This window comes from Anopheles moucheti, chromosome 3 (genome assembly GCF_943734755.1).
Source record: "Anopheles moucheti chromosome 3, idAnoMoucSN_F20_07, whole genome shotgun sequence".
Classification (NCBI taxonomy): Eukaryota; Metazoa; Arthropoda; class Insecta; order Diptera; family Culicidae; genus Anopheles; species Anopheles moucheti.
In genome coordinates, this window is record NC_069141.1 from 46,079,755 (window position 1) to 46,223,933 (window position 144,179).

The following is a 144,179-nucleotide window of genomic DNA, read 5'->3' on the forward strand; positions in this document are numbered from 1 at the left end:
GGGAAAAAATACCATCGCACTATTCCTCGACATTTTTCTGTCGTTGATCCTATAATAAATCCAATCAAATCAAACTTCATGGCAGCAGGAACAGCAGCCACTGCCACTACTCCTCCCGATTCTTCGGCATCATTCGCTGTATTGCAGCAGGATCGTATGTCGGGAGACGTAAGAGATAAGCAAAGCTCGCAGCGGACTTCTACGCAAGGAGCGGGAGGCGTAACAACATCGCCAAACATAATGTTGACCTCAACAAATGGAAATACAACAGTAGCAAACCGGAAGGTTTGTCAATGTCCCATACAGCATAAAACCTTGTCGGGTTATCAGTCAACAACTGCTGGAAGATCTTCGGTTCCATCATCGATACCAGGCGATGATAGCTATCGAAGCCTGCGTACCACATCAGCCGATATCAGTCTGCATAATCGAGGCGATACTAGCAACAAACAAACAACAGGATATAGTGATTTAGTCATAGTTGCGAACAAAAGAAACAATGGATTAGGAACGATGCGAGAAAGTTATGGCACGGAAAGAACTCCACTAAAGAGAGGTAGCGATATGGGGCTAATGAATCAGCGGTATCATGAAAAAGAACAACGTAAAACAGCATTATCTTTTACTGACGCTGCCATAAGTACTGGGGTCAACAGGGTGAAGACTAAGCAACAAATTAATTATCAACATCGTCCACACTCAAACCACAGTTCACATATCGTTGCATCCGAACGCAAGGTGACTACGCATTTGCCAATGGATGAGCTAACGTCTACTCGCTTGATAACCAGACCGGGAGTAGAAGGTGAAGATCGGTGCCATGCTATTGTAAAAAAACCGTCGTTAAATATGAACGTGGAAAATGAAGCCAACAGTAGTTTGCACAATCCCATTTTACCCCCGAAGGTTAAAAAACAACAGCAGCCACAGTCACATCAAAATCAAGCATATAAAAAAAATATAGCTGCTGGAAATCAACATCAACTGCGCGAAGGAATTTTAGTGCATCAGAAAATAATGTCCCTTCCTGAAAAGTCTAATGACGGTAACAATGGAGGTGGAAACAAATTGCGGGAGCTTCGAAAGTCTCCCATCCACATAAACTACGATACAGGTGTGCTAAAGGTGTGCAATAGCAACGGTTTGACGAGTGGGTTTTCAAATTCTCTACCCAGACACTCCTTTGCAGCACCACGAAATTATGAAAAGCAGCAGCGCAATGATGTTTTGGTATCGTATAATTTCGGTAAGGGTTCGAAACATACCAGGTCCGACGGGGCTGATAGTGGATACGATAGTAACACGCTGCCGAAAAATATTCCCAACCATAATGGACGTAAAACAAGCCTAGTAACGGAAGCAGTAAACCACATTCCCCCTATAATTAATATTCCAGTTACTTCACACAGTGCGATGGCTTTTGGAAGAAATTCAAATTCAAACAGTCAAAGCCTAAATACCATGAACTGCTCCAATAGTGCAACCACTACAGCAGTAGAAAGCAGCAACCATTCGTCAGTATTACACGGTTCGACGCAAGGTGCGCTAGAACTCACAGTAATGGGCACCAGCACGAATGGTGGTATCGGTGGTGGTAATGATGGAGGGACCAACGGCAATTCCACCAAACAACCGATTCTTCTGCCATTGCCCGTGTTGATGACGACTATCACAAACTGTGCCAATCCGCGGGAACACATCCTACCGAACGACAACAGTCTTGATGAGGACTATTTAAGCGAGTGCGAAAATTGCAAATCTTCCGCTAACAATATGCGCTACTATCTCGATTTAGAAGATGGTAGTAAAACTTGTGCTCCTATACAGGAAACAATGACATTGCAAAGGAAAATGCCAGATGCTGCAGAGGAGGAACAACAAAATTATTATCGTGTATCTTCGACATTACCGACAAATACCAGTAAACGAAATGTACCGTAAGTGTATTTTACTGATTCTTGTTTCATAATTTTGCCACTGTAGTGTTGTTTTGTTTATATCAGGGGCCTGCAAACTATTGATGTGCATGATGATTCAGAATGAATGAATGATTGAAATATTTCTATTTGTTAAAGTTAAGTTAAATCTCCAAGAAACTCTTAATAATTTAACTCAATCACTTAACTCAGTCAACTAAAAGTTAATTCGATATTCAATTTGAACTACTATTATCCCGTTCACTATCTTCAAATTAGTGCAATCTTGAAGAGTTAAATAGTTCAATCTTTATTCTAACAGTTTAACTCGGATTTGAATCCATCAAAGGAACTAAATTTCCCATCTCTATTCCAAACGTCTCAATCCACGGGCCACAACGATTGAAACTACCGTAGCTAAAAGACATTTGTTCAATATCTGGTGGAATATTGTTATTGTTAACCCCAGGCAGGTTACAACATGTTTATAGTACTGACTATTCTCGAGTTACGCGAGTTTTATGTATGTAAAATTTCACATATTATCAAATCAACGTTACATTTAATCATTACAAAAATTACTTTTGGTAAAATTTGACTCGAACTTAGATGTAGGTATATACATTTTAAAAATGCTTTTTTTGAAAATAAGATCTATAAGTATCAAAAATATAATGCAGTTTTGGAAATCGATAATGAAAGATTGAACTTTCTAGCAATGTTAAAAAGATCAATTTTGGATTTGATCGATGTCAGGTGTCTCGGACCATTCATGTGGTCGAACCGATGCGAACTGATGTGATCAATACAACCATAAGAGCACAGATTGTAAAAATAAGAAAGCGTGGTGAGCGTATCGGATTGCAAATCGTCTACCCTAAAATGTGTATTAAGGGTAAATGTGTAAATTGCGTGTTGGCCAATGCTACCATACACTAATAACTAGAAGTAGATTACGACAATATGCAATACTGAAATGCTTAATGGATTAAGTAAATATGAAACAAGAGGTCAATGAAGTCATACGTAGAGCAAAAACATAGATGAGCAGAACATTGACTGATCACGTTTATAGTAGCGCGGATTTAATTAAAGTTGCTACTGATCCGTTATTGAAAATAATTGATCATGAAACACTTGGTTTGAATATAAACGATGAACGTTGTGAAACAGTTCAACGAAAAGTAAGGTTCTGGAAGGACAGGTAGTCGAAACATACACTTTGCATCAATGTGTCACAAAGTCTGCAGCATGAAATTTCCAGCATGGATGAAGCTGCTGATTTATTATAAAACACATTGGAAAACTGCATTGAACATTTTGGCTGAAGAAAAAACATTCGTAATGAGAGAAACTAGTAAATGGCATACCCTGCATCTCACACGAGCCAAACGGAAGAGCGACAAAGTACACAAAACATTTATTAGAACAAAATCGACATACGATTGGTATGAATATACCGGACATAATAACATGTAGTAACTTATATAGAAGGAGTCTCAAAAGAACACGTAGAAATAACTATTCTAATGAGATGTATAAGCAGAAAGGTAACAGTAAAGACTATTGGAAAATACTGAAAATCATGTGACAACCGTGGTGACGTGGTTGAATCTGATGATTCTGTCATTTCTAACAAATTTAGCCCGATTTTTTGTAAATAGTGTTTATAAAAAATCATCTTTCTGTCGTGAGCCTGACTTTTCGTTTAGAAATGAAATACTGTAGCACCGCTTCAGTTTTAAAAAGATCACACCAGATCAACTTAAAAACGATTTGTTTCAACCTGACTAAAACGGCATTTCTAGATAGATTACAGACTAGTGGTAGTTTTCTAAAAACGTAGAAGGAGTCATTGGTAATATCCATTCCCAAATGAACGAAGCTGCCAATGAGGAAGATTTTCGTCTCATTAACATGCTTCAAGGAGTAGTCAAGGAGCAATTGGTGTAATTTATGAATGGACACGAGCTATTGATTCGCTAGCAGAATCGTATTATGAGGTTGATTTTCGGTTGAGCTACGGTCAATGTACATCGCCTGCTGTTATGCTGAATATCCTGCAATGAAAGTCAGTAGAGCAGAGTATTGAGTACCAGATCATGACTTTTATATATCGACTTCTAACTGGCTTATTGTCCGGGTGTCTGAGAGCTAGAATAGTGAGCGAATCTGACGTTCTTGGATACTGCACACACAGGGTTAGTGACGCCATGGTTTTGAACCTTCTTTCTTATAGTGCTAGAATTTTTTTGTTTTTCAAAGGGATGTAAAACAAATTGGGTAATGTCATATATGTGTAGATGTCCCATGTCGCTCTGTAATATGTTACTGCAGTTGTCATCACGGTGTAGATAATGATGATAAAATTGTAAATAGTTTGCAAAAAATGTATGAGACAACACAGTTTGACACACGCGAGCGAAGAAATAGATATTCGAGGATACTCAAGGGTTCTATCGTGTTTTTAAGCAGCCTGGTAAAGTCAATTCTCATTACGTTCTTCATTCTTGTTTCTCCCGGAAGCTTACACGATTTTGGTGTCTTTGGACCTGGCCATATGCATGGAACAGTCCCGGAAACTAGTAGACCTTTACCCAATCAATAGTATTCGGAAAATCTCTTTAACTGGGGAAGAACTGGGGATTTTGGATAGGAGAAGTTAATTCTTGGAAGTGTATGGAATTCGACGCGTGCTTTAGAAAGTTTTTTGATGCCACCACTTATCGATTGGTTTTTATATACATCGTTATAAGAGTTTAGGTATCGTAAAGATAATTTCGTATCTCTCAAACTTGTGTAGAAGAAGTACATTTATTGTGACATAACAATGACCATCTGAATGGCACCAGGGACAGAACACATTGCGCATAGGCGTTGCGACTAACTTAATGACGAAGTAAAAAAGTTTAGAAAAATGTTACTTACAAATCAGACACTATAGCTACTTCGCGTTTTTGGGCTGTTGTAGAAGTCTTCTTACTCCGTCTTGGGTAATTCGGGTCTACCCTGTTACATTTTCCAGGGAGTGCATATTAATATTGTCTTTATAGAAAACCACCCAAACCCTTTTGAACCAACCAGTTAAACGGTTAAACAAGTCAAAACTATTCCACTAGCTGTAAATATTTAGAACACGAATAATCCACTCGCCGGTTAATCTTGTCCAGAATAATCAATGTTTTGCTGTGTCTTACAAATTCCGATTTTACGAGAAGAGTAGCTTCTGATAGTTACAGAATCAGCATTATAATTTTTATTTCCTTTAACAATGTTAACAATCCTTTGATGTTTAAATTTTCGTAAAATATTCTACTCACTTCTTGAACCCTTCTTTACGTAAACAGTTTGGCCAATTTGGCATTTAATAAATTATGCATGCGATACCATATTTAGTTTCGGCGATTCAGTAAACTGTTTTGTGTTCACTAAAATCTCCCCGTTTATTTTATTGGTTGCATTGTAGTTTTTATTAGTCAAAACATAGGTAGCACATAAGGCACAAATGTAACGTTTTTAAAATGAAAGAAAAAAATACAAAAAGCGATGAAATCTAACCATAAATCTAACCATACATTTTAATTCATGATACTTCCAGGGTTGTCAACAAGGATCGAGTAGCATGGTTTTCTACTATACCGGCTAGTTCGTCGTCGGACGATGAAGAAGCTTGTGAATGAATTCACTAAAATGGCATATTTGTTCTAAGAAAACATTCAGCCATGTCTAAAAATGGATAGTAGTAGTAACCAACAACACAAGATGCAACGGGATTGCTTCTTTACTGATAAAAATAAAATCTTCAATACGTGGAAATATTTAGAATATAAATAGTATTTAAAGTCGGTAAAAATATGTTGAAAAATCAGCACATTAATTCAAATCCATTACAAAGCAGATATAGTATTAATTTTCAGCATTGTAAGTGACTACCGAAAAATCCAAACAATGTTCGTACGGATTGACTGTAATCTGACAAGTTGGTGTATATCTATTTTTGTCAAAATTCTAACTCGTGGAACCGGGAAAATAAATGATAATGTAAAAAATCAGCAAACTGGCTTCAAATTCCTTTTATTGGTTGTTGTTGCGATAAAGATAGCAAGTGTCCAACCTGGAACGTTTACCCGTCCCCTCACAGAAGAGTGTCTGCATCTCTGCAGCAAACACACAACAAACTGTACATAACATTAATAAGCTTTTGTAGATTTTAGTTGAATTAAATATCTCTTTATTTACCGTTGCCACATTATTTGGGACGCTACACCAAAAGAAAGAGGCCGATACCCACCACGTGCATACTGATATATATCCTATCGTGAGTGCCCCGCTAGGGCACTCCCTAACTAAAGAGTGTATCCTAAACTTAACGAATATTTCTTACAGTGCGTACCTAATTTCTTACAGTGCACATACAATTTGCACAAGTGTCTCGATTATAGGAGATATGTTCATCGTCAAGGGCAATGCAACGCAGCGAACAAGAGCACCGTCATCCGTCACACATTGGCACCCGCAATAGTGTTTGAAGGCGAATTTAGCTGATCTGTTAGTGGTGTGGATCATACTCATAAGCCAATCTTTGATAGGTTTTGACGCTTTCCGCTTTCGACTCATTTGACACTTTTTGCTAGTTGGTCTCAACCTGGTTAGGCCATATTTCCCGTATGTAAAAAAACATTTTTTTTAAATGGATTATTTTATAAACCAGATTTCTATATTATCTTAAATGAATTGAATGTAAAGAATAATTTCTAAACTTCACAAACGAAGTGTAGAGAAGGGAATTAGCATTTCGGATCATTTAAAAAGGAGGGGGGGTCAACGAAATGTTTCGCAATTAATGGAGGGAGGTGGCGTTCAGTGTTACGTTTTGTTACAATAGGGGAGGAGGGGGTCGAAAATTGGCAATTTTTGCGTTACGTTATAATTGAACGAGCCCTTAACTCCTGACGACTGCGCGATGAACCAATCCTGGCGCCCTCGGGTACTCACACACTCATCGCACACGTGACAACCATAGCCGAGTGGCTATGGCGCCAGCAATCAGGTTAGGCTATAACACAAAATACATTATCGCAACATTAGTCTTCATTGATTAAATTGTACTTACCCCACAGGTGGTCACGTGTTGCTTAAAAAAGGAATAAAATTGTTGTAAAGAAGAAATACTACAGTGTTTGTGATACTATGATATATATATGTGTGAAATTTATACAACCATAGTTTGCACAATAGTTGCCCATCAGTATACAGTTTTAAAGGATAGTCAAACACAGGATTTGTACTGTCAACAAATTTTTAATTTAATATCGTTACAAAAATGTTCAGTTACATTTGGTAAAATGATGATGTGCATTATTACGGGGTTTAAATAATTTATGAAATATGATTTCTATAATATAATATATAAATATGCATGAATATAACATTAAGCTTTTGTTACAAAATTTCAGGTTGCGTTCTTCACTCCTTTCGTTAGCTTAAATAAAACTTTGCGAAGCTTTTTTGAGCTTGTCTTTAATATTATATACGATAAATATGGCCGGATTATTTATTACAAAACAAAAACTAATCGTAAAAGCTAGCATTTGCCTTCAAAGTTCTTGTCCATTCGCTTACACCCTCCTGCTACGTGACATCATGGCTTATTGCAGCATATTTCCTACGGATTACTACTATTTGAGTACAGTTTGTCGAATATTGGTTTGTAGTAATTTCGTTATTTCAATCACACGTTGGCAACTGATTCTTATGTCCAGTGTCAATAATAAGCATACCGAGAAGTAGAAAGTACATAAGTGTAATTTAATTTAACCCCATCTTGCAGCCAACGAGTAAAGCGATTTTAGTAGTTCGAGTGCACGAGTATCGGAATTATGACCGGAATGATATTTGTTTTTACTCGATGAAGGATCGCCTAGCGAACTCGAGAGGTCTTTTGGCAAGCGCTGCGATACGATGTACGGTGGTTTAAGCTCGGAAGATGAATCCGATTCTAAAGACTCAACTGATCTATATTCCGTATCGATGATGTCAACCGGAAAGGTCGTCAATCTTGCGCTATCCAATGTTTCCGAAGTTGGGATTGTGGTTAATGTAGGGGTTGCGGTGGGTTCATTGATTGTAGTAAATGTCGTTGTAATACTACTATCAGTCGTTGTTTGCACCACCGTAGACGGATATGGTGTCGTAGATGACTGTGTCTGTTGTGTATCGTCATAGCCATAAGCCCACCTGCCTTGGGTAGTGATAAAGTTCGGTAAGTAGCTTGTTTGACCTTCATTGGAAGTGTAATACATTTTCGTTGTAGCTTCAGTGGTTTGAAAATCGTTACCTTTCGACCATTCCTCACTGTTAACGCGTTCTTGACTTTCACGCTCTTCACTGTTGCTGCCATCGTTTGAGCCCGTAAACGCTTTGGCATAATTCTCTGTCGTTGCTGCCATGTTTGGAGTGGTTGATTTATCAGCTGAAACATCGTGCAGGAGATTTGTATCCCTGTTGTACCCAATTTCTTTACCCCGACGATGTTCTGCATCTCGAATCTGGCTATCGGATAAGCCACGCAGCTCGTCAGCATGTTGAGGATTCATTACACCACCAATGTTGATTAATGCCTCTAGCAAGGCTTTGCGCGATTCTTCATTCGTATTTGTTGGACTATCGTCACAGGTACGTATTAGAAGCAGAATCAATCTTCGCATCGACTTATCCTTATCGGCCATTTTAATTGCTGTCATAAGTTTATCCGCTTGTGCATCGTTCAGATCGCCAAACATTTCGTTTGCCTTTTTTTGCATAAACGTAGCATTTTCGCGCAAACTTTCGCTCATCAATGGCGTGGAATAATCTCCCGTTGCTACGCTTGATGCAGTATCACTCGGAATAAGCCGAGTTCCGTTCCATCCATAATGACGTGGCACATGTATCGCTGGTGTGTGTGCTGCAGTTGGTTTGGGGTTTTCAAGTTCCATAAGCTCATCGTTAATGGTTAATGGATCAAAAAATACGGTGTAAGACATCGTGGTACGCGATGATGGCACTATAACGTTAGCATCATGAGGTGAACTGATGGACGGCTGAACAGTAACGGCAGGCGTTTTGTTTACTGATGTGCCAAATGTTTCCATCGTTGTTGGATTGTCCCTAAAGTTATGCAAGCTAATGACGCTGTACTTGTTTCTCTCATATATTGGTCGATTGTTTTGACTGGACAGGATCGATTCACTTTGAGCACGTTGCAATTGTTCGTCATCTTCTAGCACCACTGTAGTTTTCGGTCTGATTTCCATGGAAAAGCGACTGTTTGATAATACCGGGGGTTTTAGTATAGATTGCGGGGCCGGTATCGCTTCGGTTACGCTATTAGCTGTAGATGCTATTGGCAGCGCGGTCGAAATTGTCTGCGTGTTCGTTTCTAATAGATTGTTGTACGGTAATGAGCTCGATGTTCTGACACCTCCGAATTTGTTTTCTTTGTTCTCTATACTAGCAAGATCCGCAAATTGGTTTGAATAGATCGAGGACGCCGGTGTGCCTAGTTCACTGTTAACTTCATCGGCAAGTTCATTACGACTGTTTGTTATGAATTTGATTGACAAACTTTTACCTTGTTTTCTTGAGACATCATCCGCCTTATCCGTCACCTTATTATATTCGGTAGAGTAGTCAATCGTTGTTGTCGGTATGGTTGATGTATCGGGAATTGTTGTTTCATTTTCCGCAGGATTAGAAGTGGTAGAAGTTGTTGTCAAGTCGGAGAAGTCTAGGACTTCATAATTTTCTACGTCGTGCACCCCCCGGGCATTTTGGATGGCCTTACCAACTGGTGAATATGTGGTACTTTCCAGCAACGAAGAAACGCTTGCACCAAATTCGTTGACAGTCGATCGCTCGGCTGTAAACGATTTGTTGCCTGTTTGCGTTCCTGGCGCTTTCGGGCGAATTTCAGTCAATATGCGTCGAAATGTCACTGGATCTTGCAGGTAGGCAGACAATGCGTGAGTAAAAATTTGTGCCAGCTCACGTATTTGTGTTGAATTTGACATTCCAAACACAGGGTACCTTGAAGATTGACCTTCCAGATCGTGTTCCATTTGCGAATCCATGTAGAACTCCGTCTTCAAGTGTTCGTGACCGTGCATATCGTCAATATGGTTTCCACCATTTTCGTTATTTCTCGCCTGAAATAGCCGATCGTATTCATTCAACGTCGTGCGCGTTAGAAGCGATCGATGGCCAACATCAACGTTGGGTTTACGCTCGGACACAATGCGCATCCTTCTATAGCGATCTACGTTTGGACCAACTCCCGATGGATGCTGAAAGAACTCGAAAGAAGCCTTTGCTGGCGACGCAATCGTGGAGAACGTAATGGACTGGCCATCGAATGTATTGGTGGATGCACTAGCCATCACGTCTTCCATGGTTCGTTTCACTGCATTACCATTACTTGCAGATTCATCAATTTTTAGATTTTTGATAGTTTGCATAATTTCCATGGCATGATCCATTATCGACTCTTCGTCCGTGGTACCCTCACGCCGTATAGGATGATTGAATTGGTTGCTGAAGTTGTGCGGCTTGTCGGTTCCACCGTTGCTGAAACCGCTGATTGTTGTGGCCTTTGTCGTGACCATGACTTCCCCCGTTATTGCTCCCCTCGCGGTTGTTCTCGAGCTGGTAGTGAACGTGGGTACTGTTGGAGTGTAAAATTGCGTAACTTTGCTGTTTAAGTTCAGTTTCCGTGCAGTTGTATAAGGCATGTAGTTCATAGCGTGACTATTGCTGCTCTTCTCTTCTCGACCATCTTTGGACAACACCGAAAGATAATCACGATGTGTATCTTCAACATTGGACTCAACTCTCCTTGGTTTGTTAGCGTTTGTTTGATCTTTAAATAGTTGGTCATGTGCGTAATACGTGTTGAACATTTTCTTTGCTATCGAGGCAAACGATGCACTTTGTGCAGTGTCTTGTATTTCATCCGCTGCATTTAATTTGTCGTTATTGTCTTTTATAATTTTGCCACTTTTATTGGGCTTATCGGGAGCGAATCCGATCGTTTCTGCAGAGTTGATTCTATCGATACGTCTGTTCAATTCCAGCGTATGACGTGCCGGTATTTTAGCAGGCTGAAGATTATTCGTGTTTCCTAACAGCAAACGCTTATCTTGAATGTTGAGCGTAAGTCTTTCATCACTTTGATTGATAGGTTGGAGTACAGGATGCTTGCTTTGTAATCGTGCTCTTTTGGCTTGGGTCAGCATTTCAGTGCTTTCAGCGAAATGGTTTGGTGTCGCAGCACAATCCACTTTAAACCACCAGTCACAAATTAAATCAAGCTGCCTAAAGATCGTACCGTTTGGACAAAGAAACGAGATCTTCTTTCTATCATCGCATATATGGAACACCTTTAAATAGAAAAGAAAAGAAACAGACAAAGAAACACAGGATTTCTTATTCATTCCAAATCTTTCACAATAACGTAACACATGACCTTTAGATTATTTTATTGCGTTAGTTCAAAATAGGTGACGCATTGAAAATATATATTCTTTGCACTCTATACTGACCTGGCAACGGGTTTCCAAATCGGCAAAGTAACCATTTCCATGACTTTTACAGTCAAAAATGGTCTTCGGGATATGGGTAAGGACCGGAAAATCAATGCCTGGCCGGCCAACCAAACCTTGGTAGCTGTTCATATCAGCACCAGGAAAGGAATTTGTCGCAGTGGCACCGTCGTTCTGCTGCACCAATACGCTTCGAGGAACTCGTCGCGATGGCACATGGAAGAGGTTACGCTGTATGCTTTTAGAGTTGCCTTCCACTGATGTAAGTTCGGATACAATTACAAAACTCAAACATACTTGATCAATGTAAGAAATGAGAAAAAAAGAATTTTTATCAAAATCAGATTAATTATCACGATAGAATAGTTTGTAAACACAGCAAATGTGCTTCGACAAAAAACAAAAGCTTTACACAAAAGTCCAAATAATTAAATAAAATCGCATCGATGAGAGATAAAATCAATGCATAAGCGCAATTATCATGAACATAGTTTTGATAGATTTTTTATTATAGTCGGTTAATAGAATATTTAAGAGTTTTGAATGGAACAGATCAAACAGAAACAGAAATCGATAACAGAGTAATAACAAATAAATTAACGAAATTACTTACCCAAGCGAATGAACAAAGTACAAGGACCCATTTTAGAGTAAGCTTTAAAGCAATAAAATAAAAATAGTGCATACATAGTACATTAAAGCGTGTGGGTAACTTCAAATAATTGATTGATGAATGTAACTATGATTTCCATATTTACCTTTCGCTCGTAACGAACCAAAGAATTGTGAACTGTACAAAAAATGTTACGGATGTACGATGATCCAACTTAGTTGTATGTAAAGATGGCTGTGACGTTTATAGCATTTCATGTACAATACTATTTTTTGCAAGAATCCATAAATTTCAAACGGAAAGGACGCCTGAATTAAGTAAAAGAAAGCAATTATTAGTTTTATCGATTAATTTACACATTTTAGTGATGAGCGAATAGCACTGTAGATAGAACACAACTCAACAACACGACCGATCGTAGTTCAAAGCATGGCTATAATATGTAAGCACACCTAATTTATCTTTGTTACATAGCAGAAAAGGAAGCCCTTGGTACGTATTAGTCGGTCTAGATTTGATTCGTTACTAGGGTTGTACATATGGTACGAATGCCCGTTAATGAAAAAAGTGAAAGTAATTCATAGGATGGATCTCTAACACGCATGGCCTTAAAGCTAGATTTTAACACTTCACTTTCGTCATTTCAAATGTGCAACTTAAAGCGATCTTATGATCATGTAGATCAGGGGTCTCCAAACTACGGCCCGCGGGCCGCATACGGCAATCGAGAATCTCCAATGTGGCCCATGACACTTTTGCTAATGTTACCAGCTTAATGGATTGCCTTATTTTAAAAAATATATAATATTTTTTTACCATTCAAACATTATTACTTGTTAGTGTTAGTAGCATTAAACACTAGAAATTGCGGTAAAAAATCACCTTGAGCGAAATATCATTGGAAACGACCCGCAAGTTAATGTGTAAGCGGCCCCCACGTTACAGTAGTTTTATTCAATATGGCTCTCGGCGTGAAAAGTTTGGAGACCTCTGATGAATCGGCACGTTTGATAATAAAGATTTTTAAAATATCCTGAAGTTGCGGACTAGATACCTCAAACGAGTATTTGGCTATATGAATGATGTTCTGTGTCTGTTCTGCGTGTGCACGTGTTGGTAAATCTTAAGAAAAATAAGAGTGTCACTGCTTTTCTTGTACTACATTTTACCCCTCGTTATAACCCCTCCTTTAAACCCATTAGAAAATACGCAAAAAAAAACACGAGTTTTCATTGAGATTTTGGCTTCAATTTGTATGTTGAATAAACGTTATACACAAATGACTTTATAACTCCATGCTTACTGTAAATCGCATCCAAAGTTAGATTTTAGACAATCCAAGAACGACTAATCTCGATGCCTTCTAGATTATGATTTATGACATCGAAAAAAACAACTAATTCGACGGACTTTACCGATATCTGATGTCATAGACCACAAACAATTTTAACCCAAAATAAGTAGACCAAATTTGAAAATTTTAATTCCCCGGGAATATTCATTATGTAGGATTTTGAGGATCAAGTTCAAGTACTTTTTTAATTTGAAATGCATTATAATTTAAGATAAATACGAATTGAACTGCACTATACTTTTATGATAAATTGAATTTTTGTTCTATAACATTTGAGTAAATATTGTCCTATTTGCTTTAGCTGTATAGCTTTTCACTAAAACAATCAATTTGGTTTAACATTTTTGTCACAGTTAGTATTCTTTAATTAAATTAAATATTATCATCACAACAACACAATTGAATGTGTTTTTAATTTGTACGTGAGTTCATATTACTTGGAATTATGAAGCTATTTGAATTGTAATGGTATTTTCACTTAATGCAAAAAGTGTTCTTGGTTTTTAATGGTTTTTAATGGTTGCTGGTTTTTAAGAGTAGCTATAAAATGGTAAAGAAAATGTGAAGCAATTTCGGTATAACATTTCGTAGACAATTTTTGCTACGTAATTTACCATCGAAATGTATGTAACAGTAATTTTGTGATTATAATCCACCATGTACCTCGATGTTCACAGTCATCTTCAAATCGAGCACGAGTAATCTTCATCACTCTCATCCCAACATAGCCAATTTCTGCCTAGAGCTGACCTCTCCCACAGCCTTCCAAGCAAACCAGACCAATTATTACGTTAGATTCAGAAATCGAGTGCACTGTATTCAACCCTACCCCAACGTCCTCTCCCTAGTAGTAGACGCAACTCTGGGAACTTGTTGTTTTTTTTTTATTATTTGTTATGTAAGCTCTACCATTGTTACCGTACATAATTAGCACTTGGTTTTGTTAGTTCGTGCCAGTTAAATTTTATTAACTGAACAAAATGAATAACGTAATCAAGACAGTACCAACCATTTGTATATCCGTTTGTTGTTTTAATGTAAAGATATCATTTCATTACATTGTTAATAGAACACAGGGGCGGTCGGTTGTGTATTGGTAGCGGTGTCGTCTTAACACGACAGGACTGATCCAAAATCCCATCCAGACCAAACTCCCTGTAACAAGAGCTGGCTATCCAGCTACGTGGTAAAATTAAATCTTGCCAGAAATGGCAGGAATGACCTAGAAGGTCGTTACGCCAAGAAAAGAGAGAATAGAACACAATCCACATCACGGGTATATTACATATTATTTTCCTTTGTGACTTTCCTTTCCTACGGATGCAATGTTACAAGTGAAATTGTCTGAATAAAAACCATGTCGTTCAAAAAAGCAACACTTTTAATCAACGACGAGAGGTTTATTTATGGTATGCATTGGGTGAGAGAAGAAAAACCGAAATGGAGACAAAACCATCTCATTCGCGAAAATATGTTATTTTGATCAATATTGAAAATCAATATTTTAACAACAACAACAAGTATTGATGATGAAATTTAAAATTTTAACATTGAATTCTTTGTATTACAACAAAAATTTATTAAACAACATATTGCTGCTGCACAAATGGATAACTGCCATTATCTACTGATTGTAAAACTGCTTAATTCTGTACGCCAACTAATGGAACGCACAGTCGAGTTGGTGAGATTGTGGTTACATGCTGTGGATACACAATAAATTGAGCATTGTTTTCAAATTTTCATAAGCTAAGCGATCCGCGAGCCCAACCAGTTGGAATACAGCATCGAATGAAGCTGTGATCAAATGAAGGGTACAAAAGAAGAAGCATACTTACGGCAGACTGCCATTGCAAAGAGTCAGTGAGACCAAATGTAGCATGCAGCGGGATTGAATCTTAATGCAAAGTATTATCGAAGCACGAGGCCCCCTAAAAAAAGTTGCATCAAAACTCCATGAGCCACACAGTGATGCCATGTTTCATGGGAATTTCTGTCTTTCTTTTGTTGATTGCACTGTACTTGCTGGTGTTGTAAGAAGCATTGGAAAGGCAGATGGTGTGAACGGGGTTGCAACCAAGCATAGTTTTCTGTTTGTATGGTAATACGTTACCAAACCATCTTCATTCTTTAGGTTTCTTTTCTCTTTGTTGAATCCATGCAATAGGAAAAGTAGTAGTGAATTAAACAACAGATGCAATCATTGAGCAACTGAATAGCGACCATTGCTGAAAAATAGTAACCATGAGGAAAACATGTGCGATTGTACAGCTTAAATTGTAATACTGCTATAAAAACAGTACTGCATGAATTTTTCTCGAAAGTAAAATATTAATTTTGCTACTACCTTAAAAATGTTAGAAGAAAGACACAGTGTTGAAAGAAAAGCTAACAACGGCAAATGTCATATGAACCGAAATATGTTTTTATTTCCAATGCAAATTTTTTGCTACATGTTCTATCTAGGGATTTTAGCATTTTTGAATTTTCAACGATTACGATTGAAAATTTACTTGTTTAAATTAACTTTGCTTGCTTACTTTAATCTTTTTAAGTACAAAATTTTAAATAGCATATAGTGAGCAAAACGTAATGGAACAGAAATGCATATGATATGTAGAGAGACGAATAAAATCGCAAAATGAATGAATGTATGAAGGCAATAATACCGATACGTGTAAACATGAATAATACCAATACTATACACAACGTCATTTTAAACTGTAGATTAGAAAATGTTTGGTTATAACGAACATTAAAGCAAATCGCTTAAGATTTTCCTAACACATATACTGAAACGCAAGAAACTGCCATGGACGTGTACGAATCTAGTGAACCGTTGGAAACCTCTAATACAGGCCCGCGACATTTAACTGACATTTTACCCTTTTTTGATCTCATGACCAGGTCTGGTTTTTGCTATGCTAATGTGGAAATGGAATGTGCTTGAATGGAGCGCAATGGTCTTACCTCGGCATAAAGATGCTCCCGTGATACAAAAGCCTTTCCAATCGAGAAAGTCAGATGAAAACTGGTTATTTTAGAGAGACTTATTTGATAGGAAGAACGCTACATTTACAAATACCCTGGAGCTTCATGTAGCAAAGAATGAATGAGTTGCTATTTGTTAATCACAACTTTTGAAAAAACTTAAATTTTAACCATTAGCAGATTGCATTGCATGGATGGTAAAAACAAAAAGCTCTCATTTTTTCATTTTGTCGCTCACAGACTTAACGACCGTAGAACGCACGAATCTTGGCGAAAATTTAAATATTGCCTTTGGCAATGGACACATGTGATTGGATTATTTTAAAAAAAAACCCCTTCAATCACCATGCCATATGTCATGTGTATTATACAAAAAATACGAGTCTTGTCATGGACTATTTTGCGAAAGAAAATAAAAAAGAATATTTTTTGCAAGTTAATATAATTTGTGTATGTAGTTTATGGGTCGACAGAATCGGTCAAAAATCACTAAACAATCAATCCCCCATAGGACTGACTATTCGGTTACGTGTAAATTAAGTGAAGGAATGCCAGATTTGGTAGGCCTATATCTCTTGAGGCTGTTGTACCTCTAAAGAATAGGAATTTAGTGTAAGGTAATAGATTATTTTCACTACTGCGCACCATATAATATTAATGATTTTCTCTTCTTATTTGATATAAAGACCAATTTAATTTGTGTTTCGCTGCATTATATTAGATTTTTTTTCTTTTACTGGCTTTGCTAGACTGTTCTATGTATACCACGTGGCTCGAAAGTTTCGATTAGATTATTTGTCGTAAGTTAGGTAGAGCACGTAGGATCCTAGAATCGTCAGTAACATACCTTTATGCATTCAGTTATAGTTGATTCTCGATTGCTGTATAGTTTTCACAATAAAATCGTCTGCAATAAATTTGCAAATAGCTTTGAACTACTGGTTTTGATCGGTTTTAACGATACTGCGATCTTAATTTTTGTTTTTTTTCTTTCACAAAAAAAATCTCTGTAAAACACATGTTCACTTCAACATAACACTTAAGAGAAAAACACACACTATTTTCTACGACAAAAAATGTTTAAAACAACAGCTTCTATTTCACATCTGGCATAGCTATAACTTACTGCAACACCAAATGTTGCTAAAAACACTAGACGTTTACTGCTAAGAGCACCGTCCGCTACCGTACGGAGCAGATCAAGAAGTGGCACTGAATAACGTCTTTACACTATAACAATTAACAGAAGAATGTTCGTGACTGATGAAAACTTTTATTCCATATCTTTTCGCGCAACAAGCTAACGATAGTCTTTTTCCCTTCTCCGTTCACGATCAGCTAGCGCATCTTTTCGTACATCCATTACGTTGCGATTTTTGATGTAACTGCACGTACAGCTCAGCAGCGAGAGCAATTCTCCCACCTTGGGTTTTGGAGATGCTTCCCACCACTATCCATGAAATTGAAATCTGGTCAGAGAGCAGACTGTGTGAACTGGTAACCGTTTCATCATTGTGGACCAGGTACAGTACGCCACAGTTTGCTATGAATTCATTTTCCGATGTAATGTACATCAAACCATTTTGATTTCTATTATAATTGTATATCAATTTATGGTTTTTTTTTTAATTTTTCCAACACACCATACGAAAAGTGTCGATAAACGGCAGGAACTAGTACGCTAATTTTAATCTTTTGAAAGTGTGAAATATAGTTTTTTTCTGTTGAAATAACCACAGTTTTTTTTAATAATAGGCTCTTTTTATCTTACACAATAGGGTTTCTCATTTTTTCCTTCAACGATGTTGCAGGGATTTCAAACTTCCTTTGGGACTGTCATTTCCGAGCTGCACGAATAATCAGACCCTCTGTTAAATTGTACCCGTATAATAGGCATTGTAAGAGCAAAAAACGCACGACAATAGTTTTCGTTCACTAGCAATTTTATTCGCTCACACTTAGTGAAGGTTTTAATCGACGAGAAGCTTCCTTTTCGTTTTCTACATTGCTTAACTCTACTCTCGGTTCGAAAGACAGATCCGTTGTATTTACTTCTTCAGGTGGGTACCAGTGGTTCTTCAACGAATGAATAAGCTAACTAAATATTAGCCGGAATCGTTATTGGCACTCCGACATAATCTGTCATTCAATCAGCTCGATAATCTTCAGTAACTAACATAATGTTGATCGAAAATAAAACGAGGTGATGATTTTCAAGATTTTCAATCAAGATCAAGATATTGCTTATAACTATTGGTAACGAATTCTAGTAATTGGTAAAATGAAAGCATGAAAGTAATATACAAAGGTTAACCATGTTCTCTAATTCGATGAAATAAGCATTTCTTAAATTTTTATTTATGATTTCTTTCAAAAAGTCCACAGTCGACAAGCTGAATGCATTTCGAACCGATATAGCCAGTACTTTAAGTTTAAGGAATGTATACGCACAATTCGATTCGATTTAAAATTTATGGTACAAATTGGATTAAGAACATGAATCATATTAGACCACGGCAAGTCTTGACTTTTTATATCCAAGTCGGGGAGCATCGCTCTTATTGTGGGTGGCTTGTTTACACTTCGTACTTCAATTTAGTTCTTTCGATTGATATTTATTCAAAATCATTTCAGAATTACGGTCGGAAAATTAAAATAAAAAATTAGGAATCATCAGACAAGTCACTTTCGAAGTCAAGCGTATCCTGAAAAATAAACAATAAAAATAAATTCATATAGAAGTTTGAAAATTTACAATATTTTATCTTCACCTTATTGCCGGTAAGTATGTTAGACATCATTTTGTTCAGACCCGCCACTGTTTCGAGAGATTCGGTCCCATTTATTACATTAATTATGAATTCATCATTGCTGCGAGCATAGCGTTCGAGAACTGCAGCAGAACATGCCACACAGTTTGTGTATCGCTCTGTAGCAGTGACCATCGATTGAAGCGTAGCGATGTTACCACGTATGGAATGGGGTATAATTCCAAGTAATCCATCTGGTTCTTGTTCTTGACAAAAAGGATCCGATTTAGGAATCCGATAATATGCAGGAGCATTTCTGTAAATGGATGTACAATATTCAAAATGTAAAAAATAACGATGATTTTAGAAAGGTAATTATTAACCTGCTGGTTTAAACTTAATTATTATTATGATGATGTGTCCTGCCTTACACCAAGAAACTGGAACTGATAAGATTTATCTGTGGGATATTGTAACATACACGCATATCACCTCCCCAAAAGATTGAATTTGAATGCATTTCATTAAACAATTGATGTAAAGGATTTACATAAACTTGTAATTATCTCTAAAATAAATTATACACAAAAACACACACCCGACCGCAACTTCACCAAGTACACCCGGGATAAGGTGTACTTGCATTATTTGGTATGCAAACTAATGTAAATCGAAACATATTAAATTACCAATAGTTATAAGCATTGGTAATGACTGTTTTTCTTGAATACATAAAAACACATTCACACAGAAAGAAATCTTCACATGCGTTGGCTTGATGCCCACGTTCAGTAGAAATGCCAGAACGTCGATTATTGACGTAACGTTTTGTCAGCCATCCTCGTGTGTTCCGGTACTCTATCAACATAAGGTGTGGACCAACACAAACATCCTCTACGGATATGTGAGGTTGTAAAACCGGATAGTATAACAGAGAACTGTTTGTGGAAACGTTAAATTCCGGCGATTTTGGGGAAAACTCCCGATGCGCAGAACCTAGTAGCATGCTAGACCAGGGCGTGCGATGCCACGATGCCCAAGAGGAAGTCACCAAACCACAAAAGTCCCCCTGCTTTCTGGTGGAATACATCCATTCAGAGCCACCGGGCTAAATAAATACATTGCTGCACGAAGCGAGCAAGTTGTCCAGCGACAAAATAACATTTGCTCTGCGCCGTTGTCACTCGGGATCCTTTGGGGTTATGGTTTCAAGGTGCTGATGAAGAAAGGAAGAAAACATGAACCCGTAGAACAATGCCCCGTGAAACTAAAAGATCCGTTAGTCTTAAGAGCCTTGGGACTGATCGATAACTTAGGTGAACTGATCGCAAAGGTATTGGAGATGCCAATCCATGACCACCTCACTTCATACACGGAAGGTTAAAATGATTTTTTCGGAGCGACAGTTTAATTGCGATTCAAGCTGTGCTGGAAAATGGCTATGCGGCGTTTCGGCATCGACCTCAAGAACGTCTGCAAAAGCGATAGCTGGGAGGCGATTGTGGGGGTGCTAGAAAGCATGAAGGTTCCTCCGTATTTGTGGAGGGTATTAAGAAGTTACCTAAGCGGGAGCGAGTTGCAGTACGAAGGTGTGAGGACAGCAAGCATCACAACAGGCGTTAAACAAAGATCAATTCTTGAACCCATCCTGTACAGCATGTATGAGCCATGTATGACGTCGTGCTAACCGTTGCACAACTCACGGGTTTTGCAGATGACATTGCACTGACGGTTATCGGCGAGTCCATCGACGTGGTGGATGCTTGCCACGGACGCCGTCTGAAGGATCGACGAGTGGTTGAAAGCTGCGGAAAGCAAGTATACCAATTCAACGTAATGCAGTTGATGCCGCAGAGTGGTGATTTCTGGAAAGCCATATCAACATCAATGCGGCTGATTCAGTTGAAGCTACAGCGCCAGTGGAGAGACAACCAGCTGAATGGTCGTACCTGAATGTTCAATGTTCTGTGTTATGTTTGTGCAGTGATAGTCAAAAAATGTTCGTCAGTGTCAGTGATTATTGCTAACGCGGTACCAGAGACAGACTGAGGGCCACAGCACTGCCCCTCCCACGAAGTTATACTGCCAGGTGATTCCGTGGGTGGGTGCATCAGGTTCCAAGGAGATTTTTTTACTGGGTAAAAAACCTTGTAAACATTGCATTCCTTGTAACACTTTGTATGCATAACCAATAGAAATGCGTAAACATGCATAAAAATACTTTATATGCACAAAAAATCTAAATGCGTAGATTTATTCGGCTCAGTGTATTAATCGAATTAAATATCGTTACTGCATTGCTCCAAGCCGAAGAAGTAGACGAATGTTTCCAGAGATCGTGCAAATGCTACGCCCAACTCCAGATTTGAATGGAATTCCGCAAATCTAAATACAACTTAACACAAACGGTTATGTTTGTTTAACCGTGTATTTCCGAATATGCTATTTGACTGTTATCACGACACGTAGCAGTGTTTGAGGGAGGAAAGTTAATGCTTTTTACAGGTTACCAATGATTATATATTAAAATGTCTTGTCAGGTAGTGTTTCTCACTCCAACTCAAAACTGTCGCCATGAATATTAGCAAAGCTGATTTCAATGTTTACATATAGTTGCCATGTTAATATGTTCCCGTTGAAATCGACTGTGTTGGGATTGATGGTGACAGTTTCGAACTGACTTTAGAAACACTGTAAGATGTTAAATAAATTACTGAATTAATGCTATTTTTCCAGTAATTTATTTTATATCTTACAGTGTTACTAAAATCAGTTCTAAATAAATAAATAAATAAATAAATAAATTGCAAGAAATAAAGTTATGAATAAATCCTATTTTTGGGGCGGCCCGGTGGAATGATGGTGGAACGTGGTAAAACAAGTAGATACGGCCAGGCTAGGCCGTTCTAACGAAAAAAATGCCATTTTATACATACCCATGTTGTATAAGAGAAACCATCAACTCAACTGCTAATGCTGACGCTATATTAGATACAGCTGGCCTCGTTACAGTACATTGTTGGTCTAAAGTACGATCCTTCATTGACTGGTAACGAAGAAGTAGCAATAGTTAATATTTTGTATAAAATTAACTCGCTTTTTTGCCATATATGTATAAATAATAGATAGAAATACACTTACATTTCCTGGAGCAACAATATCATTGCAAAAGTAGCATCCCAAATCACAGCTATCGATTTTACGGAATCCAGCAGGACAAGATAAATTTACATCACTATCCGTATTAATATTACTGTCTCCAGTTTTTCCATGACGCATAACAAGATACGAATCGAATCCTAATGCAGCGTTTATAATGTGCTACAATAACGAAAGGTAGTAATAGATAAGAAACAATTATAGAATAATATGACAGAGTTATGACATCATATTATACATACCTTATTATAGAAAGCGCCAAGCATTGTTGGAAGCCAACGACTTTCACGTGAGTCTGTCAGTAAGTAAATAACATCATGATCTTTAATGAGAGTCACAAGTTTGTTTAATATGTCTCTCGTTTCTGTAACTGCGTCACCATGACCAATTGGATGTCCGGGCATTGGAATTTTTAGATTCACTCCAACAATTTTCTACAAGTACACGTCCTATGTCATTATCCGCAGCGAATATAATATTTATGATTTACCGCGGCTGGGTTAATTTCAAGCAGTCGTTCCGATGCCGTTGTAGCTTTCGATTTTCCTCCATTTAATGCATCTTCAAATCGGTATAAAGTTTGTCGAATTGGATTCGACATTGACACTTTTCCGCAATCCACTATTGTTATGTTGGTGATACCCCAAGCCTAAAAGGAATGATATAATACAAAATAAAACACCGTACTGTATACTATTTTAACCCGTACTGTATACTATTTTGACGTATAATAGTTCATCATTCATTTAGATTAATAAATTTAGATCGCACATAATGATTAGTTAATTATCAATATAAAAGGGCAACTCGATTATCAACTGTAACAACAAACTGAGCTGAAATAAAAATTACCGTTGAAATGATAATTTTTTAGGATACTTAAATGCTAGTTCGATTTCCATGACTTAGATTTTTTTATGCAAATTATGTTGATATTTTTAATTGATTTGAGTAAATTTTGAGATGCTAGCTTCATGAAAGCTAACAAAATTATTTTTTCATGGTTTTAGTACTCGTCACTGATAAATTATGTTACATATATATACATAATGTAAAAATAAAATTTTATACTAAATAATCCATTGCCGTCTCTTGTAGTACTCAAAATAAAACTTAAATTATGATTAATATCTCACCATCAGTGATCTAGCAACATTACATCCTAGTGTTCCAGCACCTAGCAGAAGACATTTTGTTTGTTTGATTGCTCCAAGATTTAGTGTTGGGATGAGGCGCCACGTCATAAGTTTCAGGTTTAAATCGATTGCATTTTCGGCGAGACTAATAACAAAAAAAATTAAATTGAAAATATTGCGGCATTGCTGATTTTTCTAAATCCATAATAATCACCTTCCAGGAGACATACTATCGTTTAACAAGGTAACTCGTGGCAAGTATTTACCATTTCCATCAGATTCCCAACCGGCCCAAAGTTTAAGATCATTTACATCTGCTACGTGTTTTGGAAGGTATATAGTCATCAAAGACAATTGGAGTTCAGCTGGTGCTGAACCCGTCACTCGTATACAGTTTATTCCTTGTTCGGCAAGAACTGGGCTTTTAGATAAAAAGAAAACCAAATGTATATAATATAGGTAACAACTTAAATTATGATAGCATACCTTGTAACAACCAGATACGTAAGCATCTGTCGTAAGTGCCAACCAAGTGCGAATGAATTCATGTCACCCATTGTATCGTAATAACAGAAATAAAAATGTTCCATATTCTCTTCACGGAAGTTAGCATCAATACTGCGGTGTTGAATGTAATCGGGTAGCAGCTGAATGCCTTTCATAGTATGGTAAATGAAAAACGGTTCATTCGGCATTGACTTTTGATACAAAAACTCGCCTATGCTTGTCCTTAGATTTTCATTCAAATCTGACGGAATAGGTTGCTCATTTTCGAGTCTGTATGTTAATTCTGTAGGCACTGGGAAAGCGAACCAATGGAAGAATTTATATGTTTTTAAATCCTGAAATGAGGAAAATAAATTAATAATCATAATGATTGACCTGCATACTAATGAAGCCGGGGGCCAGAGTCTCAATAATATAAAAAACAAACAAACAAGCATGCAATGGAAATGACACAGACTTAACAAATATTGTACAGCACTTACTGCGAACGATAGCAATGCAAAATGCACCAAATCTGCGCTGCTTTCGATCGTATCCGATTTCATTAAATCATGGTAAAATTGTACTGCTTGATTTTTAAGTACCAAATTCTTATCACACATTTTGAAGGATTCTAACGTATTATGATTTAAGAGAATGCCTTTGCATCGAAACCCTCGCAGCGAGTCATCATGGCATGTGCTGAAAATTCACGACAAAAAGTAATTAGTAACGAATTATTTCTTTTGAACACACTTTTCTAACTTTCACTTACGCATTGAAAGAACTGCAAGCAACCTCTAGCATTGCAGATTTTGCAGTGTTTAACGCTATGGTACCGTAAATTGGACGACCAGAGTCATCCAAGCGATCAATGTCTATTTTAATTTCAGCATACTTATGCCAAAAATCGTTATGAATGAAAGATCGCAGTGGAATAAACTTTAAAGTACGGTGTGCAATTGCTTTTTCAGCCATTCCAAATAATCGATGCTGATTATTTTACGCGCAGTAATTCTTGCACTCTGTATTTGTTATCGCGAAGAGAGGATTGAAAACAAAACTGGATTACGCGGATGACAATTTTGACAACAATGATGTACGCAGTGACGTCTACACGTACTCAGATGTCAAGGTGTGTACAACATTTAACGAAACCTTTCACAACGAATACACGAACAGCAAGAACCCGCAGTACGCCATACTCAATATACGAGAATTCGTAATACAGGCAGTTCCCGATATACGCGGTTCCTCTTATACGTGGATTCGGAGATACGCGGTTTGGTCGAAAATACCACACATAACCGTGCAAATAGACATGCAGCGATTTTTCTCAGTGCGAAATTTCGCAAAGCAGCTCAATCAAAGCAGCTTGCAAAAAAAAACCTACATCTCATTTCGAAACAATTTATCGCCTACTGAGGCTGTAAAATCATTACATTGTTTTACAAGACGGCTCGTTATACAGCTCCTCATGCAAAATCGAACGCATCAGTCGGCTCTATCTTGCCCAAATGCGTGTCCTCATTCTTATCATTGTTGTATAAATTCGTTTATAACCTACAACTTACAAAAAATAAAATTAAACACAACCTACACCGATTTTTTATTTGAGTTTGTAATCAATGACAGCCAAAATTGGGCTATTTCATACACGTGTTGAAATCGACAATGTCGCAATGAGAAAATGCGCTACATGTCTATTTGCGCGGTAAAACATTTCTTTCTAACTCATTTTAATGTATTCTTTCTTAAAAAATTAAGTCCAGAGAAGGAAATCGAGTCTGTGACTTTGAAGTATAAACAAAATTGCACCAGGATTCGATTAACGCGGAAATTCGAGTTACGCGGATTTTTTTTTCGGATTATAGCGGTCCGCTATAATAGCGTATCTCGGGGACTGCCTGTACAGTCTTTTTTTGATACTCGCGATACTCGAGATACGCGAATTCGAGATGCGCGAATTCCAAAATGTTGACAGTTCGTGTAATTTTGTATGTGAAATTGAATTTTTTATTTGTCAAATTCCAAATTTATCTAAAATTACGTTACATTTTTATATTAAAAACAACAATTTTGGTAAATATTGAACCTAATTGTTGAAATAAACGTAAAAGTATCAACTACTAATGCGCTTTGTATCGTGAAAAGACGAAATCGATCTCTGAATACTAAATATGAACGAAATTATAAAGGGAGTTAGTATAGTATCGTGGAAGGATATTTACACGAGGATTCGGGTGAGGCGAATTTCACTGGTACGCATTCTTCGCGTTACCGTGCTATCAGACGGTGACAATCATCTTAAAGAAAAAGCCTCCGAGAATGAAAAGTCAATATCTAAAAAACGGGGTGACGTTTGTAGCGCGTGTATGAAAACGTGACGCCGTATTCTATATATTGACTTTTCATCGCATTTCATCGAAATTTCAGGCAAAAAGTCTCGGAGACTTTTCTCAGAGACAATTCTCACCGTCTGGTTGCACGGTAACTTCGGAAAAGACCGTACCTCATTATTCAATAGACCTTGGAACGATGCGAAAATCAGTACAATTGCTGCATGGTGTGGAAATCGTGTCAAGCATGTGCCACTGAACTATAATGCAAGGCAAGCAATTTTGACGGATATGTCACATGTTTTGAACACGTAACACAGTGTCGTGGTGAAGATTGTTTTGAAAAAGTGATATTCGCGGATTGATATTCATCGTACGACGTCCGAAAGCACGAATCATCGCTTTACACGCAGTGCGCATATTAGTTTATTGACATAGATGTTACTTATTCCTTTCGTTTGCCTTGAGCCATAAACGCGGATTTGTTGCTGGGTTTTACAGTGACTAAACGAAGAAGCAGGCTAGTGTATGTATGACCTGTGTGAATGTGTGTTCTTGTGTATGTAGGGATTGCAAGACTAATGGGACGGCCGATAAATAAGATAAACCCCAATTGTATTACTTGCTATATTTTCACCAAGTGACAAGATACTATATGTGATAAGCCTAGAGCAAACTCATGTTCAATAACTGATAAAGAAACCAAAAGTTGTGTTGCATACCCAAGCCAAAACATTACAGGTTCATCGTATTAAGGAGACTCAAAACTGAGTAAGACATCATTTATGATTGATATACATAAGACCAGGAATTGTACAGTCTTTTGAAGCTTTGGTGAATAGCTCTATGGTATTAAAAGGTCCACGGTAAATGGGAGTGCATTACTGATGTAGGCAGCCGTCTGATTTTGTAAAAAAAAAGTTCCGGTGAGATCTGCCAATCGATTCGAAAAAACGGAAAAGAATTTAACCGCCGCACAGAAAATCAATAAGTTTGTGAAGCTATAGAGCTAGAGCATTTTAACGAAAACATACAAGCCCTATTGTAAGTTTACCAAAAGACCTAGATTAAATACGCTGTTTATTATTTTCGCGTCACTAAATTGTTGCTGTGGCTATTTTGCTTGCTGTCTTCGGTTTGTGTTCTTAGTACGCAAAGTCGTCGTGTCGCTCGAGTTGCTTGAGCGTTAAATATTCGCTAGTTGCATTGCATTGCAAAATCGAACCTTCATTTGATTTCAATCTCACATCACAATATAGAACTCATCAACAGTACCACGGTACTGTACCACGGTTTTTTCTCAAAGACAGTTGGGTTATTTGACAGTAAAAAATTCAGTTAAAAAATAAAAGAAGAATAGTACCTTGTAATGCAAAGCAGTAAATTAGTTTTTCTTTATTTTTATTTGATTGTTTATGTTTTTTAGTTGTTTAGTAATTTAAATTCTTTAAAGTTTTCTTCCAAAAATTCTACTGAAATGACGAACAAATAGAAGAAGGAACTGTACTGTATAACTTTCAAGAATAATCTATATTGCTCCTAGTTCCACATACGCGGAGATTCCAGATCTCCGATCTTTCTCTCTCTTTCTCTCTCTCTCTCTCCCTTCTTCTCTGGTTAGAGTATCTCGTGTACTGCCTGTTGTACAGACTAGTGATAAGAAGTTCGAAGGGGATCGGTTGATCCGATCCGATCACAGCTTAATTGATCCAATTCAATTATATGGTGTCAAATAATTCGGGATCACCGTTGTATGGATAGTAAGTTCTTCCCTTGTAAGAGAAGGGGGAGTTCCTTAGCGATCAGAGATCACCTTTGTAAGGAAACGGCTCTTATGAGTGTCGGTTAGCAGCTGTTAGTACCACATTAACGATTCTTGATTATTAGAAAAACAGATTTGATACAAATCATAGAAGTCTTTTCCACGAATCAAATTCAATTTTAATCGGGCAACACGATTGATCACATCGTCTCAGTAGGCACATTGTGCAATTCAAGACAAGTAAATAAGTTACGAAAGAGTGAACACCAAAATATGCACATCAAAGTGGAGGCTGCACGACAAATCACTTGTACTAGTCGTGTTTGCTCATGCATTATATTAGAAAATTGCTTCAAACGATTGTACGCCTCCCGTAGGTGACCTATATTAGATATTGCGGCTTGATTATATCTTTTACTATCACTATTAGGTATTATGTTGATTCGTAGTGTTGGTCGCAGAACGTTTATCCTTTCGAAGAGTGATAGTTTTTTAACGTATATATTCCAGATGTACGGCCTGTCCGTTCATACAAATTATTTAACAGTTAAACGTGAACATTAATTTTAAATTCTTTCGATTTTTATTCTTGATTTGTTCTGGTCTCTAGATTGAATAGATTGCTGAGTTAGTAAATTAGTAAAATATTAAATTATTCGTTATTATGCCAAAAAGGGTGATGGTGTCCAAAAAGAAACCGATGAAAATGAAGAACACTGCTGATAATCTCAGCATTCACCATCCTGATAACACGAATACATGCGGCGGACGTCCTAAAGCACGTGAGGATGATAGTATCGTTTATGAAAACAATCATTGCAAAACGTCTAACAGTCAACACAAGAAGACGAACAAAGAACATGATAGGGGCGAGCATTCATTCTTCGATAAAGGCAAACAGGTGAAAGTGCGTCTCATAACATGTGGCATATGCATGATGTGATGTATTAGCTATTAATTCTTTCGTTCGACCCAATCCACATGTTGACCTTTTTTGTATGTTATAAATCTTAAATTAATGGTAACCTTCATAGATCTGCGGATATAGATGTGTTCATACATTTGTGTTATAGCAAAACTATGCTAGATGGAGTCTTTGGAAATATAGTTGCTTATATTACCTTTCCTGCAGCATGGTGTCCAATGACTTCAGAAATAGTTTTATTTGTAATTTCATCGATTATACTTCTCAATTTTCTCGTAAAATACAATCATTTCTCGAGTTACGCGAATAAAGTGTGCCAGGGAAATTTGCATAACGTGATTTTTTGTGTAAGTCGAATTCGTTTTTATTTAGTATTCATGAATCGAATACTACTGTTCATGTTACGAAGCACATTCATAATTGAAATTTCTACGCTTACTTCGAGAATTAGAATAACATTTTTCCAAAAGCAATTTTTGTAATAGTAAAATGTAACGTGTTTATGAGAAAATTAATAATTTGGCATATATAAAGAAACGTGAAAAAACACGACCTGCCAAAATTTCGAGATTCGCGTAACACGGGAAATGATTGTAATATATTTCTACAGTATTGTTATTAGTATCAACTCATTTAAAACTTAATCAGTTTCTTTGTACAGACTGCTTGCCAATTCATAGATGTAGATAATATGCCCTTTTTTAAGTAGGTTTACAAAATGCAGTTGTTGTCACACGCATATACCTGTTTTGTTTTATTTTCTTACACATGCTGCACTATATGTATTTGTTATGTTAATCTCAAATCTATCAAAAATCGCGTATGTGCCATATTCATAAAAATGTTTGATCTATTTAAACGGAATGTTTTTTTCTACTTCTGTATATACAGTCTCACCTGCTGGAGCACAGGACTGGTGGTAACACGATGAGGAAAAAAAACAGCGGTAGTTCGAACACCATTGCAACCTCCAACCGCAACGGGAACAGCAATAACAGTAACAGTACGGTATCGCAGAAGAATGACAATAAAAAATTGGCCAAAGAAATCAAATCGCTAGTGCTATGGAAATCACCAATGAAAACTCTAAAATACGCAAGCCTTGAAATATTATTTCTATTCAAAACCAACGTGAATAGGTAAGATATTTTAGATATTGAGTTATTTTCCAATTCTCATTGCTCTTGATCATCACGGTCACTTTTACTATTAACACTCGTTGACGAGTTGATAATAACTACCCTCTTAATTTCAATTTAATTTTAATTTATTTTTTAAATACGGTCTGATCTTGTCCTGTGGTGTTGGTCTTGGCACCGTCGTGCCAAGTCGTGAGAAGGCCGGTTTAAACTACTATTGCAACACCGGGCGCACCTAGCCGATGGCAACTAATTTAGTACTATTATTATTATCACAACTATTATTATTATTATGATCAAAGCAAACGAAAGATAACTCAGCATTCTCTATTTCTACTACTTATTTCATTGGCAGGTTATTGCACCAACGGGCGCTACTTATGGCGATTTTAATTTTATTATGTACCACCGCTGTAGCCATTTACACACCTGGTCATCATCAGAAGCTGATAGAATCTATTAAAACCAAAGGATTCTTTATTACGTATTGGTTAGGCTTGGGTATTCTATCCTCTGTAGGGCTTGGGACTGGACTGCACACATTTCTATTGTACCTAGGGCCACATATTGCCAGCGTTACGTTGGCGGCGTATGAGTGCAGTTCTCTCAACTTTCCAGAACCACCGTATCCGAATGAGTATGTATATCGTCATTCATTTATTTTGCTAGAGTTCAATTAAAATGACATTGCTTTACATCAGAATTCTTTGTCCTGATGATAACGGTTCATCGAACCATATCATTCCATCGTTATGGTCCATCATGGCGAAGGTTCGATATGAAGCATTTCTTTGGGGAGCCGGTACCGCACTTGGAGAACTTCCACCATATTTTATGGCAAAGGCTGCCCGCATTTCTGGCAACACAACTGAGGAGTTGGAGAATCTACAAGAATTAGAAAAGCTACAAAAACGCAAGGAAAAAGGCGAAAAGTTAAGTTTATTCGATAAAGGTAAACTGATGATGGAGGACATCGTTGAACGAGTTGGATTCTTTGGCATTTTGCTTTGTGCTAGTGTGAGTAGATGGAAACTAGATCGTTTCTCCCCAAGAAAATTTTAAATTCAAAATCTTTACTCTGTTTCAGATTCCTAATCCACTGTTTGATCTGGCGGGCATCACTTGTGGTCACTTCTTGGTACCGTTTTGGAAGTTTTTCGGCGCTACGCTCATCGGTAAAGCGGTGATAAAAATGCATATACAAAAAATATTTGTTATTATATCGTTCAATGAAAACCTAGTAGATAAATTCATCGACATTCTCGCTTTCATTCCATTAATAGGTGTACGCTTACAAAAACCTTTTAAAGGTTTTTTTGAAAGTCAGAAACAACGTCTTCACCGAAATAGTAATAAGCAGTCGATAAACGCATCTCAGGGCAACATATTAGCTAGCGTATTCGAGTATTTTGTGTTTATCATGATTTGCTACTTCATAATCTCGATTATTAACACCTTTGCTCAAAATTGTTGTAAGCGTATGAGAAAGAATCAGGGCAGCAGCGCATCGCTAGATGTATCTATTAAAAAGGAATCCTAAACCATGGAATCATCATTAGAATGAATGATAGCTCATATCTCTAGCTAATTTTCTTGTCTTGGGAAAAGCTTTTCTATGTTGGTAGCTAAACGCCGTGGTTTCACCAAATCATAATTTAATTGACGAAACTTCACACCTGGACAAAACGAATAAAAAGGTTTATAAAATTAATAGAAATAGAATTACAAAATTTTAACAATAGCTTATTTAAGGCATTGTTTCAATTCTAGTCAACTATTGTCCCACATCCAAAATTTTTAAAAATGTAATAAAATAACATAAACCATACATAGCAAGCACAGAAATGAATACAACAAAAAAAACAGTAAACTGACTGATATAGTTAACAAAACCTAGTTCTTTGCTTGAAAAAATAAAATGAATTCTGATTATTGTAGATAATATGAGCTGTATTTGAATGATTCAATATCAACTTCTTTAACATGCTTCATTTTCAATAATTTAAATCATGTAGGCACCATATAGTGGTGTACCAAAAAGGCAAAATTCCATCCGAACCGCAATTCCTCCGTAGTTAAGGTCGACTATCCGGGTACGTGGTAAAAATAAGCCAGGCCGTATCGTTGTAACGAAAAAACAAACAGGTAGATCTCGTTTCTAAGGATATTTTTTCCACAAAATTATTCAAATAAGGCATTTACCAATGACTTTTTTTTGCAGTCCAAGCTGTCCTTATGTAGTTATATTGGGGATCTTTGTCATAATATCTTTATTTATTCCGTGCCGGGTGCACAGGCATTACACTTTTTTGGGTGCGTTGGTCAGTATCGCTAACATAAGTTTTACGCAGTTTCAACCGGCCAGTTATGAGATTTTCCGTTAGTTTATATAAGCAAACTCAAACATGTTGCTTGTACGATCTGTAACTCTAAACTTTTTTATGTCCACAAGTGTGGTTCTTACTATTGCTGTTGTTCAGATCTGTTGTGTTGACGCTTATTTATGAACAGCACTGTATTTAAAAAAATATGATCCTTTACATTATATCCGAAATAGAATTGCTGAATATCATTCGGTGCGATGAGGAACAGTAACTTTATATAGTGGCTTTTAAAACATATTGATCGAAAACTATTTTCTAACCTTCAACCTGTAATACCGAACAGAGAAAAGCGATAAAAAACCGAATGGAAAGTTTTGGTATATGGAATACCGTTTTGATGATTGTTTATTTCATAGTATTTATACAACGTTACCCTAATGTTCCGTACTGACAACTTTCTTCTTGGTTTCTGGCACATACGGTACGGTACCGGGTTTTGAATTTTGTCGTCTATTTTCTTCCTTCCGTTTCTCCCTTTGCTTCGAAGCACGTTGCTTTGCCTGCTCATTGTAAACCATTTTCGGCACCTGGCGATGTTGAGCAATGCGTCTAATGTAAGGATGTGCAGCATACTTTTCCTTCAGGACCGTGTTGTAGTTGAATGCATTCTTTTCGCGCATCTGTAATGATCCTAGTTTTTCGGCTGCATTTGCTTTCCATACACGTAGGTTCATTTCATCGGATCCAGAGAATATAAACTTATTATCCATGCTCCAATTTACGCACGTTACATGTTGCATACGCTTCGTGTGGTAAACTTCTTTGCTGTTAGCCTTTGCAGCATCGAATATACGTATGGTTTTATCGTAGCTTCCGGAAACGAATTCTTTGCCGGTGGGTGCATAATCGACAGATGTAGCCGACCCGACATGACCGTGATGTATTTTTAAGGGGTGCGTTAGCTGACGGGTATCGTAAGTATACAGGTTGTGATCTTCGTTGGCTACAGCGAAATGAAATGCTTGCATGGGATTCCAGGAAAGTTGATTCGAGCGCAAGGTCATTATTATTTTGTGAATAGGTTTGGTTTCACGCTGGTCGTACAGAATAATTCCACGATCAGAACCACAAGCCGCAAGGAGAGACGTTTCTGTTGGATTATATTTGATGTCCTGTAGTAAATCAACACCCCATTTCAGTTCCTTCAGAGGTTCGTTACGACTCTCGTCCCATATGTGGCAGGTTTCGCCACTTGTTGCAAACCATGGACCATCGAAACTGTGGGACAAAGAGGCTAGGACAGATTTGGTTACAATCATGTTTGATGGCTTCGGTGTTTCGTCTTCTTGCTGATCGAGATCGTAGCTCCATGTCATTATTTTCTTATCGTCTCCGATCGTGATTATCCTGCTGCCATCGCCACAAAATGCAATTCCCCGGCAGTAGCCCGTGTGGGCATTAATGCTTGTTAGACACTTTTTATTCGCCACATACCATACCTTCACCTCGCCGTCGTAGGCGCCACTTGCAATAAGCGAAATTTTTGAATAACTTTTCGCCATTACCGCAATACCATCGCGATGTCCATCCAGATTTCCTACGAACGGTTTGGCAAACACTCTTTCCAGTTTGGTGGCATTCAAGGCTCGCACGTACTCCCTCGAGCTTTGAAAAGGGTGTAATTCACGGTCGTAATTACGAAAAGATTTGTGAATGTCCTGTTTAGTTTCACGAACATATTTGTCCGGATTTCTGGAGATAACTTTAACTTTCATCTTTAACAATAAAGCGACGATTGTTTTTGTTGAAGGGGTACCAAAAACTCGTGCTTCAGATATGTCATATCGGCACAGGATAATTAAAAGCAAGATGAGTACAGAACTGACGGATGCTATCTGAAGTATGTACAGGCAGTTCCCGAGATACGCTACTCTTGCGGACCGCTATAAACCGGGGAATATCCGCGTAACTCCATTTTCCGCGTAAGTCGAATACTGGTGCAATTTCGTTTATATTTCAAAGTCACAGAGTCCGATCTCCGAATCCGCGCATAACAGGTGCCGCGAATCTTGGGTACTGCTTGTATTGTGTTCAATAAAAATGTAAAAAAATAAAAAATTAGGAACATCGACCAGTTCTATACAACAGTATTTTTTTTGACGTATTTTACCGCAGACAAAACAACCAGCAAAAAAGTTTTATTCTATTTGATATTCAACTTATCAATTTCACGTTTCGCTGCATGCTACTGTCAAACACGATGGTTCAAAATGGCTTCCCGAAATAAGGTACCAGACAGACTTTTTGGTTCGTACAGATATTACCTTTGTATGTACATTCCTAGAAAAGAGTGATTCGTTCGGATTGGGAAAACACATAATCTTGAAATAATAAATAATGTGTGTAAATTTGATGTAAATTTTGTTGCCATTCCTGCATGGACGTAGTGATTTATTAATCAAAAGTGTTAAAAAAAACGTGTGCGGTACGGAGCTACGGTAAAGTGATTGTAAACAATTCAGTGCATCGTAAATATGCTTATGAAAAGCTAGGATAAACGATACTTGGAAAAATCGATTACAAGTATTAGACAACAGTTTAAGGCTCAGTGTAAAAGTTATCGTTGTATCTTTAATCTTTGTATCGATCGCAAGCAATGAATGAAACTTAATATGCAATTTGATTCGTTGGTTTTGAAACCTTAATTGATCATTGATGGATGCGAGAGGTAAGCGTAAGGTTTTATTTTATTAGAAACTGTTTGACAAAGTTTTAATCAAAGTCGTTTAAAGCAGCTACATTACGCCCGCAAAGTATATTTCTAAACAAGCTATCAAATTACAGGAACAAAACCATCTACTAATATGAGCCAAGAGGAGATCAAATCTTTGCCAGGAGTGAAGCAATCCGAAGCTGGCGGTAACAATGAAGTGGAATTAGCAATGTTGCATCTCCGGAAACTATTTGATGAATTTATCAATCTTAAATCATCTATGACGGACTCCGAGCGCGATGAGAAGCTCTATCAGATGCTGCCATTATATTGCAATGTGGTAAACAATGCAAACCAGATGGAAGACACAACACACAGTCTGTATGGATCAGCTCATTCGTTATCATGGGAAGGTCAGGCTGCGTTTTGTCATCACACAAGTCAGTTATTGGCAAGAGAAATTAAGCGCAGGTAAGTAAGATTTAACCGTTTATTGAAATATCTATATTATCCTTTCCGGGGCCCCAAGCGGTGGCAGTTATACTCAAAAATAAATAAATAATTTCAGTTTTATTAACTATTATTTTGTTATGGATGCAAATGAGAACATTCAAAATATGCTAGAAGTTTTTAATCCTAATATTGATTAATGTCTCCAATACATTCGGTACCTTCGATACGCGGATAATACGTACCAGAGATATCCGCGTACCTCAAGTTTCCTTCAAAACATAATTTATATGTCATATTAAGGGATCGAATGCTTATAAGCACATTCAAATTTGCTATTTCTACGGTTTTTACAAGAATTACAATGAAATTCTATTAACAAAAAATTTTTGTAATATTAAAATGTTACGTATAAGGATATACGACCTGGTCGTTTTACCGATATTAAAAATGTAACGTATTCTCGTCTCTAAGGCTTCGATCTAGACGATTTAACAATTTTATTGAATAAACCAAATTTTTCACTAACTGGCGAAAAACAAAATAATTCCACAGTTGCTGTAGATATCAGTATTTAACCTAATGAACTAGATGATAGCAATAGCAATGATCTATTCATGTTGCACAGAGTTTTATAAAAATTATACGTAAAGACATGATTGTAAAATGAGTGATTGAATACCATGTTATGTCCAAAAACACCTTATTTTTCAATATTAGGATTATAAATTTTGGTAAAAATTTATTCTAATTGCTAAAATAAACATAAACATATTAATTATCAATATGCTTCTTAATGTGAAAAGAGGAAATCGATCTCTGAATAGCAAAAATATAAATGATATTATAAAGGGAATTCGACTTACGTGAAAATTCGAGTTAAACGAATTTCTCTGGCACGCATTATTAACGTAGCTCGGGAAAAGCCAGTTTTATGTTTTATACTTATTCGATTTATTTAACTGTATTGGTTCATCCGAGGATTGCTCAGACCGTGACGCGAACCCAACTCCTCTATTCTTTTCAATCCGCACCGAGATAACGATCTCGGTCCATCCCGGGATAACGGGCACACGTGCTCATCAACCGACAAGAGATCACTCTCGCGGAGAGCGGTCCTGATGTTACGTTACTGCATAACGTATCCAACATCTTTAATAAGGTTTATAAACATCGAATCTCTCGATACGGCCAGTCCGTTCTAACGAAAAAAAAAAATCGAATCGAATCTACCGGGCGGCCTTCTGTATCTAGAAGACCGGCATGGTTCCTGTCTTGAAGGTTGCACAGAGATTGCCGGATACAGAGGGCACGTACAAGGCATAGGCGCCACGGTTGGCGCGGCATCCGGATTGATGACAGATGCTGAGGTCTGCAGTTGACGGTCAGACGGTAAGCCAGGAGCGCTGTTAGGCACGTTTGAAAGGGCATCCGGATTACAGACCGATGCTGGTGTCCGCTATTGAGGGTCAGACGGTAACCCACGAGCTCTATTAGTTGATGTATCTATATCGAGAGATAAATATGTGTTAACCGATCACTCAGGATCGTGTTTATGTTGCTGATGTTCACGACGCTCGCGCAACTGGTTAACGTAACATCTTATAATCCTCATATCCAACAATCTGACGGTATACATGACAGCCCTGATACGTTTAACAATTGTGCCAGCTACCATTCATTGCCATTTGACTGTATCGGCTTTCTGTTTCGACGAGGGCTCGAGAAACGTGCTGAATCACCCGTTGAAATGGCTAATTGTCGTGTCATAGGAAATCTGTTTTGCCATGACCGACGTCTGATATCTTCAGCTGGGAACAGAGTTTATCAATGAGAGTTGATCACATTGAAAACGCGTCGATCAGGAGTAACATAAATCTGAACTCGTTTCGTTTAGTAGGCCACACAGACGGTACTCATAAAATTCCCGTCCAGTGCCAGGTTAGCAGCCGATGCTGTGTGAGCTATTTTCGATGAAGATGCTAGTTTAGGACTACCAATGCGCTGTTAGATTTTATGGTCCATCACTGTGATGCCCGATGCCGTGTGAAGCTGCAATCGAACCGGCGTGCCGTTTGCCATCACGGGCACGAATTTACGTCGTTGCTGCGCATTATGGCCATTTACTGAGAGCATTTTCATTCTTTTGTACTTGGTAAATCGCTTTTGTGGCTTGCGTCGAGCTGCTGTTTTGCAATGATCCTCTTTTTGCCCGATACGCGAACACATTTCATATCGGTGTGTGCGGTAAGCATATTCTCGTATCCAATGAAGGTATCCAACCGCCAACAGCCAACACGGATTTTAAGGATCAGCTGTGCTGGTAGAATGCTGCCGTTGTTGGTGGTCCCCTTTTTTATGGACAGCTAAAACGCATTCCGGCAAAGGACCTTCAATCATTGCGCTGTCTAGATTCACCAAACGGTGACACTCGGTGGACAGCTATGCTGTGGTGCAGCTCGGAGGACAAAGCACATAGCTAGCTATGTGGACAGAAATTTATTCATGGGAATGGTTTAACAATTTAATTGTTTAATAATATATATAAATATATATATATATATATATATATATATATATATATATATATATATATATATATATATATATATATATATATATATATATATATATGTGTGTATATTATTTTTATTTTTTTATATGTTTATTATACGCATACCGCATACGTCACCATTAAAACAAACATTTATCGTTCCAATCGTTCCAACCCTAGAGGAGATCCAACGTTCCAACCCTAGAGGAGATCATCCCTCGCCAATGTTGCCCCTTGGATTTTATACTGTCTATCATCAGTATTTTGCAACACTATTTTGTATCGGTTGCGCATGCGTATCAGTTGTAATGTGTGGTGGTCTATGTTCAGAAACTCACCTGTAACGGGTTTTGCCCTAACACAAACTTCCTCAGCATTCTCTATGGCACTTTCTAGATTGTTAATCACAAGATCAATCTCCTCAGTGGAATTAACCTCGGTTTCCTGAATTTCACCGTCCATTAATCGCCAAAACACGCTCAGTTAACACTGTGGAAGTCCTTACGCCGAAGTATTGGACCACCGCTTGCTGCGAAGGTTACTTCAGTAATCACCGGGAAATGGTCAGAATTAAGGTCGTCCAGCGCCATTGGCTTCTCGATCCCGACGTAGGTTGAGAATAAATCAAGTGTACTAGATGATCCTGTTGATGTTACCTATATCGGGGAGTCTGGAAACTCGACTGAGTAATGTCCTCGCTGAGCACGGTTGTAGAGAAGTCTACCATTACAGTTGGTGCGCATGTTATTCCACATACGATGTCGTGCATTAAGGTCACCACCTACAACAAGCTTTGGGTTTGTCCTAGTGATGATTGACATGACGCGTTTAAAGGCAACATTGTGATCAAGGTCATGTCTACCTTGGGGCGAGCAGTAAACCGCAGTGAACCGTATTACCCCGGTGTTTGAGTGTACTTCAGCACCGATGGCTTCTAACATAGTTGTTTCGTAGATGGGTAACTGAGTGAAGCGTAGTCCTCGTTTCATGCCGATTACTACCCCTCCTCCTCGGGAAGTGGAGCCCCGACGATCCAGTCTTATAAAACTGTATCCAGGAAGAACAAAATTTACATTTGGCTTAAGGTGTGTCTCAGCGATGGGAGTGATGTCGATGGCTTGTCGTCGAAGAAAGTCAGCAAGCGGAATTTTCTTCGATCTCACGGAACAAGCGTTCCAGGTTACTACGCGAAGCTTGTAAGCATAGCAAACTCCCCGATAACGGTGATTTGATCGCGGCGGGAGCGGCATGTGCTGAACCGCTCAACCATCTCTGAAAGGATCTGCATCAATGTTGCAGCATTACCTGGGAGAGAAGCTTCAGGGGGAGCAGCTTGGTAAGGGGCTGTCATCTTAGCTACCATGGAGTATTGCATGCCAGATGCGGGATTAAGACAGTCGGAGGTTTTGCTCGGGTTGATTCTTTGACAGGGTTTGCCGGGATAGTTCTGTTAGCATTTTTATTCAACGGCGGCTCGAGACACTAAATTTGCTGGATTCTGAGTACCAGGTACATGGCGCCATTTGCATTCCTCTGTAGCTCGTTGCAATTTGGAGATTCGATTTGCAACGAAAGTTTGCCAACGGTTTGGTGTTGCACTCAGCCAATGACCAACTATCATGGAATATGTCCACATAAAACATTGCATAGGACTTCTTAATGCCTTTTTAATACTCTGGTACAAACAACTTCCTAAGACAGCAGCGCATAGCTCTAATCTCGGAATTGTTGTCTTTTGAGATAGTGGTGCATCCTTGGATTTTGATATTAACAATCTCGACGTAGCATAACCTCCACTTTTCTCACAATGCATATATGCACATGCTTCGTATCCCTGCTCCGACGCGTCACAAAAGATGTGAAGTAGTGTGTTATCGCTTTCCGCAGGATAAACTAACCGTGGAAAAGTTGCATTGGTCAGGCAATCCAATTGATCAACAAATGTTCTCCATTCTCGCTGCATTTCTTCTGGAAGAACCATATCCCATTTCCAGACATCACTATCTGACGTCTTTAACGTGCATGAAAATCTTTGCTTTCATTTTTACTGTGTCCAAGAAGCCTAATGGGTCGTAGATTCTGGCAATATCCGACAATACAGAACATTTCGTATACGGGTTACGCGAGGCAACTGATCGTACCTTTGCCTTTAACTGATCCAATATAGGATCCCAATACAATCCCAATGTACTGATCGGATTTAAACTGCTTGCTAGTGCACAATCATTTGTCGTCGCTCGTGCCTCGTTCGGTAGTTCGCTTATCACCGCAAGTTTGTTTGATGCCCATTTTCTGAGGGTAAATCCTCCTCTCTTAAGCATGGATTCCAACTAACTTCTTTTTTCCCTCGCTGCTGCTTCAGTCGCTGCTCCCGAAATTAAATCATCGACGTAGAAGTCATGCTTGCATAATGCTGCCAAAGGGTATTCTTCACTGTAGTCTACAAACGTTTGATTCAGCGTTCGAATCGCCAAATATGGTGCGGAAGATGTTACCGTATTAAACTCATACGCTTGAATCGGTTCACTAGGGTTGGTTCTCCATAATATTCTTTGCCACTTGCGATCATCTTGGTGTCAACATCATCATCGATCATCAACTTGACGATACATCTTTTCTATATCTCCTACAAGTGCCACTGCATATGTACGGAATCTCATCAATATAGAAATCAAATCATCCTGAATCGTAGGGCCGATTTTAAACTCATACGCTTGAATCGGTTCACTAGAGTTGGTTCTCCATAATATTCTTTGCCACTTGCGATCATCTTGGTGTCAACATCATCATCGATCATCAACTTGACGATACATCTTTTCTATATCTCCTACAAGTGCCACTGCATATGTACGGAATCTCATCAATATAGAAATCAAATCATCCTGAATCGTAGGGCCGATTTTAAGAATATCATTCAGCGATGCATCTGACGATGTCTTACGTGATGTATCAAGTACGACGCGACTTTTCGTGGTCGTGCTTTCCAACTTCATAACAGGATGGTGAGGAAGGTAATAAGCAAATTCCTCATTCACTACATCTGCCTTGGTCATGTGACCTAAATCTTCATATTCTTTCAAGAAGCTCACGTAAGGTTCCTTCATCTGCGCATTCTGATTCATTCTCTTCTCAAGCGCCATGAATTCCCAAGCGCATCAGCAGGCAACTTCTTAAAAGGAAACCGAACAACATATTTCCCTTCCGTATCTCGAGTAGTCGTTTCACTGTAGAATTCTTCACATTTTTGTTCTTCCTTACTTAATAGTGATTCTCCAGTTATTTCTTCAATCTTGAAGAAAGATTCCATTAACGACTTGATATTCTCGCTTTCATCTACTTGCACGGTTGTACATACGGTCTTCCCAGGTTCGGAGTAGCAAGCTCCGCTAACAATCCAACCTAATTTCGTGTTTCTCAGGGTTAGACCTGTATGTGGCTGTACTGCATACGAGCCTTCTAAGAGCAAATCCAGAAACACCTCTGCTCCTATCAGCAAATCAATCCCTCCGACTTCATTGAACTTGGGATCGGCTAGTTGAACATACGATGGAAGTCTCCACTTAGATACATCCACCGTTGTCGACGGTAGATCTATTGTTACCTTCTTTAGAATCAGAAAATCTAAAGACCATGTTGCATTAGAACTTGTCGACTGTATTGTTGCCTTCATACGATGACGTACTCTTGTGGCAGCTTCTCCAATGCCATGAATCGGTACATTAGCAGCGCTACGTCGTAATCCCAAATATTGCGCTAATCTCTCTGACATAAAGTTCGCTTGAGATCCGCTATCTATTAACGCACGTGCAGGTATCAACTCTCCTCTTCGATCTACCACATTGATCATCGCTGTCGACAAAAACTCCACTTTTGCTTCTTGAATTCTGTTTTTTTAAGTATTATCATGAGAGTGAACTTTATTTCATTGTTTTAGTAATTGTAGTTTTGTTTGTTCTGATCGCGCGCGATGTTAGCTGTTCGAGTTCACCAATGAGACTGGTCCCAACTCGCTTGCGCTGCTCTCTTTAGGCAGCTTCGTGGCGATCGATCGCCAGGTCTCGCATCGATCCTACACAGCCCAATTCGCGCTAATTGTTTACCTCGTGTGTGTCGTGTACCTTTCTTTTATTTTTCGCGGAAACATACTCCCCCCGGGTGAATTCTTGCTATAGAATTCGCAACCTATTTTTTTTGTAGCAAGATGGGGTTTCTATCGGTAATACACAGATTTTTGAAATGGCTCTCTTGTATTGCCCGTCTTTAGTTTTGACTGTTACGACTCTAATATTTTGATCTGGTCCTCTAAATATTTCGATTATTCTACCATAGGACCATTTCTGAGGGGGCAAACCTTCTTCTTTAATTAATACTAGAGTACCAATGGTGATATTATTTTTCTTACTCGTCCACTTAGTTCTCGGTTGTAGACTGGATAGGTAATCGGTGGACCATCTTTTCCAGAACCTTCTAACATATTCCTGTACTTCTTGCCATTAATTGAGCTTATTCAATGGTACGTTTTCGAAAGATGGTTCAGCCAATGCAGATAAAGGACGATGTATTAGGAAATGTCCGAGGGTTATAACTTCCAAATCGGCTGGATCACTGGATTGCTGGGTTAACGGACGTGAATTCATGCAGGCCTCCACTTGCGTTGACATGGTTACCAGTTGATCTGCCGTCAAGATAGCATTTCCGATGGCTGGCTTCAAGTGAGTTTTCAGTGACTTTACAGCCACTTCCCACAAACCACCAAAATTTGGGGAGCGAGGAGAAATGAACTTGAACTCAATCCCTTCAGAGGCACTGTTTGTGATGATTTCGTTTTTTCCAGTTATGGATGTAGAATTGCTTTTCTAGAGATGCTATTTCTTTTGATGCTCCGACGAAGTTTTTCGCATTGTCGCTGTTGGTTAGAGTTTCCCTACGTTGTGAATTTTATTTTTTTATTTCTCCACAAATTGTCACCTCCTGGATTCGTCACAAAAAGAGAATGATTGATCCTTTCCCCATCCTTATATACCCTAATTACTTGCGAAGATGGCCCCCAACACTAGTGATGGCCCAACCATCCAGTGATGGTCCTAACAGTCGCACTGAATAGTTGTCGGCTTTCCTCTTCGGGCGATGAACCTTCTCAACGCTGCTATGAAGGCTTTTAAGTCTCCTACCATTTCAAGATGCACTGCTTTCACCGCCATACAGATGAAAACTGCTACATACCCTTTGATTGGTTGAGCCTTCCGTTGTGGGTGTTTGCACATGATAGGCCCACAAAAATCGACACCACTGTGTACGAACGGCAAGCAGGGTGATACTCGCTCGATAGGTAGGTCTCCCATGATTTGTTCTTGGATGGTAGGTCGACAGCGAAAACAGCGAATACCTGGAATGTACCGTTTTCCGCGCTAAATTACGAACCTTGATCGGCCAAAATCTTTCACGGATACTGGAAACAAGTAATTGTGGCCCAGCATGTAGCATTTTGGAGTGGTAGTGCCTCGCCACTAAGTCACTGAATGGATGATTCGCTGGTAGGATCATCGGATGTCTTCGGTCTGGAGGTATCTTGGCTGGTCGTAATCGTCCACCAACTCTGATAATACCGATAATCAAAATTGGGGATAAGGACTTCAGTTTGGATCCTGATGATACTTCTCCGTTTTTTATCAGCTGCTTATACTCCTGCTGAAAGCCATCTTTTTGCGCCAGCCTAACTATACAAGATAACGGCTTTTCTAATTCCTTCGAAGTTAGCGCTCCCGTTCGTCTTTGCTTTTTATTGGATGTTCTGACATTGTAGCTGAAGCGCAACATCCAGGTGACTAATCTTTGTAGCCTTATTAACGATGATTTTAGAGCAAAAATCATGTTTGTTGATACCGACGCGATAGCGTTACATGTTGGCCTTGCTTCGAGGACTTCCGTTGAAAATCCTTCTTCTAGGTTAGCAGGTTGCTGCGGCCACTGTACTGATGGTTGCTTTAACTATTCCGGTCCTCGCCACCAGATTTCACATGAGATTAGCTGGTGTTGCACACGGAGCAAACTCCGGAACAACTGGAAGGTCGAATTAAAGGAACACCTTGCTGTCGTGATTAACAGTGTCTTTATTCAAGTCTATCTTTCGCTTTTATACCTTAACTTTTGTTTTAAATTTAAACTCCTTATTGCTAATTTGCAATGTTGTCGGCATACCGATCATTCTTGGTCGCGCATGTGTGTCGTCAGCGACAGCTGGACAGCACTTAACCCTCGAGAAATTAGATCAGCTGGATTTTCACAACCAGGAACATGGTTCCAGCTGGCGGATTTCGTTACGTGCTGAATTTCGGGAACCCGATTTACGACGAAGGTTTTCCACTTCGACTTGCTAACCAATGAAGCACAATAATTGAATCCGACCAGAAGAACGTTGACTGCAGATGAATAATGCTCAATGATTCTCTAGTTTTTGATACAGATGTGTTAACAGAAGAGCTGCTGATAACTCCAACTTAGGCAAGCTTAGTTGTCTCTGGTACTTGGAGTTGCCTATAGGCGCTACTCTGGATTTTGCTACAAGTAATTGTACGCTCGCATCGTGCTCGTTAACAGCTCTCAGGTAAATACAAGCCCCGTAGGCTCGTTCGGATGCATCGCAAAATCCATGTAGTTCGATGTGTTTAGGTTGAGTTATCGGTATAACCCATCAAGGTATTGTGATCTGTTTTAGTGTTGATAGACTGTTTCGAAACTCTATACATTGTTGTGTAAGCGATTCGGTCAATACTTCGTCCCACTCAGTTTTCAATTTCCACAAATCTTGTAGAAATAGTTTCGCTATCAAGACAACCGGACCGACAAATCCTAATGGGTCGAATAGTTTGGAAGCGTCGGATACTGCAATTCTTTTTGTGATTACTGGACCTTGGTGCCATTTAGGAACATCAAAATGGAAACTGTCTGTGATTATATTCCATTTCAAACCTAAGGTTTTAATAGATTGCGATGTTGCATCAAGATTGAAGACTGTTCGATCATTTCGTAGCTGCGAGGGAATCTGTTCCAATATCTCTGAAGAATTAGATGACCACTTTCTTAAGTTGAAGCCCGCTGTTTGTAGTAAGTTGATCAGTTCTTCGCAGATTTGTTGGCCCTTTTTAATGCAGCTTGTCCCCGACAGCATGTCGTCCATATAAAAATCAGTGGCAAGAATTTTCGCTGCATCCGGATGAAATACCTTTCCTTCGTCGGCTAGTTGTTTAAAACAGCGAGTTGCTAAATACGACGCTGACGATGTTCCGTACGTCACTGTTCTCAGTTGAAAGATTCGTATCTTTTCGTCCGGTTTAACTTGCCAGAGAATTTTCTGTAGTGGTTGATCTTTCTCGTCAATCAGAATCTGGCGATACATCTTCTCGATATCTGCTGTGAAGACATATCGATGACTTCGGAACCGTAGTATTATGCTCATAAGGTCGTCTTGTATTACTGGACCTATCTATCATCAGTACGTTGTTGAATGATACTCCAGAATCTGATGGGCAGGAAGCATCGAATACAACTCTCAGTTTTGTGGTGGAGCTTTCTGGTCGCAATATTCCATGATGGGGTAGATAATAAGCTTGTTCGTGTGGCTTATCGTTGGTTGTAACTTCCTTCATGTGTTCTAAATGCAGGTATTCATTTAGAAATGCTCTGTATGCAAGATTCAATTCGTATTACTGGTAGGGTTTGCAGATTCTGTGGTCTGATGTCTGGATGGAGTGAATGAAACTGGTTCGTTGTCATTTTCACTTCCTATTGCCGCACTTGGGTTGGCCTCGTGAAGCATCGTATAGTGCTTTCTTCCACATACACGACAGTTTCCAGATGAACAGCTACGATAAGAGTGATTTGCCGTTAAACAATTGAAACAGAGTTGTTTGTTTTTCACTAACTCCTTTCGCTCGGTCACCGTTAATCTCTTTAACGTTAGGCACTTGTACGGTGAGTGCTTTGTTTCTGCGCAAAACGGACACTTTTCTTCCTGAAGCGATACAGTGGAATAGGTAGCTGGGATCTTATTTGTTTTTGCCTTGTGTTGTGAACCTGATGATGATGCTTCGCTTACTCGTGGACTCACAGTCGATAGTGATTCTAACATGTGGCAATGGCTACGCAAAAACTGGATTAAATCCTCATATTTGGGCACTTCTGTTGATCTCTTATGGTTTTCCCAGTTTCGTAGAGTAATAGATCCTAACCGCGACGTCAACCGAAAAACCATCACTGTACTCCAATTTTCCGTTTTTTCTCCAAGCTTCTGCAGCATTTTGAGATTACGCTCAAATTCGTCGATTAGATTTGCTAAGCCCTTGGGGCACTCCTTTCGTATGGGGCGAATAGCAAAGATAGCATCGATGTAGGACTTCACTATGCGATATTTATTCTCATATCGATTACATAATAGCTCCGAGGCTACTTTGTAATTAGTTGCTGTAACGTCGATTACCTCTATCACTCATCCACTCTCTATCTTTGGTTCCACTTCTGAAATACGCTGATTCAGATAGCACGTAATGTCCAAGTGCTTTCGTTCGAATTCCGCATAGTCATTGTTCGGATCGTCGATTGTGGTTGCTCTCGTGTCGGTCGCGGTGGTTAGCTCTTTTATTTTACGTGGTGTCGCTTTGGTTGTCTCCTACGTTGTGGCTGGACTTATCAATTTGATCCGTTGCCAAATCGCATGCGTAAACCGCTCAACTAACAATTCTCGATCTTAGATTCTAAACCGAACATAGCGGCCACCTAAATTTACTAAATTTACAAAAGTTCCTTGCTTCCAATATCCCTTTCAAAGGGTAACAAACACACCTTCGAAACGGGTCGTTTAAAAATACCTGAACGAGTCTTCAATGATACAACTCGCACTATCCCATCTGGTCCAGGATATACTTCTACTATGCGCCCTAGCGGCCATAACATCGAACCTGCGTCTTCTTCTTTTAACAGCACCATTTGTCCCCTTTTGATATTCGTTTCCTTCCGATAGCGCTGTCCTACATTGTGCAACTCTGACAAATACTCCTTCTTCCATCGTTTCCAATGCCGCTGGACTATTTGCTGAATTAACTGATATCTTAGTAGACGATTTTCCGCACATTCAGTTATATCCTCTTCGAGGAGTGCATTCAATGGTTTATCTATTAAGAAATGACCTGGCGTCAACACATCCAATTCTTCGGGATCTTCTGACATCGGAGTCAAAGGCCTACTATTTAACTGAGCTTCTACCTGGGTCAGAATCGTATTCATTTCTCCAAATGACAATCGTTGAGTACCGATAACTTTCAAAAGACCCTTCTTAGTAGCTTTTACACCTGCTTCCCAGAGACCACCAAAATTTGGCGCCCTTGGTGGTATAAATTCCCACTTAATACCGTTTTTAATCGCATTCAAATGTACCTCGCTACAATTTTTTCGTTTTTTAACAAATCATACAATTCCCTAAGACTATTATTAGCTCCTTGGAAATTAAGTCCGTTATCGGAATACACCTTTGTGGGCAGACCTCATCGCGCAATAAACCGCCTAAATGCAGCCAAGAACGATTGAGTTGAAAGGTCTTCGACTAACTCAATATGTATTGCTTTCATGCTGAAGCAAACAAATACCGCAATGTACGCCTTTTGAGCGGCGGCCCGCCGATGAACTGGTTTCAAATACACCGGTCCGCAGTAATCTATGACGACTACGGAAAAAGGTCGGGAAGGAGTGATCCGATCGATAGGAAGTTTTCCTGGAGGTTGAATTATTGGTACCGGATTCAACCTAAAACAAGTAACACAATTTCGATAAATATGGTTCACCAATGTGCGTCCCTTCAGTGGCCAAAACTCCCTTCTCATGAAGCTCAAGGTTGCAGTTGGACCTCCGTGCAACGACATCCGGTGGCACGATTCTGCAAGCACTCTCGAGAAATTCCCCTTTGAAGGCAGGATCCAGGGATGCTTAACGTTGACACCAACAGCTGCTAGCTCCAGGCGGCCACCAACACGCAGTAATCCATCACCATCAAGCTGTGGTCGAAGCTTGCGGATCTTTGAACTTACTGGAACCGATTTTTGTCGGGAAAGTTCCCTAACTTCGTCACTGAAGTGTTGCTTTTGCACAATTCCAATCAGCCTTTTCTTCGCCTGCTGCAGTTCACTCAGATTGATTGGCATAATACACCTCAGTGTGCTTTTTTCTCCTCGGGTCAATCTTGCGAATCTTAAACACAGAGCTGTCACCCTCAGCATTTTCCAATAATTGGAAAACTTATCCAAGATCGGATGATCTTCTGCTTCTGTTGTCACGAGTACCATTTTCTTTCTTTCTAATACATCTTCTGATGGGGTGAGTAGCTGATCTTGATGACCCCACGTAATTTCAGCATTATTCGAACGTAACCCTTTTGGACCATAGAACCATTCGGCTTCACCTAACAAGTCCGCGGGTAATGTACCCCTTGATACAACATCTGCAGGATTCTCCGAACCCTTGACATGCAGCCACTTCCGATTCGAACTTTCTTACTGCACTAATGCGACACGATTAGCCACGTATGTTGCCCATGTGTAGGAGGGAGATCTCAGCCAATGCAGCACTACCATCGAGTCCGTCCAGAAGAACGCAGGTGTTTCTGTCATCTTCAATGCGCTTCACTCCCATAACCGCACCACACAGTTCTAGTCTTGCCAAGCTCACCCGCTTTAATGGAGACGGTCTTGACTTGGCAGCCATCAACATTGTTTTAATTGCGCCATACTTGTCCCTCGATTGACCGTACAAACAAGCTCCGTATGCTGCTTCTGATGCGTCAACAAAGCAGTGAAATTCTACCGATGCGGCTTTGGCACAAATGGTATACCGTGGTTCTACCAACTTCGACAGAAGCGGCAGTTGTGTCCGAAATTCGGTCCACCTTTCAGCTATCTCGATGGGTAGCGGATCATCCCAACCTTCGGTCACAATCCATAGATGCTGCATCCTTATCTTAGCCCACGAAATAACTGGCCCTATCAAACCGAGAGGGTCGAACAGTTTAGCAACCATAGAGTAAGCTAAACGTCTAGTGAGGGGGCTGCTGTAGCATCCACATTTACAGTTATGTATAAGTTGTCTGATGCAGGAAGCCAGGAAACGCCCAACGCCTTAATATGTTCTTCAGGACCAAACGATATTTTGCAATCAGTACCTCTTGCTTCTGGTGGAACAGCCTTCATTATGATTGCCTTATTTGAACTCCACTTCTTCAGGTCATAACCACCCTTCTTTAGTAATCCGATCAGCTCCCTTTGCAGCTGCAAAGCTTCTTCTTCACTATTGGCTCCACCAATGAAGTCGTCCACATAGAAATTATCACATAGAGCCTTCTGCGCCAATGGATATGAATCGCCTTCGTCTTTAGCCAGCTGTAGCAATACACGCGTGGCTAGAAAAGATGATGGTTTCAGTCCGAAAGTAACCCTTTGCAGTTCGTAACTTTCTATGGGTTTATCTTCAGATGAGCCCCAAAGTATGCGTTGAAGGGACGTCTGGTCAGCATCCACCTTGACTTGTAGATACATCTTCTCTATGTCAGCTACCAAAGCCACGCGGTTCATCCGGAAACGGAGTAATAGATCCAATAGTTGATCTTGCACAACTGGACCTACAAGTAAAGCGTCGTTTAAAGAAAAACCTGATGAAGTTTTGGCTGAACCATCGAATACTGGCCTAATTTTTGTGCTTGAGCTGGAAGACTTCAGAACAGGATGATGGTAGGTAGCAAACAGGATAGTTGACGGATGGTTTCATCTCCATCTCGACACTCTTTAGATATCCTCGTTCCACGTACTCATCGATGTCATCTGTATAACCTTTACGCAATTTGGAATCACGTTTGAATTGTCGCTCGAGCTGCAGAAACCGTTTTAAAGCGGCATCTTTGGAATCGCCAATCATGTCGTTAAATTCAGCCTTACAAGGAAGCTTCACAATATATCTCCCTTCTTCGTCTCGTCGATGATGCCGTTGAAAATGCTCTTCACAGTCACGTTCCTCTTGCGATTGTATTGTAGGTGCTGGCAACTCGTCAACTGACCAAAAACGTTCAATCTGCTTAGCCAAATCATGCATATCATAAACCGTGCAAATGCTGCCTTCTACCGTATTTATGCTCCGTTGATTATTTGGCATCTTTCCCATAGTGATCCAACCAAACACGGTTTTAACGAATGCTGGAAGATCCTTCTCGGCCCTCCGAATAAGGGGTTGATTTCCTTCAGTACAGAGGAAATCTATGAAAAATTCAGCACCCAACAACAAATCAACGTCTTCGGCTTGGTCATAATACGGCTCAGCTAAATCAAAACCCGGAGGCAATTTGGTTCTCATGGCAGCTACATCTACATTCGGTTGATATCCCGTGATTCTTGGCATTATTACGAAATCTATCTGTTGCTCGTATGCAGTTCTTCGAGCACTAATTACCGCAGATACAGCTCCTGATGTAGAGACACTTTGCCTTCCCACGCCAAACAATCGCATACCGTTTGACGTCTGCGTTAAACCAAGCTTCCTACAAAGCGTTTCTGTCATTACATTGACCTGTGCTCCATTGTCCAATAATGCTTTCACCAAGCACCATCTTCCATCAACAGCTCTAATCTTTATGATCGCGGTAGATAACATCACGTGCGTAGTTCTTGTAACGGGAATGCTGGCAGCCGTCAAACTAGAAAACTCTTCTGGTTGTACTACGCACTGATCTTGCACCACATGCGCTTGCATGTAACCTTGTTTCGACTCCAAGTTACCATGCAGAAGAGTGTGATGCTTCCCTGAACAATGCGTACAGCGAAATCTGGATTTACACTTCTTCGACCAATGCCCAGGCGACAGACAATTATTACAAAGCTTCTTTATCCTGACAAAATCGGATCGCTCGTTCGTTGCTAGATTCTTAAATTCCTCACAACTCCATAAGTGATGTTGCTCGTTGCATTTTTCACACGACGGAAACAAACTTGAATCCACGTTTGCTACAACACGCCGTTGCACCTGCTTACCTGGAGCGTGATTATCAGCCGCTCCTGCATCCAATATTCTTGTTTAAGAATGCAAAAACTCATAAAGCGCGCTATTGGAATAATCTCCTGTTCGTTCGACCCGTACTTCCCAGTCATGCTTTGTTTCTTCATCGAGCGGCTGAAACAAGAAGTTGGGTTAAAAGCATGCCGTATCCTGACGCGTTTTCGCGTAATTGTGATAACATATCAGTATGTCTCCGAAAACCGTCCACCAAAGCATGTATTGCCACGGTGCTTTTCCCTTTTAACTTAGGCCAATTTATCAACGCATTGATGTACTGCTTCTTTAACACGTACTCGTTGTTAAACCTTTTGTTTAAAGTGTCCCACGCGATCTCGTAACTAGCCTCACACGTTTGAAAAGTGTCAATGACCTTTAATGCTTCACCCTTTAAAGAGGACCGTTAAAGAGGATGTAGCACATTTTCTGTATTCCACTCAGATTTTTATTATTATGTACTAACGAAATGAAATGATCGCGGAAAGGAAGCCACTCATCATATTTACCAGAAAATTCTGGTATCGTAACTTTGGGAAGCCTCATGTTCTCTATTCCGCTAGCTGCCATCGTTGGCAAAGCTTTTGTAGAGTTTGATTCAGTTTGTTTGTCAAAAAATTAGTTATTTATTTTCTGATTCGTTTTGTTCGCATAACGTAGCACTTATCCCGTCTTATCCCTTTGAGGTCTGGATTGGAACTGAACTCGCTGCGCACTTTCGCGCTGTCCTGAGAGAGTCGCGTCACCGATCCTTCTCCGTCTGCTCGCTCTCTCTCTCTCGCTCTCAGTCTGATCCGCTTGATCCTTAACATCCTCCCCCCTTTGAATCATCCCTCTGATTCAACAATTTGCGGTATTATTCCCGTTGATAGGTAGGATGCATACTTTGGAAATTGACCGTTTGAATTCTCCATCCTTAGTTCTGATTATTACTACTCTTATGTTGTCGTCTGCTCCCCTGATGACTTTAATGACTCTTCCGAGACACCATTTTAGTGGTGGAAGATTGTCTTCTTTGACAAGAACCATAGTACCGATGGTGATGTTGTCTCGTTGACGAGTCCATTTAGTTTTGGGATGTAATCCGGACAGATAATCAGTGGACCATCGCTTCCACAAACGACGTAAGAATTCTTGCGTTAGTTGATATCGATTTAATCGATTTGTAGCAAATGTTTCATAAGACGGTTCTGCAAGTCCCATGAGTGGTCTATAGATCAGAAAGTGTGCTGGTGTAAGTGCTTCGAAATCATTGGGGTCTGCGGATAACGGTGTAAGTGGCCTAGAATTTAAACATGATTCGATTTGAGTTAGCAGTGTGGTTATCTCTTCGTACGTTAGTATAGTGGATCCGATAGTAGGTTTAAGATGAGTCTTGAACGACTTTACAGCCGCTTCCCATAAGCCGCCAAAATTTGGAGAGCGCGGAGGTATAAACTTGAAGTCAATTCCTTCGTTGGTACAAGATTTTATAACTGTCTGCTGCCACTGCTGATTTTGGAATTGCTTGGCCAGTTGTGCGATTTCTCGAGATGCTCCAACAAAGTTTTTTGCGTTATCACATTGCATGAGCTGCGGTCGTCCACGTCGTGACACGAAGCGACGAAGTGCGGTCAGAAGGGCGTTTGTTGAGAGATCTGCAACCAACTCAATGTGCACTGCTTTTACAACCAGACATACAAAAATGGCCACGTAGCTCTTGATTGGTTGCGCCTTACGATGAGGATATTTGTAAAATATCGGTCCACATAAATCCACACCCGTGCGTAAGAATGGCATTGTTGGAGTGACGCGTTCTCGAGGTTAATCTCCCATCAGTTGTTCTAAGGAAGAAGGTCGACAGCGAAAGCAGCTTATGCAGGAATGAACTACTCGTCGAGCCAAATTCCTTGCTCGTAGCGGCCAAAATTTTTCCCTCATTGAAGAAATCAGCAACTGCGGTCCAGCGTGTAGAAGACAATGATGATAGTGTTCGGCAATCAGTTGGGTAAGAGGATGACTGGCTGGCAAAATAAGTGAATGTTTTCGTGATTCAGACACATCCGCATGACGAAGTCGTCCTCCTACAAGTAGCAAATCATCATCCAGATACGGGGTTAAAGATTTTAAACGTGATGTTGAGTCGACTTGACCGAATTTTGTCAGACTCTTAAATTCGGCAGCAAAAGCTTCCTTTTGAGCCATGCGTACAAGACACCTGGTTGCATCGTGAAGTTCTTGTTGGCTTAGATATGGGTTCAGTTTCTTCTCTTTGTTAGCGGGTTTGATGTTGTACAAGTAGCGTCGGATCCAGGCAACACGTTGCTGTAGTTTGGTGTAAGAGGAGCAAAGCTGGAAAATCGCGTTTGGCTGGATGGGTTGACTGACTAAGACGGCACGTTCTTCTAACACTTCGCTATTAGGCGGTGGATCAGGTGTATGCGGTTGAGAAGGCCAGAAGTCTGATGATTTTGTTAACCATTCCGGTCCTTTCCACCAAGAATGACATGTTTTTAGGGTATCAGGGTTTACTCCACGTGATATGTAGTCTGCAGGATTTTGAATGCCAGGAATATGACGCCAATTTTCTGATGTTAAATGTTGAATGTCTGACACTCTATTAGCGATGAAGTTTTTCCAACGTGATGATGGAGATGACAACCAACAAAGAACAATGGTCAAGTCAGACCAAAAGTAGGATGTAATGTCAGCATGTAGCGCAGTCCGTACTTTATGATAAAGCTGAGCCAGTAAATGCGCAGAACACAACTCCAGGCTTGGTAGACTAAGCTTCCTCTCCTTCTTTGAGTTGCCTATCGGAGCCACCCGTGATTTTGATATCAGTAAATTTGCTGAGCAGTTGTCTGCATCCGTTATAGTCCGTTCGTATATGCATGCTCCATAAGCTCGCATTAGGGTGTCGTTTAGTGATACGCCAGTATCAGACGGACATGACGCGTCAAAAACTACGCGTAATTTTGTTGTGAGGCTATCGGGCGTAACACACTGTGATGAGGTAAGAAGTAGGATGTTTCGTTGTCAGATTGCAAATCTATTTCTTCCATATGTCCAAGTTTTAGGTATTCCGTAATGAATTCGGTGTAAGCCTTTTTTAGATTTGGATTTTTGTGGAATCTGTTTAGAAGCTGGATTAATCTTTTCTCTGCAGGAGGCAATGAATTACCCAATTTAAGAAGTGCTTCACCTTTAGTGGGTAGTCTAACTACAAATCTTCCCGTAGAATCTCGTGTGTATGTTTTTATAAAATGATCTTCGCAATCTGTTTCTTTGACTGACAATCCCCTTTTGCTCTGGCACGCTTCTAACTCCCAAAATTTCGCCATTTGTTCTTCAATTTTGCATACATCCAAAGCGTGATATGTTTCTGTGTTTGAAGGATTTTCATTTGGAGGTTGTCCGGCGACTAACCAACCAAGGCTGGTCTTTTGTAACATAGTTTTTTGGCCTGGGAGTTTAATGAGCCCTTCCTCAATAACCTTGTAAAACAAATCGATCCCCATTAGGACATCTATTTGGCCTGGTTGGAAGAAGGTAGGGTCAGCTAACTTTATATGTGATGGTAAGTTCCATGATGTGATGTCTATTTTGCTGGAAGGTAAATCATTTGTTATCTCTGGCAACACGTGACATTGGAGATTAGCGGTGAAATCGGAATGGTTAGACTTGATTGTTATAGTTACGTGATGATGCGATAGGATATTAGTTTTTCCAATCCCGCCAATCCGAAACACTCCGTTTTGTTGCTTTAGGCGAAGACGGTTAACTAGCCGCTGCGATATGATGTTAAGCTGCGCACCGGAATCTAACAGGATGCGTACAGGATGTGTTTGTCCCACCGAATCCGATACCTGAACTATAGCTGTTTGTAGTAAGATGCTGGTACGTATTGCAAAAGCTCGGTCTGTAGGTTTGCTCAGGTAGACATGCGAAACAGCAGACGATGGTTCAGAAACCCCTTGGACAGTTTCAGGTAAACGCTGCGATTCCTTCTCTTCATGTAACATTGTGTGATGTTTCATTCCACACACACGGCATGAGCTGGAACTGCATTGGTTTAGCCGATGGTTTGGAGAAAAACAATTGAAACATAACGATTTGTTTTTTACTGTTTCCTTCCGCTTGCCGACAGGTAACCTTTTGAACAACTGGCAGGTAAAGGGTGAGTGCTTGGGTTCAGTACAAAAGACACATTTCGTTTAATCCGCTATTGTTGTATGAATGGTGTGTGTCCTTTTTCCTGCTCCTTTATCGTTCTGCGTTGTTCGCTTCTCTTCCGTCGCGTTGACAGGCACTCTTTTCACCGATTGCAACGTCCTGCAATGGTTTCGTAGAAACTCGATCAATTCCGCGTAGGTAGGTATATGCGTGCTATTTCGCGTTAACTCCCACTGGCGCAGCGTGGATGAATCTAGTAAAGAGGTGAGACGGAAAACAAGAAGCGTGCTCCAATTCTCAGTATTCTCTCCCTCGTTTTGAAGCATACGAAGATTTCGCTCGAATTCGTTGATCATATTGTTTAGCATTTCCGGACACTCTTTTTTGATAGGGGCTATTTCAAATAGCGCATCACAATAAGCCTTTCTCAGCATATATTTATTCTCATATTTATCTGTTAGAAGCTTCCAGGCTATTGCGTAGTTGGCAGAAGTTATGCTTATGTTTTCAATCGAACGTTTAGCTTCTTTTGTAACAGCAGATTGTAGATAGGTTAGCTTGTCACGATTGGTTAAACGATCTGACGAATCTATAATAGAACAAAATGCATCACGAAATGATGACCAATCTCGAATCGATCCATCAAAACTGGGTAATTTGAGTTCGGGAAGTTTAATTCGGCGTGGTTGTACACTAGAAGATTCAACGCGGTTTGGTTTGTCAGTTGTGGAAAGTGTTAGCAGTTTTGTTCGACTTTTAGTTTCAAATCAAATATTTGATCATCGATATCCGCGAAACGTTCTTCTGCTATTTGAACCTCTAGACTATCACCAGTTTCCATTATAGATGAAAATATTAACGAGGAATCACACGAAAGCTCCTTTAGCTTTTCCGCAATCAATTTCAACGCAGATACATCTGAGCATCTTTTGTCGTAGTTAGTTTCCACGCGTTTTAATTGTCGCAAAAGATGATTAATTTGACGTTCACTTTTTGACCAATCGTCAACACTTGGGAATCCCTTAAAGGCCTCATCGTCCGAGTCGCTACCCTCATCAGGGTTCCGTTTGTCCTTGTCCGAGCTTGCCGAAACAGATACATTTGTTGGCGTATGCATTAGCGACATTTTTGCAGTTTAAATTAACAGCGTATACACTCCAAATAGTCAATAGGTTCGATTGTCTGTATATGCACTTGATAAGAACGGGTACGGGTAAGTGGTAAGATGATGTACTTGGCTAGAACTGAATAAGAGTAAGCGATAAGATGATGCAACACTTTGTAAGAGGTAGTAAGCACTGGTAAGAGTTCGAAGTGTCACATCCGGCTCGAAGGACCAAATTTTTATGTAGAGTTTGATTCAGTTTGTTTGTCAAAAAATTAGTTATTTATTTTCTGATTCGTTTTGTTCGCATAACGTAGCACTTATCCCGTCTTATCCCTTTGAGGTCTGGATTGGAACTGAACTCGCTGCGCACTTTCGCGCTGTCCTGAGAGAGTCGCGTCACCGATCCTTCTCCGTCTGCTCGCTCTCTCTCTCTCGCTCTCAGTCTGATCCGCTTGATCCTTAACAGCTTTCTTCTCATCGCTGCCGGACGATGCTTCTTCCAAGGCTGTCATAAGGCCTGCCTTCGTAACGTAAAAAAGCTCGAGAAACGCATTTGCTTTTTCCTGGTATATTGGCTGCTCAGCTATGTCCGCCTCATCATCGATCGCTTGACGATTTACCTCAAACCGCTTGTAAATATCATTAACGTTCTCTAGGCGACACTTAATTACGCACTTATTCGCGTCGATTTTGTTCTTCAGGAAAACCACATGGATTTCTAACGCTAGCATACACGCATCCATACGCTTCACTTTGACCGCTAATTCAGTCATTTTCTGTTCTTTGTATGCCAGCTGCTTTCTGGATGGCTTACGCGCACTTGGCTTTCTTACCGGTACTAATTTCGTCACTGGTGCTGTCTTTTCGGTAACCTTTGGTCTCGTTTCCATCTAACACTCACTATCCTTTTTCATAATGCGTACGCGTTACTCTAACACTACTGCCCACTACGCAATAAAGGAATAATGTTTTGCAAATTCTGCTTTGTACGGGATCACTTCTTTCAGGGCACACTACTGTCCGTTGAACCCACTCCACGCACTTTTCAACACGCACTTTGCTATCTCCGACTGCACACTACGCTGCACAGTATCCGCACTAACACATGAATACAATCCTGATCACAGGCACCAATGTTCGGATCGTCGATTGTGGTTGCTCTCGTGTCGGTCGCGGTGGTTAGCTCTTTTATTTTTACGTGGTGTCGCTTTGGTTGTCTCCTACGTTGTGGCTGGACTTATCAATTTGATCCGTTGCCAAATCGCATGCGTAAACCGCCCAACTAACAATTCTCGATCTTAGATTCTAAACCGAACAGTCATTGTCTATTGTCTCGATATCAATCGGATCTACTTCATCTAACATTTTTAGATGGATCTTTTCATAATCCGCTCTGATTTCACTAAGACGAGTACCGTATTCCTTTAGATCCGTAAGGTGTACTGTGTCATTTTCTTTTAACACTTTTTCCAAACGCGTTAGTTTACGCACTACATGGCTTCGCACACGTTCCGATTTGGCCAGTTCTACACTTTCTGCACCAAACCCTCTGAACGCCTCAGAGGTCTCAAATTTTTCCACTGCTACTTGGACGTCTGCTTCCTCACCACTCTTCCTCGTTGGTGACGCCATGATAGGCATTGTTTTAGTTTATTCGTAACAAAATTACAGCGACGTCCGCACTAGTCCCGAATTTTGTACGACAATGATGCACCGTCCGCAATAAGCACTGCGATTAGTGTTCGAACTAAAATCTATCACAAACCGTTAGCAATAGATATTGTGATACGCACTCAAACTTCACTCTCTCCCCATATCGTTAGCTATAGATATTGGGATCAGCCCCACTACCACAGTATCGTCAGCACTAGATCCTGTGATCCGGTTCGAAGGATCAAATGTTTTTTAAGTATTATCATGAGAGTGAACTTTATTTCATTGTTTTAGTAATTGTAGTTTTGTTTGTTCTGATCGCGCGCGATGTTAGCTGTTCGAGTTCACCAATGAGACTGGTCCCAACTCGCTTGCGCTGCTCTCTTCGATGCTCGATCGATCGCCAGGTCTCGCATCGATCCTACACAGCCCAATTCGCGCTAATTGTTTACCTCGTGTGTGTCGTGTACCTTTCTTTTATTTTTCGCGGAAACAAATTCCAACTATGTCATTGAAACTACCTTCCTTAGCTGGATACGAGGCTGTTGTTGTAACCTCTGCTTGGCTATCAGCTCCTTTGCGCGATGAGTCACCCTCGTTGCACAACAATGAATGATGCCGTCTCTTACATACTCTACATGACACTTTCGAGTGACATGTAAATGCTCCGTGCCCAGGAGTTAAATAGTTGAAGCACAATCTAAGCTTCATTGCCTGGTCTCTACGTTCTTGCATCGACATATTCTCTAGCACTGGACATGTGCGACACGTGTGATGGGCTCCGCAAATCAAACAAGAAATGGCTGACGTACCTGCGTTGCAAGTGGGCTTGCTCACGACTGTTGCTTGAGTTTTTGTCACCGGATTGATTCCTCGGCGACGTCCTGTTCCGGCCACCTTGGCTTTATCACCGGTCACCTTGACTGGAAACAGGCTGGACGATTTTAGGATCTGTATCCGCTCCTCTGCAAACAACATCAGCCGTTCGTACGTGTATTTCTCATCTTGCGACGCGTACTTCTCCCATGCAAGACGTGTAGCTTCGTCAACCTTCAATAAAAAGAGATTTATCAACGGCGTATCCCACTTCTCTGTGGGCTCACCCAATCTTCCAAGACCCTTGACAAGCCGAACAAACTCATCGACTAAACGGGATAGCTCCTCTACTCGTCCTGACTGCATCGATGCCAGATGGTGCAACGCCATGTAGTAATCACGAACCAATTGCTTGGTATTGTCGTACCGCTTCAGTAGGGTGCTCCAGGTGATGGCATAATTATCAGCGGTTACCCCCGTGTGTTCAAATACAGCGGCAGCTTCTCCTATCAACGAGGACAGCAGATATTGCAATTTCATCACGGCAGGAATTTCCGTAGATCCATGTATCATCGAATTGAATCGATCACGGAAAGCCAACCAACGCGTCACGTCACCGTCGAAAGATGGTAGCTCCACCTTAGGTAAATGCAGATGCACACTTCCACCACCAGTGCACCACCACTGCATATGGTCATAGCCAACGCTGAACTGTTCATCATAGGCAGCGCGCTGCAAGTTCTCGAACAAGACAAAACAGACCACACGACAAGAACAAACCCGTGTAATCATATGGAGGTGCACTGTTAACATGTATCGAACATCCCACACAAACAAGAAACAAAACAAACCAGTTTGGTTTTGTCTGGGATGTTTTGTCATACACAGTGGGCGAAGCCTTTACAAATATTAATAAAATAGATAACAATTAAATGTTCTGAAATTTGAATTGAATCGTTCACAAAATGGTTTTATATCATAGAAAAATTAATATAAAACGTAATTGAGGACGCTTTTAATTATTTAACAATGTTTTGGTTCATTATTTTAGAATGAATACGGATAACCAATCGTGTATGCCAATCCATTTGTGCAGTAATTGATTCATATACATAATTATACATTAAAAATATTACGTTTTACTGCAATATCATGTTTTCTTACGGACCAAACTTGTTCTTTTCATTTGTAGAACGTCACGGGCTTGGATACAATTTGCACTTTGGTAATATAATTCTTCGGAAGTACGGGGTTGCAAGATCTCATTTGTTGGCTTTCTGGATGTACAAGCATCCTCTTTGATACAAACGTTCTGAGAGTATCGATATCTAAAATGATAAAATGAAAATTTAACCCGGTTTTCGTCCACTGTGGTCTGTTTGATAGAGTTCAGATAGAGACAGTTCGGCACGACTGTTGAGAGTGCATCTCTTGAACAGTGTCGTGTTTGTTTGGCTCTTTGCAGCGCGCTGCCATAGGTGAATCATTGGACATCTGATGAAGCAAGAATCCTTTCAGCTTACAAAAACTCGCATAAAACTTAGTTTGCGCTTGCATGTGCTCCTCATTGTTCGTTTTCGTCTCATCTAATTCCTCCATTTTTGCCATTATCTCATCAAAATCACTCTTGCATTGATCGAGCAACTGAATTCGCACCGGAATTTCTAATGTGTCATCGGACGCATTGAAAGAATCGCGAAAAGTTTCAACGTTAGACAACATATTCAATATAGATTGCCTTTTTCGCACGCATGCGGCGATTTTCTTGTCCGTGGTTGCCATTTCGGAACAAATTACTCAATACAATGGCGATGCCTCGTGGTTTCACTTAACTTTGCAATGGCGGTACTACGTGGCGTCACTTAACTTCACGATGGAGGTCCTTGTGGCGTCACTGAAGAGTTAGCAATGGTGATACCGCGTGGTGTCTTTCACTTTTTAGCGATGGCGGTACCTCGTGGCCACTAAAGTTCGCAATTCTTCACTAGCGTTATTTCACAATTCACGCTTTACTTTTTGTGATGCCTTTACGCGTCACGCACTGTACACACGATCCTTTACCTAGCGGTAATCGTTATCACTCGCTGGCGATCAATGTTCTAACACCCGTGATACTCTCAACAACGATACGGATAATCTCAACAACGATACGGCTAGTTATTGAACTTTCAATAATTGGCTCTACAAACGAATCCGCGATCCGGTTCGAAGGACCAAATGTACGCTTTCGCACTGAGGGCCGGTTCGGATCCGTTTTAATCACAATTCATGACTCGACTTAGGTTCCTTTTGGCGACCTCTTCAACTTCGAGCTTTATTAACACACTAATTGTAATTCGCTATTATTTTTTATTACTACCTCTCTTTGACCCTCGCTCACCAATACTCGTGTCGTACCGCTTCTTCCGACACTGTAGCGGGGATTGCCTATCGCAAGGCGCAACACGCACTATCGCAGTTGACAGGATCACTTGCCCGGGCGCAGTCGATTTACACACTGGTAAAGCCGTTAGCATACTGGTGGCTTCGGCCTTTTCTTCTTGAATTTCCAGCTTGGCTGTTTCATCTCGATGCAGCAATGAGTGATGACGTTTTTGACACTTTACACATCGATCCTTGGAAAAACATTTCACAGCCCAATGCCCGGATCCTAAGCAGTTTAGACACAACCGTTTTTCATTAGCCACTTTCAGCCTATCGCTAACTTTCAGATCGATAAACGCTTTACAGTCCTTGATGGCATGTTGTTTGGCGCAATGTACACATTTATCGTCCTGTGTTAATGCCAAGTTTGAAACGCGGCGATCAGGCTTTCTAACATTGCACAAACTGCGCAGATCGGCTGCTCTTGCATCCAACACACGTGTTTCCGCACGAAAAAAAATCTAGAAAACCACTCACTGTACATTTTCCATCTCTTTCTACAAAACGTTCCCATTTGACCTGTGTATCATCGTCCAGCTTCGACAGCAACAACTGTGACAAAAGCATGCCCCTAAACGCGGTAGCTTAACACTTTTGTCATCCTTCACAATGCCCGTTACTGACCGAGGTTCATTAGAAACGCGCTTAAGAATTTCTTCGAACTCCGCTATTAACACCGTACACCGCTCGTCGAACTCGTCCAAAAGATCTTCGCTTTCACTCACTCCGTCTTCGATCGAACGTATCACTCGGCTCAGTTCTTGGAAATCATTCCAACACGTTTTTACACGCTGCATCCTTACATGCACGAATTTGACGTCACTTTCCGAGTAATTTTCCAAAAAATCCTCTTGACGCTTCAAGCACCGCATAATCACATCACGCTCTACTTTGTTCGTGTCTAACACTTTCTTAACATTTTGAAATACTCCCGATTTACAATCGTCCTCCGAGTCATTTCTAATCTTTTCCTTCAGTAACCCCTCCGGGCTATGCTGAGATTTTTTTAAAGCAGGCGACGTATTGATAACCGTCGTTGTTAGGCTCTCCTCCGAGAAACCCGCGAACAATCCTTCCTCCATCTCCTCCGAGTCTAGAGGGGTTGCCATGGCGCTTCGCATTCACCAAAAACAAAGAGGCCAGAAACAAAATAACTTCCTAAATCCTGGTCACGGCACCAAATGTTTGTCTTCAGGATTTCTTTATTTTACCCCACGTTGTGTTTTACAGGAAAGTTACTTAATTCAAACACGTCCTTCTAGCCTGAGCTCCAAACTGAAACTGATTTCTCCTTGCTCGGATCAACCGTTTTTAACGAAGATTTAATCCTGTTTATCATTTTAACGAAAACTACCGTAAGATCCGTTCCGAGCGATCTGTCAAAACTTAACTATTCATAAAATCCATTAACGTAATTCAAATTTGATGAAATCAAACAATCACTTTCGGGAAGAGCGTACGTGAGTGCCCCGCTGCGTAACGTATCCAACAGGCAGTATTAACTGGGTAGAGTATTTCTTTCTACAAAAAACCATTTGTTAACAGGGACAACACAACGAATAACAAATTATACCCGAACGAACAGATACACGAAGGAATAAGGACGATTCAATGGAGAAGGTCATGATCCCTGGCGAAGCGAAGATCAGTCTCATGAGTTTCAGGTCCCTGCTAGCCAAAACATCTCGTATTGGTGTATCCGGGATTCTGCCGATGCCCACGACTGCGCTCATCTGGGAGGGTCTAGCGGTTTCAAATTCCACGTAGAACCGTAGAAGACGATCCACATTATGGAATCCAACCCCTTAGCCACACACTTTTGTTTCTGTCATTTTGATACGCTTCAGATGTGCATTCGAGTCGGGACAACATCCGAATGAACGCACGATCTACAGGGAAGCCCCTGTAAGCTAGGAAGGAAGGAATCGCCTAAGTTCAATCGCCGTTCAAATACCTTGCCATTGAGACGGGGTAAATTAATGTGGAGTGCGAAGGAATTTTTGGTAAATGATGGGTCGTTCTTAAAAGACGTTTTGGCCTGTGAATCTGCCTTCTCATCATGCGGAATTCTACAATGCGAAGGGACCAATATAAGCGATTTACTGACCATTGAACCGAGCAACAAAATTATTTTTAGCACAAAATAGTTTTGGCTCTTAACAGCTCTCAAAGTTTTCAGTGCGTCAATAGCACTAAGGCTGTCTAAAAAAGGCCAAAATGTCAAAAAAAAATCACAAAAATGAGTGAGTGAATGAATGATTCTGAATCCCTATTCCGAAGATTCACGAAATCTCAAAGATTCATTATAGAAAGCATCCATTTAACATTATCGTTCAGCTACATTTCACTATAATCCCACACGGCCTTTCCTGACTCTATAATTTTCCTGAACTGGTCCATGGTTTTAATTGATCGAAAACCGTAGTAGTTATAATTGGCCCTTCATCTTCAACATCTAACTTTTTTACCTCTCGTCGTTTATTTGGAAGGATCTTCACGATTTTGTAGGGTCCACAGTATTTTCTTCTAATTTTTCTGCCTACTCCAAACTGTGTTTTCGGTATCGCTACAATATCTGCTACACTTTACTCCTTGTTTGGTTTGCGCCGTAAATTATATGTTTTACGATTCTCATCTTGCATTCTTGCTATCCTCACATGCAATCACTCTCAACTCTTGTCTTTCATCCGTATGTTCCTTTTGAATTTCTTCTCTTAATACATCGTAAATATGGAAATTTTCCTTAGTTTTCATTGAAAAATTTGAAAATACGAGTTCTTCATATCTAACACAGTATATACGCGCGCATTAGCCAACTGGTCGATCTGATCTTCGATGTTAGCATTGGATAAGAATCAAGTATGATTCTCTTGTTCATCTCACGGTAATCAACACACACGGTAATCAACACAAGGATGGTAGCCATCCTTTTTTGGAACGACGACCACTGCAATAGATAGGGACTTCGCGATGGCTGGATTATACCGTCATTTAACCATTCTGGAACTTGATTTCTTACCACCTCTTTCTCCAATGGAGCCAATCTTCTCGGCAACGTACGCACCACAGCTTGTTTACTAACACATATTTTTAATTCACTTTCATCTTTAGAATTTTTAGATGGTTTAGATGGTGGTACATCTAACGCCCGTTGATCTGCGCACACTATTCGATACACCCAACGTTTATCCTCTACCGTCGATTGCTCTTCTTCGCTTTTGTTTCGTTCTCTTCACATGACAATTCGTGATGGAATAATGTACTTCCTTAAGAACGTTTATTCCAATAAGAATTTGGGTGTCAATAGAATCTAATGAGACTACCACGAAACGAATATCTTCTTGTACTTTATCGATCACCGCTTGGATTGTCAACTCGCCACACACACTATGATGTTTTTCACCGTATCCTTTTATTACCCGGGCGGATGGTATTAACCCTGAGATCGAGGTTCAGTTCTCGGAACAAGTCCAATCGCATAAGCGTCACGTCGCTACACGTATCGACTATTGCCTTATGGCTCAGACTAGTGTTGGGCGGATCGGATCGGATCGGATTCTGGGATTGGATCCTTCATTGGATCAATCTGGATTCGATCCCAAATCCAGGATCCTCTGGATTGGAATCCCAAACAATCCTTTTAGATCCGGATCTGTTATGACGGGAAACTGGGATCGAAATCCAAAACAAGAGTCCGGATTCGGATCCTTCAGGATCCGGATTCGTCAATACGAGAATCCGGGATCGAAATCCAAAACAATAGTCCAGATCCCGGATCCGGATCTGTCATGATTGGAATCTGGGATTGTGATAGGGATTGTTTTCGAATGCGGATATTTTGTGATTTATTGCTTTTTTATTCTATTCCATGTGAACGTATTTTCTCTAAGGTAGAGCAAATTTATACGGACAGAAGAAATAGGCTGCTCCCCGAAAAACTGAATGAAATATTATTTCTAAAGCATAATTTAAGCGAGGAAGACATAGCAATAATTGGATATTTTTATTTGGAGTTGGAATTTCATAGCTTTGGTTTGTATATTTTTAAATTATTGCATTTGGTTTAAAACATATCAATAAAAAAATCACATAATTTTTTTGGTGTGTGACAATTTGGTGATCTTGATTTCTTGGTGGGTGTGATTTAAATCGTCCTAGGTTACGCTCTTCTTCAGCTACATGTATTGTCGACTGATTATCCTCATAATATATAACAGGATTACACAAGTTACATCCTAAATCGATCAGTATTCTTTTCAACCAAGTTCCTTGGCATACTGCCTTCGTTAGATAAATCATTTCTGCTTCTGTGGATGATAAGGCAGTTGTTGACTGTTTCCTAGTCAGCCAGCTAACAGCTAACAGTATAATTAAACACTATCAATCTTATTATTCACCCAATCTGTATCTGCATATGCTTTCAAAATTTCATTTTCCTTATTTCCGTTATATACCAATTTATAATTCAAAGTTCCTCGAATGTAACTCAAAACCCTTTTTAGATGCACCCAATACTCTTCATTAGGACAGCTTTGAAATTGGTTGAAATAAATCGATGAAGCACATAAATCAGGACGGAATGTTAATGCAACATACATTAAACATTCAATTAACTTACGGTACGGTTTATCAATTCGTGTAGCTTCTGTTCCGTTTTCTAGGTTTAGATTACATTTCATAGGTGTCGCAACTTGTTTGGTACTGCAAACATCGCTCTTATAGTATCTAATTTTGCGACCGGGAAGTACGTCTCCGAATAATCGAAACCTTGTTTTTGCGAAAAACCGCGAGCTACTAAACGTGCCTTGTATCTTTCTTCTTGTTCATCATCCTTTTTGATTGACATGAAATTGTTTTCCTTCCTGTTGGTAGCTGAACTGACGACCACGTTTTATTTTTCTCGAGAGAACTCATCTTCTCACTTATTGCTCGTTGCCATTTCTCCCAATCGGGTATCTTTTTCGCTTCTACTAAAGTATTCGGCTAATTGTTTACGAAATTAGTTGCACTAAATGCAAAACCCGTGTAATCAATTTCGAAACTTTCGTGCCATTCGGGAGGTTTCCATTCTCGGCCAGATCGACGCTGTGGTGTTTCTACTATCGTATGTTCTTCAGGATAACCGAGCTCTGCTTTTTCCATGCACGAACCGAAACTGTCGTCTAAAGTAGCCGCAAGGTGCATAACCGACAAAAAGTCCTTTCCGCGACTTTGTATATAGTTTCCTTCTACGTTCTTTGGGTTTAACATTTTCTCAAATCTCACAGGGTGTCTTTCCTTTTAATGCACTCAAAGGGCTTCGATTTGTCAAATACGCCGTGGTGTCAACTGCAGTACCCCAAAAATCTTTTCCAATACCATGCCTGTCACTAAGCATGGAGCGAACCTTTTCTACCAACGTACGGTTCTTACGCTCGTTTACACCATTTTGTTCCGGGGAATTTGGTATTGTCCACTCTATTTGAATTCCTTGTTCCACTCTATTTGTATTCCTTCGAATAAAAATTGACAAAATTATCGTGTTCTTTATTTCTTCTTCTTCTTTATTTTTCTTCTTCTTTAGGTTTCTTTATTTATCCAAATTGTTCTCTTACAACTCCGGCAGGGTGAGTTGAAGCTCCACGCTATTCGAAGGACCAATCTATTCTCTACTTTACTCGAAGGACCAATGTATTCTTAAACTGTCACTTATATACTCTGAACGTCATCGGGACGCGGTAGTGATGGGCGCGCATTAGGGATGGGCACACTATAGGGATGGGAGTGCGAGAACGAACTTACTCCGTTTCAATTGGAACGGAACATACTCCCCCCTTGAGGTTACTCAAAACTGAAAAAACTTATTCTAGCATGGGTTGGGTATCATTATCCTCAATGGGTAGCACGGAGATTTTTGTTATGCTGCGACGATAGGTAGACCCTCCAATCGATACGTCAACAGCTCGCACTAAGCCATCTTTTCCGGGATAGACAGCTGTAACACGTCCCAGGGGCCAGTTGATTGGTGGTTCGCATCGATTCTGAAGAAGGAAGATCATTCCCTCTCGAATATTCGTCGTAGTGCGGAGACTCTTCTTTCTCGGCTGCAACGTATTCAAATAATCGCGACTCCATGCGCACCAGAAATGTTCGCGCATAAGTTGCAGATGCTGCCATCTAGTTAAACGCGTTGCCCTTACATTTTCCAGGGATGGTTCTGCTAGAGCAGTCAATTGACGACCAATCAGGTAATGGGCTGGTGTTATCACAAGCGGATCTGCATGATCGTTGGAGATGGTGAAGAGCGGTCGGGAATTCAAAACAGCTTCGATTTCCACTAGTACAGTGGACAATTCCTCAAAGGTTAACCTTCCATTACCGACGATGCGCTTCAGATGTGTTTTTGTTGACCGACGCAGCTCTCTGACGGTCAAATATGGGCAGGATTCATGCAAGCTGGATGCGTTTTGACAGTTTCCAATAAACCGCAGCAAGTAGCCCATTATACGCCATTTATATTTAAGTAGCCCATTTATATAGGAAGGAAAGGTCGTCGCTACTTACGGCTGAGGTTGCTACGGCGGGCATAAGCTCATGTAAATCATCGTCGAGAACGAATTCAGCGGGTTCTATTTCGAACACAGATTTGTGGAGGAAGGCGGGACCATACCACCAGAGATTGTTGTTCTTCAACGATGCAACCAGCTGGCCTCGAGAGACAATATCCGCGGGGTTGTCTTGAGACCGGATGTATTCCCATCGGTGTTCACTCGTGCTTTCCTTGGGTGTCTTCTTCTCGCGATCTTATTCGGGAATGTGCTCAAGAAATTGGGTAGAATTCGAGCACCACTTGTGGATTGGAAAACCTCCTTGTTTGAGCAGCATGCTCAATTGACGTTGAGCTTCGATGGCATCTTCCACCGAATCAGCACCGGAAAGTACATCATCCATGTACGTTTCTTCCTTAACTATCCGAGAGGCGATAGGAAAGGCGGCGCCGTCTTCTTCGACGAGTTGCAACAAACACCTTGTTGCAAGGAAAGGTGCCGATGCGGTACCGTAGGTTACGGTATTCAACTGGAGTATTCGCATCGGTTGGGATGGATGAGGTCTCCAGAAGAGGCGCAAGAATCGGCGGTCTTCTTCGGCATGCAGTACCTGGCGGTACATTTTGGATACGTCTCCGTAAAAAGCCACCTTATATTTCCGAAAACGCAGAACGATGAAGTGTAAGTCGTTTTGGACTACGGGTCCAACTTGTAGCACATCATTCAACGACATTTCGGATGGTGAAGCCTTGGCGCTGGTCCGAACACGACTCTGCATTTTGTGCTTGTACTCGATGGTCGTAAAACCGCATGGTGCGGTAGGTAGTACGCAGCTTGGTTTGGATGATCATTGGATTCGTTGATTTCACGGCAGTGGTCCAGGAGTTCATATTCTCGAAGAAAGTCGGTATACTGTGCACGTAAATCTGGATTACGGACAAGACGTTCTCCAACATCAAAAAACGCTTGAGTGCCACGCTACGACAGTTGTTCAATTGAAGAACATTTTCTTTGAACGGCAGTCTGACGATGAACCTGCCGTCTTCGGATCGTTTGTAGGTAGACAAGAAATGAGCCTCACATGCTATCTCTTCTTTTGATAACATAGGAACGTTGGGCACTTCCTCAATTTGCCAAAATTGTTGCATCATATCTTAGACGTCTTCCACGAATGCTTTATAGGAATGCTGCAACGACATGTTGGTGACAAATGGCTCGGCGATGGCTCCGGCTACTACCCATCCAAAATGAGTATCTCGCAAAACCGGCATATTGGGAGCAAGTTGTAATTGAGTTTCCTTGATGATTTCAAAAAAGAGCTCTGCACCTATCAACTCATCCACTCTTTGCGGTTGGTATAATAAGGGATCAGCTAAAATAATTCCGTTGGGAAGGCTCGAAAGGTCGATGTTCCATGGGAAGACGGAATTATACTAGTCACCTTCGGTGCCACCAAACACTCCAGGTTCACTGCAAACTCAGAGATTCGAGACTTAAGTTTCAGTTCAATCTTGTCGCGTGCCATGGTGCGGATGGCATTGAGACCAGTAATACAAACGTTCGCAGGCTTCATTGGCAGCTGAAGCCGATTGACAAACTCTTCGGAGACGAAATTCACTTATGATCCATTATCTAATAAGACACGGCAAGGATGTGGTACATGCCATTTATCGTACACTTGCACCATAGCAGTAAGCAGCAACACGGTGCTTGAGACGAGTTTGCAAAACTCGATGAACAATTGAAGGGTTTAGGTTGTTCTGCAGGGATCGTCGTACGGTTATCAGCGGATGCACTAGGACCAGCAGGAACATTATGAACACTTTCATGATGAAGAAGCGTATGATGTCGACGATTGCTTTTTTGCAGGTTTTATCAGACGGGCATTCTCTGGAGCGGTGCCCTTTACGTAGACAATTAAAGCAAATGCCTGCCGCTCGGATACGTTCGCTTCTTTCCACAGGATTCAACTTGCTTAGTTCGGGACACTGAATATTTCGGTGAGCACCTTCACATATTTCACATTTTTGGTTGACGTTAGCCGATAGCGCATAGGATTTTGTCTTTAGATTCTTCTGTGGTGGTTGAAGTATTGCTTTCCCGCTCGTGGATTGAGATGTCACTACACTGTTCTTTTCTATGCATCTCTCAAGCACTGAATCTCGATCTTTAAAGAACTGGATGGTTTTGTCATAGCAAGGCAACTCGTCTTTGGATATGGTGGCTTCCCAAAGTTTCTTGGTTTCTATGTTAAGCGCTTAAGAAATTAGGAACATCGATCGCGTAAGTCCGTTAAAATCTTCACCAAGATATGTCAAAATATCGATGTGACTTTCCACTGATTTCACCAACAATCGGAGATCCTCATGGTTTTCGCGCTTTTGCTTTTTTAAGTTCAATAACCCACTTATGTGTATGTCAATGAGACGCCTTTTGTTGTCGTAACGGTCACTCAATAGTTTCCATGCTCGCTCATAGTTCCCTTCGTTCAACGTTCTTTCGTCTATTATCTTAGCAGCTTCACCACATAATATTTTCTCCAAATGGTACAATTTCATACGTGCACTTTCATGGGATTTGTCAACAACGTCCTTAAAAATAGTTTTAAAACGTTGCCACTCTTCATATTTTCCACTAAAGGAAGGAATAGGTTTCGGAAGCGGGGTATGGACAACCACAGGAGGTGGTGTAGGCACGGGAATATTTGCTTTCAACAGCTTTGCTTCAATAATGTTTTCTTCCGCACATTCCAACACTAACGAAGCTTCCTCGTAGATCGCTCTAAATTCTCGGAAACTTTGTTCATATGGCGTGCGCTCACTCACACTAACATGTTTTACCAAAACGTTGTAGTGTTTTGCGTGTTCATCATACGACTATTGAATCTTACTGCGAAAAACTTTACACTGCGCCGACGTCAAGGCATTGTTCTGCGCAAGGCGTTTAACACGAACTAATTCTTGGAAAGCCAAGTCACACATGTGACTGCTACGAGGGCTGACAATAAAGTAAGGTCTCCAATTTTTTTTTTCATAGAAAATGACATTTATTTACAAAAAGCGATACACCGTTGGAAAGGCCTAGTTCTTGGCTACTTTTCTACATAATCGCCATTTTTTTCCAACACTTTGCGCATCCGCACGATGAACTTGTCAATGCCGGCAGAATACCACTTTCCGTCCGCCTCGCACATTCCACGCGCCGCTTCATGTGGTCTTCGGTCAGCTGTTTCGGCACCCATCGGGCAGAAACTTTGTGATACTGCAAGTTGTTCACAAGGATATGACGGATTGGTTCGCTGCTACACACTCCAAGCTTCTCTTCCAAGTCCCTAATTGTCGCACGGCGGTTTTTGAGCATTTCTGCCTCCACTGCATGAACAATCGCATCCGAGACCGACGGTCTGCCACTTCTCTCCTCGTCGTGAACATTAGTGCGCCCGGAATTGAACTCGCGGCTCACTTACGCACGTTTTTTATGTCCATACACTTTTCCCCGTAAACTTCAACTAGTTGACGATGGATTTCAATAGGTGGATATTCCGCCAGGGGGAAGCAAAGTGGATTGAGTACACCAGGATTATCTTTTGTCGTTTATTTGTCTAGGACCACGTCCATCCGCGTCAGTCGCTTGCTACCAACTCCTGACAAGCCGCTTGCGTCGCTCGCAAACGCTCGCTCTCTCTCTCTTCTACTGACAACGCTCTCTCCTAGACGCTCACCGCCAATGCTCTCTCCTAGACGCTCCCTTGTCGCGCTCTTTTAATGTTGCTCTTCCGTTTCGTACGGAACATACTCCCCAGCGGGAAATGTTTAGCTATTCCTGTAACCCTGGGAGTGGCGCTAATTTATGTATTGATCGCTTGTATGTACCTCCCTTTGTGTAAATATCTACTACCCGTACTAAACCATCAGCTCCTGCATACGTCTTGATTATGCGGCCCATTTTCCACATCTGTGGTGGCGTGTTATCCTCTTTTATTAACACTAACATATCTGGTTTAACGTTCGCGCGTTGAGTAGTCCACTTACTACGAACCTGTAGCTCGCTCAAGTATTCTCTTGCCCATCTGGCCCAAAATTGATCCCTAAGCTGCTGTATTCGTTGCCATCTGTTTAGTCTATTCTCCGAAATATCCACATACGATGGTTCAGAAATCCCTACTAAAGGTCGATTGATCATAAAATGAGCTGGAGTTAAACAATCAAGATCCTGAGGGTCACTAGAATGAGCATATAATGGCCTGGAATTAAGAATCGCTTCAATCTGACACAATAAGGTGTAAAACTCAAAAATTGTTAAAGACGCTGTCTTATACACCTTCTTCAGTACCGACTTAACACTTTTGACCCCAGCCTCCCAGATTCCACCAAAATGTGGAGCGTTAGGGGGTATATGCTTCCAGTTAATCTCTTTAACCTGACAAAACTCAACAAAGCCCTGAGCAGTAACCGCTGCTTTATACGCATTTCGCAATTCCCGGAGCTCAGCGTTAGCACCTACAAAATTCGTGCCATTATCACTGAATACCTCCTGTGGTATTCCTCTCCGTGACACGAACCTCTTGAAAGCCGCCAGAAACGCCTCAGTAGTTAGATTTTCAACAGCCTCCAGATGGATCCCCTTGGTTACCATGCACACAAATATGCAAATGTAACCCTTCGACGAGGATATGCGCCGCAAACCTGATCTCAGCATTATGGGTCCGGCATAATCCAACCCAACTCGTTCAAACGTTGGCGCCGAATTAACACGATATGCAGGAAGATCACCCATTCGCTGATTGATGGTTGTAGGGTTAGCCTTGAAACATACTACACATCCACGAAGTACCTTGCGTACCGTAGATCTTGCATTTGCCAACCAATACTGTTGGCGTAGTATGGTTATGACGCCTGAGCAACCCACATGCAGATTCTCACGATGTATCATGTTGATGATTCTAGTTGTAACCACGCTCGTATTGGGCAGCAATAGCTGATGTCTGGATTCATATGGAAGTTGCGAATGTTGTAGACGACCACCTACTCTCAGCAAACCGTCTTGCAGGAACAAATTTAGGTTTGCATAACGATGATTTCGGCCACCGTTCTTTACAGCCGCTATAATGTCAGAAAGTTCCATCATCTGAACTATGCCAACAATTCGCCGTGATGATTCCTTTAGTTCTGATATCAATAACACCGAGCCCTTGATTCGATCCTTGTCCTTACGCCTAGCGTTGGCTACAAAACGTAAAACATATGCCATTATTCTTTGGATCTTTCGAAATGAATCATACCTGTTTATGAACGGAAACTCTTCTCTGTTCATAGAAACATGAATCATCAGTTTCGAGCGCAGTTCCGGTATGGCATCATCTGGAAGATCTTCTGGACGTTCCGCATCTATGCTACATTCGGTTAAGAATGCTGGCCCCTTCCACCAAAGATCGTTCTTCGCAAGCTCAGAAGCAGCTTGCCCTCGCGAAACAATGTCTGCTGGGTTTGATGCTGTGTTCACGTAACTCCAGGTGAACTCACTGTGAGAAATAATCTCTGCCACTCTATTACGTACAAATACCTCCAAACAATCCAACGGTTTCTTTAGCCAAGCTAGCACCACTTGACTGTCCGACCACAGGTAAATGTGCTGGAACGATGTTCTGAACAAAACATCCACAACCTTTGTTGTTAATCTGCTCAGAAGAAGCGCTGCCAACAACTCCTTACGAGGGATAGTTGTAGGTGAAATAGGAGCGACCTTGGATTTGCTCGTAACCAATTGCGCCTCAGCATGACCATCGCTACTGATCGATCTGATGTAGATACACGCACCGTAGGCTTTGTCCGATGCGTCTGCGAACCCATGTATCTCATAGACGCCTGAAGTATCATTTACCATTTGTCTGGGAATCCTTATTTGATCTTCTCTCGGCAATGCGTCCATGAAGTTTATCCAATCCTTGAGCAGGGAATCATCAATTTCTTCATCCCAACCAACCTGTGCCTTCCATAATCTTTGCATAAGCAATTTTGCAAGAACTGTCACTGGTGAGATGAGCCCTAGAGGATCAAATATCTTAGCCAATGCTGACAAAACCTCTCGTTTTGTTGGGGACGAGATTTCTAGTATCTGTGGAGTGATATATATAAACTCATCCGTAGTCGGATTCCACCTTATACCCAACGTCTTTATAAACTCATTGGCTCTGATCTCATGTAACGCCGTGTAAGGATCATGATGCTCTCTTGGTATTTCCTCCAACAATGATTCTACATTGGATGCCCATTTGTGCAAATGCATACCTGCTGACCTAAACAGCTGGATTAATTGCTGCTTTATTTTCAACAACTCATCTACCTGGATTGCTCCGAAAAGGCCATCATCCACATAGAAATTTTCCTTCACTACTCGACTGGCTAACGGAAATCTGTCTTGTTCATCTGCAGCCAACTGCAACAGCGTCCGTGTTGCCAAGAAAGGTGCAGCAGCAGTTCCATATGTAACTGTTGTCAACTCTAAGGTCCGTATCGGATCTGTTGGTACCGCTCTCCAAAATATTCGTTGCAGGGGCGTATCACTCGGGTCCACCTGAATTTGTCGGAACATCTTGGCGACATCAGCACTTAACACGTACCTATGCATACGAAACCTCAGCTGGATCGAAAACAAATCAGGTTGCACAGTCGGACCTGCCATCATGACATCATTCAACGATGTACCCTTCACCTTAGCCGATGCATCAAACACTACCCTACATTTGGTAGTAGTTTTATCAGGAGTTAAAACTGCATGGTGAGGAAGATACCATCTTTTCGTATCTGCAGTATCGAAAGATTCGTTAACCGGCTTACAGTGACCCATAGACTCGTATTCTTCCATAAACGAAGAATATTGCACTCTCAAATCAGGACGACGTTCTAACTGCTTCTCCAAAGCAAAGAATCTTCGCAAGGCCATCGATCGAGAATCTCCAAGCTGATCTATGGATTCCCTTAATGGGAGCCGAACGATATACCTTCCATACTCATCTCGCTTATGAGTTGCTTTAAAATGTTCCTCACATCGTTCTGCTTCCGATTGGACACATTTCTCACTAGAGATTTCCTCAATCTCCCAAAATCTTTGCAACAGTTCATCGACATTGTTAGAAACCGCAACATTAGTATGAACATTTTCGTCAGTCGCACTAATGTCTATGCATCCACCTATCACCCATCCTAGCTCCGTGTCCATCATAATAGGTAGATCGTTCGATAATCGGATAAATCCCGACTTCATGATAATCGGAAGACGATCCATACCAATAAGTAGATCCACCGTTCCTGGCTTATTGAACTCCGGATCAGCTAGGTCAACATGATTGGGAAATTTAAGATTTGCGATACTGAAATAAGAAGATGGTACAGTGCCCGTTATTTCGTCATACACTAGACACGTCAAATCGAATACAAAATCTCTACAGCCAGATTTCACTGTTACCGAACAACATTTGCTGACCGATGATCTAACGTTACCAATTCCTGTAACTGGTATGTTAGTATTTGCCATCTTCCATCCCAGTCTTTCAACCAACTGCCGTGTAATACAACTTATCTGGGAACCAGTGTCCAGCATCGCTCTGCACTGCACTAACTTGCCGCCACAAGCTACTACATTCACAATAGCTGTTTGTAAAAGCACACGCATTCTTGGCATCGTTGAAATCTGCGAATGTTGACTCACACTAAACCTTTCAGTATCCGACTTTGGTACTCCTTCCGCAACGGTATCCTTTGCAAATCTGTCCGTATTGTCGTGGTGCATAATTGTGTGATGCGACCCATTACACTTTTCACACTTTATCGATAACTTGCAGTTTCCTTTCCAATGACCACTCTTTAAGCAACCAAAACACAAGCCACGTTTCTTTAGTAAAACAGCTCGCTGTTTCACCTTCAGCCTAATCAGCTCAGGACATTTATCCGTCTTGTGTGAAGCTTTACATATCTCACATCCCTGTCCCTCACTTATAACTGTGTTAGCCTTGTAGCTAGAACGACCTGGTTTTTCTGCGAAACGAAGTTGCTTCTCTTGTCTGTCATTGTTCTTGCAACGCTCTAACACTGATACTCGACCCTTTAGAAACGTTACAGTGTCTTCATATTTCGGGAACTCGTTCCGTGGTACAGTAGACTCCCATTGTTTCCGCGTCTCGTTGTCCAAACACTGAGATATGCTGTAGATCACGAACTTCTCACTCATACCATCAAAGTGTTCACCAAGAAACTTCAAATTTGAAACATGAGTTTCTACACACGTCACCAACCTTCTAAGGCTCTCAAAATTCTCCTGTTTAATTTTGTCCATACTCAGAAGTCCCTTAATATGCATTTCCACTATCTTTCTTTTGTCCTCGTACCTTTCTTCCAGCAATTGCCAAGCATGTTCATAATTACCATCGTTTATGGTTTTAATATCGATAACCGTGGCTGCTTCACCGGACAGCGCCTTTTCTAAATGGTATAGTTTTATTCTCGGTGGTTCGTTAGTTTTATCAACCACATCCTTGAACATCACCTTAAACTTATGCCACTCCTCATAGCGTCCACTGAACTTAGGAATGGCGCGTGGCAACGGCGTTTGCACTACCACATGCGCATTCTCTACCACAGGCTTCGATTCCGTTTCCATTGTGCACACAGCGATTGATTGTCTTTCTAATGCCGATTCCAATTCTGTCAACGTGTCTTCATACAACGTACGGAATTCTTGGTAAATCGCATTCTCCTTATGACGCTCACACACTGGTAACTGTGCCAATAAATGTTGGTGTTGATCCAGAAACTGAACACTTGCACTTTCCACTGACCTTTTGTAAATTTTCAACCTTGTGTTGGACAATTCACTCCTCGTATCAGCGGCCTTTTGCAACGCGTTCCCTATTCTGATCACTTCATCGTAAGCGGTTTGTCGCATGTGCCCATACGCGCCGGGGTCCTTTTCTTCGACCTCAACATCAGCCGCATGTTCAGCATCAGCCGCATTTTCAGCATCAGCCGCATTTTCAGCACCGGACTTTTTCTTCGCGTTCTTCGGGGTTCTAGTCATCATTATAAACACTTATAAACCTTTTACTCGATCCGGTTCGAAGGACCAATGGATATTCCGCCAGGGGGAAGCAAAGTGGATTGAGTACACCAGGATTATCTTTTGTCGTTTATTTATCTAGGACCACGTCCATCCGCGTCAGTCGCTTGCTACCAACTTCTGACAAGCCGCTTGCGTCGCTCGCAAACGCTCGCTCTCTCTCTCTTCTACTGACAACGCTCTCTCCTAGACGCTCACCGCCAATGCTCTCTCCTAGACGCTCCCTTGTCGCGCTCTTTTAATGTTGCTCTTCCGTTTCGTACGGAACAATAGGTGTCACCTTTTTCGCACTCAAAAAACGTATTACAGAACGCAATTCGCACTTGGACGCTGACGCGAGGGGTACCTCCATCGTTGACGGCTGCTCAGCCAAGACTGGTGGTAGTGGGGGAACCAAGGAACACGGCGGTGTTGCCAGATTTCGCCTAGCGCGTGATCCGGCGAAATTGCAGCGTTGGAGACCTTACTTTATTGTCAGCCCTCGTAGCTTCCACTTCAGGGGACACTTTCACTGGAGTGGTTTTTGTTTCCAATGGTCGGAACACATTCACAGGAGGATCTGCTGGTGAAAGGTGGGATAACTGCTGGGTTGCGGCCTTCTGCTGCATGGGAGGTGTCAGCGACGTGCGGGTTGTCCGCGGTGTATGGGATGTTTGCGGAGTACGGGTTGTCCGCGGTGTACGGGATATCCGTGGAGTACGGGTTGTTTGCGGAGTACGGGTTGTCCGCAAGGAACTGGTTACGCGACGCGTACGGGTTGCACGCGGCGTGCCGCTTGGAGGAAGCTTTGAATCCATATTTTCACACAATAATATCCGGTTCGAAGGACCAATGTTAGGTTTCTTTATTTATCCAAATTGGTGTCTTACAACTCCGGCAGGGTGAGTTGAAGCTCCACGCTATTCGAAGGACCAATCTATTCTTCACTTTACTCGAAGGACCAATGTATTCTTAAACTGTCACTTATATACTCTGAACGTCATCGGGACGCGGTAGTGATGGGCGCGCATTGGGGATGGGCACAATTGGAACGGAACATATCGCTTTTATATCCCCCTCCGTTATCGCATCGGATTCTAGAAATCCTTTTGCCGAACGATTGCTTCATATTCTTTAAAACGTTTGTTCACTTCATTCTTATTTTTCTGAAGAAAAACCATCGTAAATCGACTCCAGTCGTCAATAAATGTTACAAAATAATTTCACCAGTTTCTTCAGATTTCCTGCACTGAGGTGACCGAAACGGCGGTGCCATAGTTCAAGATTTCTAGGAATCTGTCCACACTAATAAAATGCCTCACGTGTATTGTTATCTTTGCATTGTATCCAATACAATTTCCCACTAAGTTCGCATTCCAAAATTATTTTTCCTCGATCGTCTGACATTTTCACACAATGATGTTCAAAAATCACTTTGAACCCGGCGTTTGCTACTTTTCGAATGAATAGCAAATTTGTTGATGCTTCTGGTACGTACAATACTTTTTTAATGTCACCTTTTGTTCGTTTTCACCATAAAGAAGATGTCGCCTTCCTATCTTGCCGTGATGTATTCTTTTTCTTTAGCGATCGAAATAATAATTGGCCTTTTCAATTTCCGTAACTCGCCAATTTCGTAATGCCTCATTGTTTGAAATATGTTCCGATGAACCAGAGTCTACAATCCACGTTCCACTAGAATTCATAGGATTTGAGTTATTGCTTAAGAAACTGACACCATGCGGTTTGTCGTTGTCCCCAAAGCAAGCGCTTGGTTTCTTGCTAAATTTGCTCTTTGTCACTTTTTTCTTTTCTGGACACTCATTCGCCTTGTGGCCCTCCTTTTTACACGTAAAACACTTTATTGGTTTTCTTTGAAAAGGTTTTCGTTTCAGATCATTCGCGCTAGAAAATGCAGCCGGTTCCGAATTTGAACTATTTGTCTCACTAACACCTAGTTTTGTCTTTTCTTTTAACAAACAACTTTTCACGAAATCAATGTCTAAATTGCCGTCTTGCATAGTTTCTAAAGCAGTTACGATCGTTGCATACGACGAATTAAGATATAAAAGGAGATAGCAAACAATATCTTTTTCATCGATTTTGTCACCGGTTGCTCTATAGGCGGGCACTGTCTTGTCCATTTCTAAGAAATGATCACGAAGTGGTTCACTTTCGTGTTTCAAAGCAAACAACTTTTTCTTAAAATGTATTCTTTTCTTTTTATATATGCTCAGAAGTGTGTTCCACATTTTATTCGGTGTTTGTTTGTCGCGAACATATTCCAATTGCGAGTCACTGATGCGTTATATGATCAGAAGGTTGCACTTTTTTTTCATTAAGCTCATTTCCATCTTTTCGATCGTTCAACACACCATCCGTAAGTCCTCTCTCTTCCAGAAAAGTTAAAATAAAGTTTGTGCCATCCATCAACGGCATCAATTGAACTTGTTTTTCTGCCATTTTTACAATATCAAATTTCATTGCAATTTCCGGACTGTATTACGATTCGTAGTTTCAGTTTAGCTCCAGTACTCACTGCGTTTTTCCGTTACATATATATATATATATATATATATATATATATATATATATATATATATATATATATATATATATATATATATATATATATATATATATATATATATATATATATATATATATATATATATATATATATATATATATATATATATATATATATATATATATATATATATATATATATATATATATATATATATATATATATATATATATATATATATATATATATATATATATATATATATATGTATATACCGTCCAGTGGCACTACTTTTATTACAATCATTCGTCAAATAGCTTACCGCGATACCGATCCCGGATATCACCGCGTCTACAGTCGTATCGGCACTGCTGTTCCATTGGATCGCTAGGTTCGGCGTACCGTCCTACATAACGACCGACCAGGGACGTCAATTCGAATCCTCCTTGTTTAACGAGTTGATAAAAGCTCTCGGAACGAAGCACATCAGAACCACAGCCTACCATCCACAGGCGAACGGGTTGATCGAAAGGTGGCACCGTACTCTCAAGGCAGCGATGATTTGCAAAGACACCTCCCGGTGGAGTGAACATCTACTGCTGATTCTGCTTGGTTTACGTACCACCTTCAAAAGCGACATCAACGCTTCACCGGCCGAGCTGGTATATGGTACAACACTTACTATACCCGCTGAATTCGTTTGCGAAAAACCTACAACATTGTTGGCCGACCAGTCCGACTTTGTCAATACACTCTGCGAAGCGATGGGAAACATCAGACCGACGAGTACCGCCTGGCACAGCAACCGAAACTCCTTAGTTCACCCGGATCTCAGTAGCTGTACGCACGTGTTCGTACGAAACGACTCCATCCGACCCGCATTGACGACGCCATATCACGGTCCTTATCAGGTTCTTACACGGAATTCCAAGTCTTTTCAGATTCACATGCACGGACAGTCCTCGCGGATTTCTGTGGACCGCCTAAAGCCGGCTTATAGTCTAATGGAAGAAGCTAGCTCAACGCCTCCGCAGCAACATGGACCTAATACTCCGATGTCTCTGCCTCCATCAGACGAGCAACAACCAACGAACCGGGACAGCGATACTGACACCCCCCAGTTGTCATCATCCGAGCATCAGCGGACGACCCTGAAGCACACTCGACCGGCAACACAAACACCGTCGCTACAACATTCCGGAGCCACCACCAACAGCGCCCCACCACCGCCTATCCTACGTCGAAAGGACCAGGTATCGACCGGTGTCACCAGGTCCAAACGGAAGGTTACCATTCCTCTACGCTACCGATGACACCGCTCTAGGAGGGGAGTACTGTAGCGACCGTCGTAACGGTCAACGAGACCTGCGACCGTGGTGACAGTAGCTGTCACGCCAAAAAACCAACACATGACAGTTGTGTTGTGCAAGACGCCAACTGTCAGGATCAACCGTATCTGGTAGGACTTGTAGCGACAAGACTTGTTAGCTAGGACACGAAAACGCGACACCTAGGGAGAATTTGGATGAACTGTTAAAATGATAGTTGGGAAGTTGTTAGGTCAACGGGAGAACAATAAGATCCTTGTTTGTAGGAGAATCACCAAAACAAAGGGATAGCGAAATACATTTCGTGGAATAGGCGAACAACGAAAACACAGACAGGATCGAGCACGAATTATGCGGTGATAGAAAAGTTCGAGACATGGCCAGCACAATATAAAAGCGGTGGCATGTCCGAACAAAGTTAGTTATCGCTCTGCACTCCGACGAGCAGTAATCGTTTTACACTCCGACGGGGAGATTCCAAGTCGTGGAAAACGTGTGGCACTCAACGCTACAACCAGGAAGGATAAATAAAATTAGGATCGAACTATCGGTTCGAGATATCCTAAAACTGGTGACCCCGACGTGATTCCTTCCGCTGGCCGTCTTCGATCAGGCCTGTAGAGTGCCACACCACTGCACCCAGGATCCACATGGGTACCGAGGAACCATCCGGTTTCCTTACGGTACGTACGTGTTAGTGTACAGGATACGCACAAGCCTCTTCATCCGACGCCGTCCCGTATCAACACTGTTGAGTATGACGCCCGTCCACGCCGCTTCTCCAACGCCGTCCCGTACCAACACTGTTGAGTATGACGCCCGTACACGCCGCTTCTCCAACGCCGTCCCGTACCAACACTGTTGAGTATGACGCCCGTACACGCCGCTTCTCCGACGTCGTCCCGTACCAACACTGTTGAGTATGACGCCCGTACACGCCGTTTCTCCGACGCCGACCCGTACATGCCAGGCCTTGTGTCCGTACACGCCGTACCACCCTACGCCGTTTCCCCGCACGAAGAACCCAATCTGCACGATCGCTGTGAACGGTAACGATCTCCGAACGCCGCCATTTTCTTACGCCACGTGCTGAACGACGCCAACATCGAAGGACGAAGGTGAAAGGAGCGATAACTCCGCAGCCGAGGACCAACACCAGCAGCATCAAACCATCCGGTACCACCACGTACCCACCTCCTCGGCCCGTAAATGCTGCTACCTACACATAGTCGTGTACGTGTAGGGATCAACGCGACATCCCGCTCCACGACTTCCCGCTCCACGACTTCCCGTTCCGCAACATCCTGCTCCGCGACATCCTGCTCCGCGACATCCCGCTCCGCGACATCCTGCTCCGCGACATCCTGCTCCGCAACATCCCGCTTCGCGACAATCCCGCTCCGCGACATCCCGCTTCGCGACAACCGTTGCCCGATCACATCACCGATGTGCCGTCCTTCGTCGCTACTTCCTGGCGGTCTTTCGATCGGTGTTTTCTAGTCACACGCAGTTTCTGGTAACACCGCTCTAGGAGGGGAGTACTGTAGTGACAAGACTTGTTAGCTAGGACACGAAAACGCGACACCTAGGGAGAATTTGGATGAACTGTTAAAATGATAGTTGGGAAGTTGTTAGGTCAACGGGAGAACAATAAGATCCTTGTTTGTAGGAGAATCACCAAAACAAAGGGATAGCGAAATACATTTCGTGGAATAGGCGAACAACGAAAACACAGACAGGATCGAGCACGAATTATGCGGTGATAGAAAAGTTCGAGACATGGCCAGCACAATATAAAAGCGGTGGCATGTTCGAACAAAGTTAGTTATCGCTCTGCACTCCGACGAGCAGTAATCGTTTTACACTCCGACGGGGAGATTCCAAGTCGTGGAAAACGTGTGGCACTCAACGCTACAACCAGGAAGGATAAATAAAATTAGGATCGAACTATCGGTTCGAGATATCCTAAAGACTCAAAGATCATTCCTTCTCGTGTCGCACGTGTCGCATACAGATCACTAACGCGATTAGTTTTGGTGAAATAAGCTATTTGACGAATGATTGTAATAAAAGTAGTGCCACTGGACGGTATATACATATATATATATATATATATATATATATATATATATATATATATATATATATATATATATATATATATATATATATATATATATATATATATATAGATGAAGGTCGGATGAAGAGGCTTGTGCGTATCCTGTACACTAACACGTACGTACCGTAAGGAAACCGGATGGTTCCTCGGTACCCATGTGGATCCTGGGTGCAGTGGTGTGGCACTCTACAGGCCTGATCGAAGACGGCCAGCGGAAGGAATCACGTCGGGGTCACCAGTTTTAGGATATCTCGAACCGATAGTTCGATCCTAATTTTATTTATCCTTCCTGGTTGTAGCGTTGAGTGCCACACGTTTTCCACGACTTGGAATCTCCCCGTCGGAGTGTAAAACGATTACTGCTCGTCGGAGTGCAGAGCGATAACTAACTTTGTTCGGACATGCCACCGCTTTTATATTGTGCTGGCCATGTCTCGAACTTTTCTATCACCGCATAATTCGTGCTCGATCCTGTCTGTGTTTTCGTTGTTCGCCTATTCCACGAAATGTATTTCGCTATCCCTTTGTTTTGGTGATTCTCCTACAAACAAGGATCTTATTGTTCTCCCGTTGACCTAACAACTTCCCAACTATCATTTTAACAGTTCATCCAAATTCTCCCTAGGTGTCGCGTTTTCGTGTCCTAGCTAACAAGTCTTGTCGCTACAAGTCCTACCAGATACGGTTGATCCTGACAGTTGGCGTCTTGCACAACACAACTGTCATGTGTTGGTTTTTTGGCGTGACAGCTACTGTCACCACGGTCGCAGGTCTCGTTGACCGTTACGACGGTCGCTACAGTACTCCCCTCCTAGAGCGGTGTCATCGGTAGCGTAGAGGAATGGTAACCTTCCGTTTGGACCTGGTGACACCGGTCGATACCTGGTCCTTTCGACGTAGGATAGGCGGTGGTGGGGCGCTGTTGGTGGTGGCTCCGGAATGTTGTAGCGACGGTGTTTGTGTTGCCGGTCGAGTGTGCTTCAGGGTCGTCCGCTGATGCTCGGATGATGACAACTGGGGGGTGTCAGTATCGCTGTCCCGGTTCGTTGGTTGTTGCTCGTCTGATGGAGGCAGAGACATCGGAGTATTAGGTCCATGTTGCTGCGGAGGCGTTGAGCTAGCTTCTTCCATTAGACTATAAGCCGGCTTTAGGCGGTCCACAGAAATCCGCGAGGACTGTCCGTGCATGTGAATCTGAAAAGACTTGGAATTCCGTGTAAGAACCTGATAAGGACCGTGATATGGCGTCGTCAATGCGGGTCGGATGGAGTCGTTTCGTACGAACACGTGCGTACAGCTACTGAGATCCGGGTGAACTAAGGAGTTTCGGTTGCTGTGCCAGGCGGTACTCGTCGGTCTGATGTTTCCCATCGCTTCGCAGAGTGTATTGACAAAGTCGGACTGGTCGGCCAACAATGTTGTAGGTTTTTCGCAAACGAATTCAGCGGGTATAGTAAGTGTTGTACCATATACCAGCTCGGCCGGTGAAGCGTTGATGTCGCTTTTGAAGGTGGTACGTAAACCAAGCAGAATCAGCAGTAGATGTTCACTCCACCGGGAGGTGTCTTTGCAAATCATCGCTGCCTTGAGAGTACGGTGCCACCTTTCGATCAACCCGTTCGCCTGTGGATGGTAGGCTGTGGTTCTGATGTGCTTCGTTCCGAGAGCTTTTATCAACTCGTTAAACAAGGAGGATTCGAATTGACGTCCCTGGTCGGTCGTTATGTAGGACGGTACGCCGAACCTAGCGATCCAATGGAACAGCAGTGCCGATACGACTGTAGACGCGGTGATATCCGGGATCGGTATCGCTTCTGGCCAGCGTGTGAAGCGGTCGATAAACGTTAGACAATATCGGTTGCCGTTACTGATTGGGAAAGGTCCGATAATGTCCACGTTGATATGGCTGAATCGGGACGACTTCGCGGGATACTGCGTTAGAGGACTTTTAGTGTGTCTGCCTACCTTGGCGCGTTGACAGGCTAAACAGTTCCTGGCGAATTTTCGTGCGTCCTTGTTGATGCCCAGCCACACAAAGCGCTCTGTCATGAGCTTGACTGTAGCTCGTGCTCCTGGATGGCTTAAATCGTGTACGGCGTGGAGTAGCTTTTTTCGAAACGATTTAGTGACATATGGGCGAATGATTCCTCCGGGGCAGTCGGCGTAGAGCGAATGTGAGCTTCCAGGTATTGGGGTTTTTTGAAGCAACAATTCTGTCCTTACTTTTCCGCTGATAATATCAGTGATTTCAGGATCGCAGGCTTGTTCTTCCGCTAGTTGGTTAAAATCAATTGAAGGAGCGCCGTGCACGGTCTCCATACGCGAGAGAAGGTCGGCTGTAACGTTTCCTTCTCCGGCGACGTGGCGGATGTCCGTCGAAAACTGTGCGATAAAATCCAGCTGCCTGGCTCTACGGGGTGAAGCGTCGTCGTGCTTTTGTTTGAAGGCGTACACCAGCGGCTTGTGGTCAGTATATATACTGAACTCGCGTCCTTCTAACTGATATCTAAAATGCTTGATGGCTAGATAAATTGCCGTGAGTTCACGGTCATACGTGGAGTACTTACGTTGCGCTTTCTCAAACTTCTTTGAAAAAAAACCAAGAGGTTGTCGTTCGCCGTCGACTAGTTGGTGAAGTACGGCTCCGGCGGCGGAATCGGAGGCATCCGTCCACAACGAAAGTTCTCCATCTGCCGCGGGGTGTGCCAATAGCGCGGCGCGTTGCAGCTGTTCCTTGCATCTGTCGAACGCTTCGGAAGCTTCAGTTGTCCAGTTGAGTAACGTCTTATCCTTTTTTTTGTTTCCTGGGGTCATTTCGAGCAGGATGCCCTGCGCTTCAAGAGCGTGAGGCAAGAAACGACGGTAATAATTTACCATAGCAAGGAATTTTTTTAGTTCCATTACGTTTGTCGGCCTATCCAACTCGCTTATTGCCTTAACCCGCTCAGGGAGGGGACGTATTCCTTCGGTGTTAACCAGGTGGCCCAGAAAAGAAATTTCGGTCTTATAGAACTCGCATTTCGCTGGATTAATGGTCAAGTGGTGTAGTTCCAACCGTTGGAATAGTTGACGAAGATGGTCGTGATGTTCTGCTTCTGACGATGAGGCGACGATCATATCGTCAATATAAGGGAAGACGAAATCAAGTCCCTGCAGAACGTGATGGATGAGGCGCTGGAAGGTTTGCGCGGCGTTTCTCAATCCGAACGGCATTGTCGTAAACTCAAACAAACCGAAAGGCGTCGTTATCGCCGTTTTCGGGATATCCTCTGGGTGTATTGGGATTTGGTGATATGCCTTATGCAGGTCGACTTTAGAAAAGACAGTCTTGCCTTGCAATGACATCCTAAAAAATCCTGCAAAAATGGTAGAGGGTAACGGTCGGAGACCGTTTTCGCGTTAAGGGTCCTGTAATCGCCACAGGGTCGCCAAGTGCCGTCGGCTTTTTTCGTCATATGAAGGGGACTGGCTCAGCTGCTTTTGGAAGGGCGGCACACTCCGAGCTGCACCAGGGAATCGAATTCAGCCCGAGCAGCTGCGTACTTCTCGGGAGACAGTCGGCGAGGTCGGGCGAAGGTCGATGCGGTGCGCGATTTCAGATTGCTGGTGCGTACCCGGTGCGGTCAATCCTGGTAATCTTGGGGACAACGAAGCGATGGGTGACGTTGCATCACACACTTTGACGGTTGGTTCTTGCAGATTTCGGTCCGGAACACCAGGTATACGTAGTTTTGTTGAAGCATCGACGAGGCATTTATTTCGAAGATCCACCAGGAGGTGAAAATGCAAAAGAAAATCGGCTCCGATGATTGCAGTCCCTACATCTGCGATTACGAAGTTCCAAAGCAACGCTCGCCTTAGGCTAAGATCTAAAGTGTAGAGAGATTCTCCATAAACGCGAATCGGGGAACTGTTTGCGGCAAATAATTGCATCGATGAGGGCTTGCACGGGACGGAGCTGTGCTGCCTGGGTATCACAGAGACGTCAGCACCGGTATCTATAAGAAACTTCTTGTTTGTGTTACGGTTCACTACAACGAGCCGATAGCTGGATGATGAAACGGCATGGACCTCCGGTACAACGTCTCGGTGAGAAAGTCAGGATGATGGAGTGTGGGCACGTTGCTGCCGGCAGTTAAAGGAGCAAGGTGCTCTGCACTTTCGCGCTTCCTGACCATATCGTTCATGATAAAAACACAACCCGTTAGGAGTTGGGGTTACAGCACGATGCATTTGGCGTGGACGGGAACGTGAACGAAGTCGGGCATGTTCCGGGCGAGTGGTCCGCTTCAACACCTCTTCCAAGCGTTGGCTCAGTTCGGCCACCTGTCGCCAGAAGCGTTCGACTTCATCATTTCGTACCTCGGAAACGGTGTGGTACGGACCCGTACGGTGGTATAACGCAAAGGAATCCATAACGGAGTCGGCTACCCGTACTTTATCCTCGACGTTCGGTGAAGCAGCGATCACGGCAGACTGTGCATATGGCGGTAGTCGTCCGATCCAGAGATCGATGAGCATGGAATCGGTCGCGAACGGAGCCGCGGTGCGTCGCATCTCGGCCAGCAACTGCGATGGTTTCCGATCCCCAAGGGTCATTTTCGACAGCAAGCGATGCTAACGACTTCGCTGCGACTCCTCCAAATGCTAAATGATCGCTTTCTTCGCTGTTTCGTAGCGCTCGGTGGTTGGTATGTTCTCGAGGAGATGACGCAACTCGGGAAGGACCCGGATAGGAATGCGTGTCTTCAGGGTATTGAAGCGTCGAGCATGCTGTGCAATCAACATGAAGCGTCGAGCATGCCGGAATGTTCCCCGCGTCAAACCAGTTTTCCAGGGCGAAGAAAAAGGTGTGGACATCGGCGGTGTCCAGCTCGGGTGGTTTAAACTGCATGGCGTTTAGCGATTCCTCTTGCAGCTAACGTAACCCGGTAGAGACCTCACGCGTTGGAGGTATTTCGACGCTCAACGACGTTTGAGTAGAGGTGGCGATGTTAGAGCTAACGTCTTTCGGCGTATCTACCACCGGTGGTTCCACGTTTTTCGGGCTGTGCATCATTTTCCCACACGGATTAAAAGTAAAAAAGGGTGGATCTTACCTTAATCGTAGGCGTCGCCCTTGCAGCTGTCTTCAATCCCAGTGAGGCGCCTCGACGCGTGTTTCGATGTCGGTACGGCTTGGGCTTCCTTCACGAGATGAACAAAATGGCGGCTTCACACACGTGGAAGGCACACGTTCGGCGATAGCAGCGTCGATTGGCTGGGTGTCTCCGATTCACAGGGAACGTTGAGGAGTTTCCGATTCCGAAGGACAATTTCCTCGTGGCGAGGTTAAAACGTCGAGTGCAGCGATAAATGCTGGGTGAGAACAAACTGCAATGACGGCTCTTGTTGTACAAATTGTGCACGCCACTTGGCGTCGTTTTTTCACCACACATACACTGAGAAAACTCTCCCGAATGTCCCAATGTGTTCGAGTTTAAACGGAGTTTTTCGGAGTCTCTTCGGAAGACCACAACCGGGGATTATTGGTGATTCGGGGGATTGGTTTGCTTTGAGAGAAGTGGTTCCCAAAATGCACCACGCTACAGATATTGGAAATCATTGCAGAATCGCGTTTGATGAATTTTCGCGTATGTTGAATTGGGGCAATAGTACACATTTAAGTTTTGATTATTCTTTAAACATATAGACTCGATTTCGTTTTTGCTCGCATTAGATCAACATTTTAAGTGGATTTTACAAAGAAAATACTACCAAAAGTCCAAAATGTTACTAATTTAAATTTGAAGGATGTATCAAAAATTGGCTTCCTATTTATCGAACGCATCTTTGAAATCAGTGTATATTGCATCTAATAAGTGGGCCAATCCCTGTTGATGAACATGGATACACTATTATAAAAAAGACGCATGATGGTATTTCATCGGGTCCAGGATTATTAGAAGGCTCCAACGCATGATCGCAGCGAACAATGTTTCCGGCATATGAATGTTGTCCCAAGTAAATTGAACCACATTTTGTGGAATATAAGATAACGCTAAATCGTTCGCTGTTTGGTTCGCAGACGGAACAACGAATACTGCTTTTTTACAGTTAACGAATCGCCAAAATGCTTTAGGCTTCGTATATAGTTTTTTTTTTGCATATTTGAAGTATAGCAACTAGAGTAGAGTAGAACGCAATGTTAATACATCTTAACCTATTAGTTGATTCATGAAATGACACTTTATCACAAGATAGTCCTGACTTTTTGAATCGCCTATAAGTTTTACATTTAATTTAACTTTAGTCGATTTAAGAGAGCTTTACGATCGATTACTCTAAATAGAATACACTTCTGAACTTATTTAGTAGGACAGCATTTTTTAAAAACACTAGTTATTTTCGTTATGAAAAGTTCAGTGGTATGTAAAGTTTCAGTATGTATGTACGTCAATCACGGACGCGTGATACCTGTGGGACAATTACAATACAATGTACTTGTGCTACCTGGGATTGGCATACGTTGAAGAACCAGATCCGTCCTGATTTTACCGCTTAAGACGTCGTTGAGTTCAGAATCACGGAGCTGATCCTCGGCCAATTTAACAATGTCGATTGTCGGTGTGTGTTGTACAGTTTCTATACGCGAAAGCAGGTCAGCAGTAACGTTTTCCTTTCCCTCCACATGACGAATGTCCGTGTAGAACTGTTCAATGAAGTCGAGGTGACGAGCCTGTCTTGGGGACGCTTTGTCCAGGGACTGTTTGAACGCATAAACCAGTGGTTTATGGTCTGTATAAATGTGGAAAGTGCGTCCTTCCAACAAATGACGGAAGTGTCTAACGGTGAGATACATGGCCGTCAACTCCCGATCATAAGTACAATACTTTTGTTGCCCTTTGTCGAATTTCTTGGAGAAGAAACCAAGCGGTTGCATCTCTCCGTCGACGACCTGATGAAGGGCGGCTCCAGCAGCAAAGTCGGACGCGTCACACCACAGTGATAACTCGGCAGTCTTGTCAGGATGCGCCAGCATGGTGGCTTGAGTGAGCTGGCGTTTGCATTCCTCGAAGGCGGTGGTCGTAGCAGAAGTCCAGGTAAGCGGTGTCTTGCCGTTCCGTTTATTTCCTGGGATCATCTCTAAGATCGGGCCTTGGGCTTTCAGAGCATGCGGGATGAAGCGCCGGTAGAAATTTATCATGGCCATAAATCTCTTAAGGCCCATGATGGTTTCAGGTTTAGGAAACTTCTCCACGGCTGCTACCTTCTCTTCTAGCGGACGGATTCCTTCGGTCGTAACGCGATGTCCAAGGAAAGAAATTTCCGACTGGAAAAAATCACATTTCGCCACGTTGATCGTTAATCTGTGCTGTGCGAGGCGAGCAAACAGCTGCCGTAAATGTTCACGATGTTCTTCGAGAGTCGTCGACGCTACGATGATGTCATCGATGTACGGAAATACAAAATGCAAACCCCGTAAAACGTCGTGAATGACCCGTTGGAAAGTTTGGGCAGCATTGCGTAGATCGAACGGCATGGTGGTGAATTCGAATAATCCAAAGGGCGTAGCAATCGCTGTCTTCGGAATGTCGGTCGGGTGTATTGCTATTTGATGGTACGCTTTCTGCAGGTCCACTTTGGAAAAGATGTTCTTCCCTTGCAACTGCATGGTGAAATCCTGCAGAAACGGAAGCGGGTACCGATCAGGAACGGTGTTCGCATTGAGCGCTCGATAGTCACCGCATGGACGCCAGGTACCATCCGCCTTCTTGACCATGTGCAAGGGACTGGCCCAGCTGGCTACTAGAAGGTCGGCATTCTCCCAGTTGCATTAGCGACTCAAATTCTGCTCGTGCAGCGGCGTACTTGTCGGGCGGGAGTCGACGTGAGCGGGCGAAAGTTGGGGGTCCCGTAGTCTCAATGCGATGCGTTACTTCGGACTGCATCGTGGTTTCAGGCGTATTCGTAGCAGTTATGCCTGGGAATTCGCTAAGAAGGTCTGCCACGGGTGACGTCGCGTCACATACCTTGACGGTAGGCTGGCGTGTAGCATCTGGCAAACCCGGAACAGTGAGGTTGGTCAACGCGTCCACTAAGCAGCGCTTGTGGAGATCGACGACGAGATGGTAGTGGCTGAGAAAATCCGCTCCGATGATCGCAGAGTCAGACGCTTTCACATGCGTCTTTAATCTGGATTGAACAAATGGTCTTACCTGGTTCAGACCAGCAAGCAAAATACTTTGTTTTGACGTTTTTCGAGCAGCTGACCGAACCCCACGTTAGGGAAACGATCTAATCCTTTTTTCCTATTTGTGTCGCTGTATTTCGATTTTAGTCCGGAATAAGATCTACAGATCTTATTGGCGATTGGTGTTCAAGAGAGGTGAGAAGGCAGAGAATCGGATTTTATAAAGCAATCATTTGGCAACGAGTAGGTGAGGCTCTTTACATCTGAGGAAGAGGTTCATCATATCGCGTTGAGCCTGCAACCGGTTCAAAACAATGCGACCGTATGCTGGATGTAGGTGCTGATGTTGTTAATTCGACCCTTGTCGAGGGCCCGCCACTGAACAACAGCACTACCACTCTGAAACTGCACCAAGCTACAATTGACCACTTCTTTCGCGTGTAATCGATCTTTCGATCGACGCAGAACGTCACGACCTGGGACTCGTTTAATCCCTGCTGCTGCTGCGCAATGTGCTCCTTGTACTAGTGCTACGTTTTACTATCAAAACGTACGGGGATTACGCACTAAGACTGACGAACTACGGCTTGCAGTGACGGAATCCGACTTCGACGTAGTGGTGCTTTCCGAGACCTGGCTTGACCCGAGCTTGCCATCCGCGCAGATGTTTGACAATAGTTTCCGTGTTTACCGCTGTGACCGGTGTGCTGCTAACAGTACATGCTACATGGTGGAGGAGTGTTGATTGCTTGCTCTCGCTCTCTGACATCACGGGAATTCCGTACGGAGCATTCATCGCTCGAGCTTACATGTGTTGTTATGCAGTTCGGCAATATTCGTCTTTTTATTGTTGCGGTTTATATACTCCCTCGGCTTGCCGCGAATCCATCAACGCATCACGATTTTGACGACTACATCAGCTCGATATGTGCGGTGATTCGTCCTGGTGACGGCATTCTGCTGTTCGGGGACTTTAATCAACCGGCCTTTTCCTGGTCAGCTGTCCAGCCGGATCCTGATTTGACGGTTTTGCATTACGAGCCGCGTACGCTTTCTGCGCTTTCCGCCCAGTTTGCAGACGGGATGCATCGATGCGGACTTTTCCAGCTCAACGGCAGCTCTAACACCAGTGGACACGTTTTGGACCTCCGTCGATTGATGCGTCGTTGGTCTTGCGGGCGATTGACAACGCATCCAATTATTGTGACATTACATCGCTTTGCGCCTGCGCCAAGGTATTTGAGCTTCTAATGTATGAACCGCTTATCGCTGCCCCCTCGAACTACATTAGTGAGGCTCAACATGGATTTGTTCCCAAGCGCTCAACCACCACCAACCTCTTGGAGTTCGTTAGCCTCTGCCACAGGACTATTGATGTCGGCCTTCAGGTTGATGCCGTATATACGGATATCAAAGCAGCTTTTGACAGCGTACCATACTCAATTCTTCTCGCTAAGCTTGAAGTCCTTGGTCTTCATGCTAAAATGCTGGCCCGAATGCGGTCCTGCCTTTGCGGCCGATCGTACCAGGTATTCCAGTCCTGGTGTTCCAGAATGGCCTAGAGCTTTGCGCCGACAAGTGCGCTATAATAACGTTCGCTAGAAAACGCAGCCCGCTATTATTAAAGTATGCCAATAATGGGTCTGCCCTTGTGCGCCAAAGCTGTGTCAGGGACCTTGGAGTGCTCCTTGATGCTAAGTTGAGCTTCCACGATCAGCTTGAGCATGTTACTACTAAGGGCAACCAGCAAATTGGCCTGCTGAAGAAGTTAGAGCGCGATATCACTGATCCGGTCTGTACTAAGGCGCTCCTAAGGTGGCCTACGGGGCAGGGGGTGGTGTGCTATACCTCCCCTCGGCGAAGTGGTCGTGCGATTTGATACCTAACACGAGTAGTCGCCGGCAAAAGTCCGATCCCACGCCTCCGCGTGGCGCTGCTGGATACGGACATACTGGGCCTCACTAACTCAGTATGCCCTAACTAAATTGGGACGGTTGCTGGCCGCGAGATGTAGTGGAATGCATTTAAGTGGAGTTTGTCGCCCACTCGTATGGTTAACCTTAAAATCCGTTGTGTCTGCAGGAGACCGCGAGATATTGGAACTGGAAGTGGAGGCATTTGCACGGTGCTCGGACGTCAATGTGTAGAAATCCAAGCAAGCACGGGTAATTGCAGTGTCACATGAAAGATCAACCCTAAAATCCGTTGTGTCTTCGCAGGCGTGAGTGTTGGGAACGGTAAAGTGGGCTGCACCCATGAGGGCGCAGCAGCCTTAAGTTCAAACCCAATTATGCCGCATCTGCAGCAGGACCGAGCATGGAGGATGTTGGAGTTGGACTTCATTGTCCAGTCTGAAATGCGTCGTGTCCTGTAGATGTGGGGCCGAAATATAGAGGTTAACGTGAACGGGTGTAAACCGGGATCCGGGGGCGTCCGGCCCGGCCCTTAACGATCTATTCCTTATAAGTAGGCCATATCATGGCTCCAGCCGGGGCAGAAACATGCAATCCTGAGAATAGTTGTCTTTGAACGCTATTGACTGCGCACCACCTCCGCAGTCATGAGAGGCCTTTGCAGGGATTGGGGATAAGCGCGGTGCCGCCTGGTGCCAGTCGTAAAGTCCTCACTGCTAGCTCCCCGCACACAAAACTCCTTGCACACAATTTGAGTGGTCGCAGGTACACCTACCGGCTCTTGAACGCATAAGTCAACGGTAGTAGTTGACAGGTGTATCGTGTGGCAAGTGTACAAATCGGTGTCTACGTGGGTTCGAACGCTTGAGGTCGTTAACATGCTCCTTGTGGGCAGTTCTCGGTTGTAGACATCGTGGTATGCGTCGCTGTAGGGGTGCGCCACGCGGGCAATCCCGCCACTGCAGCATCAGACTCGTGAGGTTGAGTGCGCGAAGGGTGACTATGTGGAACCATGGAGGAGCATCATGCCCCTCCACCATGTAGTCTATACGTGGACCGTGCTTTGCCAATCGCGAGGGGAGTAGGCTGAAGCACGGATAGTTTCATTACTCCCGTGTGGATGCCGTGATCATCTCGAACGCCTGACATCTAACCAATGTTCATCGCGCGGCGCCGTGGGAGTTTTGTTAGCTTCTTAGTAAGGACAAATGTACCCAGAGAGCCCATGCTGACGTAAATGTCTTAACGGACCATCCGGCATGGGTTTCTGAGGCTTGAGGAGTTGTTAGTCCGTAGGCGCTCCGGCGAATCGGGCAGTTCCCTGACTATGGTGGTTCCTGTTTTAACAGGCATCCTTGGCACGGATGCGGGTTCTCTATGAAGATTCTCTCCTCTGACAATCCAAAAGAATAGAAAGAAGGTGGCCTACGGCTGCGCGTCCTCTGGCCCTTCTGGAGTCCATTCAGCGCAAGTATACGCGGTTTGCTCTGCGTTCCTGGAGCGTCCAAGTTGACTACAACGGACGCTGCGCGCTACTGGGCCTGGAGTCGCTGAAACCGCGAAACTGTAACGCGCAGAGATTATTTGTCGCAGGGTTACTTGACCATCGGATCGACTCGCCGGCACTGCTATTCAGGCTTAATATCTACGTCCCGGCGAGATCGCTACGTGCCAGACTATTACTTGACGTGGAGGAACATCATAGTCGTTTTGGTTCCTATGATCCGTTATTGTCCATGTGCCGAGAGTTTAACGCTGTTTGTGATCGTTTTGATCCTGACTTTGTCGCGCTTATTATTCTTAAATTGTGTTCGTTCTGTGCGACCAACCACGTGCTAAATTTACATTTATACCCAAGTTTCAAAGAGGCCATATGAGGCTCATTGAATAAATAAATTAACAAATTAACAAATATCTCCCGGTTCACAATACGGCGTGGTATTTAGCAGTATAGCCTGGTACTGTGTGATCAACCCTTGATTTCATAACACTAATAGGTGATGACCACACACCACTTTATAAAACCATCAACAGTTAGCTGTTTTAACTAAAGGCATTCAAAACGAAGGAAAACTTTAACGACCAAGTTGATTGTGAAACTTCGCGATATAGTTAACAAGTAGGCTAGACCCCTGGCAGCACAATTGTACTGATAGCGCACCGGTTAGAGCAATTGCAATCGTACGATTAGGGGTACGAAGAAGAAGATCTATCCGTACAATGCAGATTGACAGCTCGGATGCTTCCCCCAAGGTTCATAATGGTTATTATGTCTCAAGGTTATTAAATATTAATTAAAATAATTTTTGATCCTTTTTTTTGTTTACAATTTTTATTTCACTACAATGTTTTTATATTACAATACATTACCGCACAATCTTTAAAATAGTTTTAGTCAGGCATTCTGACCGAAACTGGGACACACGATCGGAACATCCTATCATGACGAACGCAGGATGATGATGATGATGCCCACCGGAATGATCATCTACTTCCAGTATTGCATTGTCCTCGTCCTCGATGTTTGTCCGTGTGTAGATATCGTCTTCCTGCGGTTGCTGCTGGTTCCTGCAGTGCAGCTCCCTTCTGTGCCATCTGGAAATATAGTTATGGTACATGTTTAATAGAAACTGTGACTTTTTCAACAGTTCCAGCTAATGTATGTAATAAGTACTTACTTGAAGGAGTATATTCCTTGCACAATCTTTGGTCAGTTGTTCTGTTCTCTTTGATAAACTTTTCACAAACTGCAACTACTTGGCACGAACGTAGAGTGAAACCTGTAGCCAAACAACGCAAGGTACAAAGCCACACAAGCCAATGATGAGCTGGGTGACAGGCATGCTCGCGACCACGCACATATCTACATACGGGAAGCATAGGCTGATCGGTTTGACAGCTAGCCTATTCGTACAATTGTGCCGCCAGGGACGCAAGGAAAAAGTGTCACTAATATCACGATAACAAAGTGTGAGTAAGCATATTATGCATCTTACACGGGCGACAAACCGTCAAATGAAATCTAAAATGGCGAACCCCTGTTTTGGCTATTATTTGACCTCTATTCTAAACAGACCTTGATTCCATACCCTCTTGCAAAGTGAGCTGTCAAATCGTATGGAAACAGTTCGGCTTCTTCTCGGCTGCCTCTGGGCTCCTTAGTCAATGACGTCACTGAGAGAAGAAGTCCAAATTGTATCCATCGATGTGGCGTGTATGTACGTGTATATGCGCGTGTATTTATAGCATGTGCTACGTAGTTTTTCGGTACGTTGACAGGGCTAGGTGGCTATCACATGGTGCTCTTCACTGTTGCTGCGGTGTTTTGCTGCAAAAAAGCGCTTCTTATTTACTAGTTTTTGCTACTTGAACGAGCTCAAATCGTCTGCCCGAAGGTGATCCGTTTACATTTTTTTGTTTTTTTTTCACGCTAGTAATGTGGACGCTGAAAAAAAGTCAATATAGTAATGATAAGCAATGTATGTTTGTTCATCTGTATATTAATGCTTAAGTTTCTCTTTTTTTGCAGAGCATTAAATCGAAGCACAGAAACCGCATCAAAAACTATAGCATCGTTTTTAGAGCTTTATAATGTATACGGCAGAGAAGAAGCGGGTAATGGAGCAGTGTTATTGACAGCAGTCAATTTTATGGTTACCACAATGAACGATAGTTCCTTACAAGAGGTATGTACCTAACCGCATTTTTATGTAAATGTTTGTATTTAATGCAATAACTACTACGTTCAAGAATCATTGTTCTGTATTTTCTCGAACAATGGTACAAATCCACTAAAAGAATTTGGCTTGCTTGTAAATATTCGCTTTATTCTACTTCTCCTTTTTGCTGTTTGATAATACTGCAGTTGATGATGCTGGATCATTATGGTGCGATGAGTTCAGATGTTTGAAGCTCACGTTGGCGAAGCCCATGTATGGCGTGTGGTCGAATGGGTTGTTGTGATCTGCTTGCTATTTCTTTTCTCTAGAACTTCTGTTTCTTAACCTTTTGCCACCTTGTGTATGTATTGCTGGTATTGTCCATACAAAACTTCGACTAGACTCAACTCGCCCAAAGGCCGTAAATCTGAGAGCTTGGAACTAAACGTGACCGTTTTTGGACGTCGTGTTTTGGTCTTGATTATGTGCCAAAGGAAGCAGGTTGGACCCCAACTCGGTCGCGTTTTGAGATGTGTGGCTTTGCTAAAGCGCTTTTTTTAGCTTTTGCAAAATTTAACGAACGGAAATTTAGCAAAAGGCAAAAGAATAAATAAAGGTGGTGGTGGTGGTACACGTGTTTATCAGTACTATTTGTCCTTTTTCCACTACTCTTCGCTCTAGCATTTATTCCTTGGCTTGGAATGTGCTGTTCTGTCGTCTTGCTACTGCTACCACATATCAGCTGTGTGTGGGGAAAGTGAAGGGAACACAGTTCCGCCATTCTCCAAAGAGAAAGGACGCTAAAAATTACCCTTGAAAAAAACCCCGCAAGATAGTGAGTAAATTACCATACATACGACCCAAACAACGACCAAACCAACTCGACTAGGACAGACTAATCACGAACATCCAAATATAACAAAGACAACAGTTTAAGACAGTAGTGACAAAAAAACCAATAGTGTAGGACGCCTCAAGCATGGGGGTCGATGACCCCGGCGGTGGTAGGATCTTTGGATCCTATTACAGCATTCTTGACGAAGATAGAGGGATAAACAGCAAAAAAAGGAAAAAAACAAGGCTACACATTGGTGAAACAACAGAAACGTATGTTGATGAAGCCTATATAATAGTGGAAAGTACAACACCGGGCAAATCTTTAACCACATACAACCCTTTCCTCTTTGCAAAAGCCACAGAACAAGCTATAGGAAATAAGCCACTGCAAACCACCCTACTGCGTGATGGCAGAATCCTCATCAAAGTAAAAAATGCTAATGAGGCAAAAAAATTGGAAAAACTAAATTTAACACACGGAGACAACATAATGAACGTGAAAGTGTATGAACATGAAGCGCTAAACTCTTCAAAAGGCATAGTGAGATGTGACGCTTTTAAACACCTAACAGAACAAGAGATTCTGGAGGGTCTAAGAAAGCAGAAGGTCACTGAGGTGGTTATAATGAAGAGGAAAAATATGCAGGGCGAATATATAAATACTAGAACTGCTATAGTAACTTTTAAAAGTACTAGATTGCCTAGATCCCTAGAAATAGGTTTCTATAATGAAAGGGTAGAACAATATATACCCATGCCAATGCGCTGCATGAATTGCATGCGATATGGACACACGAAAAAAAGGTGCAACAGGGAGAAAGTTTGTGCGAAGTGTGGTGAACAATACCACGAAGAGTGCAACAAACAACTAAAGTGTACTGAATGTGGTGAACCCCATTCAACACTAGACAGAGAATGCCCGGTGTTCAAGGATGAATACGAAATAAAAAGAATCCAAACAGTAAACAGGGTAACCATGAAAGAGGCAAGGAGAATGAGAAGGGAAATCGTACCGATAGTACCTAGAATATATACAAATAGACAATATGCAACCATAGTGAAAGGCACCCCTCAAAACAACAACAACGTCAACCCCACAGAAAAAAGAAAAAGCCCAACTAACAAACTTAAATCCACAGAAAATATGATCTCACCGGAAAAAATACTTTGAAGTGACACAGAAGTCACGATAAGCGAAACGGAAATATTTATGAGCCCAGTAGAAAAAAATTTCAATCTGGAAATATCCCCATAAATATACAAAAAAAACCCACACTCACACACACTACACTTAAAAAAAAAAACACACACTAAAAAAAAACACACACACACACAAAAATAACTCCCAATCCAGGAATACCATACAAAAAAAAAAAAAAAAAACTACACATCACACACAAACTTACATATAAACATAAACAAACACAAATAACACACATAAATCACCCCAGACATAAATGCACAAAATCAAAATCTTACAAGCAAATATACAAAGCATCAAACGTAACAAAGAGGAAATAAACCAATTACTAAGAAGTGAAGAAGTACATATAGCATGTTTCCAAGAAACTTGGTTAAAACCAGAACAAAAATTCAACATACCAGGATACAACATAATACGGAAGGATAGGATAGACGGATACGGTGGAAGCTGCATTTTAATTAAAAAACACTTAAAATTCAAAACCATCGAATTCAAAGATGTAAATGAAAGCATACAAACAGTCCACATAAATCTTATAGTTGAAAATATTCACATAATAACAACTTACATTACACCACAAACCAACACAACAAGTATGAAAAACTATATAAACAAAATCACCCACAACACATCGACACACAGAAAAATAATAATAACAGGAGACTTCAATGCTCACCACACATTCTGGGGAGACGATAAAATAGATAGAAAAGGAGAAATAATCATGGAAGAACTGGAAAACTCCAACCTAATAATAATCCCAAACAACACATACACACACATACCAACAGACACAAGCAAAAGACAAACATCAATTGACCTCACAATAGCATCAAATGATATATACAACATAATCAAGAGGAACATTAGAGACAAACACATAGGCTACAGCAACCACAAAACAATCGAAATTATAATAGAACAAAACAGAAAAAACGAATCCCATATCGTATTCAACAAACAAAAAATAATAAAAGATATAAACACCATTGACGCAAAAAAAATCAACACCATAAAACAGTTCAGCAACCAAGTACAAAAAATCATAAATAATATCAAACATAATACACGTACTAAGTTAAAATCATGGTGGAACCAGGAAACTAAAACAGCCATGCAAAACAGAAATGCCGCAAGAGCGGATTTCAATAACAATAGATCTATAGAAAATGCAATAGAACTCAAGAAAAGATCAGCAATCCTAAAACAAAAAATTAAAAAAACAGAAACAAAACAAAAAAACTGGGAAAAAACCATAAATGAAATCAATGAAAATACAGACTTAAAGGAATTATGGAACTTAGTAGGAAGAATAAACAACAACCAAAACAAAAGCCAAAAGTCCAACAAAGAAAACAACCTAATACACAACGACAGAACAAAAGCAAAAGAGTTCTTAAAAACTAATTTCATCAACAACTCAAGATCCAAATTCAATATAAGGATTAATATAATAGAAGAACAAAGAACAGACCTCATCAACACAGAAATATGGGAAGAAATTCTAAGAAGGAAAAAAAACACAGCACCAGGAAGCGATAAAATAACATACAACATGCTAAGGAACATCAATCACAATACCTTGGAAAAAATTCTAAAGAGGGAAATGCTATGTGGAACAAAGGAATAATTAAAAAAAATCTTAAAGAGATAAAAATAATAGCCATTTGCAAACCAAACAAAGATGCACAAAAGATAGAAAACTATAGAACAATAGCCTTAATACACACAATCTTAAAAATTTTCAACTCAGCGGCCTTAATACAACTAAACAAAAGCATAGAAAAAAAACATGATACTTCCACAACTCTCCTTTGGATTTAGAACAAAAAGGACTATAAACCAATGCATCAACTACATAACCAACGAAATTTACCACAATAACAGAAAAAACTTAAAAACAGGAATAGCCTTCATTGATCTTGAAAAAGCCTACAATAATGTAAAAACAAAAATCCCCATTGAAAAAATGATAGAAACACATATCCCTCCTCAAATCACCAGATGGGTCAAAGCATTCCTAACAAACAGAACCATAACAATAGAATGTATTAACCAAACTTTAAAAAAGCTAATAACAGACGGCCTCCCACAAGGTGACGTTATGTCTCCAACTCTTTTCAACCTCTATACCAAAGATCTACACAACAAAATAAACAACCCACAAACCAAAGTAATACTATATGCGGACGACTTTGCCATCATAGTCCACGGAAAAACACACACAGACATAGAAAACAACCTTCAAACAGCACTAAACCATTTCATCGAAGAAATAACTAAAATAAATTTCACAATAAACACAGATAAAACCAAATTTATGACCTTTAACGAAAGGTCAAACAGGGTAATACTAATATTACAAAACAATCCAATCAAAGAAGTTAATACATATAAATACCTAGGAACAATAATTGACAAAAAACTAACTTTCAAGAAACATATAGAATACATAAAAAACAAAGCAAACAATAGACTAAATGTACTAAAAATTCTATGCGCCAGAAAAAACAACTTGTACCCACACAAAGCCCTCACAATATATAGAGCAACAATCAGAAATATCCTAGAATCAGGATGCTCCTTTACAAAGAACAGCAACAAAAAAAACCAAAATAGCATACTGACTACAATACACCAAGCAATTAGAAAAGCGACACGATGCACAAAAACCACACCACTAAATACTCTCCACGCCATAGCCGCAGAAATACCATTTCAAATAAGAAGCGAATTTACGGTCAGAAAAGAACTAACCAAAAACATAGTATTCTCCAAACCGATAAGATTACAACTACTGAAACACCAAAGAACGAATTACAAAAAAAGGAAGAAAACACACCAAGAAACACTATTTGAAAAAAATATACATATATACACAAACATTTACTTAGCCACAAACAACAACATTCAGGAAAAAATTACAATAGACAAATCACTCACAAACAAAATAGGGAAAAAAACCAACATGGACAAGGAAATAATGAAACAAATCATACTACAAAAAATAAACCAAAACAACCAAAATAGACCCAGCATATACACAGACGGAAGTATATGCAATGAAAGAGCAGGAATAGGAATATACATCAAAACCAATAACATACACGCATACTATGATTACAAAATAACAAACTACGCATCTATAGCCACAACAGAAATAATTGCAATACACGAAGCACTCATGAAAGCGAACCAAATGAATCTAGCACAACCTATGATCTACACAGACAGTCGTACAGCATGCAAAATAATTCAAAAAGCGCAAAACGAAACCCTAATTGAAGAAATAATATACATGATAATAAAAATAGGCACAAAACTGAAGGCGGAGATAACTTGGATCCCATCTCACACAGGGATAAGAGGTAATGAAATAGCAGATGAGCTCGCCAAAAAAGGCACAATAACAGAAAACACTATAAACAACAAATACAGATACACCGACGTCATAAAAATATATCAAAAAGAAATGGAGAAACAGACACAAGAGTGGTATAAAAACACAACCAACAACAAGGGAAAAAAATTCACAGAGTTTCAAAAAGAGTTCAAATTCGAGATATGGTACAAACACACAATACTGTCAGCAAAAGAAGTAAAAACGGCCAATAGAATATTAACAGGACACGACCTATCGGAATACTGGTTACACAAAATGAAAATAATACAGGAAGGAAACTGCGAAGAGTGCAACACACCAAATACAGGCTGGCATAAAATTTTCTCATGCCCAAAATACAATAGACAAAACGACATCACCAAAGAAAACCTGATCAAAAATTGGCAACTCACATCCGGCAAGACGATAAAAAAAATAATAGATCATTTAACGAAAAACAATATAGAAATATAAAAAAAAAAAAAAAAAAAAAAAAACAGATAGCCCAGGAAACCAAAAATAACAACTCAATAAGCACAATAACTCAGTTAAAATTCTATGTCACATTCAAAATTAGAATTATAAAAAAAATATATATATATAAAAAAAAGAAAAGAAAAGAAAAGAAAAAGAAACAACCAGTAACATTACAATAGATACACAGATATCCTATCCCTTCCGCGAGAAGAGAGAAGGATAAAAAAATAATAATGAAGTACCTAAGAAACAGTACTATGCTTACTGCAAATTAATACCAAGAGGTTTAGGAAAATCAGGAAACCTAAGGCACAAAAAAATAATCAAAAGGTACAAACTCAAGAAAGGAACCTCTTGTAATCATTTGCGATCAAATAACATACGAAGAGGAAACATCAGAGTTTCAATCACACACAACAAACAATAGCAACAAACTTTCATATACAGGAATTATAAAAAATAAAAAAAAAGAAGAAAAAAAAAACAAAACAAAACAAAACAACACAAGATTTAAAAGACAAAAATATATATAGGCAAAATAAAAAAAAAAAACGAAAATAATAAACAAAACAACTATCAAAAAAAAAAAAAAAATTATATATATAGTTATAGGATTGGACCTCATCCTATAAACACGCGTACGCACAAGTGCGTTAGCTACTTACACAGCGAGGGAGGCCACATGCGTGCTGCCAACTAAGAGCGTTTCTCTTTTACGTTCCGGCTTTCGAGGTGTTCACTTAAACAATACAGAATAAATCCTCTCGAAAACTTTCATTTGTAATTGGCGCAGCCGTACGGAACTGACCAGTGTGGTTTTAGGTGTATAAAAGTGGTAGTAGTTGATTAATAAAAGCTACAACAGGAATCCGCCTAAGGCATCCGCGACACGTAGGTTTATCCGTCGTGTGATTTGAGGTTCCCCCCACCTTCTGCAATACCACGTGAGTACCTGGTACCCGATTTTACCTCAGCTTCCAAACACGACGATTTACCGTTACTATCGGAAAGAGATCACTATAGATCAACTTCTCTTAATTGTTTTATTCGCGTTTCAAAAAAAAAAAACGAGAAACAAGTGAATTTGTGTTAGTGTATTTGTTAGGTGAATGTGGCAGGCTAGAGGAAACCACGAGGATTCTGAAAGTGATACTATTTCATCCTCATCAGAATCAAATAACGAGCTAGCGTGCATTCCAACTGCTGTTACACAGGAACTGTCTCTTATAAATCTCTCGATAAAGAGCAACGAGATGGAACAAACGATTTTAGAGCAGCTATCCGTAATGCAAAGTGTTATGCACGATTTAATGCAACGGCAAATTTCTTTAGAAACCGCCCTAAACAAAGCACATGTGGAGGATCAGTTAGATCGGTCAAAGGACCCTATGTCATTGAACCCGTGTACATCAACCCGAAAGAACGATTTTTTTGTAATACCGGACCCTGTAAAAGAGCTACCATCCTTTGATGGTAATAAAAAACAACTTTCGGCCTGGATCGCGAAAGTCGAAACTACTCTAAACATTTTTAGAGCAATGGTACCCGAAGACGTTTTCAAATTATACGAAATTGTAGTCAGTGGTAAATTGACAGGGAAAGCAAACGACGCCGTTTGCCAGGAAGGAAATCCTCATGAGTTTGAACAAATAAAAAAAATATTGATCAACGCTTTTGGAGATCGACAGGATATTTCCACATACAAATGCCAACTTTGGCCGTGGAAATTAACTAAAAACGTTACAATCCACAAATATTACAACGTGCATAAAGAAATAGTGGAGAAAATTAAAAATATTGCAAAACAAAATCAAAAATACCGTGATAATTGGGATGTAATAAGTACTTTTATTGAAGAAGATTCATTAGCAGCATTCATGGCAGGCCTACAGGAGGATTATTTTGGACATGTACATGCAGCACGTCCGAAAGATGTTCACGATGCCTATACATTTTTGTGTAAATTGAAGAATAAGCGAGATTTTGATGGGATCGTTCAACCCAATCGCAATACGTTTAATTCGGATAAAAAAACCGATCGTAGCCCGAACGTTTCATACAACGCACGATCGCATGGTGCTAATTACAAACCTACACAATCAAATGAGGCAAAGGATTATAACGTACCCATGGACACAAGCACAACACGTTCCAAGTTAACCCTTAATAGATCAACAAACAATCACGAATGTTTTGAAAGCAATACAAATTCAAATGATAATGAAAATTTTTGTGTTTCTTCGGAAACTTGTTACCCGGTTTAGCAAAAAATAAACACAATTTCCTTCCATACATTAAAGTAACAGATAAATCGAACAACCGAACGTTGAATATTCTTATAGATTCTGGAGCCAACAAAAATCTCTTGCGACCAGGAATACTTAAAAACTCCAAAAAGTGTTGCGATACAAAAGTTAAAAACATGTATGGAAACTACATGGTACGTTTCAAAAGCCAAGAATTATTCCTTGGGCTAAATTTACCATCAATCGAACTATACGAAATGAAGTTTCACAATTTTTTCGATGGTCTACTAGGCACCGAAACATTATCTACTTTAAAAGCTATCCTAAACTATAAAGCTGAGACGTTGATTCTATTAAATCAAAAATTGAAGTTTTATAAATATCAGATAGAACCATCTTCAAGAGAATTCCATATTCTAAACTGCACAACCAATAACCACGATCCATCTATAGGAAAACTCCTCAGAACTGATCACCTAAATTCATACGAAAGAGACAGACTATTGCATACAATAACTAAATATAAAGAAATTATTCCAAAAGAAAATCAAAAATTGTCAGCAATTACCCAAGTGAAACATAAAATCAACATTGTAAATAACAAACCCATATACACAAAGTCATACAGGTATCCACATGCACATAAAGCAGTAGTTAAAGAACAAATAGAGGAAATGCTTAAAAGTGGAATTTTGAAACATTCTAACTCTCCATGGAATGCTCCCGTCTGGGTCGTCCCAAAAAAATCAGACGCATCAGGGAAGAAAAGTTTTCGTGTAGTAATTGATTACAGGAAATTGAACGATGTTACAGTGGATGACAGATATCCCATCCCTCAAATCGATGATATTCTAGACCATTTGGGACGTTCAGAATATTTTTCCACTTTAGATCTTAAAAGTGGATTCCATCAAATAGAAATGGAACCTGAATCAATGCAAAAAACCGCATTTAGCACCGAATCTGGCCACTACGAATTCCTTAGAATGCCGTTTGGCCTAAAAAACGCTCCTTCAACATTCCAAAGAGCTATGAATTCCATCTTAGGCGATCTTATAGGGAAAAAATGTTACGTGTATCTCGACGATGTTATAGTGTTTGGTACAAGTTTGGAAAACCACCTTTCAAATTTAAGCCAGGTCTTAGAAATACTATATAAAGCTAATTTGAAGATACAAATTAACAAATGTGAATTTTTGAAAAAAATTTGCGAATTTCTCGGACACATCGTTACGAAAGATGGGATAAAACCGAACCCAGATAAAATCAAGGAAATAGTTAATTGGAAATTGCCATCCAATGAAAAAGAAATAAAGCAGTATTTGGGTCTTTTAGGTTATTATAGAAAATTTATCAAAGACTTTGCTAAAATCACTAGACCAATGACTAAATATTTGAAAAAAACTGCTTTACTTAATACTTCAGACCCCGAATACATCGAAGCCTTCGAAAAATCAAAGAAAATGCTAATAATGGACCCTATACTGACTTACCCAGATTTTTCAAAACCATTTACTTTAACAACCGATGCTTCGAACTACGCACTAGGTGCAGTATTATCGCAAACTATTGATTCGAGAGATCACCCAATTGCATTTGCATCAAAAACTCTTAATCACGCCGAGATAAACTATTCTACAACAGAGAAAGAGGCTCTTGCTATAGTTTGGGCAGTAAGTAAATTCAAACCATATTTGTTTGGTCATAAATTCACATTAGTCACAGATCACAAGCCTTTAATTTTCATTAAGAATTCATGTAAAAATTCAAAAATAATTCGTTGGAGACTAGACTTAGAAAATTATGATTATGATGTAGTTTACAAAGAAGGTAAAACAAATGTAGTCGCCGATGCATTGTGGAAAATGCCGTAGGAAAGCCGATGCCGTAGGAAAGTGGAAGTATGCAGTAATGAGACAATTCAAACAGAACCCATTCCCAACGATTCAAACACACTGCACTCAGCCGAAAGCTCCGGAGATTTTTATATTCATTTCACCGAGAGACCCATTAACAATTATAGAAATCAAATTGTGTTCCGAATAGCTCAAGAGGAAGATGTAATGACAGATACTCCTTTTCCAAACCACAAAAGAACAATTATTAGCAAAAGCTCGTACAACAATACCGAAATTGAAACGTATCTTAGAGAGTTTCATGATGGAAAACAAAGCGCTATCCATGCCCCTGAGCAATTATACCAATTAATACAAGATGATATACAATGATAGTGTATAGTGTTAAGAGGAAATATTTTGTTTAGACATATACGGGAAATAATTTGTCCGCCCATAAGGTATTACATGAGGAATCTTATAGTCTGATCTTAAATCTAATAACGCGTCAGAGGAGGAGGAGGAAACAAACTAAACATAGAGGATTATAAGGAGCCATTAATTAGTCGGACTCGAAAAGCAGATATCGAGATGTTACAATCGAAATGATAAAAAGCAGTTAAATGATTTCATAGCTCGCAGAAAAGGATCATTTTGGCCGTAAGAAGTAAGGCCCGCCGGAATGAATATAGATAGTAAGGATGGGGCACAAATATTGTTGAGGAGAATCTTAGCGATGAAAATAGCTTGCGTATGTGAGAGGAGTGATTTTAGATCTACAATTCCCAGCATTCTGCAACGAATGGAGTAGGGAGGCATCAGATATGTACGGGGCAGCTCGAGTCCATATTACCGTCAAATGCATTTTCAGGCCCAGTTTACGTCCTCTCAAGTAGACTTTATCTACATTAACATCCGTGCCATTCGAGGCAGACTGCAGCTATCCGATAGTGCCGTCCGTGGTCAGAAACCATGCGTTCTCCCTTTCTTCTCAAAATGAACCGTGGACAGGTAAACACTTTCTTCTTCTTCTTGGCCCGCTCACAGTTGAGCACGTCGTGCTGACATGGCCAGGTCACCAATCCGTTTCCAGGAAACTCGGTCCAAGGCTGCATTCCTCCACCTCCGGCTGCACCCGATCTCCGACAGGCCTTGCTCCACTTGATCCAGCCAACGAACTCGCTTCGCTCCTTTGCGCCTCGTGCCGAACGGGTCACTGGCGAGCACCTTCCTCGTGGGGCATGAGTCCGGCATCCTCATCATGTGCCCCAGCCATCGTATCCTTCCGGCCTTAGCCACCGTTAGGATGTCTGCTCCGCCAAACAGCTCAGCTAGCTCGTGGTTCATTCTCCTTCTCCACACTCCCTGCTCACACTCTCACTCCCGCCAAAGATAGTCCGTAGCACCCGCCGCTCGAAAATGGCGTGTGCGTTGGCGTCCTCCGCCCGTATTGTCCATGACTCATGGCCATAGATACTACTGGACGTATCAGTGTGCGGTATATCGTGCATTTCGTGTGTTGCTGGAGCCTTCTGGATCGCAGGAGTTTGTGGAGCCCGTAGTATGCACGATTTCCCTGAACTATGCGCCTTCGGATTTCGCTGCTTACGTTGTTGTTCGAAGTTACGATCGTGCCAAGGTAGCAGAACTCCTCTACAACCTCGAGATCGTCGCCGTCAACTGATAATTTGCTTCCGAGTCGGGTTCTATCACGATCAGAGCCCCCAGCAAGCAGGTACTCGCATTGATCCTCAATCCAATCCTAGCGACCTCTCGTTTCAGTCAGGTGTACGCCTCGCACACCGCCGCAGATGTCCGTCCGATGATGTCGATATCATCCGCGAAGCCTAGGAATTGGAGAGATCGGGTAAAAATCGTGCCCCTAATGTCCAAGCCCGCGCTTCGCATGACACCTTCCAAAGCGATGTTGAACAGCAAACAGGAGAGTCCGTCTCCTTGCCTCAGACCCCGGTGAGATTCGAACGATTCCGACAGCATGTTCGACACTCTCACCTTGCACTGCACCCCATCCACAGTGGCCCTCAACAGCCGTATCAGCTTCCCAGGGAATCCGTACTGCTGCATGGTGTTCCATAGCTCTGTCCGATCTATGGTATCGTAGGCCGCCTTGAAGTCTATGAACAGGTGGTGCGCAGGGATCTGGTGCTCTCGGCACTTCTGGAAGATCTGCCGAAGAGTAAAGATTTGGTCGGTGGTCGATTTGCCTCCAACAAACCCAGCCTGGTAGTTTCCGACGAAATCTGTAGCAAGGGGCGCAAGTCTGCAGAAGAGTATGCGGGACAGGATCTTATAGGCGGTATTAAGGACTGTGATGGCTCGGCAGTTAGCACAGTCTAATCTGTCGCCCTTTTTGTAGACTGGGTGTATGACACCCAGTTTCCACTCGTCCGGTAGTTCTTCCTGGTCCCAAATACTTAGGATCAGCCTGTGCATAATAACGGCAAGCCTCTCCGGCCCCATCTTGAACTGTTCTGCCACCAGTCCATTACTGCCAGCTGACTTATTTCAACTGTTTGACGGCGCTGATGACCTCGTCCAAGGATGGCGGGGGGGGGGGGGGGCACTTCGTCTTCGTCATGTTGGCTGCCATTCTGCTGCTCAATTCTGCTTCCTGTGCCTCGTCCTGTGTTTGCTAGGTAAACACTTTAGAGATGATTTTTTTCTGCTGGGAGGGATAGTTTATGGTCTGCTAAGGTGGCTTTGGCATGCAGAAGTATTAAAAGCAGAAGCAATATGCAGAAGTTCATCGTGCACATGCATCAAATTGTGATGTGTTTCTTTGTTAGATGGTGCTCAGTAACGGATGCCTTCGTCGATCGACATGGACCGAAATCCACCAATCCAGGCAATTCCACAACCGCTTCGATGGGAACTGAACAAGCGAAGCCCTTATTTTACACGACACATTAAAACCCAACAGTAGAACTTGCCGGCTAGGGCCCACTTGCTGATCCGCTTCTTCTTCTGTGTCCACCGCGTTATGAATTTAGCCACCTGTTTGTAAAAAACACCGGTACGGCATTCGCAGTTCAAATCACTCATGTTGATAAAATAAAAATGTTTGAACACTTGCGATGTAATCACTGGAGTTGATTGCTTGTGTAGTGTTTTGTTTTTTTTTCGGGAGATGCAAACCTACAGTTCTTTAAAGGTAAAGCAACCGATCCTTTTGTGATATACGTGCCGGTACCGTTCGTTGCCATAATGATCTCTTTGTAATGATGGCACCGTTTAGAGTTACACGCATAAATGTTTGGAATAGTAAAAAATATACATTAAACCTTCTTCTACATATCGTGCCATATAACTTATGGCTGGATTTTCATCACAACATTAGCGCGCTTGCAAAACCATCAAGTTCCACACATCAACAACCGTCGCAAAAATGTACTTCTTCACACGGCAAATTTGACGAAGAACATGCACATGTGTGTGCGTAACATCAAATAATGAGCACGAGCGAGAGCGCATGACGCCGAAGAAGAGAACAGCATGATAATCTCCTTCAGGTTTGAAACAGTCATCGAGTGAGCTTTCGATTCGGCGGGAGCGCAAGCAGGAGAGCAACAGCGGTTAGAAAGAGCACTCTTTAATTTTGACCGTTGAAAGTCTAATTGCTCTCTTTGGGTCGGTTCAAGTCGGATGTCAAATCTTCCGCGGCGGTGCCTTTTTGACAGCCTGTTACGAAAGATTTGGCATCTGAGCGTGTTTCATACACCAAAGATTTGGCATCGGTGGCATCGGAAGATTTGGCACCCGAGTTTTCATACAATTTACACGCGTTTTCCGTGGTACGGCGGCGGCCGCGGACTGTGTGGTGGCTGGTGTGTAATGCTGTGAAAACGTATCACAATCGAATTCATAAATTTCAAAAACTTTTTTAAATATGCGGACCGTACCTAAGCTATAAGCCATCCTTAGTCTTTACCCACTTTAGTCCAAATAGACATAAAGAGACATGTCTTTCTGCGATTTTGGTAACATTTTGGTCTCTTTTAAGTAGTAGAAGATAAAAAGTCTCTCTAAGATGAACATTTTTGGCAGTCCTTTCATTTTTAATACATTTAATGTCTCTCAAAGCTGCAAAGTCTTCCTAACATGGTATTCTCTAAGCTGCACACACTGATTGTTAACCAATATCTCCCTAATGTAACCTTGTTTTGGTGTTTGACAGTGACAGCTCGTAATGGCTTTGTTTATAGAGTACATAGGTAAGTGGCCTCGAATTAATCATCAATTCGATTTCCACGAGCGCTGACTGTAGAACTTGGTCGCTGGGCAGTCGACGTAGGTTGAAATCGCTCAACACCTGTTTCACTGACTAGATCATGCGCTCCCAACATCCACCGAAATGAGGAGCATTTGGCGGATTGAAATTCCATTTCAGTTCAGCGGTGCAGCAGCAAGCTCTCGTAAAAAAATGAGCGTATAAAATTAGCGCCGCAGTCACTTATGAACTCCAAAGGCGTTCCTCTTCGTGCTATGAATCTTTGTATGGCTAGGATGCATGAACTCGTGTTCAACGAGTGGGCAAGTTCAAGATGAATGGCTCGGGTGGTTAGACACGTAAATATTTTCCAATTATCCACTTTTTTACAATGACGCGTTTCCTACAAATGTTTGATGAGTTCGCTTTCAGTAATCGTATGTCATTTAAATATTGCACTTTGCTGAATTTCTGAGATAATCAGCCTTTCTGCTCGACGAAGCTGTTTATGATTCAGTGGGCTTATACCACTAGAAATTGAATTGTCGATTCACTTGACTTCCAGTATTGTCTCTGCATCGAAAAACGTAACCAATTGATCTTTGTAAGGTCTGCCAACTGAAAAAGCGTTCAAAGCGCATTAGAGGCTGTGTCGCGTGATGATGTACATTCTTCCGAATTTCTTCAACAGTCTCTCCTGGATCTTTTACAGGTTGTAAACGATATTTTTAAGCAAGGATCTAAATTGGCGCTCGTTTCGTTTTGGTTCTAAAGCAATACTAATCTATATTTCTCTTAATGGCTATTCTTAATTCTATTCCCATTCGGGTTCGCTCGTGAGCGCCGTTTACATACTCCGCTTAGGCACTTCAGACCGATCCTATCTCAATCCTTAACACAGGTACTGGCCATATATCTCCGGGTTCCCAAAGAAAATCTGACCCATGAAATCGTCTACTCGATAGGCTAATGTTAGGAATCTTGGTCCATTTTGTGCCTTCATCAGCAACATTTTCCTTTGTGGAGATCCAATGCCAATCATCAGAGTTAGTTGATTCATGGATCTCTCCAATCCTAAAGGCTACGAATTGGCTGTAGTTACGGTGGTCAGAGCGTAACCAGCATAAACCATCTCGAGAGTCCGACCAATAGAATATACGGTGGATTTTCATGCGATGCGACTGTACGATAGAATTTGCCAATCGTGATCCAATTACGGCGGCTTGGAGTTCCAGACGTGGGATCGATAGATATTTTAAGGGCGCTACTCGTGTTTTTGAACCAATAAGTGCACATTCTATTTGATCTCCCTTATCAAACCTGATGTATGCCACAGCTGCCATTCCATTGTCGCACGGGTCGACGAAGATATGCAGTTGGATACTGGCGAAATCGACTGATGTTAACATTGTATAACACCGTGGGACACTAACGTTTTTTACGTTCTTTAGTGCAGCTAACCATTTCAACCATTTATCGGCCAGATCTCGGATTACATCCTCCCAATCTCGCATCCAGCCCGCTACATGTCCTGCAACAATATCTTTAGATGCATGAGAAAATTTCCAAGTAATCCCATAATGTCATAAACACTCATTAGGATTCCAAAAACCTCTCTTTTTGTTGGAATTTTATCTCCTGATACTAGTTGCTGTCTCATTTGTGAGGACACCTGGAACGTAAAGTTGTCGGTGGTTGTGTTCCACCACATGCCCAAAACTTTATCCGTAGCTGGCCGCTTCTGTTGCAGGTGTGTTAGAACATTGCGTTAATTGGATAGCCAGTTTCTTATCTCAAAACCTCCTTTCGCATGTATATCGCGTACCTGATCTACGAGTGTAACGGCTTCAAGCTCGATTTCAACACTCACAAGCATGCCGTCAACGTAATATTCCTGTTGGATACATTCAACCGCTCGAGGATATTTGACCTTAAATCTTTCTGCATTGACGTACAGGGCGGTACTGGGAGAACAAGCTGCTCCAAAAGTCATCACTGCCACCGCATACACCTCTGGACCTCGGGTAGAGCGTTCATTTTCCCAAAGTATAGGCTGACTTCGTTGATCCTCTCGCTTCATACGTACTTAAAAGAAGATTTCCCTAATATCGCCCACAATTGCTACTCGATTTTCACGAAATTTAAACAAGACTGTAGGAGGCTTGTCAGCTGATCTGGACTTGTAAGAAGCATTTTGTTTAGACTCACTCCTTTCATTTCGGCCGCTGCATCGAATATCATGCGAATTTTACTTGGTTTATTCGAGTTTGTCACAGGGAAGATTGGCAGGAACCAATCTCTCTCGTGCTCTTCCGACAACTCTTGTTGTGAAAGTCGTCTTATGTATTCCTGTGATTCATATTACTTCATTTTCTCATGCACGACCTTTGCCAAATCGGGATCTTGTTTCAGCTTTCTTTTCAAGCAAGCATGTCGTCGTATTGCCTCTCCACAATAACCCTGTCGTATAATGCCCTTCTTTCAAGTGAGTTTCTGCAGCAAGTATTTTAAGTGCCCGATCATCCTCAACTGATCTCAATTTACAAGAGTGCGATATCCCAAGGGATTCAATAGCGAAAAATGTCTTTATTGATTCGTTAACATTTCCATCACACACACTACGTTCGCAGATATGTAGTCCCACAAGGTTTCTTTTTTCGCTTTGTGATGTGCATTGAGCTGATAGACATGGTCCAAACACTGCCCACCCTTGTCGGGTTTTACAAACGATTGGCTGACCATGTCCACCTTCCTTTACCTTAATTGAGTTACCTAGCTTGCAGTTGTCAATGCCGATCAGGATTATGTGTCTGGCGTTTGTAAACGGGACTATGGGAACACCTTTCAGATGGGGATAACAAATGGGATTAGATCAGCTGTAACGGTCTGGGCTGGTAATGCTAGATCCCGCAGGGTATGTACCTTGGTCAATTCGAAAGTTTTCGTATAGATACCCCGGCCGGATATTCGTATCTTCCTCATCAGTTCTGACTCTTGCTCTTCCCTTGTAGTGTTTCCCGTCCATTCCAAGGGGATGTGACTCACCTACTAGCCCAAGTTCTTCCTTTAGTGACTGAAGGTTGATGAAGGGCCATCATCTAGACACGCGAAGGTTTTTATTCTTTTATTTGTTCCGTGTACTAGAACTGGTACGTAACGAAATAGTACCTGTTCATTTGCTACCGAATGTGCGTTAAGAGGAGTGGAAAAGTGCGGCACATTTGCAGCACCATCAGCTTTTTCTTCGTGTAGCAGACTATGATGAAGGGCTCGACAATTGTCTGTACCGGATGGCGTCTTGATTCGACACCAATTCCGAAGTGATGTCAGACACTGCTTAGACAGTCTCCTTTCGCGCACCAATTTCCATCGGGCAGTTACGTTCATATCCAGAAACTTATGACAGTTATTCGGCCTAGCAACGGTTCCCTTACACAGCACACAAGCTTGCGCAGAGCTAGCTAGTAGTTTGCGCAGAATGAACATTACACTGCACAACTCCGCGTTCTTTCCGCATCCGTTCTACACCATTTTGCTGCAACTTGTATGTGAGCGACGGTGGAATCTCTTGCATGTTTCGCTTAAAGCATCAGCGAAGTCTCCGATCCAGTTACCAAACTCCAAAAGTGTTACCTTCGGTAATTAGGTTTTATGCAGCGCCGTGTTGTCGTGTTGTCGATGGCAGCTTCGCATTTAATTCCTTCAACACCGTGTAACATTGTAAAAATACTCACTCATACCGGACGATTATATCGCCACAATCATATTCCGCACAGCAGTCTCAAATGATGTCATTGATTCGAGTTTGTCCGCTCTTGAAGATGGCATCATGTGTTCTATCTGTGCATCGATGATGAGCTCAGGTCACCAAAACTCCTTTGGCAACACTGCGATGACATCCGCTGGTTTCGTCTGAAGCATTAGCAAATGTTCTACAGCTTGCTTCGCTGGTCCCTTCAGCGCTCTTTGCAGTCGAAGACGATTTTCTCTATCCGTATAGCCACAAATAACGTATGAATTTTCGTAAGCGTCGTGAATTCGGCCCATTGCTGAATAGTTGGCCGAAAATATTGGCAAATCCCGAGCGGGGGCTCTTCCGTACATTCGAATTTTGTCGCTTGGGGATTGGAACGCTCCTCGTTGTTGTCATCATCATTGCACATACTCAATCGTGCGATTTTACCGAAATTGCCTTTGTCCATTCCACTACCAAGATCCTTGCGCGTTAGAGCATGTTCACTACCACTGTCAATAACTGTGCGCGTTAGAATATGTTCACTACCATATGTGCTAATATTGTCCTCTTTGCGCAGCGAAATTTCGCTAAATTTTGCCTCTAACTCAAAGCGCACGTTTCTCGAGATCTATTTTCTTTCTTTCCATTTCCAACTCCATCCGATTGAGTTGAAGCTGACGTTTTTGGAAATTGAACTCTTGAAGCCACATTTTTTCCGATGAACCGACTTTCACGTCGTCCTTTTGTTCAACGGAAGCTTCATTTCTTCTCTCTCGCTCACACATGGGTTTTCGCATTATGTCCTCTCTCGCATCACTCTTCGAATCACTTTAAATTGTTTGATGGTTTTTGGGTACAGTTTAACTTCGCAAACTTGTTCGCATTGATAAATCTTCACGAGAATATCATGAAAACCGCGTGGAATCACACTCCAAATTCTAGGTTGCTCACCGATTTCGTTCAGCGTCTTTCTCGCTCCTCAATTTGTTTTTTTTTTGTTTCGTTAGAACGGCTTGGCCGTATCGATTTATTTCACCACGTAGCCGGATAGTCAGTCCTTGCTACGGGGGATTGGTCCGGATAGGATTTGGACCGGTCCGTTCGTGTGAAGACCGGCTCCGGTACCATCATGCCCCCGGGTCGCTCTAACTCCGCAACTTGTTCGCACCAATACTTTTTTACGAGTCTCGTCGCACACCAAGAGTATCACGAAAGTCGCGTGGAATGAGTCCTTTTCTTTTAGAATACACAACTCTAGTTAAGCGTCTATATCATTCCGCAACATGTTCGAACCGAAATTTCTTCACGAATTTGATCGCACACTAAGAATATTACGAAAGCCGCGTGGAATGATCCTTTTCCTTTTCGGAGTACACCCGAATCCCTTCAGCGTCCCTATCACTCCGCGTCTAGATCGCTCTAATACTTCTTCACAATTATGATCACACACCAAGAAAGTATCACGAAAGCCTGGAACGTAAATTCCTTGCAAAAAAGGACACTCTTTTCAGAATGTTGAATGTATTCTGAAAGTTCTTTCTTTTACATTCTAGAGTAGTCGACACGTGGATTGTGGAAAATTTTTAAGCCCTTTATTCTCCAGTACACTAGGCGCGGGGTGCTGAGCACAGCTGAAAAGAGTGTCCTCCGTCCACTCTTACGTTTGTCCAACTACTGACCCGCTCCTCCGTTCTGCTCTCGTTTTATCTCTTCTTGCTCCGAAGTCAACTTCGTACGTTTCTAGATTCTAGATTCTAGTTGGCACTTTGTTACAACAACTAGTACCATTTTCTTCATTTTCAAGTGTTCACTGCAATAACCGCACCACTTAGATCCAATCTTGCCAAACTCACTGGCTAAAGGGAAGGTCTTAGCCTAGCAGCCAATAAGATTGTTTTAATCGCGCCACTCTTGCCCACCGTTCGACTATACAAACAAGCACCGTAAGCTGCTCATTTTTGTCTTGGATGACACATTCTTTAGATATCTTCGTTCCACATACTAGTTGATAACAGCCGTATAACCCGTTTTGCAATCGCGTTTGAATCTTCGCTTGAGGTTAGCGATCTCCTGCTTCCCAAGGGGCACACGCCGCTTATATATCCCCTCACTCGTTCTCATACACACATACACACACTTGCCTATCTCGATCATTCACGCGTCTCTTGTCGCTCAGACGATTAGTGACGCATTCTAATATCCCGACTTCATACGGCGTTTCCTCGACACGTCCTTCCGTCCCGGAGGACCTCTTCTGCATTACACCCGATACGGTTTCATGTGCGAAGCCGCCGTCGAGGTTGTATGTGGCCTTTAACCGTTGATTTTCATCACATTGTACCGACCGTGTGGTCGAACATCCGTCACCTTGTACGGTCAAAGATATTTAGCAGCATACTTCCTGCCTGGTCCGAACTGCGTCCGTTTGATAGCCACCAAATCTCCCTCTCGATAGACGGTTTCTGGTCGTGCTCGCAGATTGTAGGATCTACGTTGGTTTTCTTGCGCCTTGCCGATGCAAATCCTAGCTCCTGCAAGGATCGTCTCCCGTTCGTCGTTATACCGGGCCACACGAATCTCCTCCATAAGCTCGCCCAAGCGAAGATCTCCTTCGTTGCGCATCGGTAAGCCACTGGTTCCTCTGGTTACGTGTTACGCGACCAAATGTTCGCTCGGCCGTGCTGCTGATGGTTTGCTCCACAATACGTCAGTGGTCGTTGAGGGATTTCGCCTCGGTAGTGGTGTCTTCCGGCAGCGCTTCCCCGAGCGCGATCGCGAAATTTCTCGCCACATCAGCTTGCCCCAGCCGATCTGTGTGGGGCCTCGGGGTTGGCTCATAGCGTAGCTTTTTGGCTACGCTCACTTTCTGGCGTAACTTAACCATAACCAGCAAATGGTCTGAGTCGACGTTTGCTCCTCTATATGTCCGTACGGAGGATGTCGCTACGCTGCACAATATCCGCATTAAGACATACAATCAATCCTGATCACATGCAGCAAGGTCTATGAATGGTACAGAGCGATTTGAAAGCAGAAACCGAAAAGAGCAAACAAGTTTTCAATTGCACAAAGTCGTTTTTTTTGCCTGCTGCAGTAGCAATTTTCACCTGTTTCCCCTTACGTTTGGATCTCGTGCGGGTTTCGTCAGTTTTGGATAGAGTACATGTCCCAGATGATTATGTGAGTACTGGAATTACATACGTTCTTTAAAGTCCCTGCTCCGTTCAGCGCGACAGGTATTTAGAGTGGCGACACGTGATTTGTACGTCCTCCCTGCGTAAGTTAGGATCTGTTAGCAGGGCCGCTGGTGCCACCATCAAATTGGGTTTTTTGTCTCGTAAGAGGGCGTTTCAACGTTTGTAAACCACCGTTCGTCCGGTGAACAGGGCGGGATTCACCAGGTCCACTTGTTCCGGAATAAAGGAATTAGCGTCCTGGCGCGATACCGCTAATCCACTACTCGACCTGATCCAACCCTGCCGATGCGCTGAGATGCGTATTACTCCTTGCAGGTGTTGCGACGAAAGCGTTCGACACCCCTGTCGGTAAAGTAACGGCGCGCTTCGGCAGGACCCGACGATAAACGGCGCGCAATTGGCACGCGAGTAGGCAGCTAGGAAGCGTGTAGGGTCAGTACAAAAGTAGCAGTGAAGAATATTCAACGTAGAAAGTGACCAGTGAACAGGGAAACACAGAAAGGAGACGAAAGTAAGTGGACGGTTCTAGGATTAGAACAAATGGTTAATTGGTAATGTAGTTTCAGAACCGTCCGCAAATCCGTCCGTCTACAAGCTTCTGAGAGTAGAAACGGGCCAAATAAAAAGTGACGGTTATCGAAAAACCTCCGCAACAAACTTCTGAAATTTCCTCAGAAATTTCCTCTGAAATTTCTTCTGGAAGAACCTTCTACAGTGGAAAGCGATGGACGCTACGAAGAAGTGTCAGCTGTGCAACCGACCAGGAGATGCTGAAGCCACGATGGTGCAATGCTGTCTTTGCACAAAAATAGAACATGCAGAATGTACAGGACTGACGTCGGAAGATTTCAACGATCCTGCATTTCGGTATGTATGCACTAAATGCAAGAATAAGCAAGAAGCCACGGCCGCAAAATTCCGGGATGATCGGGAAGCAACGATCGGATTGAAACCTTCGCTGAGATCAAGGAAGGGATCAACGACATCGACAGCGAAGAGAGGAGCAAAAATCGCTCTAATGAGCGTAGCGTCGACGTGCCTCTCGGTGAACATGGAAGAGCAGCTTAAATTAGTGGAAGACGAGAGGCGCTTACGAGTGCGTGAGATTGAAGAGAAGAGAGAAATGAAGCGTCGCGAGAACGCGGAACTAGCAAGACGGCTAGATGAGAAGAAAAAATTAGCCGAAGAGGAAAGCATCCTTCGGGAGAGAGAATTGAAAACCGAAGAAGAAATGAGAGTGCTGGAGCAAAGCGTGCTCCGTGAGGCGCTAGAGAAAAAGCGCGAACTGATGCTGCAAGGATCGCGCACTAGCCGCATGGGCTCAGAATGTAGCTACAGTGAGAAGATTATGTGCTGGTTAAACGGGAGCAAAGGAATGACTGGAGCAAAATCGATGCCGAATAAGGATATTCCTTACAGCTCCGGCTCTACAGTTTCAAGTGTTAAACCCATCGCGACATCAAGCGCTACAAAAGGAGAGAAAGAGATGGCTGGTGCGAGACAAGAAGAGGAAGTGTATGACGCACCATCGCGACGACAGGTTGCCGCTCGCCAAGTGCTTGGCAAGGATGTACCACATTTCAGCGGCAACCCAGAAGATTGGCCCATCTTTATAAGCATGTTTGAAGAGTCGACGAAAACCTGCGGGTTTAGTCAAGCAGAAAACCTGATTAGACTGCAACGAAGTTTAAGGGGAAACGCTCTCGAACTAGTTAAAGGCCAACTTACGTTGAAAGAAAACGTGCCCGAAGTGCTAGAAACTCTAAGGATGGTGTATGGAAAACCCAGTTTGCTAATACGCTCTCTACTAAACAAAATACGCAAAACTCCACCTCCGCGGCCAGATAGAATGAGAACCGTAATAGAGTTTGGGTTATCGGTGAAGGCGCTAACTGATCAAATGAAAGCCGCGAAACTACACACCCATTTAAATAATCCAACGTTGTTGGAAGAGCTCGAGGAAAAATTGCCCGGAGAGTTGAAGCTGAACTGGGCTGCCTTTAAGGACGAGAGAGCAGTTGATGGCTTAGAAGGGTTCAGCATATACGTTTCTCAACTGGCGAGGCGCGCGTGTGACGTAACAAATGATTTGACTGAAATAAGCCGGATCGGGGAAAAAGGGAGAAAAAGTACGGCAGCGCTAAATGCACACGTCCCAACGTATGACACATATCCCGAGAGGCCAGCATCATCTTCCCGCTCACCGAATGCGCAACGTGAGAAAGTGTGTGCAGTATGCTTGCGCAACGGACATCGCGTATACGAATGTGACCAGTTTAAGGCAGCAGGCATAGATCAACGGTGGCGAGTTGTAAAAGAGAAATCACTATGCAAAACGTGCCTAAACAATCACGGCAAGTGGCCGTGCAAATCATGGCAGGGCTGCGGGGTGGATGAATGTCGATTAAGGCATCATAAACTGCTCCATTCTCCGTCGACACCCCAAACGGCAGTAAACGTCTGTGCTACACACATCAACGATGCATACTCTGTAAGTCCTATCTTTAGAATATTGCCTGTTACCCTGTATCATAACGACAGAGCTAAAACTATTTATGCCTTCGTAGATGAAGGATCGTCGTTCTCCCTAATCGACGAATCGGTCGCCAGAGAGTTGAATGCTTACGGATCGAAATCCCCGCTAACGCTTCAATGGACGGGGCAAGTGACGCGATCTGAACCAAACTCCGAAAGAGTACAACTGCAAATCTCTGGTGAAGATAAAACCTCCAAATTCAGACTAGAAAACGTGCGGACGGTTAGCAGTCTCTTACTACCGTCGCAGACGCTGAACTATGGAGTGCTTAAAAGACGATTTCCCCATCTAACAGGGCTACCCATAAAAAACTACGAAAGCGTGCAACCTCAACTTTTAATCGGGCTAGATAACATTCGACTGGGTGTGCCATTAAAACTTCGTGAAGGACGTTCAACGGAACCGATTGCGGCTATGTGCCGCCTGGGTTGGTCAATATATGGAGGAAACGGAGGTGGTACAGCGCAGACACCTATTGTCAATTTTCATGTAGCGCCCGCTACGGATAGTGACTTTGCGCTAAATGAGCAGCTGCGGGACTACTTCACGATGGAAGATTTCGGGACTTCGATTCCTCGTGGGATCCTTGATTCGGAAGAGGAAAAACGTTCAAAACGATTGTTAGAAGAAACGACGCGCAGAGTAGAACCCGGGAATCATTTCGAGACGGGTCTACTGTGGAATACAGACTGCCCTAACTTTCCCGATAGCTACCCTATGGCAGTTAAGCGTATGGAGTCGTTGGAGAGGAAATTTATACAGATGCCAAACTTGGAAGCGAAAGTTCGTGAAACCATCGCCGACTACGAAGCTAAAGGTTATGCGCACAAGGCCACCCTAGAAGAACTGTCCTGTGTTGAAGCTGGAAGAATTTGGTATTTACCGCTGGGAGTTGTACACAATCCGAAAAAGCCAAATAAGATTAGACTAATCTGGGATGCAGCAGCAAAGGTCGCAGGAGTGTCGTTCAACTCGAGAATGCTTAAGGGACCCGATCTGCTCACACCGCTCCCGCAAGTGCTAAGCCATTTCCGCCAACACCCGGTAGCTGTCGCCGGAGACATAATGGAGATGTTTCATCAAATCAGGATTCGTGATCCTGATCGCCAATCACAACGCTTTGTTTACCGCAAGAAGCCAGGCGATCCCGTCGAAGTATACGTGATGGACGTGGCAACATTCGGTTCGGCATGTTCTCCGGCCTCGGCGCAGTACGTAAAGAATAAGAACGCCATGGAGCATGCAAAAGAATTTCCACGAGCCACCGAAGCAATCATTAGAAACCATTATGTGGATGATTACCTGCAGAGTTTCACGACGGTCGAAGAAGCTATAGAGGTCGTGAAAGAAGTTAAACTTGTGCATTCGAAAGGAGGATTCACGCTACGACGTTTCCTTTCGAACTCATCGGATGTACTTAAGAGTGTAGGAGACCCAGCAGAAGAAACTACCAAGAATTTGATGATAGAACGAGGAGAAGACACAGGGTCGGTATTGGGGATGAAATGGAAGATAGAAGAAGATGTGTTCGTATTCTCATTCGCGACCAACGAGAATATCCGACACATAATTCGCGAGGAACATGTTCCTACGAAGCGTGAAGTGTTGAAGGTAGTCATGAGTTTGTTTGACCCTATGGGACTTGTATCTTTCTTCCTAGTGCACGGGAAGATACTCATCCAGGAGATCTGGATGAAAGGCATCGGATGGGATGAAGAAATACCAGCGGATCTGTACAAGCGATGGCGAGAGTGGACCGACCTATTTCCTCGTTTAGATGGAATACATGTACCGAGGTGCTACTTCAAATCACCGCACCCAAACTGCCTCGAAACTCTGCAGTTGCATGTGTTCGTCGACGCCAGTGAGACAGCGTATTCCGCTGTAGCATACTTCCGCGTCGAGACAAAGGGAGTGATCCAAGTAGGACTCATAGGAGGAAAAACCAAGGTCGCCCCACTCAAAACGATTTCCATCCCTAAACTCGAACTGAAAGCTGCTGTCCTCGGTTGTCGAATGGCGACAATAATAAAAGAACATCATTCGTTCAAGATCAAACGGCAGTGTTTGTGGAGCGATGCCGGCGTTTGCTTGGCGTGGATAAAATCGTCAAACCCTCGGCGATACCAGCAGTTTGTGTCAGTGCGGGTGGGTGAAATCTTAACAACAACAGATCCACAAGACTGGAGATGGGTACCATCTAAGCAGAATGTTGCCGATCTAGCTACAAAGTGGAACACCGGACCTGAAGTGACGATGAACAACTCATGGTTCCATGGCCCGCCTTTCCTACACGAACCCGAAGACCAGTGGCCACCAAAACGCTCGATTTCCGACACAGATGAGAACGTCCGCGTGATGCACATGCATATCAGTCAAGTAGGGCATCCGATCGACCCGACACGATTCAGCACCTGGAGAAAACTGCTAAGATCAAGCGCGTACGTTCTCCGATATATACACAATCTGAAACGCAAATCCAACGGTGAGCAGTTGTCACTCGGTACGATCAAACAAGAAGAGCTTAGGAAGGCCGAACATGTATTATGGAAAATAGCGCAGCGCGAAGCTTTTCCCGACGAAGCGGCAGTGTTAAGCGAAACGCAAGGGGACCCAGACGGACGACACAACGTCGTCTCAAAGGCTAGTCCAATCTACAAAAAATGGCCTTTCATGGACCGAGATGGGATCTTACGGATGCGAGGACGAGTCGGTGCCTCAATACATACAAAATTCGAAGCTAAGTATCCCACCCTACTCCCCAAGCATAACCATGTCACACTCCTTATTGTAGGTTGGTACCATCAGAAGTATCGGCACGCAAATGGGGAAACAGTAGTGAACGAGATACGACAACGCTTCGATATACCCAACCTCCGAGCAGTGGTAGGAAGGGTGGCTAAAGCATGCGCTTACTGCAAAGTGATGAAGGCCGTCCCACGACCACCCCCGATGGCACCGTTACCAAAAATGCGCCTTGCCGCTTTTACTAGGCCATTCACATACACTGGGTTGGACTATTTCGGACCAGTATTGGTAAAGGTAGGACGAGCCAATGCGAAGCGATGGATAGCCCTTTTCACGTGCCTAACATTGAGGGCCGTACATTTGGAAGTGGTACACTCACTAAGCACCGTGTCCTGCGTAATGGCTGTAAAACGTTTCATCGCTCGTAGAGGAACGCCGCAGGAGTTCTGGACCGACAATGCGACCTGTTTCCAAGGAGCGAGTAAAGAACTGATGACGGAGATAGAGGATGCACTTGCAGTTGCGTTCACAAGTTCATCTACGAGTTGGAATTTCATACCTCCAGCGACGCCACACATGGGAGGAGCATGGGAGAGACTAGTGAGATCGGTAAAAACCGCGATCGGTACCCTTATAGATACGCCTCGCAAACCGGACGATGAGACATTAGAGACGATATTGTTACAGGCAGAAGCGATGATAAACTCTAGACCACTAACATATATCCCATTAGAATCACCAGATCAGGAATCCCTAACACCCAACCACTTCCTACTAGGTAACTCAAGCGGCGCAAAGCAAAGCTTAACGCGACAGGTAGAAAAAGGAGCAACCCTAAGGAATAGTTGGAAGCTAGCACAATACGTGACAGATCAGTTTTGGCAAAGATGGTTGAAAGAGTACATACCGGTCATAACAAAACGAAGTAAATGGTTTGAAGAGGTTAGAGACTTGAAGGTAGGAGAGCTCGTCTTGGTAGTGGGAAACACGACGAGAGATCAGTGGACTAGAGGAAGAGTGGAGAAAGTCCTGCCAGGGAAAGACGGGCGCGTCAGAGAAGCGCTGATACGCACGTCGAACGGATTGCAACGACGATCAGCGACCAGGCTCGCTGTTTTGGACGTCTTGGAGGACAGTGAACTCAACCCGCCGAAAGTTTCATAAATAGATGGGGTGAGTTCACGGGAGGGAGTATGTTGCGACGAAAGCGTTCGACACCCCTGTCGGTAAAGTAACGGCGCGCTTCGGCAGGACCCGACGATAAACGGCGCGCAATTGGCACGCGAGTAGGCAGCTAGGAAGCGTGTAGGGTCAGTACAAAAGTAGCAGTGAAGAATATTCAACGTAGAAAGTGACCAGTGAACAGGGAAACACAGAAAGGAGACGAAAGTAAGTGGACGGTTCTAGGATTAGAACAAATGGTTAATTGGTAATGTAGTTTCAGAACCGTCCGCAAATCCGTCCGTCTACAAGCTTCTGAGAGTAGAAACGGGCCAAATAAAAAGTGACGGTTATCGAAAAACCTCCGCAACAGCAGGGGTGTGGGTGCTGTGCATCCTTGCAGTCGATCCTCTGCTGCTACTGTCGCTGCTCCGATGTTTTCTTTCACTGCTTCTGCTGCTGCTTCGACGGCTGCCACATGTGTTTGTCGGCTCTGCTGCTTCACCTAAAAGAAAAAATAATGGGAAATATAGACATTGCTAGTTACAAGATGTCTGGCTGGTAACCGACTACATCTCCATACTTATTTCGACAACAGGTCACCTTAGCTCTGATATTGTTTCGCTGATCTGACCTGAGAAGAATATTTTAAAGAAAATTCCATGAGTCCATAAATTTTCTATATTTCGGAAATTTTCCATATTTTTTTTCCGAAATAGAAAATTCCATATTTCGGACTATCGATTTGATGTTTTGTTGTTATACCATTTAACTATTATTTCTTATCTGCGAGGAGAATGATTTTATGTCGGCGTGAATCTTGATATGAAAAGGGGAGTGATGTAATTTCTGAATGTTTTTTAAACCTGGCCTTGTTTAGCTGTTATGTTATATTCTTAACCCTCCATTCGCCTTTCTACGAATTGCAGTGTCCGCTATCCTTTATGTAATTCGCTATAACAATATAAATTTTTTTAAATTATTTGTTAAATGGTCATGCAACTAAGGAAATTGTTCGTTTTGTTTTTGATTTCAGATAATGATAAACGCTTCGCTGCCATCCACGTTAGTGCGATGCATATATCTGTTTTTGGACCTTCCGGAAGAAAAAGAAACGTGCTCTTTAAATGAGATATCCTTGGAAGTAAATAAAAATAGGCAAATGAATTCATTAAGAGCCTTTTCTCAGGTAAGTGCTGTTTGTTGTTCTTATTTGTTAGTTTTTCATTGATTAGCTCAGTTGTTTTGTGTGGGTTTAAATGCGTTTTGTTTTATTTTTGTGGATTGTGCAATATAAGCTAGCAGAGTTTGATAAAACATTTCGATCGGCATATGCGGCGTCAGAAAATATTTTAAAACTTCGTTACGTCTTTCATGTAACAAATATACTGACCCCTTCAGACTAGCTCTGAACGAATTCCTTCAGAACGAAGCAGATCTTAGCGACATGCCGCTTGTAACTTCCCATTCGTGTTTGAACTGTAAGTACACGTGTTGTTCCGTCGGATCCTGGATGAAGTTGAACGATCCTGGTGATTGGCCAATGCATTGGTTTTATGTTGTCTTCTTGTAGAATTGCTATCTTACCTTCTTTTAAGTTTTACGGCAGGTTTCAACCACCTTGTGTGCGGTTGCATTGTGGTTAAATATTCATTAGAACGCTTTTTCCACATTTGTTGGTGCAGTTGATGGACATACTGCCATTGTTTTAGATGATTAAGCATCTGGTAAGACCGTCAAAGCCTTCCATGTTAGTTAGTGACCTAGAGTCAACATCTCGTAGTCGGAAGTATCATCGAAAGTATCGGTCGAGATTAGGAGCAGTATTTTATTTGGCACAATAGCGTATGTATGTTGTCGGACGATAGGGTAGTTTTTCCATTGCTGACGCCTCGGTAACACGATGAGACGCACGATGTGCCTCCATCGTTTTCTATGCTGGGGGTGATAGAGGTCTGGCGTCCTTCCGCTCCTCACGAAGGTGGGCAACAACCCGCTCACGCCTGACTGCGTTTCTTCTTTTGTTCCGGGTCGCGGCTACCGGATCGCAATGCATTGCCAATTCTGCTAGCTCAGCGTCGTGGCCCGCGATGTCATCCGCTGCTTTATTTGCTCTTTCTTCATCCCAGTCCGGCTGGAGGTCCGTCGCGAAACGTATTGCAGCCTTCTACATTCGACTCACCTGCAGCTCAAGAGCAGCTGCTTTCAAACGCCGGCGAATCTAGGACACTCGAAGGTGACGTGTTCGGCATCCTCTATGGCGCTGACGTACCAGTGACAGTCCAGGGACGACGTGAATTCTTTTGATACACACATACTCCCGGAAAAATTCCTGTCCTGAGAGTACCTGGGACAGATGGAATCTCTCGTATTCGTGCGTTCTAGACTACCAAGCGCTAATGTCGGGCTACCCATAGCATCGGTGTCCCACTCTTGCTGCCAGTCGGAGTTGGTTCGTTTAGTATAAAGCATAGTTTACTAGTATACTAGCAGCGGCGGATCAAACGGTAGGCGGAGTAGGCGGTCGCCTAGGGCCTCGCCGTGTTGGGGGCCCCAAACAACTTGTGCCGATTTTTGGAAATTTAGCAGCAGAGTTAATTTATAGCATAAAATCTAATTAAAAAGGTAGAAAATTGGTTATCCTTGGTTAGATAATTTTTTTTTATTTGATTAGCTATATCGGCCCGGTTACACGGCTACGCAAGAGAAGTATGCAGTGTATTCAAACTCCTTCTTCTTTATCGGCACGACATCTTCAGGATGTTTAAGCCTACCATTTCTATTTTTATTTTCACTTTATTTACCCGTAAGGATAGTCAGACCTGCGTACGGAGGTTTGGTGGTCCTAATGAAATTTTTCCGTGGTCCTATCTTGTACAGACCGACTGCGCTACCAATACACCATCTGGCCGCCCCGTGAACCCTTATATACCCGTTTACTTCAACCTATTCATGTATTCTATTTCTTGAACGAGGTTTTGTCATCTGTTCGTAAATGATCCTACCGGTAGATGCTAGAATAGAAACCATGTTTATTTTCACTTCCGCAATATTCGCAAGCTATTGCCATTGCGATACTCGTGGTGTGGTATTGTTTTCTCTCCCCGATTGAACCGTGAAAATGTCCAGCCTACGTGTTTCGAAACAGTATTGTGGTGGAGTGTTGTGTTTAGTATTTCGATTGTCTCAATTTCTGCAAGTTTGCAAGCCGGTAATGATGTTATAACCGACACAATCTGTCAATGTACTACGAAATAGCTAGCATTGTCATAGTATATGAATAAAATCATATTGCAATCATTAGAACTTTCTTTTCCGTTCGATATTTCATACCTCATGGTTCTTGGAATACCATTTCTGTCTTTCTTGATTATTAGTTAATCGAAGCTGGATTGTAGGTCCAGCTTATGTTCACCCAACCCAAACTGTCCAAACACTTCATCATATCCCCTTGTAGAATACTGTTCAAACTACATTGTTGTAATCTCGGTAACATTTGCATCGTTGTTAGACTGAAATTGTTCTATTATTTCCAATTATAAATCCATACGGTTTAAGATCATCACCGCGAAATCGTTGATCTGAATTAAAAAAATAACACAAAAAAAGATACTTCAAGTATGCATTGATATAAAAACGATGTGTTCAGTGAAGAACCTATCATAATAGTCTTGCTCAAACATTGTCGTGCGTGCTGAAAGCGGTCTCGTTTTTTGCATTGAAAACTCAGTTTGTTTGAGAAAAATCAGTGAGTGCTTTGTGGTGTTGTAAACCTATAATTTGCTACTGACTATCAAATTGTGCCTGAGGAGCACATAGTGTGTTTCATACTGATGTAAATGTGACGAAATGATCGCAAGTGTCTTCACAATGAGCGAAGAGATCGGCCCAGAAATTCTTGGATTTTTTGACGCACGGACAACCGACCTAAAATTGGAGCATCAAACTTAATACGCGAAAATCAAGCGAACGATCGAAATTCACATTAATATGTGCAGGGCCACGAGAGTTGACAAATTTGTCCAATGACCAAATAAACTGGGCAACTGTGAAAACCACCATACCGTTGCCGCGCACACAATTGTTTTCAAATTTCCGATACCAGAAGAGCATGTTTTTCCAGAGGTGACATCTGCAGCTTGGGACAAATTTGCCCATCACAATTGCTATTGCATACTATCAAACACGTGAGAACGATCGCGAAAAAGGAAGACTTTCCGTCGATTGGTACAAAATTCCATACAAAACCAGCTGTTTTCCGATTTCCGATACCAGGAAAGCATCCACGGAAGAGCTAGCACCTTGTACAGCCATTTTGGTCGAAAACCGCCGAAAGGTATGCAATATTTAAACACTAACTTTCCCGTTGGTCGAGTCAAATTTTGCAGCAATTTTGCTCGAAAACCGCCGAAAAGTATAGCACCAGGAGAACATCCACGGAAGAGGTAGCTCCTGGTACTACGCCGTAAGGTATGCAACATGTATACACTAACTTTGCAACCAATTTTCCGCCGTAAGGTATGCAATGTTTATACACTAACTTTTCATACAAACCAGCTGTTTTCAGATTTCCGATACCAGGAGAGCATGTACTTCAAGAGGTGACATCTTCCATCCCCCCCCCCCCTTCCCACAACCACACCAAATGATGGCGGCCAAGATGGCGGACAAGATGGCGGACAAGATGGCGGCCAAGATGGCGGACACAAGATGGCGGACAAGATGGCGGACAAGATGGCGGACACAAGATGGCGGACAAGATGGCGGACACAAGATGGCGGACACAAGATGGCGGACAAGATGGCGGACAAGATGGCGGACACAAGATGGCGGACAAGATGGCGGACAAGATTGCGGACAAGATGGCGGCCAAGATGGCGGACAAGATGGCGGACAAGATGGCGGCCAAGATGGCGGACACGATGGCGGACAAGAAGGCGGACACAAGATGGCGGACAAGATGGCGGACAAGATGGCGGACACAAGATGGCGGACAAGATGGCGGACAAGATGGCGGACAAGATGGCGGACACAAGATGGCGGACAAGATGGCAGACAAGATGGCGGACACAAGATGGCGGACAAGATGGCGGCCACGATGGCGGCCAAGATGGCGGACACAAGATGGCGGACAAGATGGCGGACAAGATGGCGGACACAAGATGGCGGACAAGATGGCGGACACAAGATGGCGTACAATATGGCGGATACAAGATGGCGGACAAGATGGCGGACAAGATGGCGGCCAAGATGGCGGACACAAGATGGCGGCCAAGATGGCGGACAAGATGGCGGCCAAGATGGCGGACAAGATGGCGGACAAGATGGCGGACAAGATGGCGGCCAAGATGGCGGACAAGATGGCGAACAAGATGGCGGACAAGATGGCGGACAAGATGGCGGACACAAGATGGCGGACAAGATGGCGACCAAGATGGCGGACAAGATGGCGGACACAAGATGGCGGACAAGATCGTGGGCAAGATGGCGGACACAATATGGCGTCCAAGATGGCGGCCATGATGGCGGCCAAGATGGCGGCCAAGATGGCGGACACAAGATGGCGGCCAAGATGGCGGACAAGATAGCGGACAAGATGGCGGACAAGATGGCAGACAAGATGGCGGATAAGATGGCGGACACAAGATGGCGGACAAGATGGCGGACAAGATGGCGGCCACGATGGCGGCCAAGATGGCGGACACAAGATGGCGGACACAAGATGGCGGACACCAGATGGCGGACACAAGATGGCGTACAATATGGCGGACACAAGATGGCGGACAAGATGGCGGACAAGATGGTGGACAAGATGGCGGACAAGATGGCGGACAAGATGGCGGCCAAGATGGCGGACAAGATGGCGGCCAAGATGGCGGACAAGATGGCGGACAAGATGGCGGACAAGATGGCGGACAAGATGGCGGCCAAGATGGCGGACAAAATGGCGGAAAAGATGGCGCACAACATGGTGGATGATTGGTTGTGGTGGCTCGTGGGAGGTGAGTGGAGACCCGTGGATGGTGGGTAGTGACTTGTGGGAGGTAAGTGGTGTCCCATGGGAGGTAAGTGGTGTCCCATGGGAGGTAAGTGGTGACACATGGGTGGTGGGAGGTGTCACGTGGGGGGTTGGGTCACGTTGGGTGGTGACACGAGGGGTAGGTTACACGAGGGGGAGGTGACACGAGGGGGGGAGATGACGGCTAATCGACGGCCAATCGACGGCTAATCGACGGCTGAAAGGCATGGAATTGGCACGGATTTGCATAAGAAGTTGCGCGCCATCTTCCGCCATCCTGCCATTTTCCTCTGCATTCGGCTCCATCTGGGGATCATTCTCATTGATGACGGCACCACTATCTGTGTTTGTCCCCGAGCTCGATGGTCTCGGCTGTCTTCCTCGGCGACGTATCTTAAACATAACATGAGTCCAACCGGCTTCACCCCGTGGAAACAGGATCGGGTACTGTAGTGGACGCATCATCTGGTTGGTCTCATACACTGACCTTAAGGATCCTGTAGAACGATGTTGCAGCACAATCTCCCGTGTATATTCCGTGCTACCGGTGATATCGTCACAAACACACATGACCCATCTCACCTGCAGTCGGTGTGTTGTTCCGGAACTGGTCAATACCTGGTTTACGTGAAAGGAGGCAAAGGCGCAGTTCATCGCGAACAGACATACGTATGACTGAACATCCGAGTTAGGAGATTGCGTATGATAAATACCCGCTGCAGGATAAACAATAGCGATTAAGTTCACCACCAAATGCTGGTGCTTGAGTGTTTAGTTAAGTTAAGTTAAGATCGAAGAAGTATAACTGAGTGTTGCATGGCGAATATCCCGGAAGCACAGCGAGCGAACCAATTCGATTGCAAAGTGTTCCTTGGATGCTGTAGTTGTAAATTCCACCACGTGCTGCTTCTCGAAATTGGCGCACGTATGATTGTAGCTCCATTTAGAAGAGTTCAGATACAGTGGTAACTGGAGTTGGTGGTGATATAGCAGGTTCCGATATTGTATTCGAAGATGGTGATGGCCCTGGCGGACCATTTGAAGAAGATGATTAGGGGCGGCCCAGCGGCGGATCAAACGGTAGGCGGAGTAGGCCCCTTCTTACTGCGCTTTTTGCCTTGTCTCATTTCAAGTCCCCGCAATGTTCCCCTTCCCTCCTGTATCGTTTTTAAAATTAGAGGCCCCAACTATATTTCCGCCCTGGGCCTCCAAGGAGATTGATCCTCCACTGTATACTAGTATACTAGCATGCACAGCAACCGATACTAGCTTCTCTCCCTGGGAGGTTTGCCCTGTTTCGGAAGGAGAAGCAGACGCTGACTCTTTCGTTGGACTGGAAATATGGCTCGGTCGAGACAGTCCTGACGCTGAAACACTTCTGCGAATTCTCTAATCGTCGTCTTCACCGCCGCACTGCGAATTCCGTCTAAACCCGGTGCCATATTTTTGCTAAGGCTGCTGGCGATGAAAAGAAAAATGTTTCCTATGATATTTGTTCAAATACTGCGACCAAAACGAATTGATTTTAAATTAAAAACATGTCAAGTAAACGAAAAGATCCGAAAGAGGTATTAAGTTTTAGGAGATGCGGTACAATGAGATTGAGATAAAGTATCGACCGGTAAAAGCAAAAGGGCTTACACCAAAGGAACTGTTAGCTGCTATGCATCGATTTTTAGCAGAGGACAGAAATCTATTTCATTTCAGTACGTGTACGTAGAATAAGACTTAGCTGAATGGATTCTGCTACTATTGGTTGTCGAAGAAGTCATTAATGCTGATGGCTGGAGTCCACTGCTGTTGCCGTTGTACGTAGAACGGATGCGCTTGACAGTGCATCGGGTTATCCTGCTATTGTCATTCATAGTGGGCACAGTAACCATATGACTACTGATAGTATGACCGAACTACTGAAAGCAGCACTTGATAACTATGAAGCGTATAACCACTCTACAATTCATACGCTGCCGTCACCAGAAGCTTACAGCTTCCGTTTCAGCTCTAAATTGGCTCGGAGAGCCACTCACTGTCTGTTGCAACAGTGCGTTTCGACCGTTTACAGAGCTGCCAGCAGAATTATGCCGATTGTTTGATGTGCCTGAATTTCTTTAGAATAATCGCCGATACTACAATGCATTGGCATTCACCTCCATCGGTACGTCCATTCGAAGGAATGAATCTGTACGTTAGGAAGAACAAGTTGTACGTGGTGGATTTTACAACCACCGCCTTCAAGGTGAGATTTGGCATCGAATTGCCCAAGGGAGCAAAATCAATGTCTGTTTGCAACCCCGTTTCAACCACCCAAATTAATTTTTTTCATCCCATTCATTTCTAAAACTGATCTCGTTTATGATGGTGTTGGTAGAGCGAAATTTTGTGCATCCCTAACGCTGGGAGAGAGAACAAAAAAAGCTACCACATACATGTTCACTTTCTATGTCTATTTAGATCTGCTCTGCTTTCCTATCTATCTTCTACACTGCATACACTACTATTCTACTCTTTTTGCCGGTGTGCTTAACCTGCTACTGTATGGCATTTTCGGCACCTCTTCCGAACTGATTGTCTTGTAGGAGAAGATCGTGTGGATGCTCTATTCTGCATATGTGAATGGTCGGATGGTTTTGCGCACAGAAGTGAAAGTACGTGGTAGAGCGAAAAGGAGTGTGACAGATCTTTGTTTGCGTTCGTAATGATTGCACGGCACGGCATTCCACAGCCAACCGTCATTGTGAATACATTAAAACCGTTAGTATTAAAAAGAAACGTTTTTTACACAAAGCCACCGGAAATAAGTACGTTGAAACAAATAAAAGTGAGCAGCAGGTTAGCAGATTAAAAAAAAAAAACTAACAAAGGGTGAAAAAAGATGGGGGTCGATGACCCCTGGGGTGGTAGGAGTTTCGGCTCCTACTATGAGTTCTTAGAGGAAGATAGGAGACCAAATTAAAAAAGGAGGAAAAATAGGCTGGATTTGAGTGATACATAGGAACCAGAAGAAGTGTTTGTTATAGTAGAATGCACCACAATAGGAAACACCTTAGCCACGTACAATCCATTCCTATTCGCAAAAGCATCAGAAATGGCGATCGAAAGGAAACCGATGCAAACAACGCTCCTGCGAGATGACCGAATTCTAAGTTTTCTAAAGTGAGAAACCCTACGGAGGCAAAAAAACTAGGGAACATCAACCTAAACCACGGAGAAAACAAAAGTAATGTAAAAACATACGAACACGAATCTTTGAACTCCACAAAAGGAATAATAAGATGTGACGCGTTCGTTCATCTTACGGAAGAAGAACTCCAAGAGGGCTTAACAGAACAAAAAGTGGTAGACGTAACCATAATGAAGCGAAAAAATGCGAAAGTGTTAAATAGTCACTTAATAATAACAACAATAATAATATTTAAACAGCAATAATAACATTAAAAAAAAATTACCGCGATCAGTAGAAATAGGATATTACACAGCTTCGTTGGTACAACAGGATTGTCCATGCAATCGTTGGGCATTTTACAAGAAATTCCACCTTACAGTAACGTTAGAGACATTGAGTCCTTACCTAGGGTAGGGGGACCTTCAATGCTCTTGAAATGAAACTAGGCGAATGGTTATGATAGATTAAACTCTAATCCCGACACTCGATCGAGAACCGTCTGATCGATTGATCTTCCGAATCTTTGTCACACCGATTTTATTCGATTGTGCACCATTTCTTATAGTTACCTTTTGTTACTTACAAAAGTTCGTTCGCTTATTGTTTTATAGTCAAGATGTTTACTATTTGTTTTCTAGTGTTGTGTTTATTGGTTTCGTCCGATTTATGGGTTCATATTTCAACTATTGGTTAATCATTAGTTTGGTTCCTAGTCGAAACAAATTGATGTGTAACTAGCTTTCTAGCGCAATTATTCCATTGTATCCAGTTGCGGTTCGCTTCTCGCTGTCCCCAATAAATTATTGGTATGTGCGGCAATTTATTACTGAGTGATTGGCTATATTTGCCTAAACTGTGTCACCTATGGTGCACCGACCGTTCAAGGTTCGATCGATTGTGAAATGTGTCTGGTTGTTTCCTGTTTACGTTTTTACCAAATGTTTACGCTAGTTAGATTTCTTTCTTTAAGAAAAGGGTGTGAGACCGTCGATTGCCAGATACGAACTACTTTATTAATTTTGCATAAATGTCCAACCAACGCCGATGTGCTGATCCGAGACTGCTGGAAACTTGGTTAACTCCAAACGTTAACCCGTGTATTGACGATTCAGCGACGGTCGGTAATTGTCGCCGTTGTTAACTCGTGTATTGCCGATACAGCGATGGTCAGCAATTGTCGCAGTTGCTAACTCGCTTTACCGTTTTCTGTCCAGAATCAAACCTTGAATCGAACTCTTTGTGGTTTTACATTTAGCTATTTTGCTAAGTTGCCTTGAACATATGAATACACAATCTAGACCTTTAAAATGAACAGCCAATTACTAATGTGACGTTATTTATTCGTTTTCTAGATATTGCTGAAACTTTCCTCGCACCCATTGGCAGCAGAAGAGCTTATACGAGCCGATGATTTAAGTTTGCTCTTTTCTACTGTGACTGCACAGAATGGAACCTGTAATCTTACGTGGCGTTCGTTAGCTGGTGATGTTCTAAGTATTTTAGCAAAGCATGGGTTATCCCACATTATCATTGATTATGTGCATGGTAAGATTTTGACATTGTGTTTTGTTTTGTTTAAATAATTCAAGTTCGTTCATGTTTATTCTATAATTTTCAGTGAAAGGATGTATGGCGCTCTGTGTTGACAATATGCAACGAATTATATCTACTAAACCATTCGATGTAATAGAAATGCTATTATCTATTTGCGACTTTCTACAGAAGTCGTCGCATTTCTCACAGAAGTTGATGGACGATTTTAGAGAATGCCAAGGATACCTGTTTCTTATTGATTGCCTTGTCAAGTAATGAGAGTTGAGTTGTGATTTTTTTCGGTTTATTATAATTATTTTTTTTTTTCAGAATGAACCAAGACATCCCTCACAACGAAAGAAATGCTGAATTTACGAATGAAAATATGTTTCTGAAGTTAATCCAGATGATCGTTTCGTTGTGTTATTGTGGTTATGCTCAATTGCCATCATTGAACGTAATTGAAATAACTAAAGCCCAATTTCAAATGCAAGAATTTCGTGTTCAACAAAGAACTACTAATGTTGCCTGTTTACGCAATATCAATGCTTTTTTAGTTCTACAAACAGTATTTTTACGTTCCGAAAGCCCTGTTGTGTGTTGTATGATACTTGATGCGATTAACAATATATATAGAAGTGACGATGAGAATTATTTTATACTTGAGTCTCAAGGCACGTTATGTTTATTTGCGGAAAAAATTCACTATAAACCTAGAGCGGTACAACAGCAATTTTTCGAATTGATCGAATTTATAGTGCTTCATCTAAACTTTATACCCCGTAAGGAGCTTATAGCTTTATCATTGCTTTTAAAAACAAATCAGGTTTTAGAAATCAGCATTTCGTGTACTCGGACATTTTTGCGTTTAGTACGGTAAGTTTAAATATGATCAAAGAATGGTGGATATAGTACACATTTTTCAATATCATATTACTAATCTGTTTCTTAGACACAACAATAATTTCGCAGAAGTTTATCGAGAAATTGGAGTCTTAGAAGTTTTTGTCACATGCATAAGACGATACAAGGATTTCTTAGAAAAAAATATTGATATACGAAGAATATCTGGTGGACCTAATCATGGAATAATCGAGCATAAAAACACAGGTACGTATCGGTATACCAAACTAATTTTTTGTAAAGTTCAGTTGTTCAACAGCATGCAATCTGCATGCGAATCTAGATGCGAATCTAGATTGGTTTGGTTTGCAATTGAGATCTTATGAAATACGCGAAGTAGAACAATGATAGGGTTTTCGTAAAAGATTGGTAATGGATCATTGTTGTGGCGAAATAATAATCAGTGCGATCGTTCACCCAAGGCAGTTGCGCTCCCGGTGGTCATGTGTACTCTTGTTTGCTTACCTCCCTCGCAATTGGTACTGATTCGAAAATATACCGGTCTTCAGTGATGGATTTTAACCGACGATCTACACGACATACTTTTGCAGCGTAGTGTTTTCAGCTTCAACTGCTCAGAGCATCAGTGTGCTAGCAGTATGGTCAGAATGAGTTTTTGAAATATTGCCTTACAAATTAAACGAATGTAAATGTTAATTAACAATAATGATTTGACAATAATGTGTAAGAAATTGCCGCAAGCTCAGTCGTGAATACGGAACATGGCTGCCTCAATTTGAAGAATGCTTCGGTTGTCTCACTGAAAACACCGAAGCCAGTACCCTCTAAATGAATAGTCTAATTCACTTACATAAAAATAATATAGGGATAACAGGGTCCTTGTGTAAGTCGATGGTAGTTGGTTCTTTTGAATAGAAAGTGAATATTGTTAAAAATCATAACTTTTTCCGTCAAAAAATTAAATAAGAAAATATGCAATTTGGGTCCCAGCCCAGCAGTTTGCAATTTTGGCTCAGTTTGTGTGGGAAAACTGAATCAAACGCCCTGTGTATATCTAGAAAAATAGTCCCCATCTTTTGCTTGAGAGCACGAGCAAGTTCAATTTCTGTTACCAGAAGCGCTAAACAATCATTAGTACCCTTAGCTTTACGGAAACCAAACTGGGTATCTGAGAGAAAGTTGTTAGATTCCGACCATTCATCTGAACGGAGAAGAATCATCCTTTCAAGTAGTTTCCAAAGACACGGCAACAAAAATATAGGCCGAAATGAGTTGTGTCTTCCGATTCGTCTTAAAAGCCGCTTTGCAGTCCTTGTCCCACCAAGGAATGGGAGGTCTTTTAAATTTTCTTGCTTGGTGTGTGCCCCTTTTTTTGGCTTCAAGGGCGCACTTGTTTATGATAGAAACAAGATTTTCATACTCCTTTACAGGAATCAAAGAATCTTTTTCAAGAGAAGGCGAAAATATCGATCATAGTTGATCATATGAATTTTGCATCATTAAAACTTTAGGGGTATTCTGTATTGTTTGGTAATCTGTAATCGATTATCTGTATTTCGATATGTTAAATTTGTAATTCTCTTTCATTTTATATTTTTAGAAACGACAGAACTACCGGTTTTAACGGATGAACAAGAAATATTAGGAACGCTAGTAATAGAAGTTCTAGTGCAGTTACTGAATGGGAATTCTAATAATACGTCTATGTTCAAAAATAGTGGAGGCAACAAGTGTATATACGACATATTGAAATACAAATATAACTGTCCTGCTGTTATGCGTATGTATTCATATTATATATATATATATATAATACCTTCTACATAATATCTAAAATTTATATATATACATATTTGAATAATTCTAGGAATGGTTAAGGAGCTTGTATTAACTGTCGGAGGCGAAGATGATATGTTACATCTTTTGAAATCAATTAACTCACTATCCGAACTACATTCCACTACTGTGTTGATGCGGATTCGCGTTTTGCAGTTATTGATTGAATGTCTCAAGGAAAGTCATCGCACGAGAGCAGTTTTTCGAAAGGTAAAATTTATTAACATTTCTCTTTAGTTAAACGAATGTGACGTTTGTAGTTTAGCAGTTGGAAGAAGAAGTAAATATTTGATTTTATCATAGCTTTAATATGTATATTTCGGCAATCACGATAGCAAAAAAATCTTAGTTTTGTTGTAACTTTTTCTATTCCGATAAGCATTCATAACTTTAGAACAATGGAGTTATGAACTCTAAAAGTGTCTACTCATTGTATCAAACTTATGTTGCTATCCGCTGTCACTGCTCAACGAAACAACTTTACATCTCGAAGTTGCTCTCGTTGGCTGCCTTTCCCACGATATCATGTTGCGTGGTGACAATTCTAGAGCATCAGTTTAAACAAGCATACTAAAGAAGTAAGAAAATGAATGGTATGTTAAGATCGAGTAATTTTCAAAAAATGCAAAGATTACGTATATTAAACGAAGTCATATTCAAATCGAACTTAACTACAACTACTAACGACCGTGGTAATGTTTTATAAACGTTTTTTGTTAAAGTTTCTTAACCGATAATCTTTTATGACTTATGCTACAGTTTATAAATTCCCAAAGCGATAGATATTCAGCAGGTTGATCATCAACCTAACATCTCGTAGGTTGTTCTATCATATCAAAAACCCTGTAATTTGATTCATTAATCGGATTAATAAGTTGGGTGAAAATATCTTATCCGGTATCCGGTGATACCGTTCATGCATGCTATGCAATGTGGCCAATTCTTGTATTACATTTATGTTTTCATCCAATCCTTTTATAAACACAAGAAGCTGCGATGATGAAGAAATGTGCAACGATTCGTCCATTGCAATTGAAAAGTATCGAAAGTTGGTTGCACGTCTTTTAAATTGATCTGCGATGTTTTCGCTGATATCCTCCACTTGACGTGAAATGGTATTGGCACTCAGACACATTAGTATGATGATGATGATGATTAATCTATCTCTAGGACATTTAAAACATTAAAAATACGTATCAGAAAATTAAAGAGTTGTCTATTATTTCAGAACCATAACCATATCAGAGCTTACCTGCAACAAAGTTGGCCACTTTAGGCTACTTTAGGCTATATAAATTTCTACATAAGTTGAACTCTATAATCTATCCATCTTCCATAATTTGGGCGTTTTCTACTTATTCATTGCACTTGCCGTTATTGAAAAAAAAAATCATAAAACACTTGTTTTGAATATGAACGATGAGCGTTCTGAAGCAGCCCATCGATCAAAATCTTCGTTAAGCGGGCTTCACAGGCGCTTCACAAGGACCCTGTGTAGCCCGCTTAACTAAGATTTGTTTTGTGCATGTATTGGTGTGAAGCACGGTATATTATGGTTCATTATTTGTTTGCATATTGGGATACGTCATCATACAATGGGACAGAAATTGATGTTTTAGTTTTTCATTATTACTTTTATTGAAATATTTTCCACTTGCACGTAACTTGTGTTTACATATGGTATTATGCGTAGTTCTGGAAATAAAACATAGTTTCAATTAATAAATTAATCCTAAAGCACCGTCCAAAGTCCTCGAATCTGTCATCCATTCCGCTATTCTTCCCGTCGTCTCTCCGCTTATCCCATCTTCCCAACACGGCTTTATGCCGAGACGGTCCACCCTGTCGAACTTGATGTCGTTGATGCTCGTCCTGTTCCCTAACCTCATTGCTGGTAGGCAGGTCGATGCCATCTACACCGACTTTAAGGCTGCCTTCGACTGCTTGTCCCATAGGCTGCTCCTGGCTAAGCTCGAGCGTATTGGTTTCGGTGGGCCTCTTCTCCTCTGGTTCCGTTCCTTCATTGAAGGCCGCACTTACAGAGCAAGGGTTGAGGGGGTTCTCTCTGATCCATTCATCGGCAAGTCGGGAGTTCCTCAGGGTAGTGTCCTAAGTCCCTTATTGTTTTCCCTTTTCATCTCGGACTGCATCAGCTCTCTCCCTCCAGATGGGTGTCTGCTGTATGCCGATGATGTCAAGTTCTTCCTTCCCGTGTCTTCGTCCCATGACTGTCACTCCCTTCAACACTTTGCTGATGCGTTTGCTGGGTGGTGCACTGCCAACGGTCTCATTCTTTGTGTCGACAAGTGCTGCGTCATCTCTTTCGGTCGCTCCCCAGTCAGGAATCATCATTACGAGCTCTGTGGCTCCACACTCCCACGAGTCTCTCTTGTTAAAGACCTTGGGGTGTGGCTCGATGACAAGCTGTCTTTCGAGCCTCAACTCAACTCGGTCATCGAGCGAGCCAGCAAGGTGCTGGGCCTCATATTTCGTATGGCGTCTGAGGTTCAGGATCCGCTGTGCTTGAAGGCTCTGTACTGCTGCTGGGTGCGTCCTATTCTGGACTACGCCGCGGTCGTTTGGTCGCCTGTGGGTGCCACCGCGTTGGACAGGTTGGAGAGGGTGCAACGGAAATTCACGCGTCTTGCCACCAAGCGCTTCCTGGGCAACCCTCGCGCGACCTTGCCTTCCTATCCATTGAGGTGTCGGCTGCTGGGCTTGGAGAGCCTCAAGGTTCGCCACAGTCATGCCCGTGAGTTGTTTATCGCCAATATTCTCCTGTCGAATATCGACTCCCCTATCCTACAGGCGGCTATCCCGTACTACATCCCTTCCTACCGCTTGCGCGTTCGCCCTCCTCTCCTTATCCCCCTACGTCGTACGCGGTTTTCTTTGAGCGACCCGTGGATACGTGCGCTCTCAGACTTCAATTCGGTGGGCGATCTGTTCGACCACAACATAACTATAAACAGTTTCCGCTCCCGTCTTTTGTCTTCCAATCCTTAATGTCTTGTTTTACCCTCCCCTCTTTCAGTCCTTTGTATAGTTTTTTTTTTTCTGTTTCTTCCACGTCTTTGTTCCCTTCGTGTTTAGCTTTATGTTATTAGATTGTAAGACCTCAGTAATTGTATAGCCCTTGTGGCAAACAATTTGACAAATAAAATGAAATGAAATGAAATGAAAAATTTTGTATAAAACATGAAAAAGTACAGACTTACCATGCTCGATTTTTTGTCCTTTCTCCTGTTGTCGTCTCGTGCTGGTTGTATCTGGTCTACGTGGCGTTTTATGAGGTCGCAATCGATGGAGTGGCGAAGATCACCCAAACGAGTTACCACTGATCCTCGGATTCACTTATCCATTCTTGGATTGCCCGAGAGACAATAGACGAGTTGCCCTGGCTCGAATGTACGAAAGGATGGATGGAAAGCGACTCGTTGCTTCTCTGCTGTTCTTGTCTGGATATCTTGTGGACGGACCAAATCGAGACGTTAACGGATGTTGCGTCCCAGGAAGAGTTTCGCTGGAGGTTCGTCGGTTTCACTGTGCGGACTTTTTCGGTATTGGAGCAGGTATTTGTTAAGATTAGCTTGCAGTGTGGTGCTTGAGGAATGCATAGCCCTCAGAGTTCGCTTAACAGTCTGCACGTACCGGTCTGCTTGGCCATTGGTTGCCGGATGATATGGTGCGGAACGTTTGTGAAACTTGACACCGCTATGTTGGAGAAATGTGCTGAAGTCTTCAGCAGTGAATTGCGTTCCATTGTCTGTCAATACGGTGAGAGGTGCTCCGTATGATGCGAATAGCTCATCAATGATCTTTATCGTTGCTTCAGTTGTAGTTGAGGAGGTTGCTTCAATTGGTTAAACTTAGGAGATGCTGGTGCTATCTGTGCGCATTCATGACAGGCTTTGACCAGCTGTTCGATGTCTTTGTCAATCCCTTGCCAGTAAACATATGATCGTGCGAGCGACTTCATTTGCACCATTCCGATATGTGCTGCGTGTAGGTCTTGAAGTATTGCCGGACGTTGGATATCAGGAATGACTACTCTATGTTCATACAGCAAGCAATTGGCGACCATGGTGTACTTTGCTTCAGGTGCTTTATATCCGTATTGTGATAAGTTACGTCCCAATTCGAGTTCTATCAGGATTTTTCCTAACTTCTCATCTTTTCGCGTTTCACGTGCGATTTGTTCGGCTTTAATGGGTAGCTGTTGGGTTTGGTTAAGCATAAAGCCTTCGAAATCATCTTGATCGTCATTCATTGAGTCGTTGCACTTGGTCGGTACCACTGGACGGTGAGGGATAATTTTGCGACAAACGGGTACGGTTAAACTTACCAAATTTGCAGACCTTAGCGAGGTGACCTTTTTTGTAACATATGTTGCATTTAGCGCTACGGAAACGACACTCGCTTCTTGGGTGTTGATCTCCACAGCCAGTACAAACCATTGATTGGTTACCATGTGCCTTGCTAGATGGTGTGTTTCGTGATGCGTTCGTAGGTAGTTTGTTTGGAGTGTTTCGCCACTTCTGCGATTTATTAACATTCGGTTTTTCAAAACCTAGTCTATTAGTAGATTCAGGAGTCGATGTCGTTTTGATATCACTAGCTATCTTATGCGTTGCTGCGTAGTCAAGGGCTTCATGGAAGCTGGATGGATTTGTTGCTAAGATTTTATCGCAGATGTCTCGCTCTAGCAAGCCATGTGGTATTTGCTCAACGAGCATGCGATCCAAAAAATCTCCATACTCGCAGTAGGTTGATCCTTGTTTGAGTCGTAGTACATATTGCGCTATTGATTCGCCCTTTTGTTGCACGATTGTCCGATATTTTACGCTTTCCACGTATTTGTTCTTCTTCTCGTCCCAGTGAGCTGCCAATGTTTTGCGTAGTTCTGAGTAAACAGTATCTTGTGGCAGCCTTGGTGCGATCAAAAACTTTAACGACATGTTAAGCTCAGCTCCCATGTTCACACGAGCGTAATCCGCGTACTGTGTTTCCGGAATTTTACTCAGTTGTAGCGCCCACTCTAATCGGTTAAAGCAGTCGGCTACGGTTGATCCCTCGGTGGCACGGAAATCCGGCATTGTGATATTCGGTGCTTTCGGGTGAGATGTTCCGTCATTGTCACGTGTTCAGCGGCGGGCCCAATGGATGCCTTAATGGCCTGGACAAGCATTGCAGAGAATGCTTCCATCAGTTCCTTGTTCTGGTTTTCTATCGTTCTCCTACTTCTCGGCAAACGGTGAGAAAAATCCCTTGAAGAAAAGTTATCTGCACGTGGTGATGCTAACCTCACTTTTCGTTGTAGGATATGTGTATGTGATTTATCGATGGTTATCAGCCGGTGTCACACTTTACCGCTGACTCCGATGTATCTTACACGTATCATGGTCTATCCCACTTTTGACACCAAAGTGTTGCGTATTGTGTTTGTTCTTTATAAAGCAACTTTTTAATATTAACATGAGAGATAATAAACCGGAGAAGTAGAAATAGGAAAGACTAATATGCGAGGAATCCGGCGTCGTTCTCTTGACGATGTTGACATCGTCAATTCTACTCGTTGGTTCATCTTGTCCAAGTGTCAATGTATCATTGACACTTACCCAAGGTTGTTACACAACACTTACCAAAATCCCACAGTACCCATAGTATATTTTCAGCGTCAACTTGCCTCGATGACGCGTTGATCAACTATCCACCACTTTTCTCAATGTTCTCCTTCCGATTTCCGTGGATTCCCTGTGCATTCACTGGAAGGTAGTTGGTTCTTTCGATAGGATACCATTTTTAATCGTTTTTTGTGGTTTTATAAACCATTTTTTCTTCTATTCACACAAGACACCTTCCCACGTCGAAACAAAATAAACTTGCCGGTCTTGTCAACATGATTTTTTACACACGCATGGATATTCTATAAGCTCAATGTGTACATACATGTAAAAGTATAGTTTTTATTACTGTTAGCTCCTGTCGCTTAGACGGTGGTTTCACTACTGTCCTCTACCTGTTCCGGGACACCTTTTATATAATCCCGATCGCGAGCACAGGGTGCTTCAATTCAAATATTTAATTACATTTTACAATCGGCCGTTCTGATCTTTCTTTCGTCCCGAAAGAACTAATTATCTTCACCTTCGTTGTCCCTTATCTCTTGTTCTAACTCCTCCGGGTTATTGGTAACGTACCTCCATAATTTCATATTAGCTGCATTAGTAGACGTGACGTTAGGTCCTTCCCCGTTTCCTATTCTTTTTACTTTGTACCTTTCATTTCGGTTAACCTTTATGACTTCATAGGGACCCAAGAAATCACTCGCTAGCTTTTTACCCGCAATAAACTGAGTCCTTCTGATTGCTACCATATCGCCTAAAACATATGAATGTTCCGTTTTGCATCGC

The 144,179-nt window shown here is 42.0% G+C and overlaps 6 protein-coding genes across 10 annotated transcripts in view; 3 read left to right on the forward strand and 3 right to left on the reverse strand.

The window, feature by feature from the left end:
• The window catches only part of LOC128303443 (uncharacterized), a 7,779-nt gene extending 1,843 nt beyond the window's left edge, over positions 1-5,936 (forward strand). Inside the window, exons 2-3 of the mRNA XM_053040392.1 lie at positions 1-1,937; positions 5,515-5,936. The exon at positions 1-1,937 is cut by the window's left edge and continues 877 nt beyond it. Of these exons, the coding sequence (XP_052896352.1) occupies positions 1-1,937; positions 5,515-5,596 (2,019 nt within the window). The 3' untranslated portion in view covers positions 5,597-5,936. The remainder of the gene's footprint in view (positions 1,938-5,514) is intronic.
• Positions 5,937-7,208: 1,272 nt separating this feature from the next.
• On the reverse strand, positions 7,209-12,147 carry LOC128301744 (uncharacterized). Its single transcript, XM_053038360.1, has 3 exons — positions 12,108-12,147; positions 11,495-11,790; positions 7,209-11,332 (listed from the first exon to the last, which is right to left on the reverse strand). Exons 1-3 carry the CDS (start codon positions 12,136-12,138, stop codon positions 7,730-7,732), a joined length of 3,930 nt encoding a protein of 1,309 aa, XP_052894320.1. The 5' UTR covers positions 12,139-12,147; the 3' UTR covers positions 7,209-7,729.
• Positions 12,148-19,046: 6,899 nt separating this feature from the next.
• Positions 19,047-24,961, reverse strand: LOC128302231 (uncharacterized). Its single transcript, XM_053039003.1, has 11 exons — positions 24,759-24,961; positions 24,487-24,685; positions 23,984-24,339; positions 23,712-23,918; positions 23,498-23,642; positions 22,852-23,010; positions 22,604-22,795; positions 22,344-22,523; positions 22,139-22,248; positions 19,224-19,518; positions 19,047-19,157 (listed from the first exon to the last, which is right to left on the reverse strand). Exons 1-11 carry the CDS (start codon positions 24,959-24,961, stop codon positions 19,116-19,118), a joined length of 2,088 nt encoding a protein of 695 aa, XP_052894963.1. The 3' UTR covers positions 19,047-19,115.
• A 1,667-nt stretch (positions 24,962-26,628) lies between these two features.
• Positions 26,629-32,090, forward strand: LOC128302534 (vacuole membrane protein 1). 5 transcript variants are annotated; one of them, XM_053039375.1, is made up of 6 exons: positions 26,629-27,093; positions 28,695-28,991; positions 29,901-30,148; positions 30,504-30,785; positions 30,850-31,165; positions 31,236-32,090. In XM_053039375.1, exons 2-6 carry the CDS (start codon positions 28,749-28,751, stop codon positions 31,686-31,688), a joined length of 1,542 nt encoding a protein of 513 aa, XP_052895335.1. In that variant the 5' UTR covers positions 26,629-27,093; positions 28,695-28,748; the 3' UTR covers positions 31,689-32,090. The 5 variants fall into 5 exon arrangements, with proteins under 5 accessions (XP_052895335.1, XP_052895336.1, XP_052895339.1 ...); XM_053039376.1 differs by having other exon boundaries at positions 28,695-28,985; XM_053039379.1 differs by lacking the exon at positions 28,695-28,991.
• LOC128302537 (DDB1- and CUL4-associated factor 13) lies at positions 32,089-34,282 on the reverse strand. Its single transcript, XM_053039380.1, has one exon. It carries the CDS (start codon positions 34,245-34,247, stop codon positions 32,907-32,909), a length of 1,341 nt encoding a protein of 446 aa, XP_052895340.1. The 5' UTR covers positions 34,248-34,282; the 3' UTR covers positions 32,089-32,906.
• A 681-nt stretch (positions 34,283-34,963) lies between these two features.
• Positions 34,964-97,311, forward strand: LOC128305156 (WD repeat and FYVE domain-containing protein 3-like). Its single transcript, XM_053042477.1, has 3 exons — positions 34,964-35,200; positions 35,317-35,656; positions 96,635-97,311. The coding sequence occupies exons 1-3, from the start codon at positions 35,188-35,190 to the stop codon at positions 96,801-96,803; spliced, it is 522 nt and encodes a 173-aa protein (XP_052898437.1). The 5' UTR covers positions 34,964-35,187; the 3' UTR covers positions 96,804-97,311.
• Positions 97,312-144,179: the final 46,868 nt, after the last annotated feature.

Excerpts from the sequence above, each read along its gene's own strand:
- LOC128302534 (XM_053039375.1), top strand. The coding sequence starts at position 28,749 with ATGCCAAAAAGGGTGATGGTGTCCAAAAAGAAACCGATGAAAATGAAG. Across the intron at positions 28,992-29,900 it reads ATAAAGGCAAACAGGTGAAA|TCTCACCTGCTGGAGCACAG; the intron begins GTGCGTCTCATA and ends CTGTATATACAG. Across the intron at positions 30,786-30,849 it reads GAACCACCGTATCCGAATGA|AATTCTTTGTCCTGATGATA; the intron begins GTATGTATATCG and ends GCTTTACATCAG.
- LOC128305156 (XM_053042477.1), top strand. Across the intron at positions 35,657-96,634 it reads GCAAGAGAAATTAAGCGCAG|AGCATTAAATCGAAGCACAG; the intron begins GTAAGTAAGATT and ends CTTTTTTTGCAG.
- LOC128302537 (XM_053039380.1), bottom strand. The coding sequence starts at position 34,247 with ATGAAAGTTAAAGTTATCTCCAGAAATCCGGACAAATATGTTCGTGAA.
- LOC128302231 (XM_053039003.1), bottom strand. The coding sequence starts at position 24,961 with ATGGCTGAAAAAGCAATTGCACACCGTACTTTAAAGTTTATTCCACTG. Across the intron at positions 24,340-24,486 it reads TTGCATTGCTATCGTTCGCA|GATTTAAAAACATATAAATT; the intron begins GTAAGTGCTGTA and ends TCCTCATTTCAG. Across the intron at positions 23,919-23,983 it reads ACGTATCTGGTTGTTACAAG|CCCAGTTCTTGCCGAACAAG; the intron begins GTATGCTATCAT and ends TTTATCTAAAAG.
- LOC128301744 (XM_053038360.1), bottom strand. The coding sequence starts at position 12,138 with ATGGGTCCTTGTACTTTGTTCATTCGCTTGG. Across the intron at positions 11,791-12,107 it reads TACTTTGTTCATTCGCTTGG|TATGTTTGAGTTTTGTAATT; the intron begins GTAAGTAATTTC and ends ACATTGATCAAG. Across the intron at positions 11,333-11,494 it reads ATTTGGAAACCCGTTGCCAG|GTGTTCCATATATGCGATGA; the intron begins GTCAGTATAGAG and ends TTCTATTTAAAG.